The 107175-nt window shown below is 41.4% G+C and overlaps 5 protein-coding genes across 11 annotated transcripts; 2 read left to right on the top strand and 3 right to left on the bottom strand.

Moving 5' to 3' along the window:
- Positions 1-1302: 1302 nt before the first annotated feature.
- ZFAND4 (zinc finger AN1-type containing 4) lies at positions 1303-25964 on the bottom strand. Of its 4 annotated transcripts, XR_015222323.1 has the most exons (11): positions 25711-25746; positions 24605-24907; positions 17252-17327; positions 17095-17162; positions 15154-15340; positions 10872-11019; positions 8877-10058; positions 8199-8253; positions 5759-5876; positions 1989-3736; positions 1303-1721 (listed from the first exon to the last, which is right to left on the bottom strand). XR_015222323.1 is itself a non-coding variant. In XM_086616244.1 (10 exons), the coding sequence occupies exons 2-10, from the start codon at positions 24786-24788 to the stop codon at positions 3601-3603; spliced, it is 2154 nt and encodes a 717-aa protein (XP_086472370.1). In that variant the 5' UTR covers positions 24789-24907; positions 25927-25964; the 3' UTR covers positions 1303-3600. The 4 variants fall into 4 exon arrangements, 3 of the variants coding, with proteins under 3 accessions (XP_086472370.1, XP_086472369.1, XP_086472371.1); XM_086616244.1 differs by lacking the exon at positions 25711-25746 and adding an exon at positions 25927-25964 and having other exon boundaries at positions 1303-3736; XM_086616243.1 differs by having other exon boundaries at positions 1303-3736.
- Positions 25965-28637: 2673 nt separating this feature from the next.
- WASHC2C (WASH complex subunit 2C) lies at positions 28638-67312 on the bottom strand. 4 transcript variants are annotated; one of them, XM_086616816.1, is made up of 31 exons: positions 67277-67312; positions 67081-67194; positions 66400-66564; positions 63998-64063; positions 63154-63327; positions 62510-62603; positions 62075-62133; positions 61219-61266; positions 59794-59898; positions 59185-59272; positions 57898-57966; positions 57412-57524; positions 55111-55183; positions 54246-54302; positions 52337-52498; positions 51595-51725; positions 50033-50125; positions 49415-49519; positions 47932-48048; positions 46346-46509; positions 45761-45872; positions 44705-44881; positions 43485-43667; positions 40608-40736; positions 40309-40404; positions 39090-39209; positions 37416-37478; positions 36439-36651; positions 33565-34176; positions 32198-32372; positions 28638-29120 (listed from the first exon to the last, which is right to left on the bottom strand). In XM_086616816.1, the coding sequence occupies exons 1-31, from the start codon at positions 67310-67312 to the stop codon at positions 28984-28986; spliced, it is 4050 nt and encodes a 1349-aa protein (XP_086472942.1). In that variant the 3' UTR covers positions 28638-28983. The 4 variants fall into 4 exon arrangements, with proteins under 4 accessions (XP_086472942.1, XP_086472943.1, XP_086472945.1 ...); XM_086616817.1 differs by lacking the exons at positions 37416-37478; positions 54246-54302 and having other exon boundaries at positions 67277-67295; XM_086616819.1 differs by lacking the exons at positions 37416-37478; positions 43485-43667; positions 54246-54302 and having other exon boundaries at positions 67277-67295.
- A 13431-nt stretch (positions 67313-80743) lies between these two features.
- LOC104379862 (beta-microseminoprotein) lies at positions 80744-82503 on the top strand. The gene is made up of 3 exons (XM_009987225.2): positions 80744-80867; positions 81393-81495; positions 82374-82503. The coding sequence occupies exons 1-3, from the start codon at positions 80744-80746 to the stop codon at positions 82501-82503; spliced, it is 357 nt and encodes a 118-aa protein (XP_009985527.2).
- A 4333-nt stretch (positions 82504-86836) lies between these two features.
- MSMB (microseminoprotein beta) lies at positions 86837-94952 on the top strand. Its single transcript, XM_086616839.1, has 4 exons — positions 86837-86902; positions 92671-92764; positions 94005-94110; positions 94823-94952. Exons 1-4 carry the CDS (start codon positions 86837-86839, stop codon positions 94950-94952), a joined length of 396 nt encoding a protein of 131 aa, XP_086472965.1.
- Positions 94953-104305: 9353 nt separating this feature from the next.
- Positions 104306-104657, bottom strand: ELOB (elongin B). The gene is given in 2 exon segments (XM_009986538.1): positions 104306-104564; positions 104566-104657. Coding segments are annotated over 2 exon segments (351 nt in total).
- Positions 104658-107175: the final 2518 nt, after the last annotated feature.

Below are 107175 nucleotides of genomic sequence, written 5' to 3'. Positions count from 1 at the left end.
TCTATCTGTACACAGGTATGCTTTTAATATTCAATGGTACACATAAGTAACATTAGAAACATCAAATATAAACTAGGAATTGAGACCAGCTAAAGAGAACAGGAGACTGTTTTGGCAAGCTTCTGCTGAGAAAGTAAATAATTTCTGTTCTGTATATTAAAAATCAAAAGTTACCACTCACAATATCCCAATGGCTCTAAACGCATTTGCTTCACAAGAAACAGCCTAATTTCATCTTTCTGTTAAGCACATCTTTTGATTTTTTTTTTAGACAATAATCTTTAAACAGGACAATAGCTATAGGAAGGAAATCATCTTTTTTCATTGTTTTCCACCCAACACTTCAATCATTACAAACATTGCAAAACTACCCCAAACTATAACAAGGGTAAGAACTACCATAATCAGAAGCAACACAGCCTTACACAACTGTCCCATAGCTTCACATGGTTTTCTTAGTTACATGAATGTCCTCATGTGAGCAACTGTGGCTCAGTGCTAACATAGATACCAGAGAAAGCGTAAAGTGCGTTTTGAGATGAACCTGATTTACACAGAAATTGGAAAAACATGATCCAACACAAAAGCTGCAGATGGAAGCAACTCCTTACAGGCACAAGCAACTTCCAAACCCACAATTTTCAGCCAGAAGATAGTGCCTCATTATGAAAGTTGGAAGTACTTGAAAAGAAACAGAAGTGTCTAATTCATGATATGTAAAAAAGCTAGAAAGACTTCATTTTTGTATTATAATGCATTAACAATTCCAGCCTTGTCTACAACTGAAGATTATTAGTGTAAGACACCAGTACAATTGCATCCCAGGGGACTGAAAACTGTATAGAGATGGGAATTTCAAGCAGATAGATTTTTATCACCATGGCCTTCTAGAGATTTGAGAGAGAATAAATATTTCATTCAAGATCCAAAAACATTTCTGACATCTCTGTGGCACTTACCAATTTGACTCAAGAATCCTGGAGATCATTCAACAACAGACCAGCCTGGTTATGCCTCACAGATCCTCAAGCATAAAAGCAGCATGCAAAAAATATTTGACAGAAAGGTAAAGAAGCACACACCAAAGTAATTTTTGAATTTCCGTTACGTAAATGCTTTATGATACGATCTAATTACATGAACAAATACACAAAAGCTAAACATTTGTCTACAGCAGATGCATAGCATCACAGTGCGCTGACTAATCCAGAAAACCAAACCATTTAGGCAAGTTTACACAGTAAACTAATTAATCCATAGCACAGTCTAACACAGGATTTGGTAAAACCCAACAGCATATAAATCAGCAACTAAAACAGTTAATTACAAATTTAAGTGCTCTTAGGGCTGTACTACTGGTAACACAGTATTGGAGGTGCAAACAAAACCAGAAGAGTTCTGTGCAAGAAATGTCTGTGTTCGGTATAATGAACGTGAGGTATAATAAAAATTATGAGAAGCTATGCACAGAGAAATTAGATTATTACTACATTGCATTTTCTGAAAAGTATTGTTGTGCACTGCGTTACGCATATGCAGAAATGGAGAGTCACAATCAAGATTTGACTCAGAGACTTCCCGCCACCCATCTCAGGTACGCAGTCTTGTAAAATTTGCGCATGGCCATTCTAATGCACTGCAAAATAATTTCCTGACAATCATACTTACACAAATGATGACAGCTGATATTAATTCCACTTCTTACCAAATCTCCACTGTACCTACAAAAAGACCCATACCTCTGTCTTATGAAAGTTGCTGAGCTGCAAGTAAGTAATTGCTGGGAAAACACTAGTACATTTGCCCTGTTCCTTATTCTTTTCCTTCAACATCAAATATTGTCCCACGCTGGAGATGAAATAAAAACTGCAGGCATGTTCACAGTACCTAGCACTACTCAATAACGATGTGTTCATCATACTAGGTGCCACTTTGTCCAGCAAGAATAACCCTATAGATCACACACATACAGAGAACTACCCTTTTACCTTATCACTGCTCAGAAGAACGATTTTGAAACATCTTTTCCCTGAGGTCATCGCTGTGAAAACTCCAGAAGGTTTAAGAAGTTGCAGGTGGACTACATGAAACAGATTTCCTCCAAGGATGAGACTTCAAGTTACTTCTCTCCCTTTCAGTGATCCTCCTCCTTTTTTTTGGCCCAACTTTTGATTGCCATGCTCATCAGCTGCTACTGTTCAACTGGAACGCAGCATAGATAATTTTAATACCACAAACGAGTAGCTGAGGACTCTGGCAAGAAAGGGACAATGGCATTCAATTATCTAGATCCAATATGGAGGAGTTTCTTTTGTTTTGGTGGTTTGTTGTAGGTTTTTATTAATTTGTTCATACTAGAACACCTCAAGTAATGTAAGCTTATAAAAAGACTTCAGACACATTAAGGGAATGAAAGAGGAAAGGCTTTCAGAAGGTATATTCCTCCAACATCACTTTCTGCAGTACCTGCATGCTCATTAGAGGTGTCTCATGCAAGTACTGAACTGCCTTTGTACAGTATGAGTTGGAGGGGACAAAGGCTTCAGGGTAATATATGACACTTGTTGATCACCTGTTTTGCCTTTGCTAGCATATCTGTAGGAATTCAGGAGGTTATTTAAAGCACACAGTGGTGGTCACACTATTCCTAATGAAGTCGGTGGGAATCTTCCCACCGGCCTCAACAGGAACAGATACGAGCCAATTCTTCTGGAAAAAAAAAAAGTAAAAAAGAATCCCCTCCCCCCTATACCAAAGCCCAGGTTTTAATTTAGGAGCATGCTGTAAGATAGGAAAAGTTATTCTGTTCATTTATAAGAGCATAAACCAGAATAAAATTTAATATTTATTAGAATTTCTTCCAGTAACAGCATTCAACATCTTAACAAACCAAGTTGTGAAGTCTTAAAAAAATCTAAGATTACAAAAAAGGTTAAAGTAAGTTGTTCCTTATATTTAATGGCAACAAAAGGGGAATTTTCTATTTAAAAACAAACTTGTCATATAAACAGTATTATTTTAAGAAAGTGTGATTAACATGATATGTAATTTTCAAAATGGATACACAGTGTACAAACACCAATCTGAATGGAACAGAGGGGCAGAACACTACCTCCTTAAAAATCTCAAAATAGGCTGTTTGAAGAAAGGGAAGGGAGGAGGATCTTTCCAGTGAAATAACTTAGAAGACATCACGCAATGGACGAAAAACGCTAGAGTACAGAAGACATTACATTACACCCTCATTACAACACCCTCTCAAGTCTGGTTATACAGTAAATAAAGTTAGTAAAGTGCATCTTTAAAGACTTGTCTAGTGTAATAGCTTTCCCAAATATAAAACACAAGACGTGCAGTAACAGTTAAATCATAGTGTAAGTTTTTAAAAACTAATCTGTCACTTTTCATTCACTAAAGAAGAAAAGTTTAAACTGCAGTAGTGTTCACATTATTCTTCGATAGGATGCATCCTCATGTGCTTTTGTTACTTGGCAAATCTTTAAATATGGAGCATGGCAGAATTATGCAGTTTAAGCAAGTGCTTCTCCCAGTGTAATACAATTCTTCAATGGCAGAACAGCCACATGCAGCACGACCACGTTAGATTTTGGGAAGCTTTGGTGCACTAACGACGGGATTGGTCTCCTGCAAATACCTTCGCCCTGCACTCTTATAGTCGTAGGTGCAGGTGTGAGTCTCTGCATAGCGGTGTGTTGCACAGAAGTTGTTTCCACATCTGAAGAATCAAGAATATTAGAAGTTACAAGCTTTTAGAAGCTTTTAACTCTCCAACATGCTGGGAGCCCTTTGACTTAATAATGTTTTGTTTATTTGATGTAACTGCTTGGATTCTAATCATCCTTGACTGATAACATTAAGGTGGGGTAATCAAAATGACATTTTTGTAACTGAATGTTGCAGTTTTGAGCCAACAGTCTCTCCAGCTGTGAAGTTAAACAAGGTCAGTACTCCTGGAACCAGCCAGTAAGGACCAAATACACTTACAAATTAAGAATGATGGGCTTTCATTTATTTCGTTTCTTTTTAAAGACCTCACACAACATCAGTTGGTAGAATTCAGAGGACAAGATCATGGAACTAAATCATGTTTAGTTCAGCACAACTTCTGCCTGGCACAAACTCAAATTAGTCATTTGACATTGATAAACACAGATTTAGTCAGCTGTAAAGACATCAGGCAGACTAACTATATGGAACATTACTTCCCATATGACTGGATAAGGGTGCATCTTTCCACTATAAGTTGCGATTTCAATGAGTTAAGATAATGATCTTTGCTTTCAAACTTGACAGCTCAGCAGCTAAGACTCCTAACAGGAGAAAAGCATACTCTGGATGTTGTATCTGATCTGAAAAAGTGCTCTAAGTGGAGACTGATATTAGTGTCCTGTTGCCTGATTAGTTGATAAAGTTGCTTCTTGACAGTAAACAATGACATCATTCAAAATCGTCCTGAAATGGATTAAGCATTACTCATCCAACTTACTGTCTCTATTAGACTATAATACTCTATTTATCTATCTGGGTTCATAATAAACTGCAGCTGTTTCTGAGGCTTTGTGTGCCTGGTAATAAATTTGCTTTTCTTTAGTTCTTGGTCCCATAATCATCAGTTCTCTCATACGAGTGTATTCTCTATTTGGTTCATGTTCCATTCTAGTAAAAGGTCATATGGTTGCTCCTTTTGAAACTAGAACGAATGCTATTCTTAGAGATGTGCAATTTGCTGTGCTTCACTTTTAACCTTAAGCAAGCTGCTTAGTTACTTCTAGAAGAGCTCGCAGCTATTTGCTCAGCAGGAAAGCGTGCAGTGTCCAAAACTGTTTCAAAACCAAAGACTGAAGAGTCAGTAAGGAGGCAGTTGCTCACCCTGAAACTCTCCAATACAGTTCTGCAATGGCAGAAGTCTTGTTCATTTTGCTGTGGATCAGCATGAACCAACATCAGCTTCAAATGCAGCCCTCACACTGCAGCAGTTCCCAACCTTGACTAGCTCATGGGAAATGATACTGAGAAAAGGGTCTCTTGTGGGAAACAATACTTTGAGAACCATGATCAACAGAGAAAGTGGTGTGGGTTTTTTGTTTGTGGTTTTTGGTGGGTTTTTTTCAAGTTTCCAGTGATCGCCACCAAGTGCGGGGTCTCATTGTGTTGTCTGCAAGTCATGCATTGGGGGAAATCAGCACTCTTTTGAGATGCCCTCTAAATGCTCAAAGGTGACTGAAGTCTCACGAGAAACAACACACAATCAAAAAGTTGTCAAATATAAATTTGTATAAATTCACAAGCTGTGCGGATGTATTGTAATGGGGTCAGATCAGAGGGAGATTTTCTGAAAAACTGTAACAAAACCAGTTTTTCCTCAAGTTGTTAATGATATAATTATTGTTGAGAAATTTTGCAGAACATAAATCTGTAGCAAGTTCTCCCTGCACCAGTATAAAATGTCATTGTTCTTTTTTTGTAATCATGCTCTTTAATTCTTGGTATCTTGCATTCTGATTCCATGCATTTCCTGATTTTCTTGGAAGAATATACACCTCAATATACACCTCAACAGCAGAACAGATACAATATTCCTGGATTTTAATTCCTGGAGTTTTGCTGAACTGAGAATCGCAACTTTTTTGAAGGTTGTCTTTTGATTTGCCATGCTTAAGGAATACCATGCAGCATAGAAAACCTTTTGGTTAACGCAGCCATCAGTTTTAAACAGCTGGTTATGTGCTTAGCCTACCTGCACTCATAGCTGGTTGCCAGTCCAGTTTTCTTGCCACAAAGAAAGCAATGCTTTGTAATTTTCTTTTTTGCTTGAATTGAGTCATTCACAGGTGGAAGATGGGTTGCTTCACCTGCTTTCAGAGGTAGAAAGACAGCAAAGACATTTTATTTTTACTTATTCCTGATCGCAAACTAGTTAAATGTTATCTTTTGAAACCCAGATTCATTTGACACTTCTTACGATACTTCAGGTGGAAACCCCAAAGCCTAGAGAGAGAGGAAAAAAAAACCCCAGAAGCCAAAATACACCTCAAGCCTATGAACACCTTTGGAAGAGGCAGTGCAACGCAGGACTTAGACCCATTACTTTTAAGACCTGTTAAAAGTTCACATAAGCAAGGAGTTACAGAAGAAATCAAGAAACACGTCTCCTAATGATCTTCCCAAATGCAAAACAAAAACACATAATGTAATGTGATTGGGAGAGCACTGCACACAATGGTTTTCCAAAAGAATCAATTGGGCATTCAAGTACCTAGCACCTAGTATATTCAGTAGCTAATAACTCAAGTTTGCCAAATAAATACTTCAACTTTTAAAAATCTTGCTGGTATTTCATAATTGCAAAAGTACGTTATTAGACTACAGGCCTCTATTTAACTATATGGTTTCATAAGGCACTTTGCAGATGTTTGTAGAATTTCTGTACTTAAAAATTTACCTTTGACTTTTTGCCCTGTAATTCTTGGCTGTTGCTTTATAAGTAGAAAGAATGTAAATAAAAGGCATCTTCCTTCCCTCTGTAGAAGTGAGCTCTTCATTCACAACTTGCTTATGCGTATTTACTATATGCTAGGACAGTGAAAGTGAGCAATGCATCCTCTCAAACATTCTTTCAGTGCTTCTGTACTGTCAGGATGTTCCCCAAAAGTGACCTCATGAGTTCAGAAGTATTTTTTGTCCAGCATACGCTTTATCTCAACAGTTATTTCTCAGCTGAGATACAGTAGGCTATGTTTAATAGTAACACCAGGCAGCCAATACACGTTGCAGTCATCACTACCAACCATTGCTATCTAGCATCGAAACTTCCAGACAATGTTTGTCCATGCTATCCCACTTCATCATCTAAAAGCACACTATTTCAGAAGCATCAGCTAGCCCAGTTTGTGAAAAAGACAGAGCCTGAAGACAGCCTTTCCTGTGCTGTCCTCACATTTACAATCCCCACAGCAGTAACATGTAAACTGAATCTGTCCTTTGGTCAGTTATACAACACATCATTACCAGCCCCCGCTCTCTCAAGAGCCTGCACGATATGATGACACCAACTTTGTGTCTCTCATGTCTGGAATGTTTTGGAAAATAAACTTTCATCTGACATAAGATACGCTAGAGGAGTGTAGTCTTCATAGTTCTTTCCAAAATGATGCAGATGATAGTAGGCTTCCCTATCGTGCAGACGTGGCTATTACCTCTTTTATGTGGCCATTATCTCTTTTACCATGGAGTAGGTAAGGACAGACCTGTTTACTAATTGACTGCCAATTCAAAGCTACACCCCTAGTTGTGAAATGAAGGTACAATCCACCTATTTTAGCAGCTTTTGCTCCCGCATCATTACAAGTACATAATTTTTCCTGTTGCAGCTGCTGTTTGAAGATCTTCTAGCTCATTCTCTATACCTAGATCTTAAAATCCTGGAATACATGCCTGCCTCTCTTTTCCTAAGGTCATACAGAAAGAAAAAACCTGCAAACTGCAAATCAAATATGTGAAGTTAATTGTGCTGAAAATCTTCAGCTCACTGTTTTAAGATTTTTAAAAGTACTAATCTAGACAATTCAATTCCTCCCAGGAGAATTAATCATTTAAGAAATTAATATCTAGGCACAACACACCTATTTTCAGTAGATGTCAAGCAGTAAGCACTCCACAGTTACCAAGACTAAGCTAGAAAGAATGATGCCCACCACAAAAGAGAGAGAAAAATCTGCACTGTATCAGTAATCTTCAGCATCCATGCCCTTATTGCTTCCTCCCCGCTTTTCTTTTGCCAAATCCTTCTGGCTCAGACTGTAGTCCTGAAGACAATGCTACCAATAAACGCGGCTCTGATTTTAGTACACTCAGAAGTATTCACAGAACTGATCTTTTGGAAACTTCAGAGCAGAAAGTCATGTTTAAGTCTACAGATGACATGCAGGATTCATTAAGCATTTTAAAAGGCTAGGTAAGAGTCACAGTTACATCTGCCTAAGATCTGGATGACATTTGTATGTCAAAGAATTACATAAAACATTAAAAGTTATACCATGCCACAGAAGTGTAATACAGGAAGGACTTTGAAAGACATATGCCCTACAAAGATAAGTGATTCTTGTCCTCTATATATGTGATATATCAGGAAAGATTAAAGAATCATCTTCAATTATTTTTTAAGTCACATTACTTACCTACTCTTTTCCCTACAGCTGCAATACTTCCATTCATTCCAAGCCCATGCGCACACTAAAAAAAAAATTTCCACAAGGAAATTACTAGCAGATGGAAATTAAATGAAAAGTTAGGCAGCCTGGTATCAGCTTATTTTAAATCAATGTTTTATCAATCAACGTACCTACGAAGAGTCCAAGACGATTTCTGTACACAAAATTAAAACTTTGCAGTATGAACCCTTACTCAAAATGACTATTTAATAGTTTCCCCATACTTTACAACACAGCAAAACAACAAAGTATGTTAAAGATCTGAAGCTAGGCACATACTGTGCCAGTCACAGGGCAAACTTTGGAATAAATGACAATTAGCGGGCAGCAGAAGTCAGATGACACTTCAAACAGACACTCATAATTCTATCATTACAATAACTAATAATTTTAGTTGTGAAATGAACAATCACTTTAATTCTTATGAAAAATTACTTCTAGGACTCCTTTAGATAAACAGGCAGTTAAGATACCAACAGGAATTCAGAAAACAGATTAAGACTATCAGGGATTTAAGTACACATCTCTCTCCCCATCTGCCTTCCCTGAAAAGGCACATAGACACACATGAAAGTATAGTTTTCATAATGCCAGTACCAGAAAAGATAGGAAAATTTTCATTTCTTTGGAAGCATTAGTACTCACTAGAATATATTCAGCAGCTTCATTTGGAGAAGCAGATTTCCTAAAGCTTTCTTCCTGAAAATGCTGCAGGCTTGTAGGTAGTGCAATACCAGAAGTCCGAAACCTGCCCGTCCCACAGGAACTCTGTAAACCTTCCCTGTTTGTGCTTCGGGCCAGCGAAGCCAGAAATCCTAAGTTACTTACAGAACTCACAGGTTCTTTCAATGCCTTGTTAGCCACATCTGTGATGTCCCTAGCCTCTGCTTTAGAAATTACATCAGGTCTTTTGCCAAGTGACTCTACTTTCATGCTATGAAATCTAGCAGTCCGAGAAAAAGAGGAGTCCGCTATACTGCGGACTTCCAACGATCGAAGCACTTTTGGGGAGGCTGTAGATCTCAAGTTACCAGCCTCAAAGCATTTGGGTTGTGCTTGTGATTTCAGAGAACTGTGATGTGCCACTTGCGCTGAATATCGAAGAGGTGACAAAAGCAGATTTTTCTGAGGACTTAATTCATGAGTACCGAGAAGACCAGCCCCCATTGCTGCAGTGCTCAGCACTTTGCTAATAGGTTTTCTGTGCTGCTCTACAATCTTAGATTCTTCATCTCCATCAGACAGTTCAAGTTCTGGATTCACCTTTCCTATGTCATATAACTCACTACACTGTTCAGTGGTGCTTGCTTCTGTTAACAGAGAAAAAGCATCTGTTTCAGGTAGAAGTTTTTCTTCCGTTCCATATAGTTCTACATTTGTTAGATTCGGAAACAAAACAGCATCCTCCTCACTTGTTGAGGTTATGTTTTCAGATGCTTTCTCTGAATTTGCAGGCAGAGATGAAACAGGAGTCAGAATACTATTTGTAGGTAGTTTTGTATTTTCTAGTTCGACACGAGATATTTTCGGTGGTAACCTGATGCTGCTAACTGACTGAGACCAAGAGTTGCTCTGCCAAGTGTCATCCTCCTTAAGAAAGTCATTAGTTGTGGATGGCATTGTTCTACCAGCAGTGGCCAAAGTAGCCAACGCTGAAAGTGCGTTTTGGGAAGACTCTGAGGGATATGAATTCCCAGGAGGAGGTAGACAGGACTGTCCGATATGGGGAAGTACTTTTAAAAAACGGTGACGAGCAGCAGCCACTGAGCCACTAGATGGTCGAGGAGCCACTGGCGGACGAGGTTTCACCTTGACAGTTTTCTTAGGCTATTCAAAAAAAAACCAAAAACCACAGGCGACAACAATTAGTATTTGAATTATGGTTGCATTCGAAGAGCTGAGATCATATTCTCATGAATTCAGACAGTGTAAGGCCAGAAAGGATCAAATCATTCTTTCTACTCATGCATCTGTTACTAGCCATCAAGACTTCACCCCAACATCTGAATAATAAAATCAAAGATTATAATCAGAAAAGACTTTTTAGTAAATAGGCCACATGTCAGAGGAATAGAAAAAGGAAGCCAGAATGCCATCCAAGTCATCCGGAAGAGCTTAGGGTCTCGAACAAGAGGAATAAAGAAAGAATATCATCATAATTTTACATCTAGGTAACTCAGACATGGACACCAACATAAAGTTTTATCTTCTAGGTAATCTCATTCTCATATATAACTTTATAGGCTTTTCAGTTACAGTATTTCTAATGAAGTTTAACTTAAAAGAAACACTGATTTTTACAGTGCAGTACTGCAAAATAATGCTACTTGAAGTTATCATAAGAAAACCAAAACCAAACAAAAAAAATCCAACCCACACACATCCAAAAAAATCCACCCATGCAAACAAATCCAGGATTAGTACTGAATTTTTTGAATGTAGATAGGTAGATCCAAGTAAAGCCAATACCCCACAGCAGAACATTTAAACAGTAGCATTTACTTAAAACAACAGATAAGGAATCCTCTTATCCTTGATCACTTTCCAAGACAGCAAAGTAACTGACCTGCTTTTTAGAAAAGCCAGCACTACGAAAGCTCAAGCCATTTTACAAAAGAAAAACTGAAATCACAACTTCACCTTTTTACTCAGATTCATGTTCTCCATCTTTGCCTTGAGCAGTTTCATTTTATTCATAGTAATTGAATTTTCAATAATCTGTTGGCCAGAAGGTGATGCCTCTGTCTCATCATCGTCATCAGCATATAAATTATAAACTGAACCACTGCTGAAAATAAAAAAAAAGTTTGTGTTCACCCTCTAATCAAGTAATTTAATTATGTTTTCAATGTAGAGTATTCTCACAACTAGAAAGTCATATTCATAGTTGATCTGTTGACAAAGCATTATGTAAAACTGTATGCAAAGACATTTCAAATCCATTTACTTTACCACATAAGCATTCTTTATAAGACGCTCACACAAAGTGATGCTGAAATCACAACATAGCCACGCTTCTGGGAGTTGTTATACCATATACAGTTGGTTCACACTCACTATATATTTTCCCCACAACAGGGATATCCAGTTCCACAAATGTCTCCTGAAGGTATGGCCAAAGCAGTTAACTGTGTGACTCAGACAACAAGCTCATCAGTTTTCCAATTAACCAGACACTGGCATGGAAGGAAAGTCCAAATTTCTATCCATCCTGAGGGGTGTTCTCACCATAAATGGAAATGGAGGGGTCACCCATGTGGATGTGATATTCTATTTCTCCTTTTCAAAATAAAAAAAAAAATAAATAAAAAAGGATCAGTTTAGGTTTCCAAAAAGTTTCACATTTGGAAAAAAAAAAGTTTAGAATTGCTAGTTCCAAGACAAAATATTTTAACCCAGTAGTCACTGGAAATTTATAGCATCACATTACCTTTTCCCATTCTATATTCTAACAGAATGCAAAAACTCAGTGTTTTAAAGTCAGACTTGTTTTTCCTATGAAGCAATGAAGTATTAATCACTAACACATATCCAACATTTGACAGTGAAATGAAAGAACCATTAGGAGTGTCCAATTCATTACAAATTGATGGATTTTCAACACTGTATATATAGTACATTTTAAAGAGTGTTTTAATTCTTCCATTAGGATGTCAGCATCTAGAAATTGTGACAATCAGGCAATAATTCCCCTGTGTTCATACAAATGTTTTTGTAGACTTAACTAAAGTTTCTACTCTCCAAAAGAGACTAAGGAAGAACTAAAAGTCATGAGAAAGTCAGTACCAAAAAAAAAAATAAAAAAAATTCACTACTTAGAGCTAGCATCTTACCTGATTTTTGGAAATATTCTGCTGTTCTTAGTCAAGAGCCAGTTTTTTTGCACTGACTCTCCAAACCCATTCTCTAAAAGGTACCAAATTCTGAAGGCAGCACAGCTGGGAGACAGATCTTTAAAAGCAGGATGGTGGAAAATTCAAAGCAAGATTCAGTAAAATAGTCCAGTCATTTCTTGCTAAAAATTGAACAGCTCCACGTGGGGACAGTCGGCATGCATATTACATACCTCTCCTGGTAAAGATTCAACACTAAAGAATCATTTCAGAACTTTAACTCTACAAAGACTTAAGTAACCAACTCAAACCAAGTCTTTAAACTTCCTTTCCTACAAGGTAAGGACAGAAAGAAAAGTGATACGTCTCATGTGTTTGGTTAGGATTTTTTTTTGTTTGTTGGAGTTTTTTTAATGCAAAAAGAATTGTTATCCTTTTTCCTTGCATTTTCTGGTTAAAAAGGACCCAAAAACACTAAAAAAAAAATAAAAGGAGCAACAAAGATTTTTTGCTTTAATGTGACTGTAAAATAAAAAAACGTGGACAGGGAGCTTTGTTCTTGATGATACTATTAGCCCATTTTCCAATGAGTAAATTTCAAATTTACTTTGTCCACAGATGTCAACATTTCTGAGATCTTGTTTCTAAAATGCCTGCCTCAAAAACGATCAGTAGCTTGCTGAAACTCTTTTGACACAAGTGCCTGCCAGTCCTCTACCACAATTTTCTTTTAATCCAGAGACAATAATCATTGCATGCATTTACATCTTGTCAAGTTTTAACCATTAACCTAACCACAGATAAAATAAAATGATCTGCAGAACTGTAAAACAAAACCCAAACCAATGTCTCATTTCTAAATTGCAGTCACTAAATCCTGCTCCACACATAAGCAATGTGAGAAAAGCTGATAAAGAGGTGCCTCAAAATGCTCAGTCACCAGTACACCCACACAAACACATTTAACTGTCAGTGTGGAAAACACTAGTATTCAGAGTGATTCACAGCCTTCCTCTATGAAGACCAAACAAAAAGGTCTGATTTGTTTCCATTCTCTCCTACCTCTGCTACTGTTTCCATCTCCCACAAAGTCTGACCTGGCCCTAATAACAAATACAAAAATTAGCTTTTCTCCCCCAAGTTACCGTCTGCCTTAGCAGAAAAGCTAATAAATGAACTCCCACAGAAGGCACAGAGGAAGAGAAACAACTCAAGCTGAATGTTTTCAACTCAAGTGGCTTCCAGCCTACCTGGATCATTTGGCTGAGGGCAGCACATTTCTTAAGCATAACGTATCTGACTTTCATACATGCTATTGTGCTTTTAAAGGCTTAACAAGATGCCTCGCAAGGGCCAGAAGAACGTCTGTTTTGCTACATCTCAAACAAATTACCATTTAATCTATACACTAGGATTATCTAATTGAGAAGTACTACGAATTTCAGACAACTGTCCATGCTAGTTTTAAACAGAAAAAAAACCAAAAATCATCACACACAAGAATCTGAACACGTAAGCAGAGAGCAGGGAGCCCATTATACTGAAAAACAAAAGTGCAAGCTCCTCCTCACAACTTGTATCAACTCACAGTATAGCATCCATAGTCCTAGCTCTTTGGATTGGTTTGGATGTTCTTTGGAGTTAAAAGGTAAAGGGGATCAATTTGGTAACAGGCAGGCTATCAGCAAGAACAGGAATTACATTCGTCCGCTCCTCCTTCCCGAAGTGTATCTAGGCAAATGCAGCAGCAAGGTTCTCAGTTCTTACTAATGATGGTGGTTTTTACTTATTTCAGATCGACACATGATACTGTACGTGGCTATTTACTGAAGAGTGCAGGAGCTGAAAGGTAAGATCACAGATCTAACATGCTTGTATCTTTCCTCTTCTTTCCCTGCAGTAATTGTATATGGAACACTAGCTTTCTACTCTGTGTAACTATGTGGGAATCCAACTTTGATATTTCATTTACCCTGTAGTTTTTAAGTACAGATTTCTCATAGAAGTTTGTAAGAGTAATATCGCTCTGAACCCACTGAATCACCCTGAATATAAAGCCAGTACAAAGCTCTTGCTTTCACTCTGCAAATAAGAACAAGAATAGTTACTTAAAACAGTGCAAGCCTTAGCCTCGAAGAAAACACAGCTAGTCCCTAGAATAGAGACTCCTTTCCTTGGAGTATACAAATACTAAGTTCTTCAGGGGCTAAAAAAAAAAAATCTACCCAAAAGCTTCAGCATAAAGACAGAATCTATATAATTTTTAATAGATATTATCCATGTTGATAGCTTCAGGAAAAAGACTGCTAATCTGTTTACTACAACGCAGCAGCTTAAGTAACATACTTGCTCTTCTGATGATAACAGTACATCAATTGGATGACAGTGATTGAGACAAGTTAGTACCTCAACAGTAGCTAATCTGAGGGTTAATGATGTCCAAAGGCAAGCTCTATTGGTAATTATTTCAGTATATTTGAAAGAAAAACACCACGAAACCACACCACAACCTCTCCTCCCCCACCCTCCCCCCCCCCAAAAAAAAACAACAACAAACAAAATCCTAACTCCCCCCCAAGTCTATCCCAAACTTCAGACAAACCCTATCAGGATTTCCACTGCCAATCTACTAAATTCCTGACTAATCATTTGGTCAAGTCATATCCATATGAAAAAGAAAGTTTATGCTGTGAACAGAGAAATATTTATAAAACTAAACAAATGCCTTAAGATGGAAGAGAAAGTACTTCGAAGTTTTTTAATATCTTTATTACCAAATTGACTCTCCTGTGAAATGTTCCCTTTTAGAAAGGCTGGAACATTGAGACTTGCCTCAAGCACAAGGTCAGCTTTATCTCACTCTGTTGACACATACAGTGGAAGACGACTGTCAGCACGAACACTGACTGCAAAGTACTACTGTATTGTTAGGCCATGCAGTTACAGCATTTTAGTAGCCCTTAGGGCACAACTCTTGCAATACTCCAGGCATATTCCAGATATTCTTTTGATAAAGTCAACAAATAAAGCTGAAAATTATACAGCATCCCCCTTTTGAAGAATAATACAAAGATTAAAACCAACTTTACCTCAAAGATTCAGATAATGGCGTTAAGGTGCCATCTCCCTGGTCTACGACACGGAAGAAATTCAACTGATCTCCTTCTCGATATACTAAGAAGGTAACTTGTTTGTTGGATGGCCCTTTCTCCCAGATCTCATCTCTACTGGGATCCATGTATTCAGCCATTTCCCTGATAGGGTCTTCCACAGGAACTACAAAGAGAAAAAACAGAATAAAACCATATTATTATTAGTAGTAGTAGTATTGCTGTTTCGATCACCTTTGAGAACTCGGCTCAGTTTACAATGAGAGTTCCCAATCTAGAAGGCATGCTGAGTGTCTTCCAAGTGAAAATTATCAAGACAATGGTCCATTTTCATTCCTCTGTAGATGATTGTCATGGTTTGATGTGGAGGGGGGGGTGGTTCTGGTGGCAGGAGAGGGGTTTTGCTCCCTGCGACCTCCCCGGTTTTGGAACCGGGTTAGGCTTAGTTCTGGCCACCAGATCAGACTGCCATCCCCCTTGGGGTTGAGCCAATAGGGCGCCTCTGCGAATTGCCCTATTTAAGTCAGGACAAGGGAACCAGAAAAGGTGCTTTGCCCAGGATCGAGCAGAAAAGGGAGGAGGGCACTGCCCCCACTCCCTGGCTCCCGGCCAGGCAGCTGCCTGCGTCAGGCCGGCGCCGCCCACGGAGAATGGTGGCGGCGGAGCCAGCTGGGGAACTCGGGGGCACCCCACTCCCGGGGTGCCCACTGGGCTGAGTTCACCTGGAGAGGACTGAGATCTGAGAGAAACAACTGCATCGACACCAGGTCAGTGAGGATGGAGCGGGAGGAGGTGTGCCGGAGCCGAGTTTCCCCTGCGGCTGATGGTGAGATAGCAGGCGGCCCCCCTGCAACCAGGACGGCCTCGGTGGAGCAGCGACCCACTCGCAGCCCGTGGGGAGAAGATGCCTGAGCCTGAGGATGGTCGTGTTGGGGTGCACGACAAGGCAGAGGGGCATCTGGAGTCTGAGTGACGACCCACGCCGGAGCGAGTGGCTACAGCTCCCTAAGTACCCGAGACTGTGGTAAAGCCCACACCGGAGCAATCCGTGGGGAGGATTGTTTCCAGTGGGCTGGACTCACGCTGGAGAAGTTTGTGGATTTTTCCTCGTGGGTAGGGGATCCATTGGAGCAGGGGAAAAGGGTGTAAGGACTCCTTCTCCTTTAAGAAAGAGGCAGCAGTAACAGCACGGAATGAACTGACCTGCACTCCCCCAGTCCCTGCCCCCTGTGCTGCTGGGGGGAGGAGGTAGAGCCGGGAGGAAAAGGAAAGGAGGGGGGGAAGGTGTCGGTTTTAAGATCTGGTTTTGTTTCTTTCTGTCCTCTCGAGTAATCGGTTTTTGTTTCCCTTTGTCCTTCTAAGTAATCATTAATAAACTGTTTTGCTTTGAGAAAAGCTCTGCCTGTTTTGCCCAGGACCATGGTTGGTGGGTGCTCCCTCTGTTCTTGTCTCAACCCTCAGTCCCTTTGTTGTTTTTTTTTCTCTCCTCTCTACTTTACTGGAGAAGGAGAGACTGTGTGAGTTTTAGTTGCTGGATCAGCCTAAAACCACGACAATGATCCACATAACCAAGTTTATCATTAGACCAAACCAATGCCTGATTCTTACTAACCAGACTTTAAAAGTTATTTGTATGATGACAATACAGTATCATTTTTTCTGCAAGTGAAGAATTACTGATTTTAAGACTTAATTATTCTATACATTCAAAGATACTTGCTAAACTAAGGCTAAACAAAACAGATTGTACACTTGGTATACTAAGGAAGAAAGATGGAAAAAAATCCCTCCATTTTTATCAAGTATTTTTCCAATTAATTTGGAACTGAATTCTGCTTGTGTAAAATGCTTAGCTAAGAAAAGTCATTTACAGTTACAAGATGTTGCATGAAAATCATTATTTTCCCAGTTAACACCTACCTCTTCTAGTGTTAATAGGTCCACCTCGCATAGCCAGAACTAACTTCAGAGTGCAGCCTTCTGAAATGCTGTAAATAACAATAAATAAATTTTTGTAGCACACTATTGCTTATGCTAGCAATCAGAAACTTTCATTGCAATTTTATTCTATACTCACTTATAATCATTCAAACAATAGTCATCCTTCAGTTCTGTATTATTCCAAATTAAGTGCTGCTGAGAGACAGGAATACCTAAACAAAACAACATAAAACAGAGTATTAAAATTGGAGCTTAATGGAAGGGTTTCTGGGGAGTTTTGCTTTTTGAAGAATGTGAGGGTAATGGAGGAAAGGCAAGAAAGGGAATCACAGGGGAAAGAAGAAAGGAAGCAGGACAAGCACAGGCGCTCGAGCAGCCTTCAGTCATGACATCCAACCTCCCAAATAGTTATTAACAACAAAGTTAAAATTTCCAGTAGGCTTGTGCTCACACATGAGTTCAATCTTTCGGCTCAACAAGAAATCTGTAGAAGTATTCAATTGCTTCAGGTCTATTGAATACTTCCTCTTTTCCAGTCATCAGACAGGGGATTTTTTTTTCCTGCTATCTGTACCTCAGAGCTTTATGTCTATGGATAGGAAAAACAGGATAAAACTTCTAACTACAGAATTGCTGAGTAATTTAATCACAGACTGATAATCTGTATTACTCACAGTAAAGGCAAGGTCGCATTAAGGTAGTTAGTGGCAGCTCTATTACAGCGGTGACAACTGTAAACGTGTTTTTATCACTGCTTGGTTTGGGACCTGAAAGTTCACATGTACAATACAGTCCCATAGCAGTTAGTCAAACTTCACACGACAAACACTGTTATTTTGCTGAGGATGTTCTTTTAGGCCAACAGAACATTTTGTTACTTATATCCATTAATACTTATTTTCAGCTCAAGTTCTGGGGCAGATTTGGCTAACCATTTTTTGTTAAAAGGAAGTAAGCATACTGAATATTTGTTCCTTACTAAAAATCCATATTCTACACAATGATTAACTTTGTTTCTTTTCGACTGCATAGCCAACTTATTTAGATACAGATGTAATATGCATTGAAGATAAAAGGAATAAGCTATGGTAGAACCTGAGGTCTTCACACATTTTTACTATAACGTTGCCACTTTCCAAATTTTGGATAGAGTACAAATTAGGACAGTTATGAAAGGATGAGACATCTCAGATCACCAAAAAAACCTTTCCTTCAGCATCAAAAGGAAGTATTGTTGCTCAATTTGTCTACTGAAATTCAGGTAATTATGATCTCACTGTGCATTCCTGATAAATTGTAATTAAAATAAAAAAGGACAGAGGCCAAGAACTACTTGTTCAAAAAGGTCTCGACAGTACTCCTCAGACTAAGAAGCTAAAGCAATAAATATATTTTCCAAAAGGTTACATTCAAATAACCTTATCTTATACTTTTTTTTCATTGCATGTTCAGATACTTAAGAAGGGGTGCAAGTAGCAATGCTACACAGTAGGACTTCCCTAAATACATTCGGTGAGAGGGGAACACAGAGATCAGTCTTCCAGGTGGTTTCCAAAAACATCTCAGCTTCCCAAGACTTGCAAGAGTGCCTGGCAAGCTGTGGCAAAAGGTCAGTTAAGTAGCCCCTTCCTAGCTGGAGGAAAGGCACAAACACCCATCACCAGCAAGGAAGAAAAGGGGACCAAATTCTGGTGAAACTCCAAGCACATTCAACAGGCAAGTAGGATACCTGCTAAGTGGACATCCCTGTGCAGAAGGGGGAGCGCACTTTGTAGGAACTGTCATTGTTAATATTTAAGTTTTAGAGAAGATAATCACCTCCTTTTCTCACCACAGCTCACATCTAGATCTTTTATAAACAATCAACACAAATTTACTTCACTTGGATGGCATTGAGCATGAATCTTGTATCTTCCAAAGTCCACAAACATTTATGAGGGGCGTATGTTCATATAGTAGAGTAAGATAATTACTACTACAACTGCCAGCTTTTTAATAACTGGTTATTGCTTATGTTTCAAGTCTGTAGCATAAACAAAACGGGAACAAGCTGGCAACAGCCAGTGAGTCTACAGTGAAGTTCTTTTCTGTGTTGTTTTGCAGTCTTCTGATTACAAACAGTCATTACTGTCTGTATTTGTTATGGTTTCAGCAGCCTCCAAGGAGCAATTTCCAATTACTTTGATAAACTGAGAAAGTATTTGTTAAAAAGGCTGGCTTGCAACTGGCAGTGCCGCAGTGAAACATGTTTTTGTTCATTTAACAATGACAATGCATTTTTGACAAAATGAACAGATAAAAAGCCTATGCTCTCCCGTAATGGGAAACAGACAAGTCTTTATTACTAATTCTCATGCTGCTTTCTAAGAACTCTGTATTTATACACAGAGGAAACGGTACATGCTTTATAGGTTCAGGTGCAAGAAAATATGCATCAGTTGTCCCTTTTCTGGATTGTAGTAAAGCTTTCCTGAGAAGACATTTGCACATGGGGTCAGCACGTAAAACTGGAGACAATGAGAACTGCAAGATACCCATCCACCATCCTCTCTCCCTAAGCTGCACGTGACTATCACTGGCCTGCTCTAAATCCGTATGGAGAAGAGAGGAAAGTAGGGCAACAAGCTACATCTCAGTGCTCAAATGGAAGTGGGCTAGCCAGGTGATGCTACAGGAGGACAGAAGAGTTTTCAGACTCTCTACTGAAATGACTGCAGATGTGCTGACAACCTGATCTACTAAATGGAGGAGTGGTCAGCAGGGAGAAGAGAGAGGTAGGTACTCTATCCAGTCTCTGAATCAGCATATCAGATACACACTTAAGCTTCACTTCTTTACTCTTCTTTCTGGCATGCTAAGTAGGCTCACCAGAGAAACTGGTCAAGTCTGATCCAGAAAAAAAGCCCTGTAGATTTCAGAACCAGCTTGATTTTATGTTTTGGGTAGAAGGTTACTATGTTTGAAAACAACACAAACATTTCAAAGTTGAAGTTTAAACAGTGTACTTATCTTTCATCCAATGTTGAAATTGCTGGAGAGGTTCTTAAACATTTACTTTTTGTTCCTGCTTACAGAGAGGCTGGGCTGGCAGTCGTATTTTCCCCTACAAACTAGCAACACTAGGGAAGAGGTGCATATGTTCACAACTTACTGCAGCAGGACCCTTTTCATAACTGTCAAAGCCCAAAGCTCTCATTTGCATGACAGTAAGCTACTTTAGCGCAAATAGTAGTCAGTACTGACCTGCTCTTTATCCAAGGGACTGATAAAGGAGACTGTAACAGCAGCAAGTCACCAGTAACTGAATACAGGCCCGCAAAAGTCCCTGATCAAGGTGACCTTATTCACACCTTACAGATGTTGCTCTAACCATCTGATCTGGGCACAGCCTTGAATTTGCAGGAATGTTTTCCCAGCTCAGACAAGGCATAAGCTTAAAAAAAAGCTTCATGAGCTTCTAGTCTTTATCAGCACAGTAAACAGAAAACGAGAAGGGAAACAGGAGACAGCAAAAAAGTAGTACACGGAAGAAAAGCAAGATCAGTTCTGTTACAAACACATTTGTGCAATCCACTTACTCCAGTCCTGACAGAAGCATAGGGATTTTCTCTAATGCAAGTAGTAATAAATATCACGACATAATCTCAATTCAAATAATATCAAAAGAAATACAACATCCAGAAGAAGTCTGCTTGATATTCATCCAGTTCTTTTCACTTACAGTGAAGCTGCTGTATATAGGCAGCAAAAATGCCAAAGAAAAAGAACAACTTTCACGATGAATTAACAGTACGCATGCATATAACAACAAAATTATTGTTGCATCTGTCATTGCCTGCTGAACACAAGCACTCCAAATTAAGATATACTCCAAAGCTAGTTCTGTTTTTCTCCTTTACCATAATACAAGAATAAAGAACACCTAAATTTTCATCTAAAAAGGTAGATGTTTCCACATACACAATCAAAAAACTGAGTTGCAAGCAGCCACTGAACAAACCATGGCAGTTTTTTTCTTATTTTAAAGCTAGCTACATAAATGAAAGCCTTAGCGCTCTATACCATAGAACACAAATTATTTCCCACAAAAATAATAATAATAATACCAACATATGATAATACCAACATCAAATTCCAAACCCCACCTCCTCCCTTGAGACTCAATCCTACCTTAACCACTACTAGGAATACACTATCTGAACATTCCTTTTATAAAATTGGTGTTTCTAAATGAAGAATACTAAACTTTGCCCAACTCAGCAGCTACAAAGACTTATGCAACAGAGGAAACAAGAAGAGATCTTCTCAGTTGAGAAAAAAAAAAAATTCCCCTTTCACTGAAATCCTGCTATTTTTAAGCACCATTCATGTGTTAAAGCTCAGTCTTTCATGTCACCTTGAAACTCGGGTACCATCCTATCCATGTCCATCAACACATGATCCTAGTTTCAAATACAGATAACAAGTAAAACCAATGGAGCAGGTAGCACTGCTGGCAACACTGTGCTATGCTGCTGGCTGTGTGTACTCTAGCTTTTATGTCACTGGTAGAGATAAAGGGCGCATTTTCTTTTCCAGTATACCATTTTAAAAGGCTCATTCGGTGAATCTGAGACTGGGCTTGATTCACCCTAGGTGGCTGCAAAGTTGACATTATAACAAATCTAAATTTTTGGATACCAAGTACTTACTTCACATGGAACATATTTCAGGAGAAATACCTGGATCTTACCCAAACATACATCAGATCTGCTTTAACTTCAATTTACAAGTAGACTTGTTATAAACTTCAGATGTATTAGAACCCATTAACGAATTTTTACCTATGTTGTTTACTGACTAAAACCAACTAGAAACAGGAAGCTGGAAATCTGGAGCCTTCTTAGTAAGGTACCAATGTCTACTACAGCTGTCTAAACAAACCCTTTCCACATCAGATCATTAAAAAGGCACCAAGAATGACCAACAGTATCAGAAGTAGATAAAATTCCTAACATGCCATCCATATTAGCCTTTCTTATTACAGTGCAGACAGTCTACAGCTATTGATATTCCAGTTGTTGACAAAGATCGGTTCATCTTGATTTAATTTTATCATTAGCCTCTTACAATTAGAGGTATTGGTGACATTTGAAAAGATTTAACTTCTGATATGATTTTGGATTTTTATTTTTCCCAAAACTTGTCTTTTGTATGCTTACATATCATGATCCTCAACACCCAAATGAGTCCACGGAGACAATACACATAGTAGGGACCCTATACAGTCTCCCAAGCAGCTTAGGAGGCATTCTCCAGCCAGAAGTGCAGCTTAAATGAGAGAGGTTCACACCCCGTGGAAGTTGACCTGATACAATAATAAGAAGTGAAATACAGCAGCAGAAACATGAAGAGATGTAAGCTTTCGGCTTCCCATGCTAAATCACAACTGCAAAATTACTTTAGGATTTTCACTCCACCCAGGGTGATTCATTGAACTTGTTCACTATCATAGGAACTTTGTCACTGAAAAGTTGTTAATTATTTTTTTTACATGCAATAGCAACCCCAGATGCAACATAAAATGAATTTATCATTATGTGTTTGTCCCTTTCACACAAAGCCGATCAATCTGTTTTCACTCTACCCCCCATAAATCATATTAATCAGGACATTACAGATCTTTTAACTCTGTTCTGGAGTATCACAGTGTTTCAGCTGACTTCTAACAATTCAATGATAAGCACCAGTGAACTCTTACCTTCCATGTTTTAATGAAATTTACGTTTATTAATAATTAAGTCTATATAGCAGGTACCTAAGCCATTAATTACCTTATCATCCTATGAACTATAACACATGAATGAAATTCTGAATAAGCAATATTATAACTCTATTACTAAGCTATTTTTCAAATAAGAAATTATGATGCTTTTATAAGATAAGCACACCCAGCCTACAATAGCAAGTTGTAGGTATAATTCAATATGCCTATTCACAATCTCCTGTTTTGGACTACAAGAAATTAAAATCCCTCCTCTTCACACCTCCCACTGGTTTCTTCATGCATCCTTTAAAGCTCATTCCACTTATACTGTCCAGATAGCCTGCCTTCTCCTGTACTCTATTGCCTATGCTCCCTTTGAATTCACTCTTAGTTAGCATCCTATCACGTATCTGTTTGCATCTCTCCACACTTAAATCATGGAGAAGAAAAACCTTTTCCTTTTCTTGTTTTACCTCTAGCCTCCAGGAGCATCTCAACATGTTCTCTGACTTGTGATTAATTATGGCCCTATCAACAGGAAACAAAAGTGTATCCACGTAGCTGTGCTCATGTAGCTTTACTGATGTAAACTCTAGTTACCTGCACAGTGAAGCTTCTACTATGTGACTTTACTAGCAAAAGGTCACCTCTATTGTTGCAATGCTTCTGTGTTTTAAGACTTGTGCCAGCTACTTTCTTTGCCCGTGCATTAGCGCAGACTTCCTTCCGTAAGAGAAGGAGAGTACCTTAGATTCAAGTCTAAAGCATCATATTACATCTCCCAGAGAGTGAATTCCACACAGACAGAAGCATGAAAAACACATCCAGATATACTGGGGAAAGAGAAGATCCCTCTTCCTAAAATTAGCAACTCTGGCACTCAGCTTGCAGAGCTACGCAGTTCTTTTAACTCCTCCAAGGGAGAAAGAGGATACAATGCTTCAAAGTTAGCTAAGGTATGTATACATACATACTTCAAATCACATTCTTTCATGCACGATCATTCTCATCGTAGAGGAAAAGGAGTGAGAGAGGACTGACCTACATCTTTTCTTCTTGCATTAGCACCAGGACTGGCCTCAAAAATGTAGAGGAGGTTTTCACTTTGCAAGACGTGCCTAGTTCATCACTTTAAGACAAAGCATTGCTCAGCTAGACTTCTACCAGCAAAAAATCACTCACCTAAATAAAATTCAAATCAGTAACTTTGAACTGCCTTTGGGGTTTGCCTGCACTGCAGTTGCTCTTGTGACTGCAGTGTCATAAACATAAACTGACTAACCTAAGCAGCAACAGCCATAGCACCTAGTTTAAAGTATGCTCAGACAGTTGTAATACAGACATGCTGCAAGATAAAAGTTTATAACCTTGCTAGTTAACAAACAACCTATGTCAGAGACTTTCAATGCCAAGATTATATCCCATACAATATCAAAACAATTAATGATTTACCATAGACTTTTTATCTTGATATACAAAAAAACACAAAACAAACAAACAAGAAGAGAAAAGAGCAAAATTACCAGTTCCAGCGGAGCCTAAGTCATAAACTGACAGGAAAAGGAAAGAACAGAAAAACAACTCAATTCCCATTAAACCTAAGCCATAAACCAAGTGCCTAACTTACATGTATTACTAAACAAGTGATTTAAATTATCTGGTTTGATTTTAGCAATCATAATTTGTAAAACAAGACTTCCTCTACAGCGATAAAATTTATGCTGAAATAAGAGAGAACAGTACCTTCCAGCCTTTGAATTTTAGCTTTCACAGAAATAACTGTTTCAAAGGGGGAAACTCGCAGTTCAAAGCATGTTCCTGTGAGAGTTTCAATGAAGAGCTCCATAGTTTCATAAAAAGGAAGCTTGTAGTGAAATGGTCCCATATTATCTTCATTGAAAAAAGGAGGCTCTTTCTTGTTGGCCATTACAAAGGATTTACAACTTCCTTGTAAGAAGATCTGTCAGGAAACTACATTCCACTTCTAGCCAAGTCAGCTTTGAGGACAGGTGTGGTGCATTGCTGTTCATGTTTGGGATTTTTCACCTATAAAGCAAACAAGCATAGTTCTAACATCATCTGAACATAGCTGTTAAAGAGTTTCAATTTACTCTCGATGAACAACAAATAGCTATTAAAAAGCATTAAAACAGTATCTAGGTTGTACAACAGATAACCACAAACGATGTTAGTAACATCATAGTTTTGGGACTCTAGTTTCAGCCTGTGTTCCAGGTCATACCTACTACCTTTTTATCTTTATTTTATTTTCACAAGCCACACGACAACCGAACCTGCGATATTAATGTCTAAAGCCTCCTGACCAGGACTGAGCCCTCAGCATGGTCAGAGCTGGAGAAAAACTCCAGAAAGATATAAAATCAGGGATCGTCCGGGCTTGGGGAGGGCAGAGGAGAAGACAGCAGCTTCGCCCCCTCGGCAGCGCCGCGCTCCCGCCGCCCCGGTCCAGCCCCCGCCTCCAGGGCGGCGGGCCGGACCCCGGCCAGCAGAGCAGAACACGGTGCCCGCAAACAAAGGAGCGAGAGCTGCTGCCCACTCCCCCGCCGTCACCGCGCCTCGGGGCGGCCTCGCACCGCAGGCAGGACGCGGGGCCCCCCGCCCCCGCCAGCCGCACCCCCAGCCCACAACCGGGGGAAACCTCCCCCTCGCTCTCCAGGGACTCACTTCATGTCAGCGGGGCCAGCTGAAGGAAGGTGTTAGGGCACTGCCCTCTCCCCCTGCCCCGGCCCGGCCGGCGCTCCCGCCGCAGGCCCCCGGAGGGATCGGCACCCCCGAGCCGGTTCGCGCGGGAGGAGGTGCGGGGGAAGGCGGGTGGGGTCTCGCCTCACCTGCTACCGCCGGGCCCGCTCGGGGGCAGACCGGGCTCCTCAACCCCGCGCAGCCCCGCCTGCCGCGCCTCACTCACAGGGGCTCGCCAGCCCCGGCGGGCCTCATGAGAGGGAGCGGCAGAGGGAGCGGGAGCTGCCGCCGCCGCGGGAGACGGGTACGTCCCAGCAGCCGCCCGCGCCGTCGCTCGCAGCCCGGCAGCCTCTGCGCCTACCTACCCTTTATGACATCCCCGCCAGCCGCCCTCCTACGGGCCAATGCGACGCCCGTTCTTACGCAGCTCGTCCAATCATCTCCCTCGGGGGGCGGTGCTCTCGGCGCCGTCAGGGGCGGGTGTCCGCCGGGCCGCGGCGCGCAGCTCCTGGTTGTTGTGGTCGTTAAGACGCGGGGCGGCGGAGCGTGCGCGGGGAAGGGCCCGGATGCAGCGCCCCACCGCCAACAGCCGCCCGGGAGGCCGCGGTGGCTCCTGGGACGTGTAGTCTAACGGGGGCGGCGATTCCAGAGCTCGCCGCGGCCCGGGAGCGGCGTGCCCACCCCGTTGGTCTTACTTTGCTCAGGGAAGACGTGCAAACCCACCGCTTACAGCTCGAACTCAATCCAAGAGGTGCCCAGGGATTGCTAATGCACCATTAGCGCAGGAGAGGGATGGCTCCCGGACCGAGCAGGCCTCACCGGCGTTCTCAGCCAGGACGGGGGTCCGGGGCAGCCCCAGCTGCGGCAGGGAGGCGAGCACAGCTCTCGGGCACCTTTACTTAAGGTTGGCGCTTGACTCTGCTCCCGCTTCAGCGTGAGGCGGCCAGGCCGGTCTCCAGGCGCAGTGCTTCCTTCAGGTGATCGCAGTCTTAGAGTGAAATGCTAGAGGAAAGAAGCTTAGCTTATTAGGAGGTGCTAATTACATTAACCACTTTACTTTCCATCCAGGTTTTAAATTATGCAAGACCTACTCTGACTCTAGCTGTTAGGTTTCAGGCCCAGTTAAAACACTCACAACGCATCCTGTGTTTTTTTCACATGCACATAGCAGGTATGAGAGCCCTCTGACAAAGCACAGAACAAGCCCTGGTTGCTCTAACATGAAGTCTTCAGACCTGCCCTTCCCAGGTAACACAGCCATGGTTTATCAAATTTGAAAACAAAACAAAACAAAAACCACAAAATATAAATACAACACCAAAAACCACCACCAAAAAAGAAGACGGACCAAGCCAAAACTCAGTTAACAGCCACCGCTCAGACCAAGTCCTCCCAGAAGTGAAGTGCTTAGACCAGGGATTGCAGTTTGTTACAGGGAGTTAACTGAGTATCGTGCATTTTAATAGGGGTAAGAGACTCTCCCCGTGCCAGTTTTGAAAGACTGGGGGAGAAAAAAAGGGTTTGATCTTTCAAGGTACAAGTTTCTATCAAGAGCTTTTCTCTACTGAGCTTTCACATTAAAGTGTAAGAAACACTTCAAGGCAGGAGCTTTTTTTTTTTTCTTTCTTTCTACTCCAACAGCTTTTGGCCCCCAGGGCTCTTGGCTTGTGAACAGCACTCTTTCCAATGCTAATAGAAGTTATTAATGTGAAGGGTCAAGAAGAAAGGAGGATGCAGAAAAGAAATAGAAGAATTCACCATCTTTTTCCTCTCTCCCAAGTCTATCTTTGAAACTAAGCACGGAAGGAAGGAGTAAAGAAGCAGTCCAAATCGTGTATGAGGCATAAGCAGCAGATGTAATGCCTATAAATAAAGTGCAAGTGCTCTCACTGTAGACACCCATTTGCAAATAGCTCCCACATTCTTTTCCAAGCTGCTACTCCCAACTTGCCCCCCACTTAACATGAATCATTACCAGGCACACCTATGGCACAAATCAATACATGATGTTTCTCCTTTATCCCTTCCAACCTTTCCTTCTGCTTAACCCTCATTAGTGTTAGATGCTTTGGTTGCAGTATTTACTGTGCCTGATAAAGTAAACCCAACTTGAGAAACAAGAGACTGAAGCAGATGTCTCAGAACAAGGGCTTCAGTGGAAATGGGAATCACACTCAAAGAAGTCCTCTGAGCACATGCTTTAAATTCACAGAGAGCAGAACAATCTTAAGAGTTGAAGATAAAGTAGTACATCACTAGCATAAAAACAGCACACCTAGTTTTGAAGTCAGAATTGCAGGCAGTCGCTGGTAAAATGAGAGGCATTTGATCCGTCTGCATTTATGCATTTGCTCTGCTTGTATGCATGCAGGAGAGCAAGTGTCTGCCACTGTGCATCAGGTATGGTTAATGGCATCAGTTTCAGGAGGGCGATCTAGAAAAGCCAGGAAGCAAGAAAGATTAAGCCAAATGCATTGGACAGTTAAAGGGATTCCACAACACAAAATAGCGACTTCCTGTAAACGGCCTACAATGTGTTATGGATGAGAAAAGAAAGCAGACAGAAAGGCTTTGGGCGCAAGCAGTCTCTGCACTAAGGTATGCACGTAGGCTTGTTAACCTGCAAGTGACCAAGCGTGCCTAGTACAGATTGATTTATTGGAAAATCTTATTTATTTGGCAAATCCAGGCAGGTGAAAAATCTCATTTAGTGGCTTACAACTTGAACAGAAGCCAATGTTAGGTTTCTCTTGTTTTCATGGAGCACTAGGTGCTCATCTGTAACGCTTTCTGACCTAGAAATTCTAACCATAGTTATTTCTATAGACCACATTAGCTGCCAACACGAAATACCTTATCTCTATCTGGTGTCACGTCCTGCACTAAGATTTGTTAACTGCTTAATCACATAAGAAAAGCTGTATCTCATAACAGAACCCAGCCTTACCCTAACATTAGCTCAGCAGATTGGCAGCTGACCCAGACAAGGCATGGTAGTGGTTCTGTTTTTTTTCAAGTCACTATGCAGACATCCTTAGCAAGTGGTAAAGAGGAAAAAAAGACATACAGACAGAACTGGTTTAACAGACTCCATTTACTATTTATCAATTATTTTCTCTATAGATCTGTTCAGTAAAACAAACTATACTTTGTATAATAGATTATTTCATTGCAGGTATTGCACAGGCTATATTCATCTGGGCACCATGGAAACAAGATAGCGGGAGGTTACTGTCTTTTTTAAAAAAAATATCATTTAGCACACTTAGACCCAGCACAAGCGAATACTAACCATTTCAAATGGGTAATCTCATTTAAATATCCACAGCCATCTCATTTCAGCTCTACCGGATTAGAGAATTCAAAGTATTAGTACTGGACAGGGCGTTAAGTAAGGCCTCTCTGCAACACACTCTCCCTGGCTACTGGCCTCCAAAGGCATTCAGCGGGTCATCAAATGTGCTCAGTGTCTTGCTTTCAGATTTTGCTTCTGAGGCTGCTTGGGAAGATCTGCTTTTGGGAGTGGGTATCTTGACTTGGCTGCTAGAGAAGATATCATCTGAATGGGGAAAAAAAAAAGATATATATTTTAATGTGAAGTGACTGCCAAATAGAAGTAACATTGTACATAAGAGTCTCCAGCACACAGCAGTAACTGCCAAGGACATTCTGTGATAAACAAATGCTTTCCTGCTGCTTGCGATTCTAGATGCATTTGTAAGGACATACGTGGGAGCTGTTAGCTGTAAGTCAAGAATATTTTTTCTTCTCAGTAGAACAGCATAATACTTGTATTTCATAACATGTTCAAGCTTTCATAAGCATTTGAGAAGTACTAATAAATTAAACCTCCACAATAAATTCCATCGTGCAAGTGCCAGATAACATCCCTCTTATCTAGAACACTAGCGTCTGAGGAACCTGAGATCCAAGAGCTGTGAGACTGTTGCCAAAGAAAATCAGAAAAGGAAAAGATAGTACTTGCTAGTGACTACTGTTGCAACATCCACTAGCCATATGAGTCTTTGAACTACAGCACAATAAGACCACAGCATAACTCACTTGAGAACAGAGCACAGCTAAGATGCAGGGAGGCTGACAGCTACAACCACCATCCTGCTGAATATTCAAAAAGTCCGTCTACAGTTCTGAATCAAGATCTCTCACCACCTTCCGCAATACAAGCAGTTCTGTTATGATAACTAGGACCACAAAGTGGAAAAATATCATGTTGCTATTAAGACAGAGTTCTCTCCTGAAGGATAACAACAGGTGGAAATGAAGCCCTCCAACCCGGAATACCCTGTGCCAGCAGCAGAGCTCACAGACCTGCAGTTCATGCTGTGGCTGGTGCTGCCTCATGTTTAGGACTGTGCTCACAGAACGGGATGGAGCTGCTGCCATACACATGCTGAAGTGTCGCCCTGAGGTTTCCAGGGCACACACAACAGCAGATCTCTTCCTATACACTATGGTTTCAAATTTAAGATACTCAGATTATGCAGTTGGACTATGAGGAGATAAAAAAATTTACAAGACTCAGATACGCATCACTAGTGATGAACAAGGCCAGTATAAGTAGCACATAACTGGCCTTGAATCCCTATTGAGAAAACAAAGGTCTTATACAGAGGTTAATAGCCATTTACTGGTCCGGAGTATAAAAACTAGTATTTCAACCTTCAGCATGTATCCAAACCTCAAGCAGAGGCCAAGCACAGAGTGGCCTATCACAATGTGCTTGCCTTCCTCTTCTCACTGCTTCTTCCACTCTAGCAAGTGTCTACTACTGTGCTGATGACAGGGATTACACGGGAATAATCCAGGACAGCATTTCAACACAATAGCAGTTTAGAAAGGCAGTAAAACACAGTAATCCCCTACTGGCATCACTCCAAAGTGAGAAGGTATCACATGGATTACCTTCACATCAGAGGGGAAATACAGTGAGTGCCATCAGCAGTAGAGGTATCATTCCCATTTTACGACAAGGCAGAAGGAATAGGGAAGTTTTGGCCATGGAAAACAGTATTTGTCAATGCACAAGAAAGTTATCATTTTGCAGACTCTCCCAGACAGGCAGAGGTGACATCAAGATGTTTGTGTCATCAGCCATAAGGTCACTGAGGAGGCTGGGAGGATAAAGACCTGAGAAAAAGTTTTTCTAATACAGCCACCAGAAGCCTAACACAAATCTAGTAAATAGTGACTAGAAGCTGTGGTAAGACAAAGGAGGAAAGCAGCTTGCAGCTTCCACCCCGTTACTGTTTTATTTGCAGCAGAAATGATCTAAGGCAACAATACACAGACCTAACAAAGTACTACCATGATGACTTAAGCCAACTCAACCTGAAGCATAGTCCTACCACTCTACTGCCAGGAGGGTATCCTGACCTTCAGGCATCTTCCCTACACTCTGTTGGTGTTCTGGAGCTCCATAGCTTTGGGCACAAAGTAGCTGCATACCTATGGCTGCACCACAAAACAGTCAATGCTCTAGAGGAACATGAAGTCTATTAGATGCAGGGTGCTGTAGATGCTATAGGTATCAAAATCAGATGTGGCATCAAACAACAAGCTGTAGCACCAGAGCAGATGCCAAAAGTGGAAGTGCAAACGACAGGTTCTGTAGCGGATAATTTTCCAAGATACTTTCAGGTGACACTCTACAACTGTTTTTTTTCCAATATGAGGTCTGGATATTTCAAATACCTTGCCCTCAAATATTTAAGTTATTTTTTATATCAGTTGAGAAGGTTTCGAAATCTCAAGATGTTCATTCTCTGGCAAGTTTTCTAACACGTTTGCAGACTTCAGCCAGGTCATTCCATCAGGCTGGAATGCTTAACAGTCCAAGCAAAACAGTGACAAGTCAGATTCAATTTGAATGGGTTAGAAAGAATGAAGGCTGACAAGAATCAAAGCTAGAGGAGAAGGGGTTTTTTTTTGTATTAGAGGAAAAGAAATAAATACATGCAATCCCAAAGAAGAGCTATAAACATGAAGAGCCTGAGAAGAAACAGACACAGGGATCAAATGACTTTCGATACTTCTGCTGATGAAGAACAAGAAAGAAGCATGCTCTGCGTCACTTCACATCACTATGTGCTGCTTTTTCAACAAATTATATAGGGCAAACTTTTGCTCTTAGGTGTAGTATTTGTAAATCGTTCTGGATACAATGTAAACAAAATCTTATGGGTTCCAAGGTAGTCAACACAATAGTGAAGGTGGGGTGGGAAGAGATGCTGATTTCTTCCTATCAGTGATTCATCTGAGAGTATGATACAAAAAGCTGTGCAAATTGAAACAGGGAATGTACCCCTTAAAGCTGTAACAACATGAGATTAGTCTCTAAGCCCAGACAAGAGAAATTTTTTAATTCCCACAGGTGAAAAAAATCCCTATAGCAATCAAACTATTTCTTCCCTCAGAATTTTATACACTCTTCTAAATCATTTATATGCCGTGCTAGTTCTACAAATCTAGGAAGTTCTTATCCAATGTTAAAATCCAAACATGACCGGAGACTTCAGAGCAGTTGAAAACTTAAAAGAAAGCAAAAGGTTCTAAAACATCTCTGAGGAATGCAACTCAGGACATTATGAGATTAGCAGCAAGACATTAGATACTCACCCATATCATCATCAAATATGGATTTTTGTTCCACCTTTTTCTTGGTCTTCTTTTCTTTTGGTTTTACAGTGAGATCCGCAAAAATATCAATGCTATCGTCAAACAGGTTAGCCTCTGGCATTTTCTCTTTTGCTTTTTTCATTGGTTTAATTGCCTCAGTAGCAAATATATCATCCTTGGAGCAAAGCATAGAGATATCATTAATACACAACACACTTCAAGAGAATAGTCAAATTATCTCTACACAGCAGCTGAGATGTTTAGAAGACTAACAGCCTTGGGCTTCTCAAACCTAAGAAGTTTGAGTCCCTTCTCCTCATGGAGGACTTGGCAGAAGTGCCTTAGTGTGGGACTGTGCACAGGTTAAATACAGCACACAAAGGCTTGTATCAGCTGCCTAGCCTGCCAACTCCAACTTTATTCCTTTTTTAAAAGAGTTATTTGAGCTGCTGGACACTGAGCAGACAGCTAACAGAGAAGAAGCAAATACTTTATTACTCTGAAAAAGGTCATAATCATAGATGTGTTGTCACAGCACATTCAGTGACATGTCTGCTCTGTGTTAAGGCTGCACCTTTTAATCCACTCTTGCTAATAAGGGGGTGGACAGCCAAAGAACGGGTTTTTATTGCCCAGTAGCAGAGCATGATTGACAGATGACTTCACTAAATATCTTGCACACTCCATTCTACTCAGCAGCCTCCATTAAAACAGTCTCTAAGTAGAGGGGTGTCCTTTCAGCTTCGCGTGTTTTGCCAGTGTGCAGGAGCACAACAGGCTGGGGGGAGCATGGCTGGGACAAAGGGTCCACAATTCCCCTTATGATTTGAACTCAGATCTAGGACTGAGTGCCAAATCGGCCAACAGGGTATATCATGCAATGTCATGCCCAGTATATAGATAAGGACTGACTAGGAAGAAGGGCCCTTTCCCTTCTGAGGGCTCTCTCAGATTCTTGGTCTCTCAGAGTTCTGTCTCTCTCTCACTCTCTTTTCAGGCCTCTCACTTGTCCAGGGTTACAGTGTCAGAACTTATTTTGCCGGGACAAGACAGGCGTTGGTCACCAGGTGGTGAGCAATTACACTGTGCATCACTTGTTTGTGTATATTATTATCATCATATATTTTCCCATATATTATTATCATTATTTTATCATTATTACTTTTATTATTATTAAATCGTTCTTGTCTCAACTCACAAGTCTCCTTCTCCTTTCCCCTTTAATTCTCTTCCCCATCCCCTGGGGGTGGGGGAGGATGAGTGAGCAGCTGTGTGGCCTTTAGTTGCTGGCTGGGCTAAACCATGACAAGAGGTCTATGTAAGGCCCTGGGGATCAAGAAGGTCAAGGTAACAGTCTCAACCATTACCTCAAAGATATCCTGGGCAGTAGGGTCAGCAGCTTGCCAGACAGCAGATTTCAACTCCTTTTTTCCAGTTTTCTGACAGGTGAAGAGAGAGTCTTCCTCTTCCTCCAAAAAAGGTATAGGGCTGTTTTTTGTTGAAGATTTTTGCTGTACAGGCTGGAAGAAATCATTTCTGTCCTGATCACCCAGAACAGACAGATCAGGCTTTTTCTCTCTGCCCTTGATGGGTCTGTTAGCCACACTGTCTGGCATTCCCTCCTTTAACTTTGATTGTGCAGCTGGTCTGGATGTTGAGCTGCTTGCAAAAAGATCTTCTGATTCAAACAGATCATTCCCTTGGTCTGTGGATTCTGGAGGAAGAAGCTCGTTTATCCCAGCAGACAAAACACTGCCATGAGCTGGTAGCGACAAGCTAGAGAGAAAGCCATTTTCCTCGGACTTTGCTTCAGTAGCAAGAGGTTCCTTTATGTTCACTATTGCTGATGTCTGTTTTGGTAGAGAGAACTGTGATTCTTTAGCACTGTTCACCTCCTCACTCTCTTCAGACTCTTGGGCAGCTAGACGGCGGGCCATTCTGCTAGGTGGTCTTCGTTTTCCTGTAACCTTGATCCTGGTCTGCAAGAAAGGAGTAAAAGCAGAGCAGGGTTATATAGAAGGAAAAAAACCCCACAGTTAACAGGAATCCTAACCTGTCTTCTGTGATGTTTCCTTATAGCACTTTGTCTGCCTTCACAACACTGCAATTAACATGCGTTATCCATTTCATACTAGCACACTAAAACAGAATTAACTACAAGTTCTGCTCACAGCTCTGATTTAAGTAACTTAAATAGCTACATGTACATTTAAAAAAATGCTCCATTGGGAATCTTGAGCAAGGAATGCTGAGCAGACATTGGTTAGGTTATAGGGAGAAACAGCAGGAACCATTCATCATCAGCTCACCATCATCCATTCTCCCCATTTTTCAGAAAGAGGAAGGATGGATAGATAAGTGGGACATTCAAGCTTGGAGTAGTTTGCAGCAAGGTTCAGAAAAATAACCCAGGACTTTTGATTTGCTGCCCTCTGGTCATTCCACAGCAAGTGGAATTGAGGTACAAAAGCAACAGCACTCACAAGCAGAGTCACAACACAGGTCAGCAAGTCACTCTAGGCCCTCAGCTTCAGGTAATACATTAGTCAGTCTGACAGCTTGCTAATCCAGGGGCTTCTGCAGTGCTCTAAGTCTGTCCAGGTCGTGACTAATTATGTTTTCCATTTAATTTCATTTTATGCATAGCTTGCTGCAGGTTATTCCTCTGTTGCTTTTAAAGAAGCCTCCCTGCAAGTTTCCATTATAGCCTCTACCATATCCCACATGGACAAGAGTATTCACGCAGGTAGGAAACAGATCAGTACGATCTCCTTCTCTTTTTTTTTTTTTTTTTAATTGCTGTGTTGGAGTAGAAGGATAACCTGGATGGATATGCTGTCACACAGCTTAAAGCAGTCATGTGCTTTTATCAGAATCATTACAGAAGCACATCTGCCTTCAGAGTATGGGGCTGTATTGATCAAAGCATGGCTGAAAAACAGAAAAATTACGATGGAAGGGAGATGGACTTGAAAAAATACCCTGATCCCTGCTCCATGCACTGTTCTTTGGAAGGACAGCCAGAATGCTGAGTAGGTTGCTTTGTTCCAGTCTTTGGAAAAAAAGTGCATTTGGCTGCATATATCTACAGCTTAAACTCAAACTTGAAAGGTTCAAGAAGCAATGAAAGGCCAAAATTAAATAACCTGAGACACAAAAACCATCCACTGTATAGTTACTGAGATGCTTCTTCTCAGATGACTTCTGTAAACAAACATGCATCATTACTGCGCTATAATGAACATCCAAGATCGACCATATGCAGCTACAGGACCTCTATTCTTTTGCAAGCCTATCTATTCAAAAGCATCATGATAGAAGGTTTTGTCTGTTGTGGAGGACGTGCTGCTATTGGAAACAACTGTGCCTACATGCTAATGCATTAGTCTAACGTACAAGCTTGAAACTCCTTTGACACTAAGGGGTCATGTCAGTCATTGTGGTGACAGCTGCTGAATCTTCCCAAGTCATATCTGCTGCTCATCTAGTAATGATCAGCTGCAGCAGCATTAAGGAACGAAAGAATAAAAGTTAAGATCCTAAGTTATCTTAGTCAAATCACAGCTCTCGGAAAACCCCAGAGATTTATAAAATCATTAAGTACCCAGACAAACTCTTAACTACATGGTTCAAGCTATTTTTTTTTTTCAATAAAGAACCACTAAATCTTAAATTAGAATATGCCTTTTGCAGCCCACAAAGTAAAAGGCACGAAAAAAAAACAAACAAGAAAGTGAGTCAGGAGTCAGAGATCTGCCATGTCAACAGCTGTAACACTTTGTTTTTAAAGAAAAAACCTACACAAAACCAAAGTTTTTGTTTTAAAAAGAATTGTGAGTGACAGTTCAAGATAACATGACATTTTTAACCACAGAGGAGGTAAAGGTTAACCTACAGCAGTGCCTTTTCAGGTTGGCATCTCCTGGGACAGAACAAGATGTTATGCTAAAATACCTTTAACCTATAGGAAAAACCACTGTATATGGAGAATGTACACATGTACCTTAAAAAGGCACAGAACTAGGCATATGCATAAGCCCCTTACAGAGCTAAGAAGGTGGTAGGCTTGACTTTTTCTTCAGTGGTCCATGGAAGTGAGAGGAGATTAAATTTCCACACCTCCATTTAGATTCAGATACACCGCACTGTTAGCAGAACTTGCATACCAAAACACAATTTTTGGCACAAGGACAGACTGTGTTTTTAATCCCCCTTTCTATTCTTCTAAATACCAAGGTTACCTTATTGGCACTGTGCAAGGTATCCGCTTGCATAGGCTGATCAAAGCTTACACCTAGTTCTTCATTGTTTCCTGCAGCAGGGAAGGCTTCGTTGTACTGTACATCCTTGGGCTCATGCAATGGAGTGTCCAGAACTGGTAAAGGGGACTTTACATTGAGAACCTTAGGCATTGCACCAGGTAGTAGGGCTGCAGGGTTAATAGCTAAGTTAGCCTACAAAACAGAGAAATTAAACACATACATACAAAACCAGGTCGCATTAATACTGCTCAAAAGCAAGCGTGGCTCCAGAGAAGCAGCAAGAACTAGCATATGTAAGCATTCGAGTGCTACTCTTACAATTGCCTGACCTTTCTCACACCTACACGCTTCCGTGTCTCTCATGTCCTCTGTCTCACTAAGTCTATAGAGTGCTCAACACTATTATTTTGTATAAGAGCTTCAGGAACAGCATGGCCACATTATGTCAGACCGAACACCTATGTAGCTCAGTATCCTGTCTGAGGACAACAACAGTTCTGACATTAGGAGTGATACTGTGATGTAGACAAGTTATTAGTCACTTCATGTCAGAAGAGGGACATAACCAAAACCCCAAACCCCAAAGTGTCTCTCAACATACCTGTAAGAGTCTCTGAACATAGAATCACAGAATGGTTCGGGTTGAAAGGGACCTCAAAGATCATCTAGTTCCAACCCCCCTGCCATGGGCTGAGAAGAACAGCAGGTCAACGAGGAGCCCACCCCTCTGCCCCTCTAATAGAGTAAATAGTGCTGCTCAGTCAGGTCTGAAACAGGCGAGGGAAATAATATTAAACATGCAATACAGAAAAAGTAGTAGAAAATACGCCATCTGAAAAAAAAAATTGCAAGAGTAAGGTAAAGAAGTTAAAAGATTTTGTTTCAAGGAAAGCCATCAGTGAGGCAAGGAAGATTTTTTTTTTTTTGAAAGTCAAAATGCCAGTAAAGTTAATTACTTGTAGCTTTCCAATCCGAGATGAGGGCTCTTTGGTTTTAATGGGAACAGGACCTGTAGATTTCTGCACAAAATTACACTGGATTAAACAAGTGGACAAGTTGTTACCAACCAGACTATAGTTGGCATTTTTATACATCTATAGAAAGCAGCTCACAGCTTACCAATTTCTTCTGAAGATACTTTGTTTTCAACACATTCTACCACCAGAGCTACAGTCGCTTAATTTTCAACTTTGGTTCCCCACATGCCATAGCCCCATCTTCATTACCACATTTCTTTCCACCCTCCTTCTACCCAATAGCATACTTTACCATAGTAATCCAACAACTTCCAGCTTCTCCAGGCCACATGTAACACTAGTCAAATCAAACTGTGACAGCTACCCTCCCTCCTTGCCTATTCTTCCCCTAAGATCCACTGAAGCTGTGTTGACAGGTCATTATATAAATAACTTTCATCTTTGTGACTGGCTAATAACCGGGCCACAGACTTCAGTGAAGCCCACAGGGAAGCCAAGAGGGCTACAAAGGTGTACCTCTCAGCCAGCAAGGAAAACAACTTTGGAGAAGTGAGTGTTCCTCTATAGAAAGCAGGCCATCAGTGCCAAAAATACTAGATTAAAAGAGCAAGAGCAGCTGTTTGGTCTGAAGACTTGGGTCAATTCTAGGACTCAAGGATGAACCAGATCAGCTAAGGTGCTCTTCCCAGGGCTTGCTCTCCATGATTCTGTAGTCTACCATGGTTCCATGAGCTAGGCTGTACTGCTCTTGGTGAGCCTGGGCAGTCAGAGCTCCTTCCGCCAGGTTAAAATAACTGAGGGTTTGCAAGTGTTAGGGCACTGCTTTGGGGGTCTTGATAACACGAAAGAGGAATCCCAGTGTCTGAGGAGATCATTCTCCACTTAAATGAGTGTGGTGTTCAGCTGAATCTCAGACAGGCTGAGATCATTTCTATACCAGGCTGTCAGTAGCTACAAACAAGGGAAGACAGGCGTGGTCCTACACTTCAAGGAATACTTCACCATAAGGGAAGACAGACTAATTATTAGCCCTACAGACTTGCTCTGTGTTTCTCAGCCCAGGGGAGAAAAAACAACACCCACTCCCCATAATGAAGAGCTAATCTCCTACAGATAGAAATCCAACAAGCAGCTCTGGTGAGGCGCAAGCCAGAAATCAGATCCCAACTGCCTCTCCCAGGGACCCTATTTCTGCAAGATTAAGGACAGGAGTAGCAGTCTTGTTTTTTCATCATAAAGTCTCCACAATAAGACTTTCAACAGCCACAGATTTGTGCTGCATACCCTGATCTCTTTTCTGAGAAAGGCTACCTATACTTTAAGGATCACATTCACTCTGACAGACACTAGCACTTCAAAGAATGAACAGTCCATTTTCAGTCCAACTGGACCCAAGATGGACTACTTCACTGCCTTGTAGTTTGCCCTTTTAAGTGTGTGGGCAATGTATAAAACACTGTATCAATAGCATTTAAACTTCTTGCTAGTAGCAGTGCACCTGCTGATAAGGAGAGACAAGTTCAGCCACGTTTGCCACTTTGCAACCAGCAGATCCAGGCATTATTTTTGCTCTTTTCAAGAGACATATAAAACAAACTTATACATCTCCTTTTTTTTTGCATGCTGTTCAAGGCACAAGATTTAGGTACTTGCCTCTGTAGCTACTGCATTTGGAACTTCATCTTGTTTGGCACTTGAAGCATTTTCTGGAAGGTTACTGCTCTCCAAGGAAGGGCCAGTACTGGCCTTAAGCGTTTTCTTCTCAGCTGTTTTCTGAAAGCATTAAGAGCACAAGTCAATGTGAACTGGGTAAAAAACATGGTCTGTAGATCAAAAAAATAAAAAAACACAACAAGCAAACCAAAAACAAGCAAAGCTTTTGAAAATCTTGCTTATAACTGAAAAGAAAACGAGCCACATCTTTTGACTCTGCAATGCATAGTAGAAATTGCCTTTTGGCTTTCTAATGACAAGGGCCTTCCACTCCTCCATTCTTTTAGCCTACCTCAGTCTTTGCTGTCTATGCTAACAATAAATTAGACTTTCAATAAACTTCCAAATGCATACATATTTCCTCATGCACAGGACAGCAGGGAAAATAAAAGCACAAAGCTAGCTAAGGAACACTGCTATTTTTATGTTTTCAAGCAAACAGGCTCCATATATAGCTGCCAAGTGCTAGTTACTTAAGACCAGCCCTTCCACAGTCCTCAAAGAAACTGTTTCGAGGAACTACTGCCAGTCTTCTAGCCTAACTTCCAGCTACAGACATGAAAATAGACTAAAGTAAAAGCTGGCTTCAATTTAATTAAGCTGAATACATTTAGAGTAGCAGTTTAGAACTCACATTAGGATTTTGACCTCAGACCACCTATAATGCAGTCCAGTTCAATACTGCAGCTGCTTGCTCTCTAAAAACAGTCCAGTGATCACAAGGATTTTAGTACCGTATTCATTACCTTAAATCAAGACAACCTGCAGAGACTAATTACAGAAGTCATGGAGCAAGGCTCATCAGTCATGCATGAACTACACGGAAGTAATATTAGCAAGTTAAAACAAGAAAACAATGAAACAGTACAAACTCTACTACTCTGATTTCTGCTCAGGTGTGTTCTCTTACACCTAAGCCAGTCCCAGTAGTACACAAAAAGAAAAAGAATCCAATCTTCCCATCTCAGCTTTGGGAGACCTAATGCATATCTGTTTGTTCCCTATGTCTTCAGGGTCACAATGGCCATTTCTACTCCCTCAAGAAGATCTGAGAAGTCACTTCATTTCTTGTAGTAATACATACGGAAAAAATCCCTTCCATACACTTCTTTCCTCCTATGTCTTTTACATAAGCCATTTACAGTAGAGGAACAGATACCGGAAGGTTTGTTTTAGCAGTACTGAAGAGATCATCCTCATCATCATCCCCAAAAAGCCCTCCTCCAGATGATGGCTTCAGGATACGGTTTACAGACTAAAGAGACAAAGGATAAAGAAAAGATGCGTCACAGATCAAAAGCACACCTCCTTCAACCCATGTTGCTTGAACAGATACTAGCACTTGGCCCTCCCTGGAAATCAGTGACTTAAGCTGTGTTCAAACAAGGAGCACAGGTAAACTGCATGCTTCAAAGACTGTTTTTAAATAGCAGGTTCAGAAGAGGACTTTGAACTCACCATTGACTTCTTGGGGCTGGCAAAGAGATCAACATCTGGATCATTGTCCTTCTGAAGTTTGCGACTGAAGAGGAGCTCTTCATCTTGAAAGACTCTGGTGCTTTTGGGCTGAGTACTTTTCTCAGAAGCCTGGAAGGAGAGAATAAAGGTTCACACAGTGAGGAACTCCCTCCTTAAGGAGGTTATTTGCCTAGTGATAAAGCAGGTTACAATTCACCTGAGGCTACACTACAACCCTGGTAACAAAAATACAACTTTAACTGGCAGTTATATATTTTACTTTGACCAAATTTGCAAAACTTACATTATAATGTAAATATTCATATTCACAGTTTAATTTGATGAGAAGATATTAACCAAAACTATCTGTGTCTGTTGACCTGAGACCCAGCTGTTACTGTTTACCTGTAAGAAGCTTCCTTCAAAGAAAAAAAAAAAAAAAGGTTTTCATTATATTATCATGAGTGTACAGTAAGGTTTATATTTTAGTAAGACTTTTATGCCTTGACTTTTTCAGCTGAGGGTGCAGGACAGAGTAGTGAGAGGAAGAGAATCTGGTTAATTATGTTCCTAAGCTACCTTTTTAAAGAAGAATAAAATAAAATGCAAAGTTGAAGGCCTCTAAAGCTATTATTGCTGCAAGATCCTCTGCTTTCCTTCCATTAAAGTAAACGCACCCTCACAATGAAGAACAAAACATATTGTCTGCCTTTGGCAAGTACGTACACTTTCAAATTTGCTGGTGGTGGGGAAGGTTGACAGTGAAATGTATCACCTTATCAGCCCTCCACTGTCTCGCAAACCAACCAACATCAGGTGCTTGGACACCAAAACCCAATGCCTTTCTATGATCATGGTCACTGTTATGTGCCCAGGTCTGACTTTCAAAAGGCAAAGGCCCCACTGGATGTCTAAGTAAAGGCCAGTATCTATGTTTCACCACCCAGGTGTCTCTTCAGGACCTATGCAAATGAAAGGATGCCTCTTTTTATTAGCAAACTAGTCATATATATTTGTAAATCATAGAATGGTTTGGGTTGGAAGGGACCTTAAAGACAATCTAGTTCCAACCCCCATGTCATGGGAAAGGACACCCTCCCCTAGATCAAGTTGCTCAAAGCCTCATCCAACTTAGCCTTGAACACCTCCAGGGATGGGGCATCTACAACTTCTCTGGGCAACCTGTTCCAGTGTTTCACCACACCCTCATTGTAAATTATTTCTTCCTTATATATAATCTAAATCTACCCTCTTTCGATTTAACACCATTGCCCCTTTTCTTATCGCTATATACCCTTGTAAAAAGTCCCTCTCCAGCTTTCTTGTAGGCCCCCTTCAGGTACTGGAAGGCTGCTATAAGATCTCCCCAGAGCCTTCTCTTCTTAAGAGTCATATTGTTAAGATTATGACAATATCCAGTAGCATAACAGACTCAAAATCCAAGCAGTGGTCATAAGAATAAAGCTTGATTCTCCCCTTCCCAGTCCAAGTCTCCAGGAGCCCCAAAGGGCTGCCCACTAAAGCTAGTTTCCAGTACACCTTTTGTTCCGTACACCCTGTCCTATGATTTTTATTACGGCTCCATTCTCAGCCTCTCTGTACACCAGCTTTAACTTTATATCAAAACTCACACTTTCAGAGCACTGGAGCTGCTGTTTATGCCCAGATACACGAAAACCGAATGCACGTCTAGTAGTATCCACCCATGAAACACAAACTGAGATAAGCATGGAAAATAGCGGCACCTTTCAGATTTGCCTATCAAAAAGATTAAGTTCTTAAATTACCTATTCTGCTTTTACATGAATATGCATTTCAGCATATTCATGCACTTTGTGACTGTTATATGCTGACAGCTGAGTGCTTTGAAGAAAAGATTTGAAAGGATTTATGTCTTCCCAAATTCATAGAACAGATGTGGCTTCTTGTCACCATCTCACGAGGTGCCACATCCCCCCAAAAAACAAACGCAGGACACATTCGCAACAGGTAAATAAACGCTCAAGCTAACAACCCATTTTAACTCAGAAGCAGCTATAAACAGGGATTTTTCTCCAACAGCTATCTATTTTATTCAGCTCCAAGGAATTCTGAATAAAGTGCGTGTAGCCTTTAGGGCTGATATAACTTACGTTACATGGCCCCACTAAGATGACAAAACCTTGTGGTATACTGTAGTATACAGTATGTACTTTTTGACATGACTTCAAATTTACAGAAAAAATTTTGGTACATATTGCATCGAATAGAAACGAGAATATTGCCATAGATTCAAAGATACTGCTGCAGAACATTCAAAGTTTACTTCTTGATGGTATATGCTATTACATGATATATCAGGAAAGCCCATACAGTGAGAATATGGTAACTGGAGGCTTATTTTAAAAGTGAATACACATACTTGAAAAACAGAAATAAACAAAAAATTAAGATGATTCTTGCAGAAGCTGTCTGCAGGCATATATTCACCAGGCAAACTGCAACAATATAAAGAAAAAAAGGATAAACCACAAGGCTTTCAATTCCACATCCTTCTACTTCCTAGTACCTCTGACCTTGCAGGGTAATCAGGGAATCAGTTCTGTACAACATACATCAAGTAGCTGCAACAAAATATCTGAAAATAATTTCTTTTCATACTAGCATGCAGCCAAACACTTTTAGTTAGTGGGACAGGAAAATTTACAAAGGAATTCAGGATCACAGGAAAGATCCTGAGTAGGAATAGGAATAATTTCTGGAAACTTAGAAATAGAGAAAGATTAGCCTCCGTGACACGAAAAGAGGGAAAGGTAAAAACAAAACCTTGGCTACAATAGTAGAGGTAGAAAGGTAAAAATACTATTTCTTAGTATTCAAGAACTTTGCTAGACTCACCACACCAATTTCTTTCTGTGCATTTTTAATGCCATCATCATCTTCCAGTTTCTCCTCTTCCTCCTCCTCAAACAAGCTTAACACTTTCTTAGCTTGGCTCTTAACATCTTTCTCCAGAGCTGGTGGTGATTTTGCAATCAGATCTGAACTGCTGGCTGGCTCGGAGGGTATGGCTGCAAAAGGCTTCACCAAAAAAAACCCACAAACAAACATATATCAGCCTGTTATTTAGTTCAGGTTTGCCCAAGAAACCCAGTAAGCTTTCTTAGTTAAATACCAGCAGCGGTCAGAGTTCTGCAATCAATTACCAAGCAGACAACTCTATTCAACTCATTTTCCTAAGCAGATAGAACAGCATAACAAGAGACAGTAGATAAAGAAGAGAACACAGTTTATGGCTCTGAAGAGCCAAGAGGAAACACAAGTTTCCTCTTGCACCCTACACTGTAGCACTGTTGATAGCAGCTTCCTGCATAAGGTTTCCTCCCTATCCGTATTTCAGGTTGCATGCACACCACAAGGCTGCATTAAGCAGTTTTGCCATTATCTCTGAGGTAACTAGTCCATGCAACATGGGATTCTCTGGAGCGGGCAGCACTAGCTGAACCTTGAATGCACTCAGGACAGTGCAAAGCATAACTACCCTGGAAATTCATCAGTTGGTAATTCCACAACAATCACTCAGTTAAGACCATGCCCAAGACTAAGTTCTGCTGAAGCTTCTTCAATGATACACTCAATAATACACATCAATACTGTTCTTTACCAGTGCTGCCCAGAAGAAATTCACAATCTAAAAGCCACAGCTACCAACAGCATTTATAACTCAGACTACATTGAAACAAAGTTACTGAGCTTGATATAAAACCTACACATTAGTATAGTCTACCTTTTAAAGGAAAGCTCTGTTCATGTGAATAAAGATTACCCAACCCACTCTGGAGGAAAACCAAAACAGACTCCTCTCCCACTCCCCCAAAAAAACCCAAAACAATTCTCTCATGTATGTCAGTTGGGAAACAACTTTTAAATGCCATTTAATCAATTTGCTGTTTGACTGACAAGTGATATTGCTAAACGAAGACACAGTCATTCTCTCCTTGGTGACAGAAGAAGAAAGCCAGAAAAACAATTCTGTCCCAGAACAGCACTGTTAGATTGTCTTTTTTTTTTTAATTAAACTTTACCAAACTTCTGATTAATGTAAGAAAATCCCTCACCTTTTCCTTTGTTTGCTGTCTTGCAACATCTGTTCCTCTAGGCACAGGAATTGCTCCAGGCTCTTCTAAACACCACAATGTATCTTCTACCTGGTTAGATTCTGCTGCTCTATCTGGCAGATCTTCCTTTTCCTCTTCATTAAAGAAGGGTGGTGCTTGTGCTGGTTTTACTTTTTCCTGCAAATTTAAGAGAATGTTGTTGACAGAAAATTGGTGGGTATAAGAAGCATATGCTGCTGTGGGATAGCAGAGTTTCAGTTTGCCTTCTGCAGGGGTCTAGGACAGTGGCAAGAAGCTTGACTTCTACTTTCCTCCCACAGGTCATTCTGGCTTGTGACTTCTGATTTCTAGTATTACAGGCTCTTGAGTCTGGTTGAAGAGTGCCAGGAAGCAGTTGCAAGCTTATAGCAGATGCCCTGGGAATCTTGGCTTGCCTGTTTCTTCTTCTATTTCCAAGCCTATTGTATTTATGGACCGTTACAACTGTTTTCCTGGTAAGCAGAAAGGTAAGGGAGGGAGCGAGAGCAGCATACACACATGTGCAACAATTCCCACTACAGATACAACTGTTAAGCTTTTGCAACTCCTGCTCTCAGTTCGACAGTACACCTAGACAGGCAGTACACTATGGGCTAACCTCATAAGACAGAGGATAACAAACACCCTCAAGAGAGGGCCAGTAAGAAGCCTGTAGACACATCTGAACCAGCTTGTGTTGAGGTGATAGAGAGGGTGAAGCCCTAGCCTCACAGTCAGCAGTAAGCCATCTGTTCCTTTTAACAGTATTTTATGGTTGAGAGCTCTCAAAACAGCCTCAGGAAGGCCTCTTAGCATAAACCAAACAAATTTAGGGTTAGTGGTCAAGAAAATTCTGAAATCTCTACTAGGCTGATGGTAGTAAGAAGTTTTACATGTAAGAGTTCTGTCTGCCCTGTTCCCATTCTCAATTTGCTAGAACTGTCACTGTAGTTAGACTTACACTAAGTACCTAACAAGGAACACAGACTATAAAAAGACTAAGTGTTCCACATCAGTTTTAAAAGAAAGGGTAGGTACCACTGCAGCCTTAGCAGTTGAAGGAAGTAGCGTTGATTGGGAGCTGAAGAGCGATTCTCCATTAACAGCATCATCTTCAAACAGCAGGGATACCTTCTGCGGCTTCCTTTGGCTGCAACGAGAGAGCAGAGAAAGTGGAAGATTCAGTGCACAAGTTTCAGAGGCCATGCACTGCATCTGTTTAGAAGTGTAACTTAGGACCACCATTTGCAGCAAGCAGTCACAGCCACGGGACTCAGCTTCCTCACTGTCTCAACAATTCTACCATCCTCCCTTCTTGTCTGCACAGCTTTCTGCACAAGTTAAGAGAAGAAGAGGTCAAGAGGATTTTATATCGCAGGCAAGGAAATGGAGAGCCCAGTTCAGTGGTGGCAAGGAGAATGATTCACCACAGATACAAAAGAAGTAAAAGAGTCTAGCCCTGCCTACTTCTACTCCCATGTCTCTACTTCCTCCTCAGCAGCAGTATCAGGCAACAACACTTGTAATACGCCTGGCTTTATCCAGTTTTCAGCGCACTGCTGGGCTGTTCTGAAAAAACGCTTCCCCCTCCCCTCCTGTCTCCTCCCCTCCCAGGACTGTCACCTCTCTTTAGTGATTGCAAATAAATCCTCCTCATCGTCTTCCTCAAAGAGGCTCGTCTTCATCACAGCTTTAGCCTGACTGACAGTGCTAACTGGTTTTGCAGGGTCCTCTTTTCGGTCATCTTCAGAAGGAAGTTTAGCTGGCTTGGAGACATTCCAGTGTTCCTTAAAAAAAAAAGGAACCCTTAAGTTTTCTTCTGTCTTGGTCAAAGCCACTTTCTCATATTCTCTATAAGCAGAAGCACTTCAGCATCTTTGCAGTCCTTGCATTTCTCGACTAGTTTATTTTCCTGCCTTTGTGTTAGCCACTGTGATCTGACATTGCTCAGGCTTTGCAGAGGGCCTGGCCACCTTTTGGCATAAGATACTTGCCCAGCAAAACAGGGCACACACACTTTACTATTATAGTTGCTCTTGACAACTGAGGTCAGTGTCAGCTGCAGCCACAGGAGTAAGGTCACTCACTAGAACCTGATTTAAGCCACTTTAATTAGCAAGGTTCATGTATGAGGGGAAAAAAAACCCAAAAACAAAAAGAAAGACTCACACCTGACACACCTCATTACTAGAGAGCATGATGCTGCACATATTTCCTGAACTTTCAGCCACAATACTTCCTCTCCTCCACCCCCAACCCCTTGGGGCTAGCATTTAATCAAGCCTGCCCACTGAACAAGTCAAAAATCTACATTAGAAGGAAACATTTCTGTGGTTGGGAGAGTTTTCTGGCTTGTGTGTTTTCTTATTCCCAGCATTTCAAGTAGTTTGCCCTGTGGTTTTTCTCATTGCCCACCTCTGTTCATCCTCTTTCTGAAAGGGACAACAGGCACGTTGAAGTACAAACTTGGTTTATTCTACATTAAGATAAAAATGCATCTAAAGATATCATTAGTATCCACTAAATAAGCAATTACAGGAGAGTCTGGATCCTATTCATATGAGTTAATTCAGAGACTTTCTACACAAGTTTTTAATTTACTTAGTGTCTCTGGCTTTCATTTAAGATGCAGGACACCACCTAATCCATCCCTAGAAGAGGGCTGCTCTTTGGGAAGCATAGTCATTTATGTTTCATTTTTCCCATCCCTAGATTTAAAAAAAAACCCACAAACCCAACACATACCACAAAAAACAACCAACAAACAAAAAAAACCCACCAAAACTCAAGCAAAGAAAGAATCCCACTAAACATCACCACACATAAAAAACCCCTACCCCAAAAAACTCAAAACAACAAAAGCCTTACCACATATCTATCTAGAACTGCTAAATTATCCTTACAGATATAAAAGCAGTAAGAGCAAACTTATTTTTCCCTTTTGTTGGCAGCAGCCTCCATTTGCTATCCATCTTCTATGAATCACATTGAAAATACTGATTTTCTCTTCCTGATGACTTCTGTTACCTAGATCCTGAGATAATTTGAGCCAACAATCAGACAATTTCCTCAGCTGCAAACAAGTCACAGGACTGGGGCAGGCATGACACAGACACATAGTCTGACTGTGGTTCCCATCTCAATAGTTCTATGCTTTGCCCAGCATGAAGCCCAGTAACTCCTTTCAACCAAATCTTACTCCTCAGTACCTCCTCATCACTGCTGAACAATAAGCTGGAGGCTTTCTTGAGTGGCTCTGACTGTTTTGCTTTTTCTTCCGGAGGTTTTTCCTGTTGCTTCTTGGCAGGTACCACACCAAAGAGATCCTTAAAATAAAATAAATTAAAAAAAAAAAATCGAGAGCCAAAACCACAATAAAAACCTCACTGAGAAGTCATCAGCATGCAAGACTGTTGTGATCCACTTCTCAGAGGAGTAGGATAGAGAAACAGTGTTTTGTGAACCCTTTCTGAAGACAATGTCAAGTATAATATAGTATTCTAGTACAGCGAATTCTATGCACACAGCATTTGATAGACCAGAAACTTGTAAACATATAGCCTGGTTTTGGCCCACAGATTCTCTACCATAAGGCTTGACTAGTAGCCAAAAACCACCACTCAGTAATTCTGTTGCACAGCAGCTAACACAATGAGACACTATTTCTACATCTACATAACAAAAAAGAGAATGAATACTATTCTGAGAGGACAGGCAACAGGCAAGCTGAACCACTACCACCAGGAAAGAATCAAGATTTTTCACCCGAAGACACTCATGCAGATTATTATATAGGCATAAGAATATACAAAAGGATACGTTGACTCCACCACCTAACATTTATTTATGCTCTTCTCTACTCAACTTTAGCTTCAGTTCCATAACACAACCTTCATGGCAGACACCAAAGACTGTATCACATGACAAAATGTTTCACTAGCCTGACAGTTGCTTGTGAACAGCCCCTATTCAGAAAGGTAAGCTGGAAGAGCCTACTCTTGAACAGGAAATCTTTGAGTTTGCCGAAGTCCCCCATCTTACAGCTCTCAGCAGGCCTCCTATTATTTGCCCTGGGTTAAGACTATGGAGTAAGTTAACTCGCCATGAACGCTGCAGGCCCAGAGTTGAAAGCTCTTTGAATGGTGTATGGGAGGGTGAAGGTTAAAAAAGAGATAAGAAAAGCACACACTAATTCAATTTTGTTTCTTGCACAAACTGTGCTCTGATCTCAGTTTCTACACCAGCAGCCACAATTCTTACACACCAAAAAGTGTGAAAAAAGGAATTCACCAGCCGCGACAAGAGGGGCAAGAAGTCGTCCATGTGGCTAGGTACCACAGGCCAGGATAAAACAGTTTCTTGAAGTTCATATCTATTCTATTGCTCAGTGTTCTCTAGTCCTATCAATCAGAGGGATAACATCTTTCATATTTAGATCCAGACATGATATGTGCTGACTACAAAATACTAAAAAGACACCAAGAACTTGCAAGAGTCCCTGCTACCATTCTCCTCCATAACGCTGTTCACACGCTCAGACCTGCTACACAATGCAAGACCGATTTAGCGCTCTAATTCAGTGCGCCGTTTACAAGCTTAGTGTTGTAAACTTCTCAATATTTCCTTCTGCATTTGCAACAGGCTGTGCAGCAGGGTTCCTATATACAGGGAGTATCAGGAAGTGGTACCTACCTCTTCATCATCATCAAACAAAGAGAGTGGAGCTTTTGTCACGGACTTGCTGGTGGGGAGAGTAGCAGCTTTGGACTTCACAGTTTTATTTGATGTAAACAAGTCCTGTGCAAATGAAAGAAACATCACTTTGCAAAGCAATGCTATACGTTTAAGAACTCAAATGGGACATTCATGTTTTTTCTTCTTTAAAAGTCTTCAGCATGCCTGTGAAGTAGGGAAAGATCATCTTACTCAGATGTACCAACCACCTGCAACTCCATGGGAATTTCCCTCAGCTTTGAGGATTAATTACTAGCTGGAAGCTGAGGACACAAGATTAAACATATGCAGTCTTTCATGATTCTTGCTTTTCATTTGCTGATCTTTCCCCTCTTCAGGCTTTCAATTCATGCCTGCAAGTATCATACAAATTTAACTCTGAGGATAGGGAAAACATTCCCAGAGATTTCACTGTTGGAGCAAGAAGGAATTTTCAGGATGGCTGGGAGCAGATGCATGGATGTCAGAGTTCCCAATCGTACAGATAAATAAGGAGTCCCCAGATATGAGTGGACTGAAGTCAGGGTGACTCAGATCCCAAGGATTTCTGTACCTATTTATTAAAGAGATACTCACTTCAGAATCCTCCTCATCAGAGAACAGACCCCTCTGTTTTCTTGGAGGTGTTTCAGATATAGGCTTGAAGTCCTCACCTGAAGATGGTTGACTCTTTAGAACAAATAAAGACACTACATCAGCCTCTATTCAGATTCAGTAAGGGCAGGCCCTTTCTAAAAGGCATACTGCTGGTAGTGTCCCAGCAGTTGAAGGGACAGAAACAAGCTTGTCACCCATGGGCTGAAGTCCAAAACTCGCATGCTGAGCGAGTTCCTCACACACAGCCAGAGCTATGCACAAGTGACTTGTAAGTCTTACCATAGGCCTCCCCTCCCACCACCATCCTTCTCATCAGAAAAATGTACGCAGCAACTCATGCCAGGCCCCCTCATGAGTTAAACAAAAATATGTTTCTTTTAACAATCTCTGTTTCGTAAAGGAAGAGGGCAGTTTGTGTCAGTTGTGTCAGCCATCATTTCCTGCATTAGTACAGCACAGCTCCAGCCTGCCACCAGCTATATTGCCATTAAACTCAGAATTATTCCAGACTCAAGCACTACTGCCAGCAAGCTTGGAGTATAAAATAGCCCTCATTTCCTGACAGAGCAGGAGTGGTGCTGCTGAATCAGTTCTCATACTCCCCTCCAGAAAAGCCAAGCGCTATGAGATCAGGGCAATGGCATTGGCATTGGATGACCTCCCACCACCATTCCCGCTCCATTGACCATGGATGCTCTTGCACTGCACCAGAAATAGAAGTTGCCTTTGGCCCTTGTGCTCAGGTGCTTCTCATAAAGCAATACAGAGAAAGTCCTACAGCAATACGTATTAGACATCCCCAGCACTGTATGCTTCTCAGTCCAGAAGGGAGAAGAGTCACTGTAGCTCATCATGTTCAAACACTCCTTGCGCAGCGAACATATATAAAATGAATACATACAATCTCTGCCATAGAAACAAAGAGCATTACTTTCCTCAAGACACAGCTCTAAAAATGAAAGTGGAGTAGGCATTAGGAAGCTCTCATAACTCTGTACATGTGTCCTCAGCATTTAGAGCTTTCTACAACTTCAGAGCATTCAGCTTGAAAATCAGCTTTTTAAACACTCGAAGTACTGTATATGCTTAGGTAGAACCGTGACATCCACCTTCCTCTCCCACAACATAAACAAGTAATGGGTTACCAGTTAAGTTGCTACCAGAAGTTGGTGTAAGTGCAAAAGCAGTCTCCGCAGCACAGAACTGTGACACCAAAGGTTGTTAAGTCAGGCTGGTTTCATTTCAGCCATGAACTTCACAAAGATTTTTTTTATTATCAGAGGCTTCTCATTTTGCTCTGCTTTCAATCCTATCTTAAAATTCTTCCAATCACTGCCCAAACAAAAAAAAACTCAGATAAACCCAAAGTTTGAGAGACAAAAGGCATTTGAGGACCTCTGAAGCACTTGGTTCATGGAAGACCCTAAGAACCCAGTTCTGCTTCACAAATGTGGCACTTTCATAGCGTTATACATGGAAAGGCTACTTCAGCTGCAATAGTAACTTCTTCCTAAAAACTTTGCCATAAGATATGCCATTACCTTTTTTACCATGACTGTCTCCCTACGGCTTTCTGTTTCTTTAGTCGTGTCAGCAACCACAGGAGGAACAGCAGGTTTTTCCTTGAATAAGTCACCTTCATCATCATCAAACAGGTCAGCTGTGGACTTGACTGCATTAAGAGACAAAACAAACAGGGAATGATGAGAACAGAACAGCCAGTACTGAACAAGAGAAGATACTAGCGTCTCAAAACATACTATGTTCCCTTTTTAAAGATGACCAACATCAGCAGTCTTTAAGAGAAAAAGGTAGACAAGCTCTCAAAGTGAAGCACAACTTACTTGAGAGCACTGGTGACAGATAGTGCTGTCAACAAGCATTGGGGTAGAGTCAGCTGGCACATCTAAGGGCAGTGTTTTGTGCTGGCTTGGCACCTCTAAAGGGCTAGAGCCTGCCAATAGGGAGCACTGGGCACAGGGACTCATGGCTGTGTGAATAAAGTCTATACCATTTCCCTGATTCAAGCCTAGATACTGCCCTAGCAGTAGAAGCAGCATCCTAAGAGAGGAAAGTCAGTGGACAGCATGTACAAACAAACCAGTCCCGCACCACTCTGAGGAAAAAAAAATGCCAATAACAAAAAACCCTCCACCGAATTAAAAAAACCTAAGCAGAAGTAACGGTGATGCAGGTTTGAATTTTGTAACTCATTGGTTCCTATCAGTTTGATTTTTTATGACCTTTAATGTTTAATCTTCCACTGCACATGTATAGAGGTACCTGAATCTGGAGGCTTTTTAGTTGCTCCCACAAAGAAGTCATCATCATCATCATCAAACAGAACAATTTTTCCAGGCTGTTTAGGAGTTTTCTCTGTGTACTGTGCTGCAGGTTTCTTGTCTTTTTCCACACTGACAGTGGAACTAAACACATCACTTCCTCCTGCAGGTCAGATGGGGAAAGAAAAGAAACAACCAAAAAAACCAACCCGCACAGAGATCATTGCCAGAGTTAGCAAAAAGCTGAATTTGTGCCACAGTAAGTGGAGCCAGGCAGAATTTCCATCACGGCAGCTTTTAACGTGCTCCTGCATCAATGCTGCATCAAAAGCATTAGCTAGAAACTTCCTGATAAAGCCAAGTCACAGACAGATGGTCCCTCACTCTCATTGCAATCACTTCTTCCTCAAAGCTGCTAATCACACCTAGGAACAGCAGCCAGGTTCTGTTAAAGCTAGAAGACCCAGAAGTCCCACAGTCGTCCCTATATTGTCTGCAAACACTTTTACTGCTTTTCATAAAAATAGGCAGCCTGGTTCTAAGCCTGTCTTCTTGTTCCTTACGTATAGATTCTTGGAAACGGGGTGAGGTGCGAGGAAAAGACTTTAACTGAAGGGCTGGCAGAAAGTAGAACAACTGCTATTCAGTTAAAAGTCAGCAAGCTGCATGAATTTTGACCAGAACAGCAGCAGTTTATTATTAAAAAAAAGTGTATCGCACCATCAGAAAGTGCCACAGGATTGACAGAAATACAGCCACAAAGTTTGATTAATTATTAAACATTCTCAAGTTCCTAAACGAACTGTTCACTAGCAATGTGTTCATCAAGCGATTCTGAATAGCAAAGGAGCCTCAATCTTGGTTTTTCTTTGGTGACTTTAGCCTGTCTACAAGTTACTGAGAGGGAGCAACTGAAGACTTTGAATAAACGCTACATACAACTTAATTCCTGATGAACTAGAACAGGACACTGCTAAAATGATGGAAAGTTCAATGCTTATGCAAAAGTACCTCCAAAAAGAGCCAAGGATAAAGAAAACCTCAATCTGCTGTTTTAAATTTTGCTACCAAGTCTTACAATTATGTAGAATCACCATTGCTGATGTATATCTTTGATCCTGAAATAAAAAGGCTGTATTTGTATATATCCTACTCTAAAAATCATGCTGACTGAGGGCTCAGTTAACAGAAGCCATAGTCTTAAAATAGGCCTTTCTTAATAAGGGGCAAAACTTAAAATTAAGGTAACTCAATCAGATGAAGACCCTACACAGAGAAAGAAATCAAAGTCATTTGATTCAAGGAGACTGGTGACATATATTTCTTTTCATTGCTCAGCTTGAAGTCTGATATGGAACAGAGATATTAGTACAACTCTTTTTTCTAGCTCTGAGTTACAGATCTGGTCCTTCCGTATGTATGTGGATCCTCCTAATCAAAACCAAGGAAGTGAGATTGGTCTTATTTATCTGTGCCACAAAAATAGAGGAACCTGATGTTTCATCTGTTCTGCTAACCTAAAGGAATATGATCAAATCTGAAAGATCAAAACGCATTTCCTTCTCAGAGTATAAAAGGAAGGTGGAACCGCATGCACTGCAGACTTACACTGTGCATCAGTTAAAGTAACATCATTAAAAGTGCACAGCACAACACTGGAAGCTGACAGCTGCTAATATCTGCCATCAATGACATCTACCTTCAGAGCTCCTACAGAATCTTGATTATCATACAGCATGCTGCGGTTTAGGCTTAGCATGGTAGAAGCACCTGTATTTGTCATTAAGCACATGATGAAGCAATGCAGTGGTGCCGTATTTGAACAGTTTTCTTCTTTAAAACCTCCTCAGTAGGTTTTAAAGAAAAGAGCATTTTGTGCATGAAGCAATTTGCTATTGAATTAATCATACCTGGGAACAGAGATACTGCACCTGCAGGAACTTTCTTTAAGGACTTTGTAAAGGATGCTGAAATCATAGGAAGTACAATACAAATGGATGCACTTGTTTTATGTTGTCAAAGCCTTCAGAACTCTACCATAGAAACAGGAATCTGAGAAATTTTCTGAGCTCCATGCTTTTTTCCTCAACAGCTCAGAACTCTTTAGACATTCTTCTTGGGCTTCTGGGTTTTTTTTGCAGGTATATATTAAAGTCTAGCTATTTTTGCTCCATTAAAACCCCACAAAACAACTCTACTGAACTGAAGCTTATAAACATGATACACATTTACACATAGCATTATTTACGAGAGTTGACATTGACACACAAAATCACTTCAATACAACACACTCAAAACAGAACGGCTTAGCCTCCCAACCCATATCTGAAAATTCATCAAATGCACTGCTTCAGTAAAAGCTGCTGCAGTACAGAATGCACGTACAGACTCCTTAAGGGTCTAGAGACATTGCTAGTGGGAAACTCAGACATGCACTAATCTGGAAAAAGAAACCTTTACTCCACTCAAACCCACAACTGGATCCTGCAAAGTACTCTTCAGCAGCAGGAACCCAGTGCATGCGGAGAGCTCTGCCACCATCAGTAAGGACATCCTTTCAGCTCCAGGACAGTAGGTGTGTGTAAGAGATCATAGGGAACAAACATTTAAAATTCAAGGAAAACACAGCTGTTCTCTACTAAGACCAGGGAAGAGAAGAAACTTGCCAACAGTTGCTACTCCAGACTCACTAGTTTGGAAACACAACAGTCTAGCTGCTAGTGATGACAAATCACAGCACAGACAGGACTACAGGAGGCAACAATTGGTTCTTACCTTCACTTACTGGGACTCGCTCCTCTCTCTCTTTTGCTTCTTCTCCTTTTGGTGCTTCAGCAAAAAGATCACTCTGATTGTAGATGAAAATGCAAAGGGGGAGAAATGGTAAATTTGGGGTGTTTTTTGTAGCAAAAGACACCTGCTGATTTTTCCACATAAAATATCCACTTTCAAGCCAAGACAGAAGAGGTAACCACCACTCCCTTCTCAAAAGGATGTCTGCACATATAGACTTAAACCTAGGTACTTAAGCATTACCTTGAGTTTATACTTTCAGAAAAGTAGCTTTCTGTCTTCTAAAATTTAGTATACACGGATCATCAGTCTGTTTCCTGCAGAGAAGGAATAACCTTTTATTTGCACACCTTCAAGGGCTTACACTAATTAATCTACAGCTGTTTAGGTCCTGACTACACTCTTCTAAGCTTTCCTATTAAAGTTTATACAGCAAGGTTTGAAACAAGAATTCACATCAGGACAAGCATAAAAATACTCCTGAACTTCGCAGGGTTAAGATTAATGATTTATATTGTTGCTAAGGAGACTAAGAGACCAGTATGGTGCAGCGATACACGCTATAGTTCAAAAGCATTGTAGGACACTCCACAGAAGTCCTTGTATCTAGGCTGCAGTTGCCCTGTGCTGATCCTCCTGAGAATCACAGCCTATATTTCCAGGAAGTCTCCAGATCTTGCAAGTACTAACCACTTAATTTCTCGAAAGCCTCACTCTTACAGGAAGTTGGGTATTAGAGGTTGCCTCCCTGGAGACTCAAAATGCATGGTCTTTGTATAAAGCTTTGTGGAAAGAAGGCAGCAATACTTAGGAAAGAGTAGGGGAGTGCAGGGCTGCAGCAGGAGTGTCAGTCAGTGAGTTATCACATATTTACCTGTTGACCTACTGTGTCTGCCTTCTGGTACAGTAAGGCCTCCTCCATTGCACAAGGTAAGTGAAGATAAGTTACCCTTTAGGCAACAGAAAACCAAGAACAAGTGTGTGCAGGCAGGCAACAATCACAGACAAATCTGCTTGGCTGTCCTGCATCTACGGGATGAGGAAAGTAGACTTGGCAATAAGTAACCAGGAGGCTCTAATAATAGCTTCATCTGAATTTGCACCAACACAAAGCTGTCAACACTATCAGATTTAGTTTTTTTTAAAAGCTGTTGACTGCCACTTAAAAAGAAAGCACGTTAATATTTTTTCAATAAAGGCTACATTTGAGGGGAAAACACTGCATAAAAATATCCTCTTCCCTTCACACAATGTCTCTGTCTGGTGCTTGTTGGCTATATTCTAGCAGATTGGCATGGTAAGCTTGAGGTCAGTTGTACATGAGGTCTCCTTCCAAATTTCAGTCTAACAGCCTCCTCAACTCCAAGGGACACCTAACTTTCATTCTAGTTGTGAGGAGGAACACAACATCCCACAAAGGCAACAGTTTGGCTACTATTCTGAACTATGCTTGACTGTTACCAATATCAGCTGCATGATAAAATCAGAGACAATTTGTTTTACACAGCTGCACTGTCAGATTCTTAAATCTTAAGCTTCCTTGACATTGGGTTTCTCTCTCCCTTCACATGCACAAACAATGCTAAAATAAGGTCAGAAACACACTTTGTGCCATTACTTCATTAAGTCAGCTATAGATACATAGCACAAGGATAAGCTTAAGGCAAACTTTTCTTGCTCCTGCAGGTAACCCAGGAATTGTACAATAACTAGACAAAAGAATGTAATATAATTGCAATAAGGAACTTTAAACAGCACAGAGACAGAGAAACCCAACAGCATCACTGTCCAGATATGGTTTGTGAAAGATAAAATGGAAAGGACATCATGTTCTCTTTCCTCTCAAACTTCTTCACACCCAGGGAGAAAGAGAGAATGACAAAATTCAATATTCTCAGATACATTTAAATAGAAATCTTCTGGTTTAAAATAAACAAATAGTATGGCACCTGGTTTATCTCCACAGATAAAAGTGAGGTAGGTGCTGAGTAAGTCCTGCTGGAATTCGAACCTGTCTAATGTAATGATAGGACCACACTTGGATCTCTAGCAGCACTACTGCAGAAGAAAGGGCTTAGTGCCAAGGCAAACTTAAGCACCTCACTTGTATAGTTGTCTTTCTCCATTGAAAAGCTACGCTGTTTCACTATGCTTGAATGTTACCATCCAACAAAATGTTGTTTCCTCTCCCTGCCTTCCAGAGGTCAGAATTTGTCAGGATCTTGTTTTGTTTTCAAAAGAGGGACACGCATACTTCATTTCTATCCTCTCCAGTATTCTCACCTCTTCATCATCAAAAAGACCTGTTCCACCACTGAAGAGGCCACCCCTGGACCCAAAGGGTGTGAAGTCTTCATCAGTCAACTTAGGCGGCTTGAAGATGTCATCATCTTCATCTGGAAAGCACAAGAACCAAGAGTTGTGGTACAACTGACCAAATTTCAGGAAAGGGAATTAAAGAGACAGCCAAAGTAAAAACTGGTTTGATTCCATTCCATCCCTCTCATAAACATGACACACGTAGAGAAGCTGCTGTAGTCAGATTGGGTTGTATGTGGTTGCTTCACAAGACCACGTTTAAGGAGGAACTCTCACTAGGCCTATTTCTAGCCTGCTTTTCTATGCACATGTAAGATCCATGTACACACTCACCTTGAAGGATGCTCGCTGATATCCCACTCAGTTTCTAGAGCAGATGTCGCAATTTCCTAAGTAGTGTCTTACATTCTAGCCCACAATTCAAAAACAAGAGAGAGAAGGAAATCCTACCATCTGATGGAACTCTCACTTCTTTCTTCTCTTTCAGGGTTTTCCTTGTTTTGGTCTCTGGTGACAGGGCTTTAAGAAGAAAATTTCAAAACACAAATAAAGTAGTCCATCTTTACTTGTAGGCTATGATCAATCTATGATAAAAGAGAACCTGAAAAAAATAATCTAACCAAGCTAACCTACACGTTTTCATATGAATCAGCCCACTGAAGCAATTCTATGAAGTACAGGTTCTAAAACTGGCAATTAAAAATTGTAATAGCATCATTCTGTCAGACACTGTGGGTTCAATACAGTTGCCCACGCACAGGTTAGTGTCACCTGAGACTCCAGAGAACAACACGGCATTCCAGATGGTGCAGAACCCACATAGAGTGCGCAGAACCTTTAAGCATCTCAAATGGCTCCGGACATACTATCCTTGATTCAGCTACCCAAGACAAAGCCAGAGCTTTATTCCCTCTGGCCTTACCATCTCAATATTATTTCAAAGAATAGAAGATTTTTCTGTAACTGAACAAGGTAAGCTGGTACATTTTACATTCTGATATCCACAGACCTGGCTTGATTGTTTGAACCACAAAAGAACATACACACGCTGTTATTGTCTGTTCACGCTCTCAGAATTACAGGTCAAAAGCAGGCTCACAAACACTTGCCACCTCAATTTCAGTCAGCTATTTTCAACTGCTGCTTTGCTGCAGGAATAACTACTTGAGAGAGGTCTCTCCCTTTAAAAGCTAGGCAAAAGTAAATACACTATTTAGACTGAAATATCACTGAATACAGTAGCAAGGAAAAGTTTCTCAAAATGCAACATATTTAAGCCACAAAGACGAAAAAACAAACAAACTACACCTCATGAAAACATAAATCTACTGCTTGAGGGGTTTTCTGCTGTGGAGCTCACAGTGACCAGTGGTTTCCATATACTTACCTAAAAAAGGGGGAAGAACATGTGGTCAAACGAAGTTTTACAAGCAGAGGGAGAATCAGATTGGAGAGAAAACCTTTCCAATAATACATGTGCTTGGGGAGCGATCTGTCTCACCTGAAAGCACTGTGTTTTCCACTATAACAGTGAATTCCAGTTCATTCCTATAAGTTATGGCCAAAAAATTTCTCAGAACACAAAATAGTGTCTTTAATTCCTCTCATTAGGCCTTCACTCAATATATATTTAAATAATAGATCTGTTAAACTTCTGTTACACTGAATCTCCTGTCTAGCTCTCACGAGTCTCCCACTATCTCACAAGTGCTTATCAAAGATAAAGAGTTAACTTACACGAACGCTCTTCATCCTGTTTGACTGGTACTTCTCTTTTGATTCGGGCTGCCAGCTCATCTGCAAATGATGTTGGCCTCTTCTTTTTCTGAGGAGCACGGACAAATAACCAAATTATATAATAATATAAGCATATGCCTTATATACAATCTGGTTATCAACTTGATGCAATTGCAATTATTAATACTGTATTCTACAATCTCACTTGTATAATGTCCTGTCTAGACTTTGATTGAAGCCCTCAGAAGAAGCAATGCAGCTTTCTACTACGAAAACAATTAAGAGATTATACCATTTCTAGTCCTTCATGATCACATAATTTTTAATGTCACCTCATTTTTGGAGCAGAACAAGCAAGAAGCATTTACCACATGCAAATGCAACAAGTAATTTCCTAATGACCTTCAAAGACAGCTTTGATGCCAGCTTAGAGTGCGGGAGTCTCCTAGTCTAAAGAGGTAAAATCTGAAAACATGTTGAAACACCATTCGGGATTTCTACAGGATCCCATCCCAGGTAACTGAGAGCTACCATTATAATCCCTGTAAGGACAGATTTTTCGTTAGGGGAAGTCAAATCTCTTTCTCCAGGGAGGCAACAATTACTTACAGGCCTTGTGCTTTCATCTAAGCCTCCATCTTCATCTTCCTCTTTTTCAGAGTCAAAGAGATCACAGCCATCATCATCCTCTTCATCACTCATCTGTGCTGTCCTCTAAAAGACAATAATACCCTGTTGTGCTCTCCTTAAGTTGGCATACAAAACAAGCACAAAACTACATCTACTTAGACAAAATGTTCAAAGTAAATTTCCTGAAAGGAGGGAAACATTCAGCCATTTTGGGGTATATAATAACAGCTTTCGACAGGTCAGAAAAGAGTGCCTCTAGCTCCAAGCAAGTTGCTGCATTCTCTAGTACACCCCTGTGCTGTCTCACCAAACATTTCCAGATCAGAGACACAACTGGGAACACTAAGGTTCTCCTCACAAGGAGTATACTGCTACTGTACACAATCTTTGGCTGTGCTGCTTCCCTTAGTTTACAAACTTCTCTTCACTAAAGAGCTAGTATTTAGCCTTAACTCAGGAACATCGTGATCAGCTAATAAAAAATTTTATCATCTTGAGCTATTCCTAAGGTGGACAGCTGAATGACAGACAACATATGCCCACATCTTGGCTTCAGTTATGGCAAACGAAAAGGATGAAGTGACTTGTGAGCTGGGGGCTGGCATGGACAAGGGCCCAGAAGTGAACTAAATCACAAACAACTCAGATATTTGCTCATCTTAAAATACATCTAGGCATAAAAAGTTATGCTATGAAGGTCAATATAGCTTAAAGTAACATCTGAGTGCTTTTGTAACACTGTTTTATCAACACATAGATTTTAAAAGGGTTGCTTTTTGAAACGTTTTTCTTTTGACACTAAACCATCGGATTGAGGATCCTCAGCATAAATGTCTTTTGCAGTGGCACATCTAAACGTGAGTAAAATTCCTTCTCCTACTACCACTGACTATAAGTCAGACTTGAATTTTTCAATCTAAACATTTCTTTACCCTTTTCATTCATTATCCAAATGGACATACTCTTCATACATTTAATACTGTTCACACCTTTGATTTCATGTCATACTCAAACTGCACTGTTCCTTACTTCCTGCATAGCAAGTTTAGAATTTTAATTACAGATCAAATAATCCTACAGGAGCCTCATTTTCCTGGGGTAGATTCTTTGAACTGTCATGACTCCAAAGTTATTCCTGAGGAAAACACGCATCAGGAAATTCCATCCCACATATGCTTTGCATCTAATAACAGCTTGCAAGTGTGTCTTTAAGCCCAATTCAGGTTCAATTTCACAACACAGTGCCATCTGGCCAGATAACCTTCCCATACAAAGTTAAACAAATCAGGCTTAACCAAAATTTTTAATAGTTAATCGTCTAGAGCTCTTATCAACTCTTTCCTGCATCCTCATTGTGTCTCAAGTAGAAAGTCTTTCAGGTTGTACCAGAGTGTTTAACCATACCGTCTTTTGGTCATCTTCACTAGGGTTTCCAAATTCATCATCTGATTCCTGGAACAGAAGGGATCCAAAGACAAGTATCACACATTATTTCAGTCCAGTCATCAAGATAGGTCTCAGAAGCTCTGGACTAGCTTACTTTTGGACATTCAAATCTCCTCACCATGACCTGACCATGGAATTGTTTCCCCACTGTTGACCATCTTTATGAACAGAGCTCACTAGAAAGCCATTAATTTAGCAAAGACAGTAAGCTCCATCTGACAGCGCATTTGAGTAACTCAAAAGAAATTCAACTTTAATTGAGCAAAGGCATCAAAAGCAAATTCCTGAGGAAAAAAGGAGTGCTTCCACAGCACAGTTACAAAGCAGAGACACCCCAGCCTAGGCAGGCAAAACATATCAGAAATTGAGATTCCAATGCAGCAGATTTATGAGGTAAAGCCTGGAGGTGCATTACTGACACCTACTTAACCTTTAAACTTGCTTCCGTTAGTCTCCATCCCATTCTTTGTAACTGTAATTACAACAGATTTGTTCTCCATAAATGCAATCCTTGGCAAGAATCTGATTTGCTTCACAAAGTGAAGTTAGACTGGAATAAAACACTTCAGTTTGAAGTATTCTACTCTAATAGCAGTTAGAGCCAATACCTCTTTAATGCTCCTCTGATAAGCTGCAGAGAATACTACTGTGTAATAATAATAACAAAAAGCAAGTTTACCACAACCGACATAGGGAATAGACATTGTGCAATATTATCTTGAGACCCCACAGGAAAAAGCAAGGTACCTAATGACCTCACACAACCAAGGATTTATGAATGCTTGTGCAAAGTAGCTGGTACTCTGTCACTTACCTCTTCATCCTTCTCTTCACTGTCAATTACACTTCCACGATCGCTATCTACTGATCCTTCTATTTTAAATGAAAACAGAAAAGTTAAGATCAGACATGACATCTGCACACAGACATATCGACAGCAACTTTAAAGGCTTTGTGAAGAGAACTAAAAACCAGGTGCAAAAAGAGTGGTTTGGAAGAGCTTTGAAGGCTGCTGAAATTTTAGGACTTTGCATTCCTAATACATAGAGCACAAGTTATTGCTTTGCATATCAGAAAAGTGGTTGTTACAGCATGATGCACATTTTTTTCCCCCCAACTAATTACAGTATGCCTCTAAGCATGCAAAAACACTATGTGGTATAACCCAAGCTGTGAGATGAAACAGACCAAAGTCTCAGATTAGGAACTAGTTACTCACATAGGAATAAAAGGTCACGCCAGCACATACCTTCACTAGAGAGATCTCCAAGGCCAACATCATCTTGTTCCATAAACTGCTGAGAGCCAATCAAGTAAGGTAAAGGCCTGTCAATATAGAGATCCTGGAAAGAGACAACATCAGGCCATTCTGATATCTAGGAACAGCTCTACATTGCTGATAAAGACAGACGTCTTACACCCTTGTTTTAACTCAAGGAAAATACAAGCCTGTTTAAAAAGAGTCCCACCAGACACACGTTTCAAGTTAACATGCAACTGGGTGGGCCAGCTGATGCTTATTCCTTTTTAACGCTGTCAAAGAAGGGGGCTACTTCTATTTGCATAGTCCTGACTTGTTTTCTAGGTGTCATCTAAAAGAAGAATATCCTTGCGCATCAGCCTTATCTTAAATTCTGCACCTAGGGTTCTGAATCATTTGGAGAGTAAAAACCACCTACGAAGACATGGTTTGTACCTAAAAAAGCAAGACAAGCAGGCGACACAAGGAATAGCTCAGCAAAGAGCACTTCTTCAGATGTCATCGAATCCTCTTTTTAGGTAATGAACATCAATTTTATACCACGCAGTGATACTTGCTTTGACAGAAGCAAAGAGCAAGTCCAACAAGGCCAAACACAAACCCATGCTCCCAGCAAGAACAGATCTCTGTACCTTTGGCTCAAGTATCAGTTCCACCCTTTCATTACTTTCTTCCTCTTCTGAGTCAGAGTTGCCTGCTTTGATGTCTAGCTGTTCAAATGCACTGTCCAGAACTTGCAACCCATAATTCACTGCTTCTTGGATTTTAGGGATCAGATCAGCTTCTTTCTGTTCCCGTGTCTTTTCCTTAGTAACAGGAACAACACATTCTCATTGCATTTTACTCAAGACTTAATGTCACTGCAACACACATGCAAAATTTTAGCTTCAAATTAGTACAATTAAAGCTTTTCACTATATGTAAGAGAAAGACCTTCAGAACCCGTTGTTGCTGACTTCATTCATCTTTATCGCTCCTAGAAACACATGTTCTAAACATCCACACCAGCACAGTACTATCTTATTTGTGCTCCCAGTTCACCAAGGGAACATTTATGGTATAATACACCTAGACTGTAAGATATATAAAAAGCTCTCTGAGTTTTATCACCAGGAATTGCAGTCGGATCCTGCTTCCCCAATTCACTTCTCCTGAATCCAGTAAGAAGACTCAAGGCCTTAGTTCTCTTACTGAAAAAATATGCATCGTCATCTGAAAATTGACGTGTTAAGTCTTGTCTACTGGACACAGTATTGAGCCTGGGGAGGCCTTAACAGATTACCATACACTGTAGTAGCCTCCAATGTTACTATCAACTTTGTGTTTGAATGATATACACGATCCAACAGAGAGACTTCAAGTAAAAAGAAAACTGTTTTGTAAGCTGTAAATGTCTGCAAAATAAGTCTGAAAATGAAAAAGTAGACAACAGTTGCAAACATACTGTCAGCACTCAAGGCAGTTTAAGTTAAGTACCTGCTCTGTTTTGTCTCCAATGTCAGCTTTGGGAATAGGCTCTTCCACTTCTTCATCATATACTCTCTAAAAAAGTCAAGCAAAATTAATTCAAGAACAAACAACATACAGCTGCAGGGGCTAAGCCACGGGCACCATCAACAAAACTAAATACACTGTTAATGTGTAACTAATTACACATTTAAAAAAGAAGCCACAGAAGAAGCCAAGCATCTTCATAGCCTCCTTGATGCACAGAAGTCATCATCCTCAAGTTACCATCAGACAGCCTCTCGACCCAACTGAGGTAATTCGAAACTGCAAATATCACTACAGTAGTAGAAAACAAGTTGACCATTTAACCCTGTTCACAGGTTGACCTGAACATGTTAAAAAAAGCAGTTTTACCCCTCCCTAACATAAAGCTATTCTAGAAACCTTCGAAGTCGAACCTAAGTTTACTTATGGGCTGTATACTTTCCTTTTGTTTTCTGTCACTTAGTAGCTTGCTTTCTTTAGCGTTTACCCTTCTGTACTTGTGGAGAAGGTTCACATCCTCACTCAGGCTTCAGTTTGTTCTGATGATCCCTCCCATTAAGTTCTTTTAGCACTCTTTTGTAGGATCAGCTACAAGGAGACACTAGGGAATAGAAAGTCTCCCTTGAACCTGCAAACCTAAATCCAAATCTTTCTAACACAGGTGCAGTCATCCCTTGGGAAGAGCTAGATCTCTCACATTAACTAAATTGAAAACTAGAAATGAGGACCTATTTCTTTGCACTTAAATTTGGGAACAAACAGCTTCAAGTACCCAAGATTTAAGACATTTGGTACAAACTGTTCTCAGCAGAATCATTATGCTAAACACCAAAGGTAGACCAGAAAAGTCACTGCAGCTCTGAAAAAACACCACCACAAAACCCCACAACAGAAATCCAGATTTCCATCATCTCATCTTCTGCTAGCATCTTTTCAATAACAGCATCATGGCTTCAGATGAGACACATGTAGCCTGAGAACAATGCTGATCAAAACAAAATACTCAAAAAACCTCACGGTGCTAAAACATCCTCCATAAATCTGAAAGACTATTAAAGCTTTACATCTTAATTATACACATGCTCCCAGTGATATAATGTAGTAGTAGGCTTTCAAGTCTAGCTTTTCTCTTTCTAAAATAGCAATATTCATAAAGTGGGAGCATTAACCAACAAATATGCTCATCGTGACCAAATGTAACAGACAATTTACTACCTGCAGTCAGTCAAACACCTTTAACACCAACTGCTTTTAGTGTAAAATAACACCACCAGGCAAATTTACAGCATCTTAAAATGTTCCTCATATTTAGACAGCCAAGTGCAGCCAAATGCCACGTTCACGCTACCCTGTCCTGGTCTCAGCTGGGACAGAGTTAGTTCTTTTTAACAGCTAGAAGAGCTCTGTGTTTTGGTTTTAGACTGGGACTTGTTATGAGAAGAACGCTGATAGCACACTGATGTTTATAGTTGGCACTGAGGCCTCAAGGATTTCTCAGCTTGACATGTTTTTGCCAGTGTGAAGGAGCACAACAGGTTGTGGGGCAGCACGGCTGGGAAAAAGGGTACACAACTATGTTTATGGTTTGAACTTAGACTTAGGATTGAGGGCCAAATTGACTAATGGAGCATTCCATATCATGCAGCGTCATGCCTGGTATAAAACTGAGGATGGGCCGGAAAGAAGGGCTTTTGCTCTGTTAGCGGCTCTCACTCTCGGACTCTCAGAGTACTCTCTCTCTCTCTCCTTTCAGGCCTCTCGCTCATCCGGGATTGCGGTGTCAGGACTTATCTGTTTCGGGATCGTTAGTCTGGGACAGGACAGGCCTTGGTCACCAGGTGGTGAGCAATTACACTGTGCATCACTTGTTTGTATATATTATTATCAGTATACACATGTATATATTCATATATTAGTAGCAGTAACATTAAATTGTTCTTATCTCAACCCACGGGTCTCTTTCACTTTTCCGCTTTAGTTCTCCTCCCCATCCCCTGGGGGTGGGCAAGGGTGAGTGAGCAGCTGTGCGGCGTTTAGTTGCCAGCCAGCCTAAACCACAACATACTCCTAAAGATATACCAAGACATCCCAGAGATCCAAACTCATTCATTATCCTAAAAACAAAACTCTGATCTCCATGTCACATGTAAACTAGGAAGGAAGGATGGTATCTCAGAAGAGGCAAAAGGGAATCCACCAATATTGGATAATGAATCACTCATGAAGGAATTAGGATTCTATTTAACAGAAAGCAATTAAAAGTCACTTCATCTCTAAATTAACATAAGACTTGCCAAAAAGTCAAATCACTTCTCCACATTACAAGTAAGGAACACTACCAATGTTTGAAGTACAAGCTTGATGCTGTACAAGAACATACTCACATTCTCTATGAACTGTGTATTGGACAACATAAGAAAGTCATTGAAGACATTATGAAGGCGACAGTCTGTGGCTTTTGTTTCACTAATCAATCCGTCTACTTGCTTTTTGATTTCATGAGTCCTGGAAATGGTTTGCTGTGAGAACTCTTGTAGAAAACGCAGAAGCTGTTTACAACAGAGGAAAGCAATAGTCAGCATCCAACGCCTCTTGCTTTTGGCACCGTTTATGACACAGGCAGAGCTGATCATACACTTCAACTGAGCATCAAAATAAACACAGTTTAGACTAAAGCACCTCCCATACACCCAGGACCAAGTCTCATCCTACTCTGTTTCCACTTCATTCTGCATTTCCTTTCGGGCCAACTCCTCCTTTTAGTTTTCTCCGCCGGACCGGAGGGTCAAAGCGACGAGAGAGCCCGCTGACCGGCGGGCCCTGACTGGGGCTGCCCTCCCCGCGTTCCGCCCGGCGGGGCGCCAGCGGCTGCTGCCCACAGCACCCGTCCCGAGGCAGGCAGGCCGAGCCCCGGGCCGGCGGGCGGCAGCACCACCCCGCCCGACACCCCCAAGCCTCGTGGGGCACAAGGAGCACCGGCCCTCGGGGAGGCCGCGGCCGAGGCAGCCGCGGCCCGCTCACCCTCCAGACCCAGGCCCAGGCCCGGTCCCGGTCGCACCGCTCACCCCAGCGTCCGAAGCCAAGGACCAGCTCTGACTGCCCTTACGGATCTCCTCCAGAGACCAGGGCCGCTCCCACACCGGCGCCGGCTCCGCCGCGTCCTGCGGGGCCCCGTTCATCTGCGGAAGAAGGGCAGTGAGCCGAGAAACCGGCACCGCAGCCGTACCCGGCTCGGGCCCGCCCGGCCGCCCCGGCGCTCACCGTAACCGCGGGCCGCGCTGCGCCCACCGGCGCCATCCGCCGCGCCGCCCGCCCAGCGGTCAGCTGAGCGCCCTCACGTGACCCGACCCGCCCCGCGCGCGCGCGGGCAGGGCTGCAGGGGGCGCGAGGGTGCCGTGCGCGGCGGCCGGGCAGGCCGGGAGGCGGGCGGGCTCGCGGGCCGTTCCGCCGCCTGAGGTGAGCCCCAGCCCCGCAGCTGTCCGAGCGCAGGCGCGGGTGAGTGGAGGCACAGAGGTACCATCTCCTGCGTACGAAGCTGCGGCACCGGAGGCCAGCCCCTGCTGGGGACGGGGCAGCCCAGCGCGGCAGAGCAGGAGGAGCAGCGGGCTCACCTGGGTACCCACCTGGCCCTGAATCAGCCATGGCGGCGTACAGCCCCGGGAGGGTGGCTGGGCTAAGCTGGCTGAGCGTGCTCCCCGCTGGATAAGGGATTGTCACGCCATCCTTTCTACGGATTGTGAGGATCAGACGAGGGGAACAAAGAACCAGCTGGGAGGTGGCTTTGCCCATTGCGACTGCTGAGGGGTCTGACGCACTTGGCTGAGAGACCGTTCATGACTTGTAAGGGAGACCCGTGCGGAGGGGCCCTACTTTCCACCGGGAGCAAAGTCTAGAGTTGCTGGAGCAGCGGGTCGTGGCAACAAGACTGCAGCGCAACAGCATTCACCTCTGGAACGCTGCAACGGGGTATGCTGATGCCCGCTCAGCCTTATGAGAGGGGCCCATTCCTCTTGTTTTTCTTACAAAAGTAAGTGCAAGACTTACCTTACAAGTCAGGTAAAATCTCCTTCGATTTAAACTGGATTAGTGTTCATAAACCCAACCAGAATGCCAGGATTTGCTAAAAGAAAATACTATGTACACGAACATAAGTAAATATATGGTGCAAATCACCAAACTGGGCCTTTACAGGTCAAACACCCACTCTTAACTTCCTGCTTTCTCACTAAGTCATTTTTTTTCAATGAATTAAAAAACCTTATCATACCACTGTGTTTCATATGTTCTTTATTACAAATGAATTAACCAGAAAGTAAATGACAATAAAATCATCTGTTCTTCCAGCTGGCAGCTAAATAATTCATTCTAAATTCATTGTCAATTTAGATCAGCCCTTGAGATTAGCACATGGAGTTTATTTATTTATTGCACTTGACTACACTGATACCACAGAAGACCTCATGAGGAACTATGGCACTGGGTGATTTATTTCTTACTTGGGTTCTCAATTTAAATAAGAGAAAACGCCCAAAATCTCCAGGTTCTCATATATTGATTTTAATGACTACATCCTGATACTTGAAGGATATTGCTAGATTAGGAACATAGGAACTTCTGAAAGCAAAGTATCATCATATTCCTTTCAATTCTATTTTTCTGTGATTGTATAACAAGATATCATTACTGAACCGGCTCACACCTTCAACTCTAGTAGAATTTAAAGAATTTTAATATAATGATCATAAAGCAGAAACTAACAAAGTACAAGTAGAAAGATACTAGCCCAGGCTAGTTTCAGGACAATGTCTTAAGCAAGATTGTTAAAAAACACACAGATGGGATTAATCTAAAATTATTCTCCAAGGCTTTTAGTGTTTTGCCCTAGTTCCTTCCTCCGCAACATTCCAAAACCCAGAAAAAATTGCCTTTAGTTTCTTTCCATATTCACCGAAATATGGAATAAAATCCAACAAGTCCTTTGTTGATAATGCAAAGTTCTACTGGTACAGAACTTTGTGCATTACAAAATATGAGGTCTATATGCTCTATATGTACCGATGCTGAAAACTGTGGGGTCTTACCATCAGGCAGCTTCAGGTCTGGGAGTCTGGCAGTAGTTTCCATTAAAAAAAAAAAGAAAAGACAGCAACATGGAAGCTGGATGTTCCGTTAGGGGAATTTTTTGTTTGTGATACATACACCAGTCTCTGAGCAGAGAAGGTTATGAATAGCACAATAAAAATCTGCTTTCTAGAAGTCCAAACCTAAACATTAGTCAGGGTCTCTAAAAGTTTTTCAGTCCTAAAATTCCTTTTAGAGAGGAATTTAGACAGGTTCCTTTCAAAGGTTGGAGAGAAGATGGCAACAAGAAAAATCACTTGCTGTTTCCCTCAGAACTTTCCAAATGAATATGCAATGTAAAGATATAAAAAAGTCACATATGTCATCAGGGACTAATTTGCACATTAAGAAACAGAATGTGTAAGACTCTGTAGAGCTGAGCGCTCTGGTACACGTGCTTACAGGCATGCCTTACTTCTGTGGCATTGCTTTTTACTCCTGTGTGGCCATGAGATCCGTGTCTGTGCAGCTCAGATTCCCCAGGACCTTCCAGAACAGGGCGGAGTGCTTCTGGGATCAGTTTGGGGCATAAATTCTTTCCTGCATGGCCAGGAGGACAGAAGTTAAAGCATACTCGGGTTCCTTGTGATTTTGGCAATCCCATTCAACTGCTCAGCCTTGTGCCGTCGCAGCAGTGTGAAATGAGCCAGAGGTCTTTTGGTGGGACTCTGAAAGACTGCAGTGAAAGGGTTTAAGGTGGGGTCAGGCAGCCAGGTTACTGGAAGGCCCCTGTAGATTGCAAAGGTGGGCCAGAGAACAGGACACAAAGGCTTTGAAGAACATGTACACAAGATAGGTTTGAGAAATGTAGCACATATTGCAGTTGCTGCTCTCTTCTGCCCTCCAGTTTCTGGAGAAGAACTAGCACGGCATAATGGAATGCTGTAGTTATGCAGACATGGTGCGACAAGAGGAAGTGAATGTTTACAGATCCCTTCCTGGTCCTGCTTCAGTCTATTTTCTGCAGTGTTGTTCCATGGTGGAAAAAGCCACTGCCTATTCTGAAACTGCTTGTTAGCTCTGTCTAAAAATTTACTACCCCAGACTGCTGCCAGACCAGAAATCCTGTGGTTACTTCTGATATACCAACACTTAAAACTGGAGAAAATTTGTTGCTTTAGCGTGAAAATTTGCTTACATACAGACTTGACATTGGGGATATGCCTGAAATTACAGGTGGCTCTGGGATTTCCCAACTGAGTTTGGAGATACAGACATAAATATGTGTCTGTAGTTTGCCTCCTCAAGGTAGTAATGAAATTAGCAGAGTTTGGCTTGAACAGTGGGGGCTGATCCTGGCACAGTTAGGGACTCTGTGCTATAGCAATCCGGATGGCTTTTTCCTGGCTTAGATCCCTAAGCTTCCTTCCTGTGAAACCAGGGCATGGAATGGGGACAAAAAGTAGTGGAAGGGGTACTACAAGCAGTTGGAGTTATCCAGACCACATTGCATACTAGGACTTCTTAGTCCACCAGTTTAAGCACAGGTTGTATCAGCCTCAAACTTGTTCTTTGTGTCCACAAAGAAACATCTATGAACATCAACACAAGAAGCAATTGCAGAGCAAAGGAGGAAATCCAGTATTTACACTCTTGGACAAGCTGATACCTATTCCTTCCCACAGACCTGGTCCCAGTGGGTATCCATGATAGTTTCCACAGGCCAATAGGAAGCACAGAACTTTTAGCAGTTGCAGAGTGGATGTAGAAGGCTAAAGACAAGACGATGCAACCCTGAAAGTAATTTGGAGGCCAGCCTTGTGTGCTTGTAACGTATGATCACAGCTTGCTGTCTCTTCACAAATTCTGCAGACCTGAAAGTGTTTTTATTTGGAGTGGATCCTGACTGCTCTCACACCAAGTAGTAGATTGTTTTGTCCAGAAAGTATCCCCGTTGTGATTTAGCCCCAGCATGCAACTAAGCCCCACACAGCTGCTCACTCACTTCCCCCTGGAGGGATGGGGGAGAGAATCAGAAGGGTAAAAGTGGGTTTTTAAAAGAGAAAACTCATGGGTTGAGATAAAAACAGTTTAATAGACAAAGCAAAAGCCACGCACGCAAGCAAAGCAAAACAAGGAATTCATTCCCTACTTCTCATCGGCAGGCAGGTGTTCAGCCATCTCCAGGAAATCAGGGCTCCATCACACAAAACAGTTACTTGGGAAGACAAACGTCATCGCTCCAAACATCCCCCCGTTCCCTCTTCTTTCTCCAGCTTTATATGCTGGGCATGGCGTCACATGGTATGGAATATCCCTTTGGCCAGTTTGTGTCAGCCGTCTTGGCTATGTCTCCTCCCAGCTTCTTGTGGAGAAGAAACTGGGAGGGCAGGGGCAGTATGAGAAACTGAGAAAGTCCTTGGCTTAATGTAAGCATTACTTGGCAACAACTAAAACATCCCTGTATTATCAACATGCACAAATCCAAAACATAGCCCCGTACTAGCTACTATGAAGAAAATTAACCCTATCCCAGCCAAAACCAGCACAATCTCTATAAACAACATGGCCAGCTTTGAGGGAAGTATTGTGTATGCCATACCCATTCACTGCTAGGCCGCATGCAATGCTGTTAAAATGTTTTCTAACACATATACACAGATAATGGAATAACAAGAAATATTCTTTATTCATAGAGGATTATTAAGGGGATCTGATTTTTCTCTTTTACATATTTTTTTAAACTTTTTGTGTGAAGTGGCTCATAAATTCCTATTTGCATTTGTCCGTGAAGAAGTTACAGCTTACGGTGGACAAAGATTTAGAGTCTTGAGATGACATTCAATATAAATTTAAATATAATTCTCTATTCTTTATAATCTGGGTAATGATATGCCATATAGCTAGACTGGGAAAATTTTTTTTTTGAGTGGGTAAAAACTTTGGCAGAAGCACTGCTCTCTGTTGCCTTATACAGGAAGTGCTAACAAAAGATTAAACAGACACAGCACTTGGTTAAACTCACAAATATTTACAAGGTAAAATTTGAAAGAGAATACCAAAGCCAGCTTTCTCAATAGCTAACAGAAAGTAAATATGTTTCTATAACATTAGAACAGGATGCAAACAAAAGACAAAGTCAAGTTACAATTAAAAGATAAGCTTCTGTATCACAGAAGAAAGAACCCCAACACAGTTTGTGCGTTGTTCTTCCTTTTCCCTGCCACTCCTCGTTCTCATGTACAGCTTGTGTTTTATGGCTTGGTACAAATTTGGAGAGACATGATTGTCCAAGCCCTACAATTACTATAACTCTCCAGCCCCCAAGATGGTCCCAGCATCTGCATTATCTGCAGGCTGCAAAAGGACTCGGGGGTGATAAGTGAAGTCAGGACTTGAAAATGCCTCAGTCTGTGGCGCACAGTGTAGAAAGGAGTGTCTATAACCAGAAATAAGTACACATGTGCTGCCACTGGACCAGCACAGGAACCTGAAGCCCCCAAGCTTCCCCTCTAGCTTGAGATTCATTGCTGGTTAATGCAATGACAGAACACACCACTTGCCTACCAGTGCATTTATTCCTTCCAGGGAATTCAAAATTATATTTCCTTTAAAATAATTAATTATAACTTGTGTGTCAGAAATAAGCAAACTATGATCACCCACATCACCTAAAAGGCCTTGCTGCCATGTACTGAATCAAATGACTTACTGCAATAAGTTGTTGTGCAAGCAGGAAAAAAATAACCAGGCTGATAGGATTTCTAGTTACCTAAACTGCGTCTAAAGGAGGAAAGAAAAAATACAGAGCAGAACTGCTATCCTCTAAAAGAACTTGGACTTGGACACACATGACTTCGTTGACTCCTAGTTTCCCCTATGTGGATTTGATCCTTCTTTGATCCCAAAAGTTCATCTTTCATGGTAAAATCATGGTCTTGGAGGACAGCCATTACCCTGGCATTCCTTTGGTGTGGGGTAGGAATGCCTAGTGTGTGAGGCATGGGGGAAGTTGACTTTTGGGTTCTATCTCTGGGTTCTGCAGTCCTCTACAGTCAGCTAATAAGCTCTGAAACTTGAAATCTCTGACACACTTACGGAAGACAATCGAAGTCATGCATCAAGTCAGTATCAGAATGAAAAAATAAAAAAAAAATCCCGAACCATAGTCCCATGGTTTTCTGCTTCACTCTTTAGCAAAACTTTGAAACATGAAACTCACAGGACTAGTGAAATAGTGCTACCCTCCCACTTTTGTAAACAGGTCAAGAAAATAAACTTCTCATATCAATTGATAAATCATAGTTGATAAAGCAACAGAGCCAGGATGACTGTGAACTTATATTCCAGGTTAGACCCAGCAAAGCCTTTCATCAAGTGTGTTCCTGAGAACAAGGAGTGGCTCCACTAGGGACAATGGAACTACCCAGATGGCTAAAGCTAAGGATATACTTAAGTGCTTTGCTTGATCCAAGCCCTAAAAGCTAATCTGAAGGCTGCAGAAGTTAATGGGAGTTTTCCAACTTTCAGAAGTAGGCTTCAAACCCATTTAAGCTAAAAATTGTATTTCCAGTGTGTATGAGCTTTAGTTATCCATGTGAGTCGTGCAAATATTTATCTGTATGGTATATGTATGTTCTATGGAATCAGCAGTGAACTTCGCAAAATATTTTTTCTCTTACTGAGTATTGTTCCATCGTGAGGACATCTGTCTTCTGGCTGTGCAGAATCTGAAAGAGAAAGCTTTTTTGATGGAAAGTAAGAATATAGAATCATAGAATGGTTGGGGTTGGAAGGGACCTTTAAAGATCATCTAGTTCCAATCCCCCTGCCATGGGCAGGGACACCTTCCACTAGATCAGGTTGCTCAAAGCCTCATCCAGCCTGACCTTGAACACTTCCAGGTATGCGGCATCCACAACTTCTCTGGGCAACCCGTTTCAGTGTCTCACCACCCTCACAGTAAATAATTGCATCCTAATATCTAATCTAAATTTACCCTCTCTCAATTTAGAACCGTTACCCCTCGTTCTACCACTACACTCCCTGGTAAAGAGTCCCTCTCCAGCTTTCCTGTAGGCCCCTTTTAAGTACTAGAAGGCTGCAAATAAGGTCACCCCGGAGCCTTCTCTTCTCCAGGCTGAACAACTCCAACTCTCTCAGCCTGTCTTCATAGGAGAGATGCTCCAGCCCTCGGATCATCTTTACAGCCTTCTTCTGGACCTGCTCAAGCAGGTCTATGTCTTTCTTGTGCTGAGAGGCCCAGAGCTGAGTGCAGTATTCCAGGTGGGGTCTCACGAGAGCAGAGTGGAGGGGCAGAACCACCTCCCTCGACCTGTTGGCCATGCTTCTTTTGATGCAGCTCAGGATACAATTGGCTTTGGTGCAGTTGGCACCAAGTCCTTTTCCTCAGGGCTGCTCTCAGTCCACTCATCACCCAGCCTGTATCCGTATTTGGGATTGTGCTGATTCAGGTGCAGGACCTTACACTTGGCCTTGTTGAACTTCATGAGGTTTGCATGGGCCCACCTCTCAAGCCTGTGAAAGTCCCTCTAGATGGCATTCCTTCCCTCAACCACAGCACTCAGCTTGGTGTGGTTGATGAACCTTACATTTAGAGAGGAAGACCATATTCCTTTTTTTTTATGTGAAACTGAATACGTCAGAATTATTGATATTGGTATGAATAGCTGAAGGCAGCTGCAAAGGGAATAAAGCTGCAGGACAGTTCTAGAGGTTTACCAAAGAATTCTTGCTAGGTCCTATGTATACTTATTCATACTCAGGAGAATTCATTCCCATAAAAGCAACATTGCCTCTAAAGCTGTTAAAGGATCATGACTTCAGTTGCTGCTGCTGAACTGCTGTTGCATCACAGTTAATCCTAATACACAGATGTGGCCTCTCCTGACCACAGCAGGGGCAAATCTAGTCTAGCAGATTATAATATGGTGTTTCTCTTCAAGAACATAATTCTAAACTCTTGCTTGTACTCCAGAGTTCCTTAACAGTAATGAATTTAAATTAATTTATTTAAACTAGTGCAAAAATATTTAGTTGCACTTCAGATGAATCTCTCTAGCAGTTTATCTTTAGCTGAGAGGGAATTTACTTGAACTACTATTACTAAACTTCTGCTTAAACCTATTGCTGGGTGTAAATCAACATAAAGTTTACTACACTTGAAATAAAGAAAGAGCATCCATCAGGTTTTACATCAATCTAGCCAGAAGATTTTTAAATAGTCTAGAAGTGAAACAAGAGGAATGAGGCTTTTCTTTCTCTCTCCAGCTCTGAAAATATGCTCAACAAGTGGCCTGGTAGCAATAGATTACCTTGAGCTGCAAATTGCCAGCAGGTCATGAAGCAGGATAGTGGAGACAAGATAAGGGTAAATGCCATCACCTTCCTTTCCATCACTCTAAATCAACCTGCCTTTTACAAGGTCCTAGAAAATTACTTCTAACCACTACAAAAATAACACCATATTAGCTGGAGAGGAGAACCTTTCAGGAATTTCTCCAGGTTTCAACAGTTCAGAGAAAACTCTTCCTGAGAAGCTGAAAAAGACCAGACATGTTTAGCAACATTCAACTGGGAAACTAGGAAAGGTCTAAGTATGAAATCCTTAGCAGCTGTCCTACCAACAAAGCTTTAAAAATGTTTCCTGCTTTTTCGTAGTCTTGCATTCAGAAAAAGCAGACCTTCAACGCTGTGTGCTTTCATAACCCAGCTACCAACTTCGTAGGAATATTGAAAATGATCAGAAATGGCTGAGCTGATCACAAGGACGATACATTTTTCACAGGAGGGCTTGTCAGGCAGTTTTGTCTCTACTCATGCTACATGACAACTAGTAAAAAGCAAATTAGAGCAGTGCTGTGGAAGCAATCATTCTTGAAAGAAGAGTATTGAAAAAGCAACTCACTGGAGATGTAGCCAGATCTAAGACTTTAGGAAGAGACGAAATTCTTTTAAGTAAGACCTGCATATCCTGAAGTAGGAGGTTCAAAGGCACTCAGAGGAGTGTCAGCCTCCAGCAGCGTAGCTGGCAGGGCTCTGGCATCTTTATCAAGAACTCATTGGCAGAAGAATAAGGTGTTCTGCCTAAAAAGCTCTTTGAAAGCAAAGCCAGTCTTACTTTGAGGTCTCTATCAAAACCCACAAAAAGACTGGCATAAAATTTCCGGTCAAGCCCAGGGTGACCTGGGGATAGCAAAGTCTGGACATGGAAGGTGAAGGGAAGGGAATGCCATAAAACTGATGCAAGCCATAGATTGGTGCACATTGTCTATAGCTTCTCTACACTTGTATGAAACCCTTATATCAAGTGATCTGGGAGAAAATATAAAATCATTGCTGATAGAGTTTGCAACAATGCATAACATGATAAATAATGACTAAGTCCAGTCATCTTGATGGTGAAATAAGCTGTGCTTACTTAATCCATGCTTTAGGGACTTTTTTTTAACAATTTTGTAGGAACAGGAATTTTTTAAAACTCTGTAAAACATAAAATCTATATTAACTACAGTGCCCCTGAGAAGAATTTAGGGACGAAAAGCAAGTATTTTGTATCTAGAACAACATGGTGCTTAAAACAGCAGATGCAATCCCTAGATGTATATACAGGAAAGGCATTGTGTCCTTCATAGTATCTGGGGTCATTTCCACAACACTTACAAGCTTTCCTACCTTGTTCTATACTCAGATTTGAAATGGCATAGTCAGGTTGGAGACTGCTCAGAAATGGGTTACAAGAATGAAACGAAATCTGTGCTACACAACTGAAGACCAAAACCACTGTACTCACCAGAGAGAAGTTATAAACTGACTTGGTACTCTGTGAGCACAGACAAGAGGAAGATTTTGATGATAAAGTGCTATTATCTAGTATACCAGAAGCAAAGGATGAGAAAGGAAAGTTATTGAATTTTCTCAATGACATAAACATGATTTTTATGAAATGAATGTTTTAAAACATATAGTGATTATATCAGAACAACAACAAGAAGTCAGGTGTATAGTCTGTTAACTTTTCATGAATCATGCATTTCTTACTGAAGGATTACCAAACCTGCGCAGATTTCAATTTCAGCACTTCCTCTGAGAAGGTCATGGAATTATGTCATGCAATGTACTTAATTTTTTTTTTGCTCCTGCTGAATTCTTTAGATTGAATACATCTAAAACTGGAATTAATTATCATTAAAATCATATGCCAAATTTCCTGTAGCTGGTATTAAATCTCCCACAGGAATGAATTTCAAATTGCTTGCCAGCATCTGTAACAAAGTATTTTTTTTTTTGAAACATAGATAGGGCCACAGTCTCTCATCTCATCATAAAAAAGAGGTTGCAGGAGCAAGGGAAAGCAGAGCATTTCATTAGCACTCTGAAATTTATCACTGCTTGTGAAAGTATTCTGCACATATAAAAGTGATCATATACTCTATCACAGTTATTCAGGCCAAGGCCTGAACGGTCCCACAGGAGCAACACCAGGCTTTTGATTTGAGACTCAATCCTTGGTTTAGCTGAGAAAGAAATGTTGTAATGTGATCCAGCTTTGACTAAGATCTGCATGTTAAGAGGTTTTAGTACTGGTAACAGCCAAATACCTTCAGTTATCTTACAGTGCACACCACAGCAGTAAACGTGAGTGTGCAAAGATCAGGAAACAGCTCCCTAAGCTATTAATATCCAGTTGCCTACTCTAAGCATATTTCAGCCCACTGATAGCAGGAATGGTCAGCATGCTATCCTGTCACAGTTAAAGATCACCTAACTACAACACTGCCTACAGCGTAGCTGTCTATCCTTGTATTTAATCAGAAAGGCATTTCTTCTAATCTTAATGCTTCCAAGAAATACAAAGTTCCAGGTTCAACCTTTTACCCAGGTCAGTGCTCTACAGAATCAAACATTTTCTCTTCGCCAGCTGGCGAAATTTCAGTGATTTCTTCAGAAATTTCAACATAACTGCATTTGAGCTGACCAAGCTTTTTTTTTTTTTCCTTTTCCTAGACTTGAATTGCTCAACATAAAGACATCATAAAATATTTGCTCTCAGATTTCACACAAAGCACTTGCAGAGTTCTGGTGACTTGGAGCTCTTTGGAAGCTAAGTGCTCCACAATGGTAAGTCAAAGGTTTAGATTTTTTTTTTTTAAATGAGGTTAGAGATAACTATTTGCTTTAAAATGGCAAAAGAAGGATATTTAAAGAATCACACAGTTACACGTTTTTAGTGTGTATATGTTCTATTAAAAAAACTGCAACATGCAAAGAAAGACATTTTTGTGAAGACTACTATGAATTTTGTTTGTTTTGTAATTCTTTGCAAGAAACTGTACACATATATCTCTTGATCTTTCACTTGCTGTTATCTTTTTCTCAGAAATGTTTGTGAAAATTTTCAGAATTTTGTAAATAGGACCATGCTTTTAAAACCCGTAGATGTGAAATACAGTTTAAAATATAGTCCCTTTACAATGAAAAGTGTAACACAGTGTATTTTGGCTGCATTTCTCTTTTAATCTGTCATTTTGTGTCCTGTTTCAGCTCTTCAAGCTTCCAAATGTGCTTGCAGAATCTGAATCAACAGTTAGGTAATGCTAAATAGATAGACAAAGCCCTATGGCCCAGTTTTTCTCTAATTTATGCTCTTGTAATCCCAAAGGTATAGACATCAATTATTACCTTTTGACGAGAATCTCAGGAATAGCACAAGTTTTACAGAAGAGGCAGTAGTTTCTGTAACATGTGTAGATTCATACACAAAGGGAGAAATTATCATCTACTACTTTCTCTGCCTAAGCTTTCCTGAGGGCTTGTCTGTACTTAGACAAGACTCAGTTGAAAAAAAAATGATCTGGTATCTCATTCCACATTAATTCACCCTCTTTGAAAGGCCATTGAATCCAGTTTGGAAGGTTCTGTTGGGCATCCCTTTTTTAAGAGAGCAAACAAGCCAAAAAAAAAACCCCAAACCATCCTTGAAGTGCCTTGCTCACAGCCCGCCCAGAACACAACTCTGATGCTTAACTAAGAACAATTGGCTTCAGCATAGCAGTAATAATCTCTGCCATTTCTAATACGGGATACTGTTTCTGCCAATGCTTTCTTACCTGTTTGATACCCTCTGTGCTCGGCCTACTTACATGTGGGCCCTTTACTGCTATCTATTTCTTTGCTGATGTATCCTTTGGTTGTTCCAGAACAAAGCCAGTTCAGACAGTGATTAGCTACCACAGACTTTCCCTTCTGTTTTTGTTTAGATTCAGTGGAAGGTCCAGAACTTTGGTCTTTAGAGAGAGGAGCATGTCCAAGTTCATCTGACTGGCTTTTCTAGGAATAGCAAGATAAGGACACATGTTGGAGCAAACAAAGGTTAAAACATTTACAAAAGACAGCCCAGCACAGCAAAAGAAGGATTTCCATTTTTTCTATAAAGACATGAGTGATAGCAGTAAGAGCTCTGGTCGAACTGGCCTGTGCTTTTGCAAACACTTGAACCACTTTGGAGAAAAACCACCATTAAACTCAGGATGAATGACTAATATGCAGCAAGCAGTATCCCAAGCATGTTGAGATCCTCTGTGAAAAACCACGATTCCCTGAGCTCACAAAGCCCCAGATTGCTGCACAGCACATAGACTAACAGATCCACGCCAAACACACGTGGAGCCTCAGCAGAGACCAGCTGCAGTGTTATGTCCTACAGCTTCATGGAACAGGAGTTGCTTAGACAACTTTCTTTTGGCCAGGCACTACAGAATAGCACAGTTTAAGAGTTTCAGTCTTTCTTCTTAACTTCTGTCATTCAGGCTACCGTGCTTAGCATGGCAACTAGTTCTATTCTACCCAAAAGCCTCAGGAACTCCAAATCACCTAACCACTACGGAAGCTAAGCATTACACCCTTATCAGACCTCTCTGTAGACCCTCCTCCTCCCTTTCACTACACCATAAGTGTCCCTCAGCCTTGTAAGAAAGCAGCCAATCAAGCAAGTTTTTCCCATAACAAACAGAGGGTATTCCCCTTGGCTCATCATCTGCCTAAGGTTCAGGATCTTTCGGTGTCTTTTGACATTCACGATTCAAGTAACCCAAGGTAGACAGCAGAGCTCCCTGAAAACAAAGCCTCTCACTGCTATTTGAAACCCCAGTTTCACATAGCTACAGTCTCTGAAGTTCAGAACAATAACTTGGGAAGATCTACTCATTTTACAGTCCTTTCATGTTAATCTGCAAGTGCTGTTAGGAAAATTTAAATAACTTCCTGCACTGCTTCTCAGTCTCTGGTGAAGCAGTGAAACACTATACAGACATTGATTTGCTGGAGAAATAGCTAAATCTGACTCAAAGACAATAAATAAAGCACTAATAAGAGTCTGATAGGGCTTTCAAGCGTGTAATACTATTGAAGCTTCATGTGATTTCTAGAGATTGGACTTGGACATGAAGTGATACTGCTGACATATTGATGTTATACGATTTTGCCTCTTCCCAGCAAAAGGAAAAAAATCATCAATGCAGTGAAATAGCTGGAGTGCTGTTTTCCAACATTTTCATGTACACATAAGGTTGTTTCTAATTTTTGCTTCAGGTTCATTGACTTAGCTTTTGAAAACAAAGATAATTAAAGTGGAATTAAATTCATGCTATGGGCTCTGTGTGTCTTTTACAGAAGAGCTTTCTCTCTTTCCTTGTTTCAATGGGCATCATAGTGACACTGGGTGATGCATACTGCTTTTCTAAAGCCAACAAGCCAGAGGAGGCCAACAAAGGTAAGAACAGGCAAGGTCCTCTCACTTGGTTGTTCTGTGGCAGCTTGTCTCTATGTAGAGCTGCCAGGGAGGACTCAAAATACAAGGAGGGAGTGGGGGGAAGTATCAGAAAAACATGAGTAAGAGGTTCTAGAACCAGGTTTCCAAAAGTACGTAAAAACAGTCTTCCTCTGGACAGGATACGGTTGCAGCAATATTGTTGCTATTAGGGTGGGCTATTCCAGCACATGGAGCTGATGCTGGAGTTGAGAGTGGTTCCGAAGTGTGGTGCCAGGTGGCAGACCTGGCTGTTTGGTTGCTCACTTCCAGCCCTGATCTGTCACACTGAAACTGTCTCTAATAAGCAAAGGAGAAACAAGTTCAGGCTTTCAAAATAATCTGGGTAATAACCCAGAGAGCAAAGTGACTTCTACTTTTCTATTACCAAGAAAAACATTTTCAGAAAACTTGCAATAATTTTTAAACTTTTCAGCCTTTATGCGGAGACTTAAAGAACATGTTTTGTTTTGCTGCTGTCTTATGCAGGCTGTATCCTGGATGGAAAACTATACCCCTTTGGAGAGATTGCTAGGACAGAAAATTGCTTCAGATGCAGCTGCAGCCTAGATGCAATGCGTTGCTGCTCCCTGTAAGTTTGAACTTTTTGCTAGCATCATTGCTCACAGCAAAACCACAGCTTTCCATTTACTGGGAATAAATGAGTTTCTAAGGGCACAAGAGAGTCTTTCCTCATCCATGTCGTAGAGCTAGGGCAAGCCACACACAGCTCTTGATCATTTGGATTCTTGGCTATGTTTACCTCAGCTCACTTTCTGCTGACTGGGAGTGGACACAGGCCCTTCCAGACACATCCATCCAGTTAGTGCTTGCCTTTAATTTTGAGCAACTTGTGAACCTCTCTTACACTGCAGTTAAGTCTTTCCTTAGTAGGGAAGGTGGAGATAGGAAGGAATTCGTTCCACAAAGGACTTAAGTGAGGCTCCTCTAAAGGGCTTATGATGATCTGAATCCCTTTCCAGAGATGCTTTTCTCCAGTGAACATGCCGACCTTAAAGTGACAAGGCTCTGCTCTGAAGTATCTATATCTCCAACATCCTTCTTTCCTCTTACCAGCCTTCTCAAAGGGCCAAAATGGCTTGACTATGATCATCAGGTGACAGTCTGTCAGGAAACAGCTACCACATTCAAAGCAAACTGGCAATAATGAAAAATCAATGGAAAAGAGATAAACCACACTGAGATCATGCTCATGTCACTGTAGTGTGCTGTGCTAGAAATCCCTATGCTAGTGCTGAGCACACTGGTGCATCCACACAGCGGAGTGCAGCATCGTTTGAGGCCCTGGAAGCTGAAGCAGTGTGGCACTCGGGCTAGCTAGTCTGGTCTTAGCCATAGTTTCAGAGGTGTCTCACTCAGCACTAGCTCAAGCTATAATCACTGAACAACTGAGTATTGAATCTTCTGTTGCTCTCAGTCTAACGTTTGCTTTCTCTTTGCCAATGACAGCTTTCATACTCCTACTAGTTATGACAAAGAGAAATGTAAAGTCATTTTCAACCAGAAAAGCTGTGACTATGATGTGGTGCTGAAGAGTGACCCCTCAAAGGAGTGCTTTGTCTCTTCTCGTGTGGGCTAACAACGCACCTGCTCCAAACATCTCTGCCCTGTAGAATTCCTCCCATTTCTACAGATGCATTGCCATCACAGAGAAGCTCAAAGACATGGGAGATCTTGTAAGAAAGAGTGCTTCAGCAGCTCACTTTTAATCTCCTAATTGTTCTAATTCAGTATACAAGATGCATAATTCAGATACAATGTCTCATTTCTGTCATTACTTGCATTGGTATCACTGAGCTTTTTTGAATAAATCCATATGAAATATCCAGAAATGTTTCATAATTGTGGTTCTTTATGTAAAACACTGGGCAATGTCACCTTCTTTGAGAGAGAAGCACGTTCGCCTCACTGCACCGACATGCCCTGGCACAAGCTGCTCTCATGCTTTGCGGGTTCTGTTCTAGCCAAGGGTCAGAGCAGATGTATTAACTCACCAGGTGTAAAAACATGTTATCATTTGAAAGGGACGCACTGTTTGGGACATGCTGTGCAATGTCCCCTTCTCAGGACACACAGGGCACAACTGAACTTGCTGCAGGAGTTTTGGCAAGACCCCTGCTGCTAACACCTGTGACCTCTGAAAAAACAGTGAGGATGGAAGATAATCATCTATTTTCTCCTTTTTTTTTTTTCTTTCTTTTTCTTCTTTTCAGCAATATCACCATCCAATAGCAGTGGCAGTACCTATCCACTGCCCACTTTGACCTGCTGCCAGGTGTCCTCCTCCAAGCCCCACTCCTGAGAGTCTGCACACTCTGCACTGCATTAGTGGTTGTTGCCCGCACTGAAAAAGAGATGCAGAGACATGTTTCCTCATGGCAGCAGAGATTGAGGTACTAATAAAAGGCAGATGCACTCTGTCTCTTCAGTATAAAAATTCCCTACATTCCCTAAGGGGAGAAGTCCAGCCAGTGTTGAACTTCAAAACCAAATCTCCCGCTTGGCAATTGGTAATATTCTAAATCTGCACATATCCAGAAGACCAGGAAACAATACCCTGTAAGCTACTGCCTCTATATGGCCTCCTCGCTCCAGAACTGAGTATGAAAAACCTACAACAGCCTGCAGTTAATTGTTGTATGGTTTGAAAAGAAACGCACCTTTCAGGACAAATGGACTGTATGGAGTGGGTACTCCATACTCACGACAAGTCTGTTGCCTTGTGAAAGCACAGAGTTACACAGCTGAGCATTCTTAGGGCAGGGATCCTCACTTGGCTCAGAATCAATTGTCAGCACACATTTATTCAGCAGAGAGGCTTGCTCCTTGAGATGACCCATCTCAAGCTCTGCGAGCCATCAGTGAAGTCAGAAGGATTCAACTTGGTATGTTTTCTCTGGCTTTGTTTTTGGTAATCTGCCTATGAATGTTATTTTAAACTTTCTTATGGCTTCACTTAAAATACCTCCTTTTGGGAAAAAAAATCCAAGTATTTTGCAAACACTGGTATTACATTCTTGGCCTCTTAAAGTTCTCTGCACCACAGGCTGGATATCAATCAGTACCTTCGTGTTTCTGTACAACTGCTTCCTGCAAGGCTGAAAAGATTTGAGGGGCCAGAATTAGAGTCAGTTCAGCTTCTTCCAGCACAAATATTTGCACATGCCTTTTTAAAATCTGACTTTCATTCACTGATTTAATTATGTTGTTTCTCAAAATTTCCCTAAGCAGCAGCATGTGAAAACGAATGTTCTTACATTGCTTAAGGTCTTAAGGTAAATTTTCTCCAAACAGTTTTTGTATCCTGCAGGAGAGGAACAGTTTTGAAATTTGTCCTGAATGAGTTTTCCCCTTTTCTACCAGCTCGCGTCAAAATTACACAGAACTCAGCCTCAACTGGTACCTGAAGGAATGTTTTCACTTACAGAACAAGCAGCTTCTTAGGGGCAGTAATATTCTGAGCATGCAGATACAAAGACTTCCTACCTACTACAGAACTTGAGCTATTTTGAGAAAAGTTAGATTTTTTTTTTTTAATCTCAGTTTTAAAAATAAACATTTTTATCAGTAGCAAAAGTGACTTGAAGGCTCCTCATGGATTATTGTTTAATTCAAACCATTGAGAACTGCACACATCCAGTTTGTTGTAGTCTAGAACTGTGCCATGTGATACTGGAATGATTTCAATATTCTAAGTTTTGCCCTACCATAGCCTTACAAATTAAGGCTATGTTTTTCTTCTGAAACTTGTGAAAATTAGTTTATTACCTCATAAGGTCACCTTCATGATCTTAATATTGGTAGCTCCTCAGTAAGACTTCACATTTTAAGTGATTTACAGATACATAGTTCACTTTTAAGGTAAATAGAATTCCATTCTACTTATTACCTTATTAGGACCTTTATTTATTTATTTATAATTAGGAGCCTTATTAACTCCTTGAGTCCCAAGCGTTTCTGTAGAATCTACGTGTCACTTTTCCTACAGATGAAGATGACTTTCTCAGTGCAAGAAGATTTCTGATTTGCTGACAACACCGGTAAAAACATGGCTAAACAAGAAATCTAGCACAGCTTTGGATCTCATGCTTAATATATTCATTAAGGTTACGACACTGGGAAGAAACAGCACATTTGATCAATGTGATTAGCATATCCTTCCAGAAGTTATCCATGGGTGGGGAAACCCATCTTCCACTGCAAGGTCACCTCTTCCACCACAGGTACTTGAAGCAGAATCTGAACCACCCAGTGCAAACAAGAGCTGACACTGGAGAAGCCAGAAAATGAATTCTGATGAGTTCACCAGGCCCAGGAAACAGAGAGAGAACTGACCTAGAGGCTCCAGAGAATAGCCTGGCTCCACTGAGACCCTGAAATTCCCTCCAGATGGTTGGGGTTTTTGTTTGTTTGTTTGGTTGGGGGGGGGGGGGGGGGGCTTGTGTGTTGTTTTTTTTTTAGAGAGATCTTTTAGTTTCAACATGCAATTGGATTAAGTTTTCTATTGCCACAGTTGCTGGCACTACTGAAACTAAATTTTTTTTTTACCTAAATGAAACAATTTCAGCAACAAAGTTCAGGAATCTTGACTTGCTCTTGCTATAAAGTGGAAAGCCTCTCTACTGAAAGAAGAAATGCTTAACAGCATTGTTGCATATATATTTTTCTTTATTATATGTTTTTTTGCATTCATGAGATGATCCAGCTGCAGGAAAGTAGGATAATGTATCATTCACCCTCTGTTTTGAATACTTGTCATTATTTGCATGACACAAAGACAGGGGCTATATGTGTAGGACAAACACAGAGAGGTACCGGTTCAGTTTTCCATCCTTCTCAGTGATGAAACTACTTGATTACTACTCAAATTTCAATAACATCCTCAGAAATCCTGGCAGAATCTCTCCAAACTTGAAGTATTTTTGTGTTTTATTTGCTTAAGACACTAAAGAATACGATTTTAGCATGTTTATATTCACACCTGCAGGAAACACCAGACAGACCATGCAAGAGCTCCTTAGAAACCACCCATTGTTATCATAAGTCCAAATTTCAAATTCTTAAGATTTCACAGCACTTGGAGTCAATCTGTTAACATGTGTGCGATCAGAAAGCCACTGTAGTACTGTGCATGCATTTGAGCTGCAACCTATTTCACATTTGAAGCAATAACAAAACCAAAATCCTAGCTGTCATTTAGTGAAAAAAAAAAATTACCTGAGTCTATTAAATGTTCTACCCTTTCAGGTGCTGCGATTCCTGTTTGCTTTCTCAAAAAGGGGGAAAGCAATTCTTCTAACACAAATATGCTCTCAGTAACTGTTAAAATATTTTCAAGAAGTAGTCCCAGACATTACAGGGGTTTTACAGCAGTGTTTCCTGGGCTTCCATCTTGACACCAATGTGCAATACATACTGTTATTATGAACCAAACAGCCAAGGCACTATTCTGGTGAAACTTGCCAAAGAAGAGCCACAACAGCCCTCTTTATGTTTTTTTGTTCTACTTGCTGCCCATCAGAAACAGATAGGAAAGGTGTAGAATAAGAAATGGGAGGAAGCAGGATTTTAGACATTATAGTGGAAAACAGCAGAGAAGAAAAAAGAGAAAAGATCCCAAAAGCCAAGATATCCCATGGATTTGTCTGAAGCATTCTGGCTGCCCTCTCCACCCCAGTCTCTTCTAAGTCCATGCAGCAATAATATCCAACGGCTGAATTTTATCTTCATGGAATCGGTGACTAACAAGTTTAGAAAATGGAAACAAGCTCATGCACTCTAAATAGAGCTGAAATATGGTGTAGGTGGGCTATACACAGAACTAACTGAGCTTGCCCCAAAAAAAGCCCAGAGATCGCTGAACTAGGTAACTGACAGCATAAACTGAAGTTAAGCCTCCTTTCATTTCGTGCATGCATGTGCAGGTTGTGTTAAAGGTGGAAGACTGCACAAATTTGGTACCACCTGGAGGACCAAAGGTGTGTTTCCAATGCCAGTGCAGCCAGAGCAGGGTCCACTGTTGCACCATGTAAATTTTATAAAGCCAGAGGCACCGGTAGCAAGAATTACAGCAATGCTCCCACTCACCACCCTTCCTATAGCTAACTCCTTATGTCAAACCTCCAGCAAAAAGTCTTTACTTTTTCATAGACTTATGATCTTCATTTGCTTAACCAGCTGCAGAGTCAGAATAACAAACTGTGTTTGGAAGCACTCTGTGTTTTTGTTTCTGGAATAAACTTTTCTGTCATTTTCTGGTTCGCTGAAGATTTCAAAGATCTTTTTCTTACCACATGGTTTGAGTTGCAATATTTCCTACACTTTTAATTTTTCTTTCCTTAAATTTGAGATCTCTTTTGACTAGCTTTGTCACTCCTATCCATTCTCTTTTAATGCTTCTGGACTTCTGTCCTTGCCGCTGTATTACCTGTGGCTATGTTCCTAAGTGCTAATCACACTGCAGAGATGGAGGTTTCCTCCTTGCAAACACAGCCTGGCATTTTGTGGTCAGTTCTTTAGATCTTCTTGTCTGTCTCTATGTCCCTTGCATAGCAGTCCTCCTTCAACTGGGGATCATGACCTGACAGGATTTTCCAGATTAGCTGAGGAATTACCATGTGTTTTAAAAAAATGCATTTGCACCTTAGCAAGAGAGATCTTTGCTTATCAACAGAACTAATTGGGGAGAAAAATGAAGTGCTTCTCATCCCACTGACATAGCATTGAATTAAAACTAAAATTTGGCCCAGGGATGGGGACTCTGCTACATATGGAAGGAGATAGGGGTGTTCAGATCAGAGGAGACATGACATCTCCAGTTTGGGTCTCCCAGCTTGAATTGAGACCTCAATTCAAATTTCTGCTATGCCATGTTACCCAGGACAAGTCACCCACACCATATATGCCCCTTGCCTGTAAAATTAATACAATTCTTTGCTAAAGCCTATACCAGGAGAGATCTGTGGACATAGGCTTTGAGGTTTGTGGGTATATGAACCTCAGTTAACAAAAATGTTCCCACCAGGATAAAACTTCCTTCTACCACATTTACAATATGTTTCTGTATCGTTTTAGTGCTGTTTGCTTGTGCTTTTCCTTCAAACAGCTGTCCTCTCACACGCAAACGTGGCAGACTTTGTTTAACAACTGTAAAACCTGTGTACGTTGTACATAGCATTGTCAGTTTAAGGTCAAGATTCACTTATTTGTAAAATTGTGTTTACTTATGATCTGAGCTGATAAGCCTCATGCTTCTTCCCTCTCAGTGACAGTACCAGTCAAACTACTGGTTTTAATGACTGAGTATGTGAACTTATCTTCCCTAAGCAGTCCTACACTTTTTCTCTCATAGAGAAAGTGAATCTTTCTCAAGAATGTAAGAATAGTACTGGAATGCTGGGTTAAGAAACAAAGTTCCTGGACTGCTTTCATTATAGTGCATCTCTTCTAGCTTCAGGTTTTTTACAGAGAAATGCTTTTCCTAGGTATTAGCTAGATTGTTGTTTGGTTTGGCTTTTTTTAACAACTTCACTGCTTCTAAATCATGCTGTATTTCTCTGTTGATCATCTAGCACTGAAAGATACAGAAAAAACAAGGCTGACAATCTTGTATTACTCTCATTATCTCTGTGGTCATCAGTGAGATGTAACCAAAAATCCTAGCTAAAGAATGACTAAGGAAAATAGTGAGGTAAATCTTCAAGAAAGTCCCCAGGATTTTTCCTTGGTTTAGGAAGAAACAGGCTACTCTGTTCATCCACATAAGTGGAAAGAAGGCACAGAACTGGGCAAAGCACTGATATTCTTAGAGTGTTTTTAGTAAGAAATAAACTGTTTGGGAAGACAACACAAGATTTCAACAGAGCAATGTCTGTTGGAGATATCTGTGCTCCACACAAGTAAGACACCTGTCATCCTGTACATGAACAATATGAAGAACACACACAACAAAATATGTACCACAAATAACCTCAGTAATCAATATATGAATGAACTCTCTGCATAGAGTTTGCTGTTCTGAGTGGTTTCGGCACCACAACATGTCGTTAGGGTCTCCTGAGTTCATAGATCACACAAAGAGCTTCTTCACTGTCCCTAGACAATATTCAGGTTTAGACAGGTCACTCCCTGCTGCATTCCAAAGAAAGCTGCTTGCAAGAACTTCTCTCCATAGCTGGCATAGCTTGCATCTAGAAAACAGGGAGGGTCCTGCAATGGGAGCAGCTGGGTGGTCACTGCTTCCCTGAAAAGTTGAGAGAGCACACATACTCATTGGTTGGATTTTTGGGTTTGGAGTTAAGCAACAAACACGTTCCCTGTCACTCAGCATCAAACCAGCAAGTTGGCTGGGTTTTGACTGTTACAAATTCCACAAGTCTTATCCCAGTACACCAGCATCATAAATTGCTATGTGTCTGATGACTTTCATTCACATACAAAAACTGCTACAGAGTGCCTGTCAAGAAAAACATTGCATGCAAACTCCACAATATACAAGAAGAAAAATAATTAAATGGCTCAGTAACATAAACAGAATTAAGACAATGTAATTTGATGGTTCTTTTCTTCCCAACTATCATGGAATACTTTCTCCAGATTATCTTTGAGGACATGGAGGAGCCAATATCTTGAATAGGACTCTGTGGTGCTTCCCACAGTATTTCCAGCCAAGGTTAAATAGCTACTTCTCAGCACATAAAAGTTACAAGGAGCAGGCATGCAAAGCCAGGGCTCATCCTTATCCATCCCACAAACGTAAATCGGTTAGGTCAAACAGCATTGGAACAGGACACTGGAAGGCAGAGTGTGAACTCTCTCCATCTTCACTGCAACTAACACAAAAGGCAGCTTTGGTCTAGGATCAGGGTATAATTTGTTATCCTACTGAGCCTTTTTTTCCCTCTTTAACAGGAAAATGCACATGCTGTGCAATACCTCCTCTGAAGCACTGACAGTATCCCAAACCACAACGATGCTGCTAAATTGGCTTCGTATATATTTATGAGAGATGCAAAGGGGACATTTGAACTATGTTGATGACAAATTCCCAGTACCTGTGCTCATGAACTGACATGTTCTGATGGTTTACCAGTGAGTAGGAATCAAGGGCCTGAGCCACGTGGCTGTGATGTTAGTCACCTCCTGTTACAGGGAAGTGCATACATCAGCATTACCAAACCGAATTTATTAATGATAGACTCATTGTGGGCAGCTTTAATCAAACCTATGAATACCTGCAAGTGCTTCAGCTCTTTTCTGTCATCCTGAAGAAAGATTTGGTAACTGAAGAAAAACTGATTTACCCATCCTACTGAGTTCAAAGCCAGCTAAGGCCGTCCCTGTGAGTGGTGATCTCGCTGTGACATGCATTGCAATGATGCTGGCTTTCTCACACAGACTCCTGAGCTAGCTCTCAGCTCTGGAATTTGGGTAGATGATGTGGAGTAGGCACCCCAGCTTGGAGTTCAACCTCAAATCTCAAACCCACGCAATAAGGCAACACAATTAGGCAGCCAGAGTAGTTGGTTCAAGTATTGCGAACTGTGCAGCCCTGGTAATAAAGGGAAAACTTCTTCCCCTACCAGGGCTACAGGGTTTGCAATATTTGTAGCAACTAGATCAAAGCTAAGCAAAAGGGAACTGTATTTGCCTCCTTTGCTACCAATTACTGTCTTAAGCATTTGGAAAGTGTGCCTGTCCCTGACATGCACAGCCTCTGCTGAAAAAGGACCATTTCTTCCTGGCTACAAGGATGAAGTAAGAAAATACTTCTTTTTCCCCCACTTACAAAAAGACCGGAGCATATGGGTCTTCTACATGATGGAAAAGTGAACAAGGGAGAAAATAGTTATCTAGGACCCTTTTCTAAGGGCCTACAGATGCCAGCAACTCTCCACAGAAACTCTCCTTTACATGTAACGCTACCAACCACCACTCCATTTCCACAAGAGCCTCCTTTCATTTTCAGCTGATGAACAAGAAAGCTTAATGATTGTTCAAAGTTCATCTCTTAAAACCTAGGTGGTTCAAACTAAGCATGCAAATTTTGCTGTAAGTGACAATCACAATATCTCTAATGGGCTTTTCAGATCAAGTGCTAAATATTCCTCCCAGGCTTGAAATTCCTTTTGAAGTACCTCCCATAACTGCCTTCCAGATCTCATGTGACACAAAAGCCACACCTGTTTCTTCAGTGCCTTTCAGAACCAAACCTTCCTGCATACAATTGGCTTATTTTAGTAATGTCCACCCTATGAGGTCATTTTGCAGAAACCTCATTGGAGTTATTCATACATGTTCAGTTTGCTCAAGGACTGGCATCATAAATTCCCTGTCTATATAGGTTCTCTGAGAGGATGAGCTTCTTATAGGTTGTGTTCTTACTGGAAGCCTCATAATTCTACAAGTATGGTGAGTCCTTACATCTTAGACTGTAAAAGACTGTGGTATTCTGCTATAGATTCTAAAGGAGGTTCTGTTGGATTTATCTATCTCAGTACCCAGAGATGTCAACAACTTGGAGAAAGCAGAAATTCTGTTTTGAGAGCTGAAGTCAGACAGATAGGCACAGGCAGTTAAGAACCTTGGGTAAAAGATATCAGCACCTATACAGCAGGAGATGTCTAGCAGGACTCCAGCTAAGGCTTTTTATTATAACCTGTTTTCACCTACCTGAATTGTTTGGAGGTAATCTCTTTTCTGGCAGAAAGCAGCTCTGTTGTGTCTCAAGCTAGAACTGGCTTTCATTTTTGTGAAAAGTCTGGATAATGTCTGAACATTTAGTTAAATATGTCATCTTGATTTTTACTCATTTGCAGCATTGTTCAAGTTCTGTGGGTTTTAACCTCTCGTTTGCAAGATTAAATGCTAGTTTTTCCTCCTCCCATCTCTCAAATGAGACTTCCTTTTATAAATCATCAGTTCTACTTTGTCAAAAAAACCCACATATAGATACAATATATGTGTATATGCCATTGTTTATTCGTGGTCTACCTTTCCTCTCTTAGCAAGATTTTAAATCCATCACAGCTAATCTCACCCTAGAGTTCCTGTACTTATTTCCTCCATATCACCCAAAAAAGTCTTTCAAGCATTTCAAACTGATGTTGAAGGACAAAGGACTTACTAAGGAATTTAATACGAACTTTCAGAAAAAGCTGCTGAGAGAGGTCATAAAATATAGAATTATCTAGGTTGGAAGGGGCACCTGCGAGTCATTTGGTCCAACCTCCTGATCAAAGCAGGGACAAATCTTGAGGGTTCAGCTTTAGCTGAAGTTTCTTCAGTTTGTTCCTAATCCTTCAATATTAGGGTGAAACATCTGGTGAGCTCTTCAGACTCCAGTGAAGAAGTTTTTACAACTATAAATGAGTTTGGTGGCAGAGAAAGTTGGTGACAATCCTATGGAGAAAATAATTACAAGAAAAATGAATGGGGAGGGGAAAGGAGTAGAACACACTCCTTTCACAAACAGTATCTGAGTTTATCAGTCTTGTATGAGGCAATGCTTCATTTTAACAGCTTGGAAAGACAAACTTTTTATACCCTCTCCCAAATGATGCTCTGCCTCTGCTCCTTCTAGATGGCTCAGCATTTCTGACTGTGTGTTAAAGTGTCTAAACGGTGAAGAACAATGGATTTTGATTTGAAACCACAATGTATTTTCCTATTTCTAATGGCAGTATTCATCACGAAGACATCTTAATAGTTACTTAAGTATTCATATTAGTTCTGCTTTCTTGTTCAGAAAACTATCTTGGCCTGCCTTATTCTTGTCATTAGCATGACACTGTCCAGTGCTGATTGCTTCCTTCAGCCGTTGAAGTCAGAGACGTCTGATGGTGAGATTGTAGGTAAGAAGTTGTCTGTCAAGTTGGGAACAGTTATCATCCCAAGCACTGCCTGATTTGATTTGCCCATTCAGTGCAATTTATCATAATTTAGAAATAAGTGGAAACAGCAGAGAGAGACCGCTAGGAAATGCAGTATGGAGAGCAGGGAATTTATAATATGTTATAAAAAAGAAGAGTTTATCTGAAGAGCATCACACAGGCCAAATTAAAAATTAATTTTGCCTAGGGAAATAGCATGGGCTGAGTTTATAAACCTGCATGAAGTAATAATTCATTTTTTCACTATGGCAGCATATTTAGAAATACAGAAAAGAAAGGAGAAAGGCCTCTATGTATGTGTGATCAGTATTAAAGCAGGAAACAGATTAGCAAGTGTTCAGCACATTTGGTCTGAAATTGACATATTGACATAAACTGACATAAATGGTCAATTTACACACAATTGTTTCCCTACCCCAAAGAAACTTCTTAAGAACAGAATGACTTCTCCCCTTGAGTCTCGGACTGTTCTTCCTGAACACAGTCCAGCTTTTCGTCCACCAGAACCCCTACATCCTTCTCTCATCAGGGCTGCTTTCAATCCCTTCATCTCCCAGCCTGTATTGGTACTGGGGATTGCCCTGACCCAAGTGCAAGACCTTGCACTTGGCCTTGTTGAATCTCTTGAGGTTCACATGGGCCCACTTCACAAGCTTGTCCACGTCCCTCTGGATAGCATGCCATCCCTCAGGCATGTCAACTGCACCACTCATCTTGCTATCATCTGAAATTTCATGACTGTTGGACAAAGTTTTTATCCTGAAGAAATATGTGATTTCTTCCTATCACTGAGGATTGGGAAAAGTTTTATGGGCAGATTCAGTCTTGCTCTAAATGAGGAGTCAACGATAGGTGGTGATAACAAGGGAGGAATTCAAAGCCTTTTCTCAATTCTGAGTAGGTCTGTGCCTAGTTGTCTTTCTGATGAGTGCTCCGATTCCTGTGCTTAAAGATGAGCTACTCCAGGAAGCTGGATGCTGACAAGAACCACAGGAAACAGAGGGTTTCTCTGTTTCCTTCTCCATGCATAAGACTAGTAGCAGTCCTGCCGTATTGGGAACCTCAGTATTTGCCAGATGTGGATGTTAATGTAAAAAGCTGACAAAGATCCCATCCATTTTGTACAAGCAATAGTGTTGCTAGTGCAATAGGTCTGATACTGAAGGCTGCTTGCACACTATGTTTTCAGGCTGCCATGACTTGAATGGAGAGTTGCATGAATTTGGTTCCAGCTGGAGTAATGAAGACTGCTATGATTGCTCCTGTTCTGAGCACGGAATAAGCTGCTGCTCCAGGTGAGTTCAGAGCAGCAATAGGGGTTTTCCTCCTCTCCCACGACGCAGCACAAAGCGCTTCCCTTCATACAGGGATCCCTGAGAAATGGCTGTGACCCTTCTTTCACTCACTTCATATCACAAGGTTATGCATTAACCTAATACCATCATCACTGAGCATGCAAGAAGTTCCTCTGACAAATACAGCTTGTTTAAAAAGTGATTCTTGATTTTTAAAAAAGGACTTAATTCTTTTTGGGGCTAAAATTTCAGACAAGATACTGATTCAAGAGAGAACACGTAATTACTTAAGAATTTTCTACTGCTCCTAATCCAGATCTTCCAAATAACACATAGCCTCTATTTACTCTGAGAAGCAGCTCAAGATACACTGGCCTGCCTATAATTTTTACTATAGCAACATTCAAGCACTCATGCAATTATTGTTCATATTGTGGCTGAAAAGAAAAATCAATTATATTTGAGTAGCAAATAAACACAGCAAACATCCCTTGGGTGTAAGTCAGATCAGTAAACAACCCCTCTCCCCTAATCCTGCTTAAGCAGCAAGTTAAGTAACTTTTGAGATGGGAACTTTGTGTGAGTTCCTTTTTTGCTCCTGACCACCTCCTCACTATAACATCTTCCTATAGAAAGTGTAGATACCATCTGAAATTGAAGCTGTTTACTTCTTGGTCTCATCATCTTTTTGTCTTTCTTTACCCAATGACAGCTTCATGACACCAGTTGACTATGATGAAGAGAAATGTGTAAGCATTTTCAACAAGGAGACCTGCACTTACAAAGTAGTGGAGAAAGATGATGCCTCAAAACAATGCCCAGTTCATGGATGGGTGGGCTAACAGAAGGATTGTGGATTTGGAGGGTATTTCCTTTTTTTAAGTGTTCTCACAAATGCAAAAACACTGAAAGATGCAGCTGTTGAGTGAAATCTACTCATAAAACCTAACACATAATAAAACTGAATATCTACTCACAAAACACTCCCTTGATTTCTCTGCCTTCTGCTTTCCCATGAAGAACGAACTAACTCATTCCTTCCTTGAGAGTAGAAATTAAAGCCAACATTTTTACACATCCTCAGTAGCTGCTAATTTTAATTCCTCTCCCATCACACTTCAGTGCCAGGGAGTATATTCTGTTATCAGTGCACAGCTGTATCTTAAAGCTAAAATAAAATCAGATGAAGCATCAGAAATTCATGTGACTTATTTTTTTCTTTGAGGATGGAAATCTAAAGAATTAACACTAAAAAAAAATGGGAAAAAAATGAAAAGCCACTTAAAAATCTTTCTGAACACTCTCTTTTCTAGGATGTCTTATATGATAACCTTTTACCCTATACAGTTCCCTGGAGCCTGCCCAACCTATGAACTGCAAGAAGCACGAGCTACCCAGTCTAACCCAGCACTATACTTCCATTGCACCCACAGCACAGAGGGTCCAGTCCTCAACTTAGGGTATGAGTAAAAGAAAGAGTCCTTTATTCTGATTAACCCTTAAGAAATTCAAGTTATTAAAATTGGCCAATGGGCAGGGTTGTGGTTGGATAGAGAGACTTATCTGGACTGGGTTCAAACAGGGAAGACACTTGGCAAATCCACAAGCAATAACAGAGAGATACAGATGCTGGTATAAGCCCCCCCTCAGAGCACTGCTTTGTAATCCTTATGGGCACGTTTGTTCAGTTGCCTCTTTCCACAAGTGATTACGAGCGTCCTTTGTCTCAATGCTCTATTTCCCTGCAACAGCAAGAGGGTGTCATAGCTTCTATAGTTCCTCATTTCAGATTATGGAATGAGCACACACCTTGTCAGCAGGGCCTGTTCTTGCTGTCTGCAGGCAAAGCAAACCTCAGCTTCTGTCAGCCTTGACCACATGTGCTCCAGTAAGTAGCATAGGACCCTAGGAATTACCCTTCAGTGTTTTATTCCACCTCTGCTTCCCTTTCTCCTTCCCCAGGAAGATAACCTTGTTGGTTACACTTTTTTTAAGTTGCCTGCCACATGCCCTTTTGGAAGAGGACCCAGAGTAACGTACTTTACACAACAGTTTCCAAGTCAAAGCTGCTAAGGTCACTGTGCAAATAGACTAAAGGTGTCACAAAGCCCATAAGGCACTTACATCAAGAACAGTAACAATTACATCTACTGGGAAAAAAGAAGAGGGTTCTGCATGATTTGAACTGCATCTGTCCCACTTTCTCCTTCTGAACCCCTGAATTATTCCTTTTCTACAGTACTGTAGCCTAAACAAAAAATTTTGATCAGTCTGGAATTGTGACCTGCATTTGACTGAAGTTGAGCTTTGCGTTTATGGTCTCTGTATATAAGAGATCAAGTTCTGTGCAGTCTTCCAAAACAGGAGGTCATTTTTCCTCCTTCCTGCTATCTGTCTCTCCTCCTCCCCTTTTCTATTCTGCTGCACATCATGATATGATCTCTGAAACAGAATGGAATTCACTTGGATCCACTTACCCCTGAGCTTCTCGCTGCGTGCTTAAGTTTGCTGGTTTGAGTCATCTCGGAGGGAATAGAAGCAGATGAGACATTCCATTATGTAATGTCTGAAAGTTGTCCGAAGGCTGGGAGCGTTACAACTCCCGAGTCATTTCAGATGGACTCTACCCAAGCATCAAGGCCATGAGAGGAAGTTTAAGAAACAAGCTGTTATTCTATTCTGTGTCTTACAGGTGCCATCAGTGTACAGACAGGATTCATGTTCTCAGACATGAATCTTGCTGTATACAGGAGGTAGTACATTCAGATTCACAGCCTGTCTCAATATCCAACAGAGAAGAGCAAAAACGTTTGCCTGTCAAGAGGAGCTGGCATTTGTGAGGCCATCCTGATCTTCTGTAGGAGGATGGACAGATCGCTTTGGAGCTTGGGTAATAGCCTTCAGCACTTTTTATACAGCATAAAGGAGACTTTTTTTTGTACTACTGTCACCCTGGCAGCAGATGCTATTTGAACCTCATCAACAAAGCGGAGCCTGTCTTCTTACTATATTTGTTCTTGCATTTATAAGCTACTTTTACCTCAGACTCCAGCTCCCTAGTTGGTTTAATCCAGTGCATGTACAGGCTGTTAGTTTCCTACTTGCCTCCAGCTACCACCTTCCCCTCAAAATTTTGTTTTCCAATGTTCTGGTCCAACTGACTGTTCTGAATGTCCAGCCTCAGCCCCTTCAGCAACTGCCAAGGATCCTGAAGTTGGGTTAGAATTCTTTTGGAACCCACATATTTGTGCATACAATCACAATTTATCTACCACAAAGTGCTTCTCTTTCTTGGGAAAAAATTGGTTGACAGTATGACTGCAAGCAGAAATACTAGCTTGCCTTTTCTGTTTCTGCTTCCTACTCTCACCTGCTTGGGAAATCTTAGGACTTTCCATCCACAAAACAATCTATCAATGTTCAGTGATGTTGCTTTGGAGACGCTGTCCCCATTAGCAGCTGGGTCATAAGCCTGTTTACCTCGCTTTGCATGCCTATGCTAAGAGAAAGTATATTTGAAGGCATCCCCTAATGGCACCATGGCTAGGACAGACTCTAACACTTCAATTTGAGGCTAGATGACTTGGAAATGCTTTCTGAGAAACTACTGCACCATACATAACACATGGTAATTGTAGGGTTGCTATTCATAGCTTCCACCACAGCAGGTGACAGGAAAGGTAACAGCATGAATGGAAGGAAACCTTTTACTAGGGCTTATAGTGGTAGGACAAGGGAAAAGGTTTTAAACTAAAAGACAGTAGACTCAGATTAGATACAAGGAAGAAATTCTTTACTGAGGGTGGAACAGGTTACCCAGAGAAATTGCAGATGCCCCATCCCTGGAAGCGTTCAAGGTCAAGTTAGACAGGGCTTTGAGTAACCTGGTCTAGTGGAAGATGTACCAACCCATGGCAGAGGGAGCAGAACTAGGTGATCTTTAAAGGTGCCTTCCAACCCAAACCATTCTACGGATGTCGTTCTGTCTGCAAGAGACTTTCAGGTTCAGTTGTAAGGCATGTCCATAGAGAACATCAAGTCTTAAGTAAGCTGTGATCAAAGATTTACTTTCCTTTTTAAGGCTGAGTAGACTTATGCACCCAAATTCCAGAAAAGCCAGTCTTACCAGCACTCCTACATGATTCAGGCCTGTTTAACCATATTTTAAACCCATTCAAGCACCTTTCTCCACCATCTGCCAAGTCTTGTTATGATATGTGGATCTACCCTATCTGCTATGCCTAAGTAAGAAAGATTCATTTCACATCTAGTCTAAAAATCCTCCAGGGAGCAATCTGCTCTTGTCTGCTCCAAGTTTCAACATAGAAACAGATGATGTTACCTATCACATTTAGTTTTGGAACACCAGAAGCACAGCAGAGACTTGGCTCCCTTCTGTACCAAGGAGTCTAGCTGTGGGAGGATGACAAAACCTTCAAAATCAAGAAAGCAGAGACAGAGCATACAAAGCTCTGCTTTGCTTTTCCAACTTTTGCCAAGTGATGTTTTGTCTTGACATTTCACTACTTCAACACACAGAGCTACGGTCCCATACAAAGAATACATCCTCCCACCCTCAAAGCCTTAGATCATAACACCGCTAGCTCCACATAGTGGAAAGGAAACATTCACCTAAGCGGCTCCTCCATTATCCGGACACATTAAAGATTTAAGAGACTCTGCAGAACCTTGAGAGGCCACACAGCCCAGGCAGAGCAGAAGGGGTTATATGCTCTCTTCCCCTCAGTTTCCCTCTCTCCACCTGGCAGCACACAGCTCTCCCACTAACCCTGCTAGAAAAGGAGACGTTTTCAGATAGCTGACACTGGCCCCCATATTCCCAATAATTCTTTTCATGGCAAATCTTTTGACTACTGCAAAGGAGTTCTTGCTCTTAAAATGAAAGATATAGCTTAGCCTGCCAAATACCAAGTCTTTTAAACTAAACACCAGAAGACACGTCACAAATCTGATAAACACTGTTTAATAAGAAAATGTCTATCACCCACAACTTAATGGTTTTGTACCCATTAAGGTTTTTGTCCCAATGTTAGAATTAAAATCCAACTTAAACATAAACAAAGTGCATATATTATTTACATCATGCATACTAAAGAAGTTAGAGATTTGCAGTTCAAGTTCTGCTTCATGCCAATTTTAAAAACTTAGATAAGATCAATTCATGACTATTTTGCTTATTCACTTTGGTCTTATTTAACTTGTCAGTTTGCAGGAAAGTTTGCGTTGGCACCTTTTGAACGCCTGAAAGTTTCTGTTCAAATCTATTGTTGTGTGTACGTTTCCCTGGGCCAAACTGGCGTTTATTTTAGGGCAGACTGATTGGCTTTATAATAGGTATATACATGAAAGTCTAGAACATGCAATTCATACACCCAATCTAAAATACTCAGCAAGATGAGGTTCATAGAATCATAGAATGGTTAGGGCTGGAAGGGACCTTCAAAGGTCATCTAGTCCAACCCCCCTGCAAGGAACAGGGATATCTCCAACTAGATCAGGTTGCTCAGGGCCTTGTCCAACCTGGCCTTGAACATCTCCAGGGATGGAGCATCCACCACCTCTCTGGGCAACCTGTTCCAGTGTTCTACCACTCTCATGGTAAAAAATTTTTTCCTAATATCCAACCTGAACCTACCTCCCTCTATTTTAAAACCGTTACCCCTTGTCCTATCATAACTGGCCCTCCTGAACAGCCTCTCCCCATCTTTCCTGTAGGCCCCCTTGAGGTACTGGAAGACCGCTATAAGGTCACCCCGGAGCCTCCTCTTCTCCAGGCTGAACAGCCCCAACTCTTTCAGCCTGTCCTCATAGGAAAGGTGCTCCAGCCCTCTTATCATCTTCGTGGCCCTCCTCTGGACCCTCTCCAACTGGTCCATGTCCTTCTTATGTTGGGGACTCCAGAACTGGACGCAGTACTCCAAGTGAGGTCTCACGAGGGCAGAGTAGAGGGGGAGAATCACCTCCCTCGACCTGCTGGCCACGCTCCTCTTGATGCAGCCCAGGACGCGGTTGGCCTTCTGGGCCGCAAGAGCACATTGCCGGCTCATATTGAGCTTCTCGTCCACCAGTACTCCCAAGTCCTTCTCCTCAGGGCTGCTGTCGATCCATTCACCACCCAGTCTGTATTTATGCCTGGGATTGCCACGACCCAGATGTAGGACCTTGCATTTGGCCTGGTTAAACTTCATGAGGTTGGTACGGGCCCACCTCTCCAGCCTGTCGAGGTCCCTCTGGATGGCATCCCTCCCTTCCAGCGTGTCGACGGCACCACACAGCTTGGTGTCATCGGCGAACTTGCTGAGGGTGCACTCCATGCCACTGTCCACGTCACCGACAAAGATGTTGAAGAGGGCCGGGCCCAACACGGACCCCTGAGGGACGCCACTCGTGACCGGTCTCCACTTGGACATTGAGCCGTTGACCACTACTCTCTGAGTGCGGCCATTGAGCCAATTCCTTATCCACCGAGTGGTCCATCCATCAAACCCATGACTCTCTAGTTTAGAGAGAAGAATGTCGTGCGGGACAGTGTCAAAAGCTTTGCACAAGTCCAAGTAGATGACATCCGTTGGTCGACCCTTGTCCACCGATGTTGTCACCCCATCGTAAAAGGCCACCAAGTTGGTCAGGCACGATCTGCCTTTGGTGAAGCCATGTTGGCTGTCACCCACCACCTCCTTGCTCTCCATGTGCCTTAGCATGGTTCCCAGGAGAATCTGCTCCATGACCTTGCCAGGCACAGAGGTGAGGCTGACCGGTCTGTAGTTGCCCGGGTCCTCCTTCTTCCCCTTTTTAAAAATGGGGGTTATGTTCCCTCTCTTCCAGTCATCGGGGACCTCGCCAGACCGCCACGACTTCTCGAATACAATAGCCAGTGGCTTGGCAACTTCATCCGCCAGTTCCTTCAGGACCCGCGGATGGATCTCATCAGGTCCCATGGACTTGTGCACCTTCAAGTTCCTCAGATGTTCTCGAACCTGGTCTTCAAGTACAGTGGGCGAAGTACAGAGGTTACTTTAACGCTCCTCATCACCCCACAAAATTCTGGTTTCAGATTTAATTTCTTCCAGCGTCGAAGTCTCATCCACTGATTCATGCTTTTTACACTTTGCCAGGGCTTCAGTACTTTTGCATATTTCAATACTTCAAGTAGATCTCCATTATGGAGCACTGATAAACTGCAGTACTTTGCCACCATGAAATTATAACCTCCTTTAAAATATCCCGGTATTTTCTCCACTGTAATTCCAGAAGTTTCTTCTGTTGCTGCCCTGGTCTGCTAAAGATGAGGCAAATCTACAGAGTCAGAAACAAGCAGTTCTGTTTAACAGCTAACTGTAATGGCTCAGAGACTCTAAAAGAATTAATTCCCTAAGCTACCTAATGCAGAAGTCACTCCAGCCTGCTATATGAAGGACAGGTTAGCTGGACTGGGATGAAATACCAGCTTGGGACTGTGTAGCTTCCCTAACATGCTATACTGAGCCAAGTTACAGTCTCATTACAGTACAACAGCTCCCTGAAGCACTTTGCCTTTCCTTTTCAGCTCCTGTTTTGGGACTTGCTTGATCTCTCCTAACAGCATTATCCCTTAGCCTCCCCAGGTCCTGCACAAGGAGAAAGTTTCCCAGGGGCTGCAAAAGTTTATTTTACTGGGGTGCTCTCCTGCTCTTGCCCTCCTCCTGGACAAAGGGATGCTGTGTCCTGCTCACCAAAGGTCATGACCAAAGAAAAGGTGAACAGGGGTCTGGCTCGGTGCACTATTCACTCAAAATTCTCTAGACTCCTGAAGTCATTGACTGAATTGTTTAACAAAAGTCTCTTTTTTCCAGCTCGGTTGTTTGTTTCTATTTGTAATATTTGACTGTGTAAGGCAGACTGTTGAATAAGTTCATTCAAAGCATAGAGCATTGTTCTCCAATATTAATACAACCCATACAAATGGGTTAGATAAGAGATGAACACTGTAACGTTATTATGAATCCCAGCAGAGACATTTGTAAGCATAACACAGAGAAATTCAGTATCTCATTTGGCTACATGGCTGGCCTCAGGCCTGTGTTTGTAGGATATAATTTCTGTTAAGCAGCCAATATTCCTCATTAACATCTCTCTTCGATTTTTTTCCAAGTACCTCTTCCGAACAGGGAACCCTTCTGTCTCTTTTCCGTAAGAAGAGGTTTGAAAGTTACAATGACCTAACTTGTATCAGAAATGGAGAGCGGCGTGGCATGCCAGTATTCTTTGCTTGGTGCTCACTGCCAGCCAAGAATTTCAGAGGACCTAAGTTTTTCAGCAAGCCTGGTGGGAAGTATCAGGAGCTTGATCGAGCAGATTGCTCTAAATACAGCCCAGCTACATTAGTACAGCTTATTTATCTACAGATATGACAACTCTGAAACTTTCTTTTTCTGTTGTTGCTGAGCTTTTTGTTTGTATTGTTCCTTTTTCTCACCTATAATTTCACTGCGGTCACTAGATGGCATCTTAGTTCTGCCATGGTGCTTCTGCATGGCAGGCAAGGATGGACAAGTCAGAGCTACCGACAACAAAAACCTGGATCCTGATTCAGCTGGCAAACTTTAGCTCAATTTCTGTTTACTAAGAACATAACATTCTAGAAGCGGTTTTAGTCTGTTAGTACAAAGAGAAACCTTGAAAGAGATATCATGGATAGGACTGAGAGTGTTAAGAGTGTTTTTTGAACTTGAACATAGACTGGCCTGCCTGAATTACCTTTGATATAGGAGAATGAAAACTTAGCAATAACACTATTAGAGTTTCATTCAGGGAACAGATGCATTAGCACCTCTGACTGTTAACACAGAGCAAAACCAGGAGTTTTTCCCTTGCAGCCCAGTGATGTGTGTTGAGTCAGATGTGATGACTTGCAAAATAAGGATGAAAGGGAAAGTGTAATACCAATTCTGAAATAGATTATCTGGTTCATAGGGGAAAAAAAAGTGCTGAGGTCAATTCTGTTTTGGAATAGAAGTGATTTCATAAGCTTTCTTAATAGTAGAAGCATTGAGAGGACTGATCTCATCCTTTAAAACCTGTGGTAACCAACATCTTTCTTACAGACCTCTCAAACTTCAGTTTTATTACATCACTTTCTGGCCATACTTCCCTTTTTTGACTGTATTTTTCTTGCCTTTTAAGAATGGAGAAGGCAGATGCCAGAAAGTAAATTCCTAATCATAGAATGGTTTGGGTTGGAAGGGACATAAAAGATCATCTAATTCCAATCCCCCTGCTGCAGGCAGGGACACCTTCCACTACACCAGGTTGCTCAAAGCCTCATCCAACCTGGCCTCGAACACTTCTAGGGATGGGGCAGCCACAACTTCTCTGGGCAACCCGTTCCAGTGCCTTACCACCCTCAATGTAAAAAATTTCTTCCTTATATCTAATTAAAATCTATCCTCTTTCAGTTTAAATCCATTGCCCCTTGTCCTATCACTACATGCCCTTGTAAAAAGTCCCTCTCCAGCTTTCTTGTAATCTTTGCCCAGTTGACAGAGGATTTCAGCAGTTCATGCCAGTAACCATACTTAATGTGAGCTTTAGAAATTTATTATGCATTGTATTAGTGCAGTGTCCCTTAACTTTGAAGGAAATAAACTCCATTTGCTAACCTTACCTCTGCTCAGGTCTTAAGGTTATAGTCTTCCTAAAGATCTTGCTACAAGCAGGACTAGAAGTTCCTTCTGCAACCCTGACCCTCAAGATTTCCAGCCAAACTCCTCAGAGGCATTACTGTCAGGAATCAAGATGAAGACAGAGAAACAAATGCTTGTATACAAAGTTAATCTGTGCAACACTTCTTCCCGTCCCCCCCCCAAAAAAAAACCCACCCCACAGTAGCTCAGAGCTGATAAGGCCACAGGCATTGTCTGGAAGAAACACAAATGGCAGAACACACCATTTACAATTCAGGAGGTGAACACGTAACCCACTGCTGCCACCTTTCTCCTCCAGCACTAATTCGAGAGAAGGATCCCAGGAAACAGTTCTGTTGGTGGCCTGGACACTACAGCACACTGACATCATGTAATTGGATTGCAATGCTTTATTGATCAGATAGACACATTTGGAAGGGCGTAGATGGACTCAGGATAGGTAGACAAGACCAGTGCTCTGTCTGCAAGAGGCGAAACAGGAGATGCTGGTTTTAGTGCAAGGCTTGCTCACTAGAGCTGCTACCTAACTCCTGTGACTTCATAACATCAGGTAGTTCTGGGCTGCTTGAGAAGGAGTCAATACGTAATGGTTCAAAGGTGCCATTGCCAGATCTAAATAAAGCCAAGCCCATTGTGGCAAGAACATGAAGATGACAGCTTTGGCTGCTTAAACCACAGTCTAACAAAGTCCTATCATAATCATCCAGCAGCTGGTCATCTTTGTAGAGCTGCTGCTCCTCCAGTGGCCTCTACCACCTTTTCCAACTCATGCTCAGTTGTTGTCTCTTTGGCCTCAGTGAAGATTGTTGTCTTGTGACATTGAAACATCAAGTAGACATCCATCGCTACCCTAGGGCTTCCTGCAGTCCTCTGTCACTGGGAAACAGATTTCAGTCCTCTTAGTGAGAAACCTGTATTTTCAGGAATAGCTGAAGTCAAGACAGAACTGTCACTAGACTAATGGATCCATTGGGGACAAGGAGAGAAAAAACCTACAGGGAGTTGCTCTGATAGACAAAGATCCTTGTGCTCTACACAAGAAGAGCTATTAGGTACTTAATGACTTTTGTCTTCCTAGAAAGATATCAACTAGCAGAGAGCTTTTAATACTGTTACTGAGCATTTGTGTTACTTTAGCTTTTTGCCTGAAAAGGTTTCATCTTCAGTTTGCTTTGGGCCACATGCATGTACCCAAGACCCCAGGAGGAACCAAGCATGCAACCCTGCACTCAGCACAGAAAGGATGGAGCACAGGAAAACGCAGCACACAAAGTGGTTGGATTTTGTTGGTTTCTAGTCTGACAAGAGATTCCTTTTCTCCTTCACATGTTCAGTGAAGACAGGGAAACTGATAATGCCATCCATTAATTTGACAACTCTAAACACTTTTGTATTTAAGATATTTTAACCTCCTACTGTAGTTTCAGGAGGTTAGTTGTCAGAATAGCTCATTGCCTAGCACCAATGCTAATAGCAGAGACTCGGCTTTGGAGTAATTCTTCTCCCTCAGAGTTTGGCTAGGGTGGCAGAGCCTCCTACAGAAGCAGAGTGGGAAGGGAAATCAGGGCTGGTAGCATTAGCTTTAAAGGGAGCTCTTCAAAAGCCCAGCCATTTTAGGAGTACTTTGTGGTGGTGCCAGTGTAGTTGCTTGTCACATGTGAAGCAAGTCACACACAAGAGGTTAAAGGCTCACTTCAGTTCAGAAACACTGAAGTGAGTCAAAGACTTTTTCCCAGAAATGTCATTACTGGTTGCCACAGAGAAATTCAGGGCCAGCATGGGTATGGATCCATCTACACCTACACACCAAGCCCTAATCCCAGCTCCCTTGAAGAATAGCTGCACTTCAGGGATTTGGGCTGCTCTTGTCTTTGGGGTAAGAGGGCCAAGGTCAGAGGTTCATGAGCCATTGCGGCTCCCCATAACCCCAATTGGAACCTCCTTGAAAAGTGCAGCAAGACACTCCTGGATGAAGGCAAGAAGTGGCAGTGGTGTTCTACCTGCAGGGCTGCACTGCTGAAAGAAAGCAGAGCTCTCGTTTGCTAGGTCAGAGGGAGAAGCGGGGAAAAAGCCCAACCAAACAAATAAACAACAAAGCTAACACACCACAAACAAACATATAACCTTGTTTTTCTCTGCCTTCTGCACTTTGATATCACTGTCACGTGCAAGCTTTCCATGACAAGCCTAGGCTAGAGTTAATCCCTCGTGTAGTCATTAAAGACAAATTACCCCAAAGGTAATAACAGATGCAACAACTCTGTTCTTCCACTATTTTTTTTGCCTGTCTAGCAGGAAGACAGACACTGCTATTACAGCCTGACAGAGTCCAAATCGTCCAACCCTGAGCAGTGACCCAGGAGCACTGTCATTTAGGTATGGCCATTAACTGTCTCTATGTCATGCCACCTCAGACATACACATGTGTCTGTTCCAGCTGGAGCTCCCTGTGCTTTGCAGTGTGTTCTCCAGGACAGGGCAAGACATAAAGATGTCATGAGTCCAACACCACCAATAAAACAAGAGGGAGCTGCTCCGGACTCAAACTCAGGTCTTGTTCAATAGCCAATTCCTGCTGAAGGCAAGTGAGACTCTGGGATCTAAATAAGTTTGTAGATTGAGACCAAAGCTACCCCCTCCCCAGTCCTAGGGGAAAGAAGGAAGGGGAAAAGCAACAGTTACCTCTCTTCAAGGTAGTGGAGGTGTTACACAGCATTTGTGTTATATCATTTTGCTGAACAGTTTAAAGAAAAAAAAATCAGGCCTTCTGCATGAGCAGCAGTTAGAGAATACATTTTTTGGTTGGTCCAAAGGGAGAGAGTTCAGAGACACAGCCAATCTGGACAGACAGGAGTGAGCATATAGGCTAACCAACTTGAAGTAGTTCAAATTGAAAATAAACAAAACCCCTACACTTACAAAAGACCCAACTTCCATCTGGTGTGAACTGATGGGAAAAGAAAGGGAGAATTAGAGAAACACGTTTAAAATTTCTATTAGAGAATTTGGGCAGGGTGCATTGGCATAACCTAAAAGCATGAGGAAGTCAATCTTGAATCCTTCGTGCAGAGGGAAGACAGTACTACCCACCATGAATGGTGGCCACACTGATGCTGCTGCACCTCTGATAAATAGCAAGCTATATTCTCACTGACAAGGGCCAGACAGCACAGGTGGTGCTTTTGGGGAAAAGATGAAATTTCATGAAGCCCATTTGATTTCCCAAGAGTTGCACACACATAAATGCTGTTAAGGATCCTACCTAATGACTCACTCTCATAAGATTAGCTAAAACCAGAGACAAACAGTTGTTAGAGCCAGAAGAAACATCAGTTTCCCTTACTAGTATCTCTAAAACAGA

The sequence above is a fragment of the Tauraco erythrolophus genome, chromosome 9 (genome assembly GCF_009769465.1).
Source record: "Tauraco erythrolophus isolate bTauEry1 chromosome 9, bTauEry1.pri, whole genome shotgun sequence".
Classification (NCBI taxonomy): Eukaryota; Metazoa; Chordata; class Aves; order Musophagiformes; family Musophagidae; genus Tauraco; species Tauraco erythrolophus.
Note: the sequence above shows the minus strand (reverse complement) of the source record. Positions and strands in the feature narration are given on the sequence as shown.

What these genes read in the sequence shown, in the direction of transcription:
- ZFAND4 (XM_086616244.1), bottom strand. Translation starts at nt 24,788, where the DNA reads ATGGCCAACAAGAAAGAGCCTCCTTTTTTCAATGAAGATAATATGGGA. An exon ending in ACATGAATCTGAGTAAAAAG is followed by an intron (nt 10,059 to 10,871) that starts GTGAAGTTGTGA and finishes TTTTTTGAATAG; the next exon opens with CCTAAGAAAACTGTCAAGGT. An exon ending in AAGCTGCTGAATATATTCTA is followed by an intron (nt 8,254 to 8,876) that starts GTGAGTACTAAT and finishes TTTTTTTTTTAG; the next exon opens with TGTGCGCATGGGCTTGGAAT.
- WASHC2C (XM_086616816.1), bottom strand. Translation starts at nt 67,312, where the DNA reads ATGGCGCCGGTGGGCGCAGCGCGGCCCGCGGTTACG. An exon ending in AGTGAGAGTTCCATCAGATG is followed by an intron (nt 57,525 to 57,897) that starts GTAGGATTTCCT and finishes TGTGCTTTCCAG; the next exon opens with ATGAAGATGATGACATCTTC. An exon ending in AGACAGTCATGGTAAAAAAG is followed by an intron (nt 50,126 to 51,594) that starts GTAATGGCATAT and finishes TTTGTTCTAAAG; the next exon opens with AGTCAACCATCTTCAGGTGA.
- LOC104379862 (XM_009987225.2), top strand. Translation starts at nt 80,744, where the DNA reads ATGGGCTCTGTGTGTCTTTTACAGAAGAGCTTTCTCTCTTTCCTTGTT. An exon ending in GCCAGAGGAGGCCAACAAAG is followed by an intron (nt 80,868 to 81,392) that starts GTAAGAACAGGC and finishes TGTCTTATGCAG; the next exon opens with GCTGTATCCTGGATGGAAAA. An exon ending in GCAATGCGTTGCTGCTCCCT is followed by an intron (nt 81,496 to 82,373) that starts GTAAGTTTGAAC and finishes TGCCAATGACAG; the next exon opens with CTTTCATACTCCTACTAGTT.
- MSMB (XM_086616839.1), top strand. Translation starts at nt 86,837, where the DNA reads ATGCATGTGCAGGTTGTGTTAAAGGTGGAAGACTGCACAAATTTGGTA. An exon ending in TACCACCTGGAGGACCAAAG is followed by an intron (nt 86,903 to 92,670) that starts GTGTGTTTCCAA and finishes TTTCTTGTTCAG; the next exon opens with AAAACTATCTTGGCCTGCCT. An exon ending in GAAGTCAGAGACGTCTGATG is followed by an intron (nt 92,765 to 94,004) that starts GTGAGATTGTAG and finishes CTATGTTTTCAG; the next exon opens with GCTGCCATGACTTGAATGGA.